General features: G+C 45.9%; 1 protein-coding gene across 6 annotated transcripts; it reads right to left on the minus strand.

The window, feature by feature from the left end:
- Positions 1-9,973: 9,973 nt before the first annotated feature.
- Positions 9,974-113,182, minus strand: HDAC2 (histone deacetylase 2). 6 transcript variants are annotated; one of them, XR_011019343.1, is made up of 15 exons: positions 112,866-113,182; positions 79,153-79,265; positions 77,629-77,746; positions 71,178-71,252; positions 66,914-67,052; positions 54,935-55,076; positions 53,234-53,326; positions 53,011-53,119; positions 34,990-35,130; positions 32,317-32,425; positions 25,908-26,038; positions 21,518-21,669; positions 19,366-19,428; positions 14,866-14,935; positions 9,974-10,284 (listed from the first exon to the last, which is right to left on the minus strand). XR_011019343.1 is itself a non-coding variant. In XM_068231321.1 (15 exons), the coding sequence occupies exons 1-14, from the start codon at positions 112,915-112,917 to the stop codon at positions 16,546-16,548; spliced, it is 1,476 nt and encodes a 491-aa protein (XP_068087422.1). In that variant the 5' UTR covers positions 112,918-113,182; the 3' UTR covers positions 9,974-10,284; positions 16,510-16,545. The 6 variants fall into 6 exon arrangements, 4 of the variants coding, with proteins under 4 accessions (XP_068087422.1, XP_068087424.1, XP_068087423.1 ...); XR_011019342.1 differs by having other exon boundaries at positions 19,366-19,423; positions 21,514-21,669; positions 112,866-113,181; XM_068231321.1 differs by lacking the exon at positions 14,866-14,935 and adding an exon at positions 16,510-16,585 and having other exon boundaries at positions 19,366-19,423; positions 21,514-21,669.
- Positions 113,183-144,179: the final 30,997 nt, after the last annotated feature.

Consider the following 144,179-nt stretch of genomic DNA (forward strand, 5'->3'; position numbering starts at 1 on the left):
CGCCGTACTACCGCGCACCTGACCAACCAACCTCGGCCCGAAATTTACCAACATGCGCGATCGACTGTGCGGCCAATTTCTGTCCCGAAATTGGTCGCTTTGTTGGTCGGGCATGCACTTGGCAGCACCAATTTTCATCCAATTCGATTATAATAATAGAATTGGATGGTCGATTGGTCGCCTAGTGTATGGCCACCTTAAGACTGCTAGGAGACTGTCATATGTGGGTGGGAGGTGTTTCATATTGCACTGGAAGGCACGGTCCTGCCTGTGCCCAGGACCGTTTCTAGGGATATGCAGCCATCCTGAGCGCTATTGGGAGGGGGGTGCTGTAATGGAGGGGGGAGCCGCAGCCAAGGCAGCCCGACCTCTCACTCCCTTCCTCTCCCCGGGTCGCCCTCCGTGCTCACCCCTCGGACTGCAGAGTGAGCATGCAGGGAAGCGTTGTAAATAGCTACTCACCTCCCAGGTTCCAATCGCCGCTCACTCACCGCTGGACTGACTCCTCTCTGCATAGCTGGGTATACACACGCTGCTTCCTGTTAAACAGGAAGCAGCATGTGTATCAGCGTCTATGCAGAGAGGAGACCGGCAGAGAGTGAGCGGCGATTGGAACCTGGGAGGTGAGTAGCTATTTACAGCACTTCCCTGCGTGCTCACTCTGCAGTCCGAGGGGGGAGCACGGAGGGCGGCCCGGGAAGAGGAAGGGAGGGAGAGGTCGGGCTGCCTTCGCTGCGGCTCCCCCCTCCATTATGGGGGGGCACCTACCTACCTAATCTAACCTATACTGGGGGGCACCTACCTAATCTACCCTATACTGGGGGAGCAGCTACCTATTTAACCTATACTGGGGGGACCTACCTAATCTAACCTATACTGGGGGCAGCTATACTGGCTCACCTATGCCTGGCTACTTATACTGGGCGGACCTATAGCTGGCTATCTATACTGGGGTACCTATTCCTGGCTACCTATACTGGGGGGCCTATACTGAGTGCAACTAGACCTGGATAACCTACACTGCGGGCACCTATACCTGGCTCCCCAGGTGGGGGGGCAATTTTTACACCCTTGCCCTGGGTGCATTTTAGCCTAGAAACTGCACTGCCTGTGCCACTTGGCCAGTCCATCACAGAGAGGAGAGGTGAAGTGAGCCATCGTATGAGGCCTTCCAGTGCTTCCTTGTTACTTATAAAGTAACTGTAATAACATAGTAAAATGTAGCAGATTATTTAGGATACCCATTTTCACCTCAACCACTTACTGCAAAATGGATGTTTAGAAATGGCCTATTTGTACACCTTTAGGGAAAATAAGGTGCTAATAAAAGCCCAACTATTCCGCTAAAGCTTACATGCAGGAGCACACATGCATGCACACAAAAGCTAGTGTGCAATTTACCCCTTTAGTCTATAGCATGAAGTGGTTAATTGTGAATAGTAAAAATAAAAAAGCATGGTTAAAAGACACACACTGTCATACAATTGTATGGCCAGTGAGTTCACATGCAGTAATATTGTGCAACGCGCATAGTGTGTGAATGCACCCTTAACCAGATCACCACTGAGGGGGTTTTCCTCTTATAGACCAGAGCAATATTCACCTTTCAGCGGACCTCCCTTTCATGCACCAATAACTTTATCACTACTTATCACAACAAAATGATCTATATCTGGTTTTCTTTCTTTAGGTGGTACGTTTTGCTAAGAATTATTTTCTTATAAATGCATTTGAACAGGGAAAATAAGAAAAAATGGAAAAAATACATTATTTCTCAGTTCTCGGTCATTATAGTTTTAGAATAACGTGATACTATGGATAAAACCCACAAGTTTTATTTGCCCATTTGTCCCGCTTATTAGGTTTAAAGTATATCCCCAATACAATGTATGGTGACAATATGCTATTTGGAAATAAAGGTGTATTTTTCCATTTAGCATCAGTCACTAATTAGAAGTCCATATTTTCAAAAATAACAGCAATATACCCTTCATGACACACATATTAAAAAAAAAAAGTTGAGTCCCTAAGGTAACTATGTTTTTTTTTTAAATAAAAAAAAGTGTTTTGTTAACTATGGGAGGGGAGGTAAGGGGTTAATTAATGGGGTATTTTATGTATCTTTTCCAGGGCTGTAGAGTCAGAGTTGGAGCAATTTGGGGTACCTGGAGTCGGAGTCGTGATTTCATAAACGAAGGAGTCGGAGTTGGGTGATTTTTGGACAAAATTCACAGCCCTGGTAAGTATTAGACTAAGGAGTCAGAGTCATTTTGGATCTGGAGTCGGAAGTTTCGTAAACTGAGAGTCAGAGTTGGAAGATTTTTGTACCGACTCCACAGCCCTGATTTTTTCCATTGTAGTATATGTAAGGGTCATTTTACTATTTGGCCACTAGCTATACCCCCACAGGAAGTAATGTGTGTATGTTTTTACTTCCATTTTTTTCAATGACCACAGTATCTCATTGATGCCGTTGGTCATTGATCACATGCATTTAGATCGGTTCCCATTCACTGATCTGTGTATTAATGAGCAACTTTTTTCCTAGCAGTTTTTCCTAAAAATGCATTTTTTTTTTGTAGCATACATTTACAGTCCATGTAAACGTATGCCCAGCTGTGGGGGGAGAGGCAGCCGCCATGCTGGAGGGGAATAGTAGGCAGGACGGGGGTGGCAGCGGTCAGTGGGGACATTCCCCCTCCCTCACCTGGGATACCGTCCCCGCTACCCCTCCAGATACATGCTGCAAAACTTGTTACAATGTATAATGGAGCGAGCGGGATCTTACCTACTCCTATTTCCCCCCTGTTCACGATCCGGTTCTTTTAATGAATCGATTCATTGAAAAGAGCCAAACTTCCCATCCTCTATACTTCGGAGGGCGGCATTGCAGGCAGAGACACTAGTAATGAGAAGTTCAGCTCTTTTCAATGAATTGATTCATTAAAAGAAACGCATCATGAACCGGGGGTGGGGGAGAGGAATAGGAGTAGGTAAGCTCCCTCTCACTCCCATTATACATTGTAACAAGTTTTGCAGCATGTATCTGGAGGGGTGGCAGGGATGGGGACCCAGGTGAGGAAAGTGGGGGGACGTCCCACCTTCCCGCCGACCACTGCCACCCCTGTACTGCCTGCTATACCCCTCCAGCATGGCGTCCCCCTCTCTCCCCACAGGCTGTGACACAGGAATGGATCAGTTTCTGTGTCCAAAATTTGCCTGTGTAGAGGGGGATCCGTTTACCCATTGCCTGCCATTACCCCTCTGTGTATCAGGATCCAGATCCATTGCGTGAAAATGCAGCAGATCCGGACCTTCTCTTCAGGTTTTAAAAACGGGTCCTGCAAACGTAGACAGATCCGTTTTTTGTTTGGGTGAAGACAGCTGCTATTTTTAACATTGCTATCCGTGGCTCTGGTTTTGATCAGGTTTTAAAAATGGAGCCACGAATAAGTTTCCGGACCTAGTGTGGACCAGGCCTTATGTTCACTTACCATCCTGATGTGATTAGAATCTGCCTTGTTCAGTTCTGGATTACACTTACGTAGAAATGCACAGAAAGTTAAATGTGAATTCACATATGGCTCAATATAACCATAAAGTAACCAGCTTCATGAAGAAATTGCACACTTTTGCAACAAATAAGTAAATACACACTTTGGCAACAATGAAGTAAATGCACACTTTTACAACAATTATGTAAATGTACACTTTTGCAACAATGAAGTAAAGGGTTCCACATGAAATACACATGCAAGAAAAATTCACTTTCAGAGTTGACACCAACTTGAAGAGAATTGTACCCGACAACCAATAATGGAGACAGCTGATTTTTCAGGATCATGATTTAAGGTCGCTTGTCTGAAAGGTGTTAAAATGTGCTTTAAAAATTTCCCTAGGCGTAAAAGGTGCAAGAGCAAGCAAGGTTAAGGAGATTATGCTGTGTTATATCCGACTGATAGATCAACTATTAAGAAGATTATTTGTGATGAGATCAACTGAGTAAAATCTTTTAACTGGATTATGTCCTGATGGGAGGGAACAAAAACACATAATTAGCAACCAGAGACCAGATTCTGGTTCATTTTTCCATTTCTGTGGTATAAAATTACTATGTTTCATTATAAATGTAGTATAATTCTCGAAGGACCCACAAGTCATTTAGGTCTGAATGTTGTCATTTTACTTCCAGATGGTATCAAGCACAATTGATTTAGTAAGGTGGTATGATCGACACAGGTTTCTCAAAAATATTTCTTCAGCAATGTTTATTGCTATATCTTGATTTATATACTGCAGCATAGTGACATAGGCATTTATATTTTATGCACAATTTTTCTGCTACTTAGTATTTTGCAGTTTATTTTTATTATACACAGTCCAGCTTTACTTATGTATACATATAGTTGATTAACATCTCACATTTTCAAGAAATTTTCTTTTGAAGTAAAATATAAACAAATAGGAAGTGAAAGAAAAATAACAGATTGTGAATATCTTTCCAAACCGAATCGCAAAATGCTAATCTCTTCTCATTTTGCCATTAAATGATCCTGATTATTTTTCATTTGAAGCGGATTTAAACAACATATTAGATTTTGGGCTACAGTGAGTGACAAAATTCATGAATTATTCAATACAATGTGTAAGCATGGTATGCTATATAGAACTGCATAGTAATGATAATAATATATACTTCAATAAGGCAGATTTTACAGAGGTTGCTCTCATTATGCTGGCTATATACCACGACTGCCATCTTGTGGCAGCCAGTAGAAACAGTTCACACTACTACATATTTATCACAGACATTTAGAAAATGTTTCTATAAAAAACATATATAATGCGGTTACTATAATACAGTGTACTTATACTTTTCCTGCTGACTAGCCTTTGTTCACACGTAAGGAGGAAGTTTAAAGGAAAAGAGAGGAAGTGTTGAATATTACAAATCTGGGTATTAAGCAAAACAATTGTACAATGTCAGTGTTGCTCTCAATGATACTGTGGGATGCTGCAGCTAACTGAGATATGGGGTTCCTTCTAGACCACAATAAGAAAAGATTAAAATAGATAATAAGCTCTTAAAGTAAACCTGAGATGAAGTAAAAGAAGACATTTATACATAGCTGGGGCTTCCTCTACCCCTCTTCAGGCTGATCGCTCCCTCGCCATCCTCCTATGCCGTCCAGATCCTCCACTATAGATCCCGATAACCCAACCAGAGCCGCATGTGTACTCCCCATCGCATCCCCTTTACCGAGAGGGTTCTGTCTGTGGGCGCATGACGTTCCCAGCTGCGGAAGTGCGATGGGGGAGCACGCGCAACCAGACTGCGCCAAATGGATGGATAAACAGAATCCATAGCGGAGGATCCAGGTGGAAGAGAACGACGGCACGGGTCCGATCAGCCTGAAGGGGCTGGATGAAGCCCCAGGTAAGTAAAAATGTCTTCTTTTACTTCATCTCAGATACCCTTTAAAGTGGTTGGGAACCTAAACCTAAAAAAAAAAAAAATCAACCAGATACTCACTAAAGGAAAGGGAAGGCTCTGGGTCTTATAGAGCCTTACCGCTCCTCTCCTTGTCCCCATTCCAGCGCTGGCTCCCCTGATAGCAGTATTCAACAAATTTGGTCAAATACTCCTCTCTCTGCTGCTGAAGGAGTCTTCCAAAGTCTTCGGGAGCCTGAGGGCTCCCAAAGACAGGCCTCTCCATACTGCGCACGCACGAGCACGCTCTCTCGCCCACTCACGTATGCGCAGTATGGAGCCGCCCATCTTCGGAAGCACTCAAGCTCCTGAAGACTTCTGAAGCCTTTCGGCGGGGGATTCAAACGCAGAAGCCAGTGAGAGGAGCAGGAAGGCTCTATACTAGGACCCAGAGCTTTCCCTCTCCTTAGGTAAGCATCTGATTTTAAGATTTCCATTAGCTTTAATGAACAATTGTAACCTGTAATACACCTTATTGCATATTATTATTTAGTATTTATATAGCGCCGACATATTATGCAGCGCTGTACAGTGTGTATAATATATATATATATATATATATATATATATATATATATATATATATATATATATATTGCATATAATGGAATTATATGCCATAAGGTGCAATAGAGGGGACAATTGTGGATTAAGCGCTTACCAAGTAACTGTTTTAATTCTGGGGTTTGACCATTCCAAAACAATAATGGTATTCTGCTTTAGGCTTTGTTTACACATTTCCCCGTGCATTTTCCAACAGTCATCTTGTGTGGTGGTATCTGTTACAATGTGTGAGTTTGAGGACGCAATGCAATAGAATTCTACGAGAAGACTTCTGCATCATCCACAAAAATGTTCCAAGATTAGCTATAACACACTACAGTATATGCCAAAATGTACTGAACCTCTGATGTGAACAGTAATATGGAAGTCTATGGAAGTTATATTGCCATGAGGATAGCACAACATGCCCAGTGAATCAGAACAGACAGCCCCACAGACACCATTAACAAGGATCTTTTAGGAATACGGCGAGAAAATTCAGAAAATGGGTGGGAATCAGTGACGATCTCCTGGAAGATACCTGGAAATAAAGGTTATTGATAAATCTAACCTGGATTCTTCCAGTTATATTCCAGGTGCTGAAAGAGCTGATATTAAACTGGTTCATACTACATAAATGCATTAGTTTTGTTTTTATTGGATTCTCATTCTTTTTCAGAACTTGCATGTATAATGATAAGCAGAACTCCCTTTTTAACACCATTAATCTGCATCTTCACAATCAAAATGTTTTCTGTTTTCTGCAAAATCAGATTTCAAAAGCTACAAATATCAGTCAATGAATATATGATGGCTTATTACTGACATGTACATTTATACCTCGAATACCTCAAACAAAAGTGGCATGGCATTATTTTAAAGAAAACTTCACTTCATACTCAAATCTTTTTCTCCCCAGTGGTTCAATTCTAGACGTAGAAGTGACCACAACTTCTACTTTGTTTTTATAGAAAGCAGAGGAGCAACAATTGAATACCGACTCATTTCCGAGACTTACTGTATATAACAGGCTTTGCTGGGTTCTATCCTGTAACAGGATAAGGTGCAGCCATCAGATAGTTCACGTTTAATGTAGAATAATATGGAAGAACAGATCATCTGAAGATTTCCAACCCGGGCATGAACATTACCTCTCAGAGTGGTAACCTAAATACAGCTCTTTTTCACATTGAAACCAGGTTTACTGCCTACTCCTATTTTAGTATTTGTATAGCGCCAACATCTTTTGCAGCGCTGTACAGAGTATATTGTCTTGTCTTAACTTCCCCTCAGAGGGGCTCACAATCTAATCCCTACCATAGTCATACCTTTATACTGTGTAGTGTATGTATCGTAGTCTACGGCCAATATTTAGTCCATTAACTTATATGTATGATTTTGGGATGTGGGAGGAAATCTGAGTGCCCAGAGAAAACCCACACAGATGCAGGGAGAACATACACCCTCCTTGCAGATATTCCCAACTGATGCAAACAACTTAAAAAAAAAACCTGAAGGGACAGGAATACATACAGTATCTCACAAAAATTACATTTTTGTAAATATTTTATTATATCTTTTCATAGGACAACACTGAAGATATGACACTTTCACACAATGTAAAGTAGTCAGTGCACAGCTTGTACAACTGTAAATTTACTGTCTCCTCAAAATAACTCAACATGCAGCCATTAATGTCTAATCCGCTGGCAAAAAAAAAGAGAGTAACCACTAAGGCTCAGTCCACACTTCTGCAGAACAGAAAAGGAACGCTGTCCATTCTGAATATGATTTGCGCAAATACACCGTTCCGCGTCCTCAGCGTCGCTACATCGGCCCGTACACATCGCCGCTGCTCGTCCCATGCTCGGCCCCTTCAGCCGCACCGGGGGCCAGCACAAGCATGGCTCTCCATATTCAACATGAACCAATGAGAACTCTCCCTGTTGCAGAGGATTCAGCTTAATGGAGAATCCCCACCCACCGGGCTGTTCAGAATGGACCGAGCGGCATCATTGGACGGCGGGACACGCAAGTATTTTGTCATGGCAGCTGCATGGATGCGACGGAAATGCGTGGCACGGATGCGGCGACTAGCCTAGTGAGAACAGACAGTCCGGGAAAAAGTGCATAGTCCAGGCTCTATGTTCAGTCTTGCATCCTGCAGTACACAGATCATACACGGATCCGTGTTTTTAACAAGTTGAAGCAGGTCCTATTTTTAACATAGGATCAGCTTCCTGCGTTTTGGAGGAGCTTTAAAAACGTATCTCACGGATGCGTGTTTAAAGCAAGTGTAAATTGAACCTAAGTGAAAAATGTCAAAATTGTGCCCAGTTAGTTAATCTTTTGTATTTTGCCCACCATTATTTTCCAGCACTGCCTCAATTCTCTTAGGCATGGAGTTCACCAGAGCTTCACAGGTTGCCACTGTATTTTACAATATGCTTCTGCATACGTGATGCAGAAAGTGATTGCAAGCGAGTGTCACTTCCTGCTTGGCTGGTGGCCAGACAGGGAACACCGTGTATTAATGCGGTGTTCCTTGAAGGCCTGTTTTTGGTGGTGCGGCAGAAGCAACGCACCGCATCACTAACGCTGGTTTGCAGTGTGAAACCAGCTTAAAAAAAATATTTAGCATTATTATTGTTGTGTATTTATATAGTGCTTACATCACATCGCTTTACATAGTTATTTTGTTGTTTGTTCTATAGATTTAGTACTAAAACTAATTTCCTAAAAGTATTTTACTTTTGCACTCAAATATTAACTAGATGACACCAACACAGTATATTCACATCTTGTTTGCCAGCAGCTATGCCTGCCAGCTAGCACCTGCCTCTGCTCAATACCCATTTCAAATGCATAGAAAATAGAACACTATCTTTGCACATAAACTGTGCCAGATCAAAAGTCTCTCTGCTTACAGTATAGCCGAGGTGACGTGACATGATGAGACAGACATGCGTATGTACAGTACCAAGCACACTATTAACTATGCTCTGTTCCCTTTTTTTCTTTCTCTGCCTGAAAGAGTTAAATATCAGGTATGTAAGTGGCTGACTCTGTCCTGACTCAGACAGGAAGTGACTACAGTGTGACCCTCACTAATAAGTAATTACAACTATAAAACCCTTTCCTAGCAGAACATGGCTTCTGAGAACAGGAAAGAGATAAAACGGGTCAATAATTCATAGATTTTAGCTCTGGCATACCTCAATGAATGTGTCATTGAGCAAAAACAATAAAACAGTTTAAACTTAAAAAGTAAATTTAAACAAAATAAAACAGTGGAATATCTTAAAAAGTCATTTTTAGGAGAAGGAAGATCAATACAATTGTTTATTTCATTCGTTTATTTTCGCATCGGGTGTCCTTTAAGTATATTCCAAAGGTACAAGTCTCTGATGTTCTAGCGATCTGATGAATAAACCAAACTCTAAAGCAAGAAAAAGGACAAAAAACAAAAATGGAAATGTGCACAGTGTGAAACAGACTGGCAATGGCCATATGGAAAGTTCTCACCTGGTGTGTTGGCCTATTTGTAAAAAAACAGCTTGTAACTGATTCAGGATTCCTTGTGGGGAAGTAAGGCAGGGGTATGGCCGTATAAGAGACTGAGGAGTAAATTGTAAATTGTAAAGGTTTGCAATGTAAACTTAATAGTGAAAAACAGCCACTTAAAGCACTATGCCTTATCTCAGTGCTTTAGGTACTCCTGCTTTACAGTTGATATGGACCTGGACAAAGACAGATGAGAGTGCACCACTACATTATCAAAGAGGAAGAGAAAGATCTTGGTAAATGTACATAGAAGACCTCCAGTACATGGGAACATTTTCATTTAGCACTTTTTGTGCCACGTCAGGTACTCTTTATTGGCTGAATAAGAAATCACCCTTAAATTCAGGTGTAGGAATCTCACACAAAAAAAATTCATAAAGGCAAAAAAGGCATTTAATAGATCAGTATAAGACATGAAATGTAACACATTCATCTTAAATACTATTACATAAAGCATGGCGAAGATAAGAAATGTTGCTCCATAATTAGAAAACTCAATACAACCTGCCAGGAAAACGATACCGTTTTACAATAAATACGGTCCATGCCAAGTGCTAAGGGGGTAGAATCAGAAGTCTCTTGTCAAGAAAAGGTGAGCGAGGCATACTCTACTTCCATCTTTAAAATACTGCATCCCGAATGTCATCCTGACAGTTCAGGGGTTACTTGGCTGATCTGACTTCACACTGTAAGAAGGGGGGGGGGAAGTTAAATATATGTATGGTCAAAAATAATATCTATAGAACTGTACAACATTTTTTCTCCACTGTAATCCTTAAAAGGTATCCGAAGTGACATGATGAGATAGACATGTATGTACAGTGCCGTACAGTGTCAGAACATAGCTTCTGAGTGCAGGATAGAGATAAACGGGGTAACTTGTACATAGATTTTAGCTTTTGGGACACTGAACAACTGTATTAGTCATTTGTGACAATACAACATTAAACATACTTTTTTTTTTTAGCAGATACACAGAAAACAAAACTGTGGGATTCAAATTTTTTTTAGTAGGTGCATAGATTGACAATTGTTTATCTCAGTAGTATATCTTCACTCACCATTACAGCTTAATCAGGCTAAAGATTTAATAGTTCATTATTATTATTAACATTTCTTCCTTTAAACCAGGCTTTCTCAACCAGGGTTCCTTGAGGACTCTGCAGGGGTTCCTTGGCATTTTCCCCCATCGTGGGGGAAGTATAATAGAGCACACTATAATAGAGGGTACTGTAATAAGAAGCACTAAATTGGGGCATCAGGAGATGGTATAATGAGTGGCAGTGTAATGCGGGTAGTGAAATAAACAGCCACACATACTTTTAAAGATCATGTCTCCTGCAAAATAAATGCAGGGGTTCCTCGAGACCAAAAAATTGTTTGCAGGGGTTCCTTGAGATCCAAAAGTTATTTGCAGGGTTCCTCCATGGTAGAAAGGTTGAGAAAGGCTGCTTTAAACCATGCAATTTGAGCTCGGAAATCAATGTACTTTGATTTCAGTATAAATAATCCTTAGAGTACCTAAGCTATGAGGGGTGGGTTTGCAGGGTTACATACTCGTCCTGGTGTCTTCCCTCCTGGCAGGTTATCGCTCCACATCATCAATCATGTAGAAAAAGGCACTCCACAGGCTTCAAACTTTCGTTTGTTTATTGAGCATGGACACATACATGTTACGGGTCACCTGACCCTTCCTCAAGTGTACCATCCCACACAACTCCACCCTATATATAGGACTGCCCATCCAGGTAGTCCCACCCAAGTGTAACACATCATTAGCATGCATAATAGACAATATATACAATTCCTATACAGGGAACTACTATACCGTCTACCCTGCAATAAACTGTGGAGGGGTCATCAGTATTTCCCGCAGCAAATATAATCCCACCAGTTATTCTTTCCTGAAAAGAAATCACAGAAAGCACTTATAGCTTACATATTCATTCAGGCCCCTAGGGCTCACACAATCCAATTTTCTTATCCACTCCACTTCTTTGCGGAGCAACACCTTTTCTCTATCACCCCCCGGATGTTAAATGCAGTGCCATTGACACGTTTGAGTCAGTTGTTGCAAGTGAGGTTGCCAAAGTGTTTGAAAGTGCCAAACAGAAGAGGTTTAGAGATAATTTGTCCCCTAATGAGAGACATGCCTTAAAGTCATTGTCTGGGAATAAAGATATATATATTACGAAAGCTGACAAGGGTGGGGCAACAGTGGTCCTGGATAGGACATCTTATGTGGCAGAGGCAGCTGGCCGTCCCGGGGCATTACAAACTTTGTGATTACAATCCCACTTGGGAAATCAAAAGAAGGGTTGATGTGATGGTCAATGAAGCCCTTTTATTAGGGACCATTGACAAATCCATAGCTACCTTTCTAGTAACTGATCATCCACAGGTGCCCGAGTTGTACCTTTTGCCAAAAATTCACAAGAGTTTGGTTGATCCCCCGGGGCGCCCAATTGTCTCGAGTATTAATTCTGTGCTGTCCAAATACATTGATTCCTTTTTACAGCCTCCCGCGGAGAAGGTTCCAACTTGTCTCAAAGATACAACTGATCTATTAAATAGATTGAATGCATTTGAGGATGTACCTGATGATTTGTTGCTCTGCACGTTGGATGTTCAGAGCCTGGTCACCTCCATACCCCATGGTGAGGGGATGGAGTGTATTCAGAATAGGCTGCTGGAAACCAATATGCATCACAACAAGATTTATTTTTTGATTGACTGTCTAGAATTGGTGTTAAGACAGAATTACTTCCAGTTTGGAGACAAATATTATGTACAAACACAAGGTACGAGTATGGGGTCCCCGGTGGCACCATCTTATGCAAATTTGTTTTTAACTGACTTGGAGAATTGTATGTTCATTCAAAATTCAGCATATGAGCAGCAGCTATACGGATACTTCAGATACGTGGACGATATTCTCATATTATGGCGCGGGACAGAGAGTTCTTTCAGAACCATGGTGGAAGATGCAAATCACATGCACCCAACCATAAAATTTACCGCTGAATGCTCTAACATGAGCATTGATTATTTAGACGTGACTATTTCGAAAAGCGACGGGAAATTTTGTACTAAACTTTTTAGGAAACCGACGGAGAGGAACAATCTCTTGAGAATGGACAGTTTCCATGACGACCGTTTAAAAAAAAAAGTATACCCAAAGGACAATTTTTAAGGGCACGTCACATCTCGTCCACAGATTCTGAGTATCGGGAAGCTGCTGCCCGACTGATTATTAATTTTGAGGAGAAAGGTTTTGAAAGAGCTAGTCTGGTTAAAGTGAGGAAGTGGCCACAATTGAGCGAGAATCATTATTGAGACCAAGGGGTAGAAAGTCAAAAGACAGGAGCAGAATACCTTTTGTTCTCCACTATGGACATTTGTCCGGGAGAATTAGAGCGATTGTATGCAGATATTGGCCAATCTTGCAAAAGGATGTTGATTGTGGAAGGTTGTTCAAAGATTACCCCTTATTTGCATATAGGAGAGATAGAACAGTTGCTAATCAGGTGTGCAAACGTGTGGTTGATAAAACACCCGCGTTAGCGGGGCGAAGGGGAACCCACGCATGTTGCTCGTGCAATTGTTCTGCTATTATACGTGGGGAATATCTGTCTCACCCCCATACGGGTCAGAGAGTTGCGGTCAAGGGATGTTTTAATTGCAATACGACCCACGTGGTTTATGCACTTAAATACCCTTGTGGACTCGTTTATGTGGGTGAGACAACCCGAAAGGTGATAGAGAAAAGGTGTTGCTCCGCAAAGAAGTGGAGTGGATAAGAAAATTGGATTGTGTGAGCCCTAGGGGCCTGAATGAATATGTAAGCTATAAGTGCTTTCTGTGATTTCTTTTCAGGAAAGAATAACTGGTGGGATTATATTTGCTGCGGGAAATACTGATGACCCCTCCACAGTTTATTGCAGGGTAGATGGTATAGTAGTTCCCTGTATAGGAATTGTATATATTGTCTATTATGTATGCTGATGATGTGATGTCAATTATGCATGCTAATGATGTGATGTTACACTTGGGTGGGACTACCTGGATGGGCAGTCCTATATATAGGGTGGAGTTGTGTGGGATGGTACACTTGAGGAAGGGTCAGGTGACCCGTAACATGTATGTGTCCATGCTCAATAAATAAACGAAAGTTTGAAGCCTGTGGAGTGCCTTTTTCTACATGATTGAAGATTGTTGGTCAGCAGGAGTGGTGTACCTGCAGTGAAAAGTGCACCGGCTAGTGCTGCCTTATCCAGGTGGCTGGACTGATTTCCAAGGTGACTATTGAACTGTATCGCTCCACATCCTTCACAGAATGGGCCTTGGTGATTTATTTCCAAAACTGCTGCCAAGGCACTGGCCCCCAGCTTAATAGCTGATGCCTAATTGGTGGCTGCCGAGCTGGGGGTGGGCCACGGCGACGCAGGCAGAGGTCTTCAAAGAACTTCAGCAGTCTTCAGAAACGTGGCCGTGACTGCACAGCCGAGGAGGGGGCAGAGCGTCACCTGTGACCCGAAGATGTCAGGACAGATGACTATTTAACCCTGCAACACCCCCCTCCAGATTTCTACAGTTCTTATCTCCTTCAAGAGGCATATCTCCTGTGAGCTTATGGTATCCATCTGATTAGGGCTAAATGAAAAAGCAAATTTGATTAAATCCTATAAAAGCAATTTTAGACCATACATAAACTAATTGCAATACGAGTTTTCCTTATAGGATACATCTAGTAAAAATGTGTAAAAACACATACCTACGGCTGTCAGCCCTGTCCAGCAGGAATGAGTCGCGTCCTCCTTTTCCCCTTGAAATGCTCTGTATTTGCTCTATTTGGTCTGGTCTGGGCCTCGACCAGAGGTGGGGGCCTGAGAACCAAAAATATTCCACCTCACGCCTGCGCAGTTCGAATCTGTTTCTTCAGTGTCCGCTCACATGTGTTCAGTTAATGTTTCTGTATAAACTGTGACTGTATGTGGCCAATCCTAGATTCAAACTGTGCAGGCGTGAGGTTGAATACTTTTAATTCACAGGCCCCGACCTACGTAGTTGGGGCCCGGACTGAATAGGGCACATACGGGGCGTTTCGGGAGGCAAAGGAGGAAGTGATCCAGCTGGACAGGACAGCCAGCTGTAGGTATGTGTTTTTATACATTTTTGCCAGATGTATCCTTTTTTGATTAATTGTAATTAGATAATGCAGGGGGGTGGCAGCAGAAACAAAAGATTTTTTACAAAACGGTACATACAATTTAATGTGGAACTATACTTTCCAAATAAAACGGCTGCCCAAAGTGGTTATTCCTCCATCAAAGCAGACTATAAAAAAAGATAAATTGCACTCACAAGTTATGTAGTAAAAGTTGTGCTTACACGATTCCCTGACATGCTACAAAGACTTACACTTTAATGAAAGATTTGGAAAAAGGTGAGGGGAGACAGGGATTGTGAAGAAATAGTCAGTGAGATACCAAGATACAGTTTATGATTATTCTGGACTAAAGAGATGCTATTCATTCAAACTGTTGCACATTTTATGCAGCTTAGAAATGGACCAAATGCAGTGGCTGTTACATTTGATTGGTCCATTTCCAAGCTACCAAAACTGCGCATAAGATCAGAATTATCAGCATCTCATTGACCATCCCTATTCTGGAATAAACTCTCAAAACATTAATGGGCACAACCACAGAGAGAAAATGAGGTTCAGAAGCAGGGGACAAAGACTACAACAGGCATGCGTCACAAAAATGAATTACAGACAATAAGTGCAAAATAGTGGCATTTAAAAGTAAGGCGTCAAATGTTAGTCTTAGTACTGGTGTGTAACATCTTGAGCTACTGCTGCTTTTTTTTTTTTTAATTCTTTATTTAAACCGGTACTACAGGATAAAAAGTGGTGTCATCATTGCATAGGACATAATAGATTTGCTATAGCCAGATCACAGTTACCTACCTGTATTTCTAAAACAGTGTTCACGCATTCTACATTTTCTGTTCATTAGCTCCAGTGGTCTTCCCTATGTGAGCTAGACCTCAATTTCCTGTGACATCTCATATCCAGTCCAACCCTTTTATCTTGTTGAGCATTTGAATCAGTGCATATGATAGGAATTTGAACCAGTGTGAGCATGTCCTAAAGCTTTGTGCAGCAGTACCTCACTGGGTGACCCTTTGTGCTGCATTTTGTCCCCAGGAGGGATGGACAGAGATTTTGATTGAAAGTAGAAATATACCAATAAGCCACAGCATAAGTAATAAAGAGCAGTGTGACACAATGAGACTTCTTAGCAGAGATGTGTTGTTGCCAGGGATGCTCTTAACTTCGAATTCGGATGAAATTCGAATAGGGTTATTCAAATTTCATCCTACTAATTACAGCAGCTGTGTGGGTGGCCGAGGGAGGGTTAATCTTAGCCATCAGGCGTCTTCTTCGCTCGTCCCTCGGCGCCTCCCACGCTGCGTTCCAATCCGTCGGTCACGTGATTACATACACTTCCTCCTTCCGGGTTGAAGGAGGAAGTGTATAGTCACGGGACGCCGGATTGGAACGCAGCGTGGGAGGCGCCTAGGGACGAGCGAAGAAGACGCCTGATGGCTAAGATTAACCCTCCCTCGGCCACCCACACAGCTGCTGTAATTAGTAGGATGAAATTTGAATAACCCTATTCGAATTTCATCCGAATTTGAAGTTAAGAGCATCCCTGGTTGTTGCCTCTTTCAACTGACTGTATACTTTGTCCTCTCTAAGTTGTGTGCAAAGTGGCTTCATTTCAGTAAACAGGCTGAGGAAGCTTCTCAGATCAGGGAAACCCCACAGACATCAAGGTAGCAGAAAGAGATGATAGTTTGCACACTTCCCCCAAAACAACACAGTGAGAGTTGTCACTGACCATTTCTGTATGAGCCTCAAGCGGGCCGAGTTGTAGTCAAAGCGCACAGTTGTATTTGATTGTCAAGTCATTTACACTGTTACATAAAAAAGCCATAAGGAAGAAATTAAAGTTATTATGGGGTCAATGATACTCCAGAATGTACAATATAACAGTATATGTAAAAAAATCATCTCATTAACTGGAGTTGTTCTTTAATAGTAATAAGCGCGATGATCTGAAGTGTACATTGCTAACTGCCTAGAAGCACAGTAACAAATTCATTTGATTCTGGCCTTAGCTGATTTTTGTTGAACAAAGACTGAATGGTAAGCCTGCTGTTATTTTGAAAACATATGAATAATTTAACCACTTCACTTCCAAGGTTTTTTTTCCCCCTTAAACACCAAAGCAATAGCGTTCCTCCCATTCATTTGCCTATAACTTTATTACTACATCTTTTACAACGAAACAAACTATATCTTGTTTTTTCGCCACCAATCAGGCATTCTTTGGGGGGTACTTTTTGCCAAGAATTATTTTATTCTATGTGTGTATTAACAGGAAAAATAAGAAAAAAAAATTAATTTCTTCTCAGTTTTCGGCCATTATAGTTTTAAAATAATACATGCTACCGTAATTACAACACACACACTGTATTTGCCCATTTGTCCCGGTTGTTGCAACGTTTAAAAATTTTCTCTAGTACAATGTATGGCACCAATATTTTATTTGGAAAGAAAGGTGCATTTTTTCAGTTTTGCACCCATCCCTAATTACAAGCCCATAATTTAAAAAATAACAGTAAAATACCCACTTGACTTACATATTAAAAAAGTTCAGTCCCTAAGGTAACTATATATTTTCTTTTATTGTAAAGGGAGTGTAAAGGGCGTTAATTTAAAATGTAAAAAAAAAGAATCAAAATAGGTATTGTATCGAAAAAAAAAAATGTAGATATATTACTATTTGGTCACAAGATTTCCTCATGGCTGACTTCCTTATGCGTAGCATAGTGATGTGTGGTCGGTCTTTGTGAATGGCGGCGCTGTCACACGGGGACTTAGATCATAATTGGTCTCCTGGCTAACGATTCGCATCGGTAACGATTGCGGGAGCATGCGTTTGGGGGGGCTTTTGACACTGGTGTGTTGGACATCCGGGGGTGGATTGGGCGGCGAGCAGGAGCACGGTTTACTGAAAAGGGACGTAGATACTTGTGCCGGAGAGCGGAAGTGGTTGAGGCAAACCTGAAATGAGAGACGTATGGAGGCAGCCGTATTTATTTCCTTTTAAACAGTTGCCTGGCAGTCATGCTGATCTTTCTAGTACCAGTAGTGTCTGAATCACACGTCGAAAACAAGCATGCGGCTTGAGATAAGACAGCTGATCTACAGTGTTGTTCAGGGTCTATGGCTTATGCTGGGCATACACGGCTGCTGGGAGGATTATCAATCGAGCCTAATGGCTCGATTGATAATATCCGACGTGTCCGATACCCCGCCAGATCGATCCGGCTCGATCCGGCGCATAATCGCAGCCGTGTATGCCCGGCATTAGAGGCGGAGGATCAGAAGGACAGCCAGGCAATTTGCATTGTTTAAAAGGGTATAAATAGGTCAGCCTCCATACTCCTCTCCCTTCATGTGTTCTTTAAGTGTGAAATTAAATTTTAGGTTTGATACCTACCTGAGTAGAGAGAAGGCTCGGGAAAGTATACAGCCTTCCTGTTCCTCCACCCAACCTGCAGTTCCTCAGCTGTATGCCAGAAAAGCCACCTGACCTACTCGGTCGAAGAGCTCTTCGGCACTACTCGTATCCCAAATAGTTCCAGGGACGAGTACATCTCTACTGCACATGCATAGGTTTGGACTCGTGAAATGTGCAGTAGCATTACACATGTCCTCAGAACTACTCAGGGACACAAGTAGTTTTAAAGAGCTGTTCGACCTAACAGCTTTACCAGCTGATAGCGCTGGAATAAACAGGCCGCAAAGAGGAACCGGAATGCTCTATATTATCCAGAAGCTTCCCACTACTTAGGTAAGAATCAAACCCTGAAGTGAATTTGCATTAAATTGTATTAAAATTGATGGACAAGGAACTGTGGCATTGGAGTGTCAAGTTTTGCTTTAATTAGAAACTCCAATACATCACATCAGTGCTTGACAAGACTTTTTGTAATTTAATGGTGTGGGAAATAACAGCTGTTTCCAACCGCCAAAAAAGCAGCATCTCCCTCCACAGACATCACTTGCCAGCACTAAAGATGTCACCATGTGATAGATTTCAGAATGTAAATCAGGAAGAGAAAAGATTTTACAACGGGCAAACACTGACTAAATCATTTATACACACTGTAAAAATTAGGCATTTTTTCATTGTTTTCTTTTCACTGCATTTTTCTCTTTAAAAATACTTCTCATGTTGCTGCATGAGTAGCTAGATGCACAAAGCAGAAGCTTGTAACTCATTTCCAGCACCTGGAATAATCAACCGACTGGCAGCAAACCTGGACACTCCCATACAACAGTCTCTGAAAGGAACTGTGTTTAACATGCATTTCACTGGTTTACTTGTAATTAAGCTGCAATAAGGTTGCAGCTAAACTGTTTGGGTTGTCTTTTTCTTAGCAATAATGGAATTTCACTTTATAACCAAACTTTCTATTCTCTATATTAAGTGGCATGGCATGGACTGCCACGTACCCTTCTTGAAGAAATGCATTAACTGCATTCCAATGCTGAAAAAAGTGCACTTATTTTTGAACATGGTGACCACTTTCCTTTTGTTCGTAGGAGTAAAGGATGAGGTAGGGTACTTTTGTTTAGAACGTGACTAACAAAATTTGCTTTAATTTGAAAAAGAATTAAATACCTTTTTGTGTCCATTTTTTCCACGGTGTTGTCCTTGGATTTATCATCTTCTTTCAGGTCTGATAAAAGATAAAGCAAACCAGTTCTGATGGCTTTTGTATATATAATTGAAAGTCTTTGAGGACTAGCACCCCTGCCTTCCTCCCCACACCCTTGCCCAAAATCTTTTTAATGGGCCATAGCATGATGCTCATAGTAGAGATAGAACACAAAGGAAAACGTCCACATTTTTTTTAACACCTTATCAATGTTCATAGCCTCATACTTACGGTAACTCCTCCAATTCTTTCTAGACCCTCAATCCGTGATTACCCCAAGGTATCCACACTGCTGAGCTCCCTTTTCCTGCACTATGCATGTTACAGGGCCAGAGTTAGGACACCTATGTTTACCTGGGTACTTCTGCGCAGTATAGGTGACTAAGCATAAGAATGCATTCTTCTGTGAACTAAAACCCTGGCTTTTAACTTAGCTGTAGGGATAACAGTGGTGCCTAGATGAGTGAATCTGTGAATGCATTTGTTTGAACATTTGCATGCGAGAGTGCGAAGGGTTAATAGAGTTTTGCTGTTTTCTGACCACACCCCCTTCAGCACTGCCCTTTCCTTAATAACTTATTTAATGTCCTAACTAGAGGCAATGTGCCTGGATATATGTATTTTTTCCCTGCCAGCAATAAAGACGCCATGCGATTAATGTCAGAATGTAAATAAGGGACAGGAAAGATTTTACAATGGACTACCATTGACTAAATCATTTATAAATATTAGTTAAGCACTTTTTTTCATTATGCTATTTTCACTGGAATTCCTCTTTAAGTGTACCCGAGATGAATATAATGGCTGTATTTATACTTACCTGTGGCTTCCTCCAGCCCCATAAGGTGCACGGGTCCCCTGTTCTAATTCACCCCCCCCCCTTTCCGCTGGTAATCTGGCCCCAGTCAGCTAACTGGGGGGAGCTGACAGACTACAGGGGGGTTGGATGATGTCCCAGGTAAGTAAAACTACTTCTGTTCCCCCATTCTCTGGTACACTTTAAGAGGCAACAACTATGTTTGTAGCTTCTGGCACAGTTTGATAGTCCTCTCTATTAATATTCACTGACTACGAGGAGTCTGGATACAGCACTGTCTCTTTGATAACAGGAATCCTGGACTTCTTTGCTGCCTGTACTCTAGGTATTCTTATAATTTAAATTTCAATTGGCTCCTGATTAGTGCAAGGAACTGGAGTTTAGAGGTGGTGCACACAAGTGAATGAGACATGGAGCCAGTGTAGTCAAGCAGTAGAGCACTGACTTCGCAAGTGTATGCACCCTAGTTTACTATAAGTATAGGCACAGAGCAATAGCTTAACCACACAAAGGGTTAAGAGGAACCCAAAATGAATATAAAATTAGGTTAAAAACAACTAAAATGAAATAAGAGAATTATTGTCTTACCTCTGTGACAAGACTAATTTAACAGTTTATTTTGCACTGGCAACGCTTAATAGTTTATACTGCACAAACCTTGACTGGCACGCCTTATCTTAAAAACGGGGTTTAATTACCGGTATAATGCAAAGTACATTGTATTAACGATGACGATCTTCTGAAAAATATTTAAGTAAAGGCACAGTGACACTTTAGGGTCGAGCACCGGTTATCAGATACTGAACAGATGATACACTGTGCCTGACCAGCACTAATCTGTGTGCACTACTCCTAGTCTTGTACTGAACGATTAACAAAGCTTATTTTCAAAATGGCCCAAAGCTGGTGACTGTTGCTAGCATCTCAAAGAGTACCAGGCGTGTGCAAGTTACCCTTAGGGCCCTTTTCCATTCATAAAGTGATGCGAATGTGGCTACCTAGCCACATCGCACACTTCCGTTGCTGAAGTGAATTGAGGAGATGGGACGCGGGTGCGGGCGGATGCGGCTGTGCGAGAATCTGCAGCATGCTGCAGATTCTCGGATCGCTCCACACAACATGCACGCAATGTAAACTGTTCCATTGCCGTCCATGTGTTTCAGGACACCCGCGGTGCAATGTCTAATGGAAACGGGCCCTTAAGGGGTAGGTTGTAGTAGATGAATACACAAAGATGGTCAGATACTGAAAAGGCTGTGCTCATTGACGTAACACATGAAGCAAAAATTCCAACCTGATTTTTTGTCATCACTCTCTTTTTTGTCCTCTTCAAGCCTTGCTTTTTTGGTTCCCTTTTTGTGATCTGTGATGTTACGCCTTCCTCCTTCGCCTTCATCCTCGGAGTCTGAAAACTCCTCCTCACAAGCTATCCGTTTATCCGAAGCACATACTAGAATATAAAATTAGGGAAATGTCTTCTCAGCACATTTATTAAAATGAATGTAAATACAATGACTTTAAATAGCCAAGTGGAAATTTCTCATTTTTACACCACTAATCTCTGACAGAAACCTGGGAAAACAGATGATGCACTAGCACAGCCTCTGTATTATACTCTGAAGATATACTCACATGACACATTTACAAAACATGCCATGCTGTCGAGTATACTTTAACTGAAAACAAAATGTAATGATTTGCAAACATGAGCAATACATTTATTTTCAAATTAAATAATGTACACTATTCCTATTAGTTTTTTTAAAATGATTACAGTTGTCTATGCATTCCTCTAAGCATCACTGTTGATGTCCAGTAAAAGGAAGCTCTTGTGCACCAGCAATTCCTTGCTTCATGAACTCATGCATGCCCAGTGCATATGTGCACCTTCTTATAAACTAGCAGGGCTGTGGAGTAGGTACAAAAATCCACCGACTCCGACTCCTCAGTTTAGAATTCCACCGACTCAGACTCCTCTAATTTGCATAATACAATCTTGTTGATTGAAAGTATGTAACATGAAATTTGTCCCTTAACTGCCAACGTTTAGGAATTTTAAAAGACAACTGAAGTGAGAAGGATATGGAGACTGCCATATTTATTCCCTTTAGTCATAGACTAAAACTAGTCCTTGGTAAGAGTACTTGTAAAAGGTACAGGCCAGAACAAAGAACATCTATCAGGCCCTAGGCAATGTAACTGTGGGTACATGTAAGAGTGATGTGCAGGTACTCTGCAGGGGAATAAGGAGATTCTTCCTCTATTACACATTCTTCATGCACAATCTGACACAGGTTTATGGGTGATAGACAACACTTCTGTGTTCAATGTGCATAACATTCTCAGTGGATTCCCTGCAGCTCTGTGGAGAGTGCATATGTAGAGTATAGTACTACTGTGTAACAACGTAAACCTGAGACAGATGAAATTCAAGTTTTATACATACCTGGGGCTTCCTCCAGCCCCCTTCAGGCTAATCAGTCCCTCGCTGTCCTCCTCCGCCACCTGGATCTTCTGTTACGAGTCCAGGTACTTGAGCCAGTCTGGCGTAGGGCGTATGCACACACTCCGCCACCGGGAGCGTACTACACCTGCGCAGCACTGTTGCGCAGATGCAGAACGCTCCTGGCTGTGGAAGCGGCATGTGGCCGGACTGCGCTGACTGGCTGAATTACCAGGACTCATAGCAGAAGATCCAGGTGGTGGAGGTGGACAGCGAGGGACTGATTAGCCTGAAGGGGGCTGGAAGAAGCGCCAGGAATGTATAAAACTTTTCTTTTCATCCTTCTCAGGTACCATTTAATTCGTAGTCACCAAACCAAATTTTAACATATCAAATTATTTGATTTCATGAGCATTTGATTTCATGTACATTTGTATAAATCAGAATCAACACAGAATTATTTCCATCTCATTGACCATCTCTATTAGTGACACAGCTACACATCACGCTTTATACTTACAGCATAGATGTTATTTCGTATAAATAAGAGATTCCTGTGTACACATCATATATACAGTCACAATCAGATATGTATATCTGACTTTAAAAATACGGGGACTGCTTTATTGAAGCAGCACAAGTAACTAATTTTGATTGGTTTATTTCATTTTTGTGGACTAAGCACAGCTATTACTGTATGTATAAAGAATTTATGATGACTATTATCTGAGAAATAGAACATTTTATCCTATTGTGAAGTTTAGAGGGGTCGCAGCCAGCATGCAGTACACAGAAGTATAGAACAAAGGCCGTTTATTTGGCAGCAGAACATAACCAGCTTTGCTTCAGCAGAAATGAAGAAAACAAACAGTAGCTTACGTCAGCTTTGGTAATGAAAAGTCCAGTTTGTTTAAAGTAAGGATAATTTCCATAGGCCAAGCCACACTCCCAGCAGTCCACCGTGTGGTTTGGCTTCCAGTAAGTCCAGTATTCCTCCTTCACAGGATATCCAGTAGCCAGCATGCTACCACATTAACACACAGACTGCCTGTGAGGCTGCTCATATACATCATTAACATAACATTTGCATATTATTCATGAGGCTCTCGGCCCTACTGACAAACCAGGTGTGTGCCTAGGTGGGATGGGAAGGCCCGCCCTTCCTTCCATTCCAGGAGTCTGGCCATGACAAGAGAACAAAAAAAAAACAGACAAGCAGCAATTGCTTGCTGCTTCAAAACCTGGACTCCCTTCCTAGGACCACACAGTGTTTTAAAGGGACCACAACCCAAATATCGGGTAAAGATACCTCCCATCCAGCACCCATCCCCGATGACCTCTACAAAATTTTCTATTACATTACAAATTCATTAGGAGTCAGTGCATTTTTTCCCGACTCCAGGCACCCAAAATTGCCCCGACTCCGACTCCACAGCCCTGCAGACTAGTGTTGGAATACAGCATACAGAATTCAGAACACCCAAATAAACATCACACTTCAGTGTCATTTCAGTACTGAAAAAGCGCACAGAGCATTACTTGCACTTCACGGCATGTTTCACGTGGCTTTGATACTTCTGGCTCCTGGAGTACTAAACTCACCCGGGCCCTGTCAGTTTGTTCAGCACTGAAATGCTCTTGAAGTATGAGCAGAGCATGTATGCTGCAATTTATATCTGGTCACTAAAGCCCAATGCTCCCCCTCCTTCACTGGCAGCAGTAAACAATAAATGATATGTCCTATAGTCCTGAAAAAGCTAGAACATTACCAAAGGTTGACACTGTAAGACACTAGCAATTGAATTGCTGCATTTATAGCCACCATTAAACTCACCTAAACTAGAGAACATGGCTGCCATAAAAATATGAATCCATAACAATCCACAGAAGTCATGGGCAAGCTCCATGCAGTCCCTACACATGTCTACAGAGAAAATGAGTCTGCAGCATCACTATGAAGAGGTGCTCAGTGTTTATGAGCCAGACTTCCAGTATTAGTCCTATTGGCATAAGTGTACTGTAGTGTAAGGGCTGGAACCCACAGGAGCGCTTTTGGCAGCGTTTTGGCAGCACTGCGATACGCTAGCAGTTTGCCAAAACGCTGGGCTAATGTTAATGGATGGGGCAACTTCCACAGGAGCGTTTGCGTTTCTCAGAAACGCAAACGCAGGACATGCAGCATTTTGGGAGCGTTAGCGCTTCAATGCAAAGTATTGAAACGCTAGCAGAAACGCTCAGCAAAACCTAAACTGAGCGGTTCTGCTAGCGTTTTGCGGTTCAGCACACTGTAACAAAATTAAAAATTATTCACAGGACCAATCAGGATAAAAACGCGAAACGCAAAACGCTACACAACCGCTGAGGAAAAAAATACACTGTTGCAAAACGCGGCCGAAAACTCGCATGAATCAGCTTGCAAACCGCTCAGGCAAAACGCTAGCGGTTGCGTTTAGCGTTTGCGGTTTGCAGTGGGTTCCAGGCCTAAAAGAGTGAGATAATGCTGCTTCCACCAGTCAAAGGGCTGGCCTCTGGTAAAGGAAGTGGGTGTTCTGCCATTAGCAACAATGGGGAGTGTCTTCATTTATTCTGCAGATGCTGTGAGAAAAGGTCAACATATTGGCCCTTATCCAATTCACATTTTCACCTAGAGATAATTTCCCATCTCTTTAAAAACAACTGTTTAGCACTCTGCAATTGAAAAACTACCAGAAATGTGAACAAACCTGAAAAACTGCATTTTTCTGTCAAAATGCAGATGAGTGGGGAAATTGTGGCCTGGCAGAAAGGGAAAATTACATTTATTTTTGACATGATTTTGTGTTTGACACTTATTTGGTAAGAATTTGGTAAGTTACAGGCAAATATTTCATGACTATTAATTGAACCACTTTTTGCACAGAAATCCAGCAGAAATTGAGGTTAAAGGACATTTTGTTGATAAGGTTTGAAAATATCACCTTATGCTAGGTACACACGATACAATTTTCTGGCAAATGCACTTACCAGATCGACTATTTCTAACAGGCCCGATCTGAATTTCGATCGATTTTCTAAACAATTTTCCATTTAGTCTGTGGAAAATCGTTCTTAAAATCGATCGGAAATCAGATCGTACCTGTTGGAAATAATCGATCTGGCAGATAAATTTGCCCGAAAATTGTATTGTATTACATACATGTATGTACATTAGGAGGAAAAGTGAATTGAATAAGGGCCATTGCCTCTAGCTTAATAACACTGCTTACTAGATATGCGCTTATCAGGATCTTCTCCCTCCTCATCTCCACTGTCTTCCTGAATGGCATCCTCTGGTATAGCCTGCATCTGTACTCCTGGTGCATGTGGCAGCATACGCAAATTCTCAAATAAGCGCTGCCTAAAATAGGGTGACAAAAAGTGAAATTACAAGGCTATCACCAATCTGACTACAAGCACAAACATACCAATTCAGTTTTTTTTTTAGGCATTTACAGATTTTGCCTCAATATGAATGGGATGCAACCCTGCATAATGCAGCACTTCAGGACATTGAGTAGAACATGTAAATAAAAGCCAGGCATACACTTAGAACACTAGTTTATGGAACACCTATAGGCCATACAATCCACCAAGGCCATACAAACCAACCAGCTGTTCTAGGCTGTCATCTGTGCTACATATGGCTCTACAGGTAGAATGTATGACAGTGATGTTACAGCTTTGTAGGCTTATGCTGAACTAACATATCACTGCTGAGAAAATGTATTGCGTACGAGAGGAATACAGCCAGTATATGGCTGATCCTGCTGCTGCACAAGTTCCCGGCTGTGTTAAATACTATTCTCCCTCCAGGCCGCCATGGATGGTGGGGAATGAAATAATTCGGCTTCCAGCAATTGCTGGAGGCCGAATTATAGTGTTTTAAAAGTAACTTCAGCTCCGTCTTCTGACGGCGCCGACGTTATTTCCTGTGCGTTACTATAGCCGTAATTCCTAGTATGGCCTATGGTGGCGCCGGCTACGCCCAAAACTCCTGCGATGGATTCACTGTGTACGAATGTATTTGGGTTCTTCCCCTTGTCCTGTGTGTGGCAGCACTGAACAAGACGCAATCTTAGCAACACTGGAACTATGGGTCATGCAATCTGCATTGAAGGGTACACTCTGCCTGTGGATTTTTCCTCTGTATGTTTACCGGTTATTTCTTAAGGTAGCCATACATCTAGCAATTCTGATTCAATTGACAAATCGATCAACTTTTTTAGGGAATATACTTCAGTATGGTTGATCGAGAGTCGATCAACTAGTGACCCCACACACTACAAGCAGGTCTGTGGAGTCGGTATAAAAATCATTCGACTCCTTATTTTATGAACCCACCAACTCCAGGTACCCAAAATTGCGCTGACTCCTCGACTCCACAGCCCTGATTACAAGCGATATCCTATGCGATTCACCTTCACATTCGATCTGACAGACGTTGTGTCTTCATGCTCTGAATGCAAAAATCGATTCAGAGTGCAATTGCTGTGCGATTGACCGATATCTTGCATCCTGCTGACTCGACTAAGCTGGTCGATGCAACATATCATCCAGGGCTGTGGAGTCGGTACAAAAATCCACCGACTCCGACTCCTCAGTTTAGGATTCCACCGACTCAGACTCCTCTAATTTGCATGTTACAATCTTGTTGATTGAAAGTATGTAACATGAAATTCGTCTCTTAACCTCCTTGCCGGTCTAAAAAATCCGGCAAGGAGGCAGCGTCACACTTTTTTTAAATTCATGTAGCGAGCCCAGGGCTCGCTACATGATAGCCGCTGAGCGGCGGCATCCCTCCACCCACTCCGATCGCCTTAGGCGATCAGAGTATGCAGGAAATCCCATTGAGAACGGGATTTCCTGCAGGGCTTCCCCGGTCGCCATGGCGACGGGACGGGATGACGTCACGGACGTCGGGACGTCACAGGGAACCCCGATCCGCCCCTCAGCGCTGCCTGGCACTGATTGGCCAGGCTGCGCAGGGGTCTGGGGCGGCTCGGCGGGTAGCGGCGAATCGGCAGCGATCGCGTACTACACGCAGCTAGCAAAGTGCTAGCTCCGTGTAGGAAAAAAAAATTGTGCAAATCGGCCCAGCGGGGCCTGAGAAATCCTCCTGCGCAGGTTACCGCGAGCTGAGCTCGGGATAACCGGCAAGGAGGTTAACTGCCAACGCTTAGCAATTTTAAAAGACAACTGAAGTGAGAAGGATATGTAGACTGCCCTATTTATTCCCTTTAGTCATAGACTAAAACTAGTTCTTGGTAAGAGTACTTGTAAAAGGTACAGACTGGAACAAACAACAGCTATCAGGCCCTAGGCAATGTAACTGTGGGTACATGTAAGAGTGAGGGGCAGATACTCTGCAGGGGAATAAGGAGATTCCTCTATTACACATTCTTCATTCACAATCTGAACCAGGTTTAAGGGTGATAGACAACACCTCTGTGTTCAATGTGCACAACATTCTCAGTGGATTCCCTGCAGCTCTGTGGAGAGTGCATATGTAGAGTATAGTACTACTGTGTAACAAAGTAAACACGAGACAGATGAAATTCAAGTTTTATACATACCTGGGGCTTCCTCCAGCCCCCTTCAGGCTAATCAGTCCCTCGCTGTCCTCCTCCGCCACCTGGATCTTCTGCTATGAGTCCAGGTACTTGAGCCAGTCTGGCGTAGTGCGCATGCACACACTCCGCCGATGGGAGCATACTACACCTGTGCAGCACTATTGCCCAGGTGCAGAACGCTCCTGGCTGTGGAAGCGGCATGCGGCCGGACTGTGCTGACAGGCTGAATTACCAGGACTCATAGCAGAAGATCCAGGTGGTGGAGGTGGACAGCGAGGGACTGATTAGCCTGAAGGGGGCTGGAAGAAGCCCCAGGAATGTATAAAACTTTTCTTTTCATCCGTCTCAGGTACCCTTTAATTTGTAGTCACCAAACCAAATTTTAACAGCATATCAAATTATTTCATTTCATGAGCAAAGAGAGTGCGTGCATTTGCATAAATCAGAATCAACGCAGAATTATTTCCATCTCATTGACCATCTCTATTAGTGACACGGCTACACATCAGGCTTTATACTTACAGCATAGACGTTATTTAATATATATATATATATATATATATATATATATATATATATATATATATATATATATATATATATGATTCCTGTATACACATCATATATACAGTCACAATCAGATGGGTATATCTGACTTTAAAAATACAGGGACTGCTTTATTGAAGCAGCACAAGTAACTAATTTTGCTTGGTTTATTTCATTTTTGTGGACTAAGCACAGCTATTACTGTATGTATAAATTATTTATGATGACTATTATCTGAGAAATAGAACATTTTATCATATTTTCTATTTTAATTACAGTTTAAATTCATTAGGAGTCGGAGTCGGTGCATTTTTTCCTGACTCCAGGCACCCAAAATTGCCCCGACTCCACAGCCCTGATATCATCAGCCAATTTTCATGGACTGGGGCTACTGGAACACTCTCGATTCAATCAAATGATCGAATTGAATGGTCGATCATACAGCAAATTGGTGGGCACCTTTAGGTTTGCAACAAGATTGTGTTTTGGCTATTTAGCAATGCTTTTGCATGGCTATGTTACCCTTTTACAAGTTCAAAATTAAGTAAATTCATTTTGATGTGCACTGGTCTCTGCACATATAGACAACTGTCCACAGAATGACAGGTCTTGCCAGTGACGAGCATTTCACAGCCCATAGCTGGATGCTTCTTATATTGTTTGCATTACGTTCTTTTAGAGCAACCAGTGTTCACTAGAGTGTACTGTTAAAGGACAATTGGTAAGCTGTTTGCTTAGCCCAAAACAAGCTCTTTTTGTATTTCTATTCATAGACAGGTTTCCAATTACAATTTTCCTTTGGGTTCAGGAAAATGCATTTGAAGCCTAAGTTCAAGGAAAGCTTTTAATCTTACCCTAAAAACATGTATACTGTACATGTTCCCCCACTCTGTAGGAACATATGTAGAGCATGTACTCATACTCTGTACACATGCCAGCACCTCATAAGCATGCACGCTGCACATACAACCATGCTCTGTAAACATGTGTGCTGTACATGTACGCTACACACACATGCATGGTACGTGTTCCCACACTCTGTAGAAATACATGCAGTGCATGTTTCCGTACTCTGCTCTCTGCACATGCATGAAACCAAACTTTATGTAACAATTTCCCTAATTAGTGCTAAAATATTACTGGTCATCTAAATGGGTGACATAACAATCAACACACGTAAATATAACAGGGGGGCTTGAGGGATGGCTAGTGCTATGAACATAACCTGGCTGACCCTTGGGAGTGCTAATACCGTATATGAACTCATTAATTGCTCCAACAACTTGTCACTGGGGATACTGGGTCCCTACTAAATCTCCCCCTGCTAGTTACACATTCGTTACTTCCCTGGCTTCGTCAGGGATATACACATAACAGGCATGTCTAACTAGTAGGGGGAGATTTATCAGGTATGCACAAAGTTTCCCATAAAGGACTGTTTTTAATGCATTTACTAGAGCTGGCTAGTTGACAAAGAGCAATTGGGCTGAAACGTTGTGCTGGCTATTATGCTGTAAAACTGTTAGTAAATGCATTAAAAAAAAAACAGTTGGATATTTATCTGTGGAGGGTTGAGTCCTTTGTGGGAAACTTTGTGCATGCTGTGGATTGTCTTTAGAGAAGCTTGTTGGACCTCTCTTCCCAGTAGGACTCCCCCCATATACACTTCCCCTGAGGCCGGTAGACTATCAGTTTAGAGATTTATCAGGGATCCAGTATCCCCAGTGATAAGCAGTGAATTAATGAATCTGTTAAAATTCCCATGGGTCAGCCAGGTTATGTGCATTGCAATAGTCACCCCTTTCCCCCCTTGTTGTATTCATGTGTTAATTGTTATATGTCATGTTTAAATGAGCACTAATATTTTAGGAATAATTAGTGTAGTTTTTATGTAGTATTTGGTTCCATTTTGACATATGTGACATTGTACATGTACCTATAGTCTCTGCACATGCACAATGAAAAAGTACCTACACTCTCTGCACATGCACACTGCAAACGTACCTACGCTCTCTGCACATGCACAAGTACCTGCTCTCTCTGCACATGCAAACTGCAAATGTACCTACGCTCTCTGCAATGCACAAGTACCTACGCTCTCTGCACATGCAGCCGTACCTACGCTCTCTGCACATGCAGGCGTGCCTGCGCTCTCTGCACATGCAGGCGTGCCTGCGCTCTCTGCACATGCAGGCGTGCCTGCGCTCTCTGCACATGCAGGCGTGCCTGCGCTCTCTGCACATGCAGGCGTGCCTGCGCTCTCTGCACATGCAGGCGTGCCTGCGCTCTCTGCACATGCAGGCGTGCCTGCGCTCTCTGCACATGCAGGCGTGCCTGCGCTCTCTGCACATGCAGGCGTGCCTGCGCTCTCTGCACATGCAGGCGTGCCTGCGCTCTCTGCACATGCAGGCGTGCCTGCGCTCTCTGCACATGCAGGCGTGCCTACGCTCTCTGCACATGCAGGCGTGCCTACGCTCTCTGCACATGCAGGCGTGCCTACGCTCTCTGCACATGCAGGCGTACCTACGCTCTCTGCACATGCAGGCGTACCTACGCTCTCTGCACATGCAGGCGTACCTACGCTCTCTGCACATGCAGGCGTACCTACGCTCTCTGCACATGCAGGCGTACCTACGCTCTCTGCACATGCAGGCGTACCTACGCTCTCTGCACATGCAGGCGTACCTACGCTCTCTGCACATGCAGGCGTACCTACGCTCTCTGCACATGCAGGCGTACCTACGCTCTCTGCACATGCAGGCGTACCTACGCTCTCTGCACATGCAGGCGTACCTACGCTCTCTGCACATGCAGGCGTACCTACGCTCTCTGCACATGCAGGCGTACCTACGCTCTCTGCACATGCACACGTACCTACGCTCTCTGCACATGCAGACGTACCTGCACTCTCTGCACATGCACACGTACCTACGCTCTCTGCACATGCACACGTATCTACACTCTCTGCACATGCACACGTACCTACGCTCTCTGCACATGCACACGTACCAATGCTCTCTGCACATGCACACGTACCTATACTCTCTGCACATGCACACGTACCTATACTCTCTGCACATGCACACGTACCTATACTCTCTGCACATGCACACGTACCTATACTCTCTGCACATGCACACGTACCTATACTCTCTGCACATGCACACGTACCTATACTCTCTGCACATGCACACGTACCTATACTCTCTGCACATGCACACGTACCTACGCTATTTACAAATGCACACTTGTAGAAGTAACTACTCTCTCCACACACGCACTGTACACGCGCCTACGCTATCATGTTTATAAAATGACGAAACTGACTTTTAAGTTACATTTGTGTCAACAACAAAATGGTTTCCATTTATCAAATTATCTTAATGCAATACTATTTCAGTACACCTTTCACATCAGGATAAAGTAATATGCCTTTTAGCTCGTAAAACACAAAAATGGACAAAAGCAAACAAGACATGAAGGCAGAATTTAGAACATACAAAACTGCACAGAACCTTACTTTATTTTTTCCATATACTCGGGTGTGTTTTGATTGGTCATATTAGAAGGACTAATATGAAGTTTGAAGTCTGGCCCAAAGTATTCAAAGTAATCATTGTACGGTAGTTCTGCAGAAACACAAAAGCAGAATAAGAAACAAATTGCACCTAAATTAGAAGAGGTAATAATATATTGTGTAATGACAAGAAACATGCAACTTAAAGGGATACTGTAGGGGGTCGGGGGGAAAATGAGTTGAACTTACCCGGGGCTTCTAATGGTCCCCCGCAGAAGTCCTGTGCCTGCGCAGCCGCTTACCGATGCTCCGGCCCCGCCTCCAGTTCACTTCTGGAATTTCAGACTTTAAAGTCTGAAAACCACTGCGCCTGCGTTGCCGTGTCCTCGCTCCCGCTGATGTCACCAGGAGTGTACTGCGCAGACACAGACCATACTGGGCCTGCACAGTACGCTCCTGGTGACATCAGCGGGACCGAGAACATGGCAACGCAGGCGCAGTGGTTTTCAGACTTTAAAGTCTGAAATTCCAGAAGTGAACTGGAGGCGGGGCCGGAGCATCGGTAAGCGGCTGCGCAGGCACAGGACTTCTGCGGGGGACCATTAGAAGCCCCGGGTAAGTTCTACTCATTTTCCCCCAACCCCCCTACAGTATCCCTTTAATGGATACTTTACCCGAGGAAAAGCAACCTAAGGCCTGGAACCCACTAGAAAGCACAAAGCGATATCGCTAGCGATTTGTGATAGCGTTTTGCAAGCAATTTCCCTGCTCCTATACAATTCATAAGAATGGAAATGCTCCCAAAATGCTACATGTCCTGCGACTTCCTTAATCGCAATCGCTCTAGTAGAATCTGTCCCATTAACATTGGCAGAGCGTTTAGGGAAATCGCTAGCATTTGAAAGCGTTCCCTAAACGCTCAAAAAAAACGCTCTAGTGGGTTCCAGGCCTAAGGATAGCACAAAGGTATGTTCATCCTGGAACCACACACCTCTAATCATTTTTTGTTCCTATCCTTGTTTTCTCCGGTCCCCATAATCATTCCTAAAAAAAAAAAAAAAAAATCTGACTTTTGGCTAAAATCAAAATTTTAGACAGGAAGAGGCTTGTTATTTTAGGCACTATATGCAGTATTTTGAAATTAAACGTTATTTCTGTAGTGCCGTTTTCCTGTTGGACTGCACTTCAGAGCAGCAAGGAGGGTAAGGCAGTTTTGTCCAAACATTCCTTACTGTTTAGAAACTGGTTCCATTTATGATCGAACCTTGGTCTCCTACACCAAAGGCATTACCCTTAAAGGACACCTGAAGACAGAGGGATATGGAAGCTACCATATTTATTTCCTTTTAAATAATACCAGTTGCTATGTGTCCTGCTTATCGTTCATGGGTCAGTAGTGTCAGAATCACCCACATGAAAGAAGCATATGACAAATCCAGTCAAACATTTAATCTGCAAGCTTGTCAGGGGCTGTGGCTTAAAATATTAGAGGTAGAGAATCAGCAGGACAGCTGGGAAATGTGGATAGTTAAAAAGGAAATAAATATGGCAGCCTCCATATCCCTTTCACTTCAGGTGTTCTTCAACCAGTTCACTTTTAAAGAGTACCTAAAGTGTAATAGACAGAGCCTGTAATGAGAGGCTCTGCATGATTGAGAATGGGGGTGGGAGGATTTTGCGGGGCAAATTACTCACCTGTCCTGATGTCATCCATCCAGACCTCCCTCCTGGAACGGGCCCTAGCATTTTTTTTTTTTTTTTTTTTTAATTCTGCCAGGGCTCTGTGCAGGCCCACCTGCATGGCCGCGGCCCACCCCTAGCTCAGCAGTCACCAAGCTCAGCTGCGGCATCCTGACTGGTTGCTGCCAAGCTGGGGACAGGCCATGCAGGCAGAGGTTTCAGAAGAAACATGGCCACCGCCACTTGCCGAGGAGGGGGGTGGAGCAGATCTCTCTGCCTGGAGAATTCATGACACATTACGTATACTACAACCCCCCCCCCCAATCCATCTTCATGCAGACAGAGCCTGTCATTATAGGCTCTATTTTACCGTGAGTACTCTTTAAGCATGAAAGATATGTGGTGTGACACTGATCTTTGCACCAACTGCAGTGTTCCGACATCGTTTTTACTGAATGAAAACTATAAAAAAAATGTAAAGAAAAAAAAAAATATCCAAAAACTACAGATATAAATTATACAAATTTTTATGCAGCTCGAAATAAACCAATAGAAAGAAGGTCGGTGGGAATCTATTTTCAAACTACATAAACAGGCATAAAGAAATGCATAATTATGCGTCAACATGGAACTATTTTAAGCTCATTGACCATCTTTACTTTTACGCACATATTCTGTAACAAGTTCACTTTAAGAAAAACAAATCAAATCAACAATTAGGCATGAAGTACTTTCCGTTTTCTTTGAATTACAAGAAGAATGGGTGTTCCCCAGCTAGTAGAGAGCAACACATGTTCAGCAAACAGCCACCACCTGACCCTGTCCACCACCACCTCCTCCTCCTGAAAAATTGGCACTGTGGCCAGCAGTGCAGATACAGTTTGATAAGTCTATTATTTTTGTCCAGTTCTCACCCTGCCTGTATTACACACTCATTCAAACAACTGAAATCAATAGTTGTAAAAAGAATAGGACAGACATGTTTACTATGCTTACCATTTGGGATTTCACAATCCAGAGCAACAGCAGTCTCGAATGTCCAGCAGCGAGCCACATTGCGAATTGTGTATCCACCTCCACCAAGCATCAGCAGAGGCAAATTAAAAGTCTTCACAACTTCCACACACTTTGCGTGACCTGTGGAAAGGGTAATAATCAATGGTCAGTTACCAAAGGAATGTTTACAATGTAACCAAAACATCCCCAATAGTTAGGGATTGGATTAATTAATGCATGTCAGGTTTCTACTGCAATCTTTGTCTCCTAACTTTACTGCAGTTTTTGTCCCAACTGTGGAGATCTCCCCTTCCTTACTACTGTTCTCAGTGCCCTTGAGATAGGAACTGAAGAGCACAACCCCCATGACAACTAATAAAAGCATCTTTCAGAAAAGTTTTTTTTTTTTTTTTACTACGCTTTATGTAACCAGGAAAGGGATTGTGAGAGAGAATTCACCTAACCACAGCCTGGCAAAGGTTCTATCCCCACTTTAACCAGAAAAAAGGCAATGTAGCTGTGGGTACATGTGAGAATGATGTGCAGGTACTCTGCAGGGGAATGAGGAGATTCTTCCTCTATTACACATTCTTCATGCACAATCTGAACCAGGTTTATGGGCGATAGACAACACCTCTGTGTTCAATGTGCACAACATTCTCAGTGGATTCCCTGAAGCTCTGTGGAGAGTGCATATGTATAGTACCTACTGTGTAACAAAGTAAACCTGAGACAGATGAAATTCAAGTTTTATACATACCTGGGGCTTCCTCCAGCCCCCTTCAGGCTAATCAGTCCCTCGCTGTCCTCCTCCGCCACCTGGATCTTCTGCTATGAGTCCAGGTACTTGAGCTAGTCTGGTGTAGTGCGTATGCACACACTCCCCCGCCGGGAGCGTACTAACACCTGCGCAGCACTATTGCGCGGGTGCAGAACGCTCCTGGCTGTGGAAGCGGCATGTGGCCGGACTGCGCTGACTGGCTGAATTACCAGGACTCATAGCAGAAGATCCAGGTGGTGGAGGTGGACAGCGAGGGACTGATTAGCCTGAAGGGGGCTGGAAGAAGCCCCAGGTATGTATAAAACTTCTTTTCATCCTTCTCAGGTACCATTTAATTCGTAGTCACCAAGCCAAATTTGAACAACATATCAAATTATTTGATTTCATGAGCAAAGAGTGCGTACATTTGCATAAATCAGAATCAACGCAGAATTATTTCCATCTCATTGACCATCTCTATTAGTGACACAGCTACACATCAGGCTGTATTCTTACAGCATAGATGTTATTTAGTATATATGTTACGGCCAGAACCCGAAGTTTGGCCACTTCTAGTTCTGGCCGGCCACTTCGGGTTCTGGCCGGCCAATGCGCGAAGTGGCCGCTGCGCTGCGGCCAATGTCAGAAATGGAATGATTCCTGTGACATTAATGTATCTTCTGGCCGCAGCGCAGCGGCCAAACGTATAACAACTTAGTTCATTTAATGCAATTCAGCCGGCGGCAATGTAACAATTCAAGCCGCCGGCTTTTTCTCTGCCTCTCTCTCCTCCTCTGCCTCTCTCTCTCCTTCTACCCCCCCCCCCCCCCCCCCCGCCTCTCTCGCTCTCTGTTATGGACAGCCGGTCGGGGACACGAGTGTCCCCCCCGGAGTCGTTCGTCGCAGCAGGGGAATCCTGCCGTTCTTGCAGAGCGGGTGCTGGCAGAAGCGATGTCTGCAGCCTCCCCGTTCTGCTTTCCTGGTGCGACGAACGACTCCCGGGGAGACGCGTGTCCCCGCCTGCTGCCCATAAGAGGAGGAGAGAGAGGCAGAGAAAAAGCCGGCGGCTTGAATTGCATTAAATGAACTAAGTTGTTATACGTTTGGCCGCTGCGCTGCGGCCAGAAGATACATTAATGTCAGAGGAATCATTCCATTTCTAACATTGGGCGCAGCGGCCACTTCGCGCATTGGCCCGCCAGAACCCGAAGTGGCTGGCCAGAACTAGAAGTGGCCAAACTTCGGGTTCTGGCCGTAACATATATAAGAAATTCCTGTGTACACATATATACAGTCACAATCAGCATTTAAAAATATGGGGACTGCTTTATTGAAGCAGCACAAGTAACTGATTTTGATTGGTTTATTTCATTTTTGTGGACTAAGCACAGCTATTAATGTATGTATAAATTATTTATGATGACTTATCTGAGAAATAGAACATTTTATCATATTTTCTATTTTAATTACAGTTTAAATTCATTTGGAGTCGGTGCATTTTTTCCCAACTCCAACTCCAGGCACCCAAAATTGCCCCGACTCCGACTCCACAGCCCTGGATTCTACTTTAACAGAACAATACCCAAAGAGATAATGAAAACTATAAGCATTGGCCCTGCAATGTCGCCCCAGGAATTGGGTCCTCTGCCAGACAACAGGCTTCATACGTGTGTACAAGACTTATGATTGCTCTGTAGAGGACAGTGATCGCTATACTATAAGAGAGAGTATAATGCTGGGTACACACCATACAATTTTCTGGCAGATTTACCTGTCAGATTGATTATTTCCAACATGTTCGATCTGAATTTCGAATAATTTTTCAATTTCTTTTAATCGTTTTTCGTTCAGTTCTATAAAAATCTAAAAGTTATAAAACTAAAAGTATGGAAAGGTTAACTAAATTCAGATCGGACATGTTGGAAATAATCGATCTGGCGTGTAAATCTGTCAGAAAATTGTATGGTGTGTACCTAGCATTAGAGACCATCTCTTGGTGTAGGATTAAACTATTTGTTATGCTTAGTGTAGTTTATATTGAGGAATGGTCACCTGATTTGGCCCAATAAGTTTGCACTTACAAGGAATCTGACTTGGCAGTTGCAGTTATATGCAGATAGCCAGTGCCACTGGTGTTTTTTAGGTGGCCACCAATCAGACAAGCTCTTATTGGAATTATTTCAAGGGTCCGAGTGCTGAAACGGTGGGGACCAGGATGACGTGGTAAGCCTCTGCAGATTCCAGAGGCTTCCCTCTACTAAAGTATTTTTTTTCCATTTGGGTCACCGGTCCTCAGGCACACCTTAATGGTGTTTAACCACTTGCCGACCGCCCACAGCTGATGAGCGGCGGCAAGGGCGGGGCCCAAATGACTGCAATACGCCCATCGGCGGCGGCGGCTGGCGTGGTTATGCGGAGATTGCGTCACGCGATCTGCCGCTGGTGACTGGCTCCGCCCACCTGGCACTCTTACCCACCGCCCGTACGGAAGCGGGTAATTTACAACTCGATCCCCCCTGCTCTCTGAACGCCCACAGCACCCCTCAGACGCCCCCCTGCCCCCCCCCCAGACCCCTGTTTGCACCCAATCACCCATCAATCACTCCCTGTCACTATCTGTCAACGCTATTTCTTTGATTAGGCCCTCCTGATCACCCACCCCCCCAAACTCTCAGATCCTCCCCAGACCCCCCCCCCCCCCCCCCTGTGTACGGTATACATCTATCCTCCTCTCTAATCACCCGTCAATCACCACCTGACACTGCCACCTATCAGAGCACACCCTAACCTGCCTCTTACGGGCATCTGATCACCCACTCACACCATCAGATCACCCGCAGACCCACCCTCAGATCACCTCCAAAGTGCATGGTTTACAACTGTTCTGCCATCTAATCACCCACTGATCACCCATTAATCACCCCCCGTCACCACCTGTCACTGCTACCCATCAGATCAGACCCCTATCTGCCCCTAGGGCACCCAATCACCCGCCCACAACCTCAGAACCACCTCAGACCTCCCCCCTGTGTACTGTATACATCTATTCTCCCCTGTAATCACCTGTCAATCACCAGTCAATCACCCCGTCACCACCTGTCACTGACACCTTTCAGATCAGACCCTAACCTGCCTCTTACGGGCATCTGATCACCCACCCACACCATCAGATCGCCTGCAGACCCACCCTCAGATCACCTCCAAAGTGCATTGTTTACATCTGTTCTGCCATCTAAGCACCCACTGATCACCCATCAATCACCCCGTCACCATCTGTCACTGTTACCCATCAGATCTGCCCCTTGGGCACCCAATCACCCGCCCACACTCTCAAAACGCCCACAGACCCCAGCCCTGATTACTTTGCCAGTGCATTGCTTGCATCAATTCCCCCCTCTAATCACACCTTGAGACACTCATCAATCACCTCCTGTCACCCCCTAGCACTCCTATCCATCAGATCAGGCCCTAATTTGCCCCGTGTGGGCTCCTGATCACTCGGCCAAACCCTCAGATCCCCCTCAGACCCCCTTCCGATCATCTCCCAGTGCATTGATTGCATCTATTTTCCCTTCTAATCACCCCCTGAGACACCCATCAATCACCTTCTGTCACCCCCCTAGCACTCCTATTCATCAGTTCAGGCCCTAATCTGCCCCCTGCGGGCTTCTGATCACCCAGCCAAACCCTCACTCGCACAATTTTTTTTTTCTGATCACTGCTGGTCTCTACGACTTAATCGTGGCTGAGACAAACCGTTATGCCACACAATACGCAACTGCCAATCCAAGAAGCTACCATGCCCAGCCTTTTCGGTGGAAACCACTCCAAGTTTCCGAACGTAACATTTTTTGGGGCCTTCTCCTTAACATGGATCTAGTCAAAAAGAATGTATTGCGGTCTTATTGGTCTACGCACCCAATACATCACATGCCCATGTTCTCTGCTGCCATGTCCAGTTCACGATTTGAGAGCATCCTGCGCTTCCTGCACTTCAGTGCCAATACAACCGGTCATCTAAGAGGCCACCCTGCTTATGACCGGTTCCTCAAAATTCGCCCCCTCATAGACCACCTGTCATCAAAATTTGCAGATGCTTATACCCCTGAACAGTCATTTTGAGGCATTTGGTTTCCAGACTACTCACGGTTTTGGGCCCCTAAAATGCCAGGGCAGTATAGGAACCCCACAAGTGACCCCATTGGGTATGTGTAAAAATACACCCCAAAACACATACTACTTCTCCTGAGTACGGCAATACCACATGTGTGGCACTTTTTTGCAGCCTAACTGCACTAAGGGGCCCAAAGTCCAATGAGCACCTTTAGGCTTTACAGGGGTGCTTACAACTTAGCATCCCCAAAATGCCAGGACAGTAAACACACCCCACAAATGACCCCATTTTGGAAAGTAGACACCAAGGTATTCAGAGAGGGGCATGGTGAGTCCAAGGCAGATTTCATTTTTTTTGTCACAAGTTAGCGGAAATGGAAACTTTTTTTTTTGTCTCAAAGTGTCATTTTCCGCTAACTTGTGACAAAAAATAAAATCTTCTATGAACTCACCATGCCTCTCAGTGAATACTTTGGGATGTCTTCTTTCCAAAATGGGGTAATTTGTGGGGCATTTATGCTATCCTGGAATTTTAGCACCTCATGAAACCTGACAGGTGCTCAGAAAAGTCAGAGATGCTTCAAAATGGGAAAATTCCCTCTAATCACCCACTGATCACCCATCAATCACCCCGTCACCACCTGTCACTGCTACCCATCAGATCACACCCTAATCTGCCCCTTGCGGGCAACCCAATCACCCGCCCACACCCTCAAATCGCCCTTAGACCCCCTCGCCAGTGCATTGCTTGCATCTATTCCCCCCTCTAATCACACCCTGATTACCTATCAATTACCCTGTCACCCCCTGTGACTGCTACCCATCAGATCAGACCCTTATATGCCCGCAGGGCACCCAAACACCCGCCCACACCCTCAGACCGCACTCAGCAACCGCTCCCCCCTCGATCACCTCCACAGTGCATTATTTATATTTGTTCTCCCCTCTAATCACCCATCAACCCCTGTCACTGCTACCCATCAGATCAGACCCTAATCTGCCCCTTGCGGGCAACCCAATCACCCGCCCACACCCTCAGATTGCCCTTAGACCCCCTCGCCTGCCCACACCCTCAGAGACCCCTCAGAAATCTCCTGGACCTAGCACCAGCACTACCACAGACCCTGGTGAAGTGGCGAGCACCAGCATGGTAGTAGAAACTGGTTCGGTGGCATGTGCATTAAGACCCAAGTCGCAGTCACCAGCAAAACGGGCCCGTACTACCCATAGTCTCCCAGAGGTGCTGGCAAATCCCAATTGGCAATCCACTGGTTCCGCCGCACCCATACTGCCCCCTTTCACCACCCAGTCTGGAGTCCAGGTGGAGACAGATAATCTAGGATCGGCCCTAGACTTTTTTCATCTGTTCTGCACCGTGGATCTCTACGACTTAATTGTGGCTGAGACCAACCGTTATGCCACACAATACGCAACCGCCAATCCGAGAAGCTACCATGCCCAGCCTTTTCGGTGGAAACCACTCCAAGTTTCCAAACTTAACATTTCTTGGGGCATTCTCCTTAATATGGGTCTAGTCAAAAAGAATGTATTGCGGTCTTATTGGTCTACGCTAGGGTTGTCGCGGTATACCGGTATGACGGTTTACCGCGGTTTCAATGTCCATGGTAATCATACCATGAAGATTCTCGAAATCCCGCTTTCTTAATGTTTTCGCCGCCTTCCGCATAATCCCCGCCACCGTGCCGCTACTGCCCAGCTTTCTGTCTCCTATTAGAAAAGCAAGCTCCCAAAGCTTGCTGATTGGTGTCGGATGGTGACGCGCAGGTGAGGAAGTGATGCCGCGGCTGGAGCGCATATGCAGAGAGCTCCTGGCCGCGGTTGGAAAGCACACGCAGAAAGCTCCCGGCCAGAGGCGCTTCTGAGCGGCAAATAGTCCCTAGGGGACATCGCCAGCAGGGAGATCCATTCCAATCACGTTAGCAGCTAAAGCATGAGGACGGAGCTCACATTACAGCCCTGCAGAGCTTCCTGGTGTAAGGATGAGCGCCCCCCCCTCTCATTCCCGCATGGCTTGTTTGAAGTGCGTGCTAGACATCAGTATGAAAACCAGCAGTGGTGAGTTTATCAGCTGCAGAGACTAAGCTGACAGAGCTGCACAGGAGGTGGGGAGAGATGAGCCGTTTCTTGGTGTGTGTTCCAGTGACAGAAGCAGAGACGCTGAAGCAGGGTGGAAGATCTGTACTATATTTACATAAGCAAGCTAACCTGCCACTAAAAGTTCCTGTGTCTGGCTGCCCTGTTGCTGCCCTGTTATTGTCCTGCTTTGCTTCTCTGCTTCTTATATGCTCCTCTCACCCTCCCCCTCCCTAGTGCTTTAACCCCTGCCCTGCTGCACTGGACCACCTGTGGTGAGACCTCTCTCTCATCTCTGACTCTCACATTTTTCAGCATCTGTCCCTCCTACATTCCTCTATCTGCCTCCCCCCCCCCCCTTTCCACTTTCTTGCATCTCTCTCTCTCTCTCTCTGTCTTGTACAGCAGAAGGAAATGGCAGCGCTTCCAAACAGACGCTGCACCTGAATTGACTACCTGCTAGGTGCAGCGTCTGTTTGGAAGCGCTGCCATTTCCTTCTGCTGTACAAAACTTAAGTATACTTCAGGCTAGCTGCCTCCAGGGGTGTCAGCTTGCATTCAAATTTTAGAATTTAGATTAGTGTTAGCACATAATTTGCATCTGATTTGTATTCAAGGTATGTATTTAGCCCCAAGGGGCTGGGCATATCTCTGGAGCTTTCACTTCACTTGCAGCCTGTTGAGCGCTGCCCATTGCTTGCTGTCTTTTGAACAAATGTGTATACCATTTATGGCTAGCTGCACCAGGTAAGGATTATGATTTTAATTTTAGACTAGCTAGGGTTCACTGTTGGATATGTTTCACTGTTGAATATGCTTCACTGTTACATTAGTTTGAGGTTTTAACCCTTTTTTCTTTTTTGGACAATTTTCATTGTTTGAACATGCTTCACTTTTTGATATGTTTCACTGCTAGATTAGTGGTTAGTTTCTCTCCTGTTGGGGCACGTCACCGCCATAGGAGAGTCTATTAGGGATAATTTGTGCACAACTTATGCTGAAGCTAACGCCCCCTTTACTGTACCTGTTTTGAATGCAAGGTGTGTAACCTGCCCGTTAGTCGAGCTCTGCATACTTGTGCAGGTAGTCAATTCAGGTGCAGCGTCTGTTTGGAAGCGCTGCCATTTCCTTCTGCTGTACAAAACTTAAGTATACTTCAGGCTAGCTGCCTCCAGGGGTGTCAGCTTGCATTCAAATTTTAGAATTTAGATTAGTGTTAGCACATAATTTGCATCTGATTTGTATTCAAGGTATGTATTTAGCCCCAAGGGGCTGGGCATATCTCTGGAGCTTTCACTTCACTTGCAGCCTGTTGAGCGCTGCCCATTGCTTGCTGTCTCTCTCTGTCTGCTATCTCTTATGCTGGGTACACACATTGCGATTTCCCACTTGATCGACAGGATCAATCTTGGCCGATCGATTATTTCCATGTTCCATTGGGTTTCGATCAATACAGCCGTTGATTTTGCATACTTAACATGAGTAAATCGACGGCTGTATTGATCGAGACCCAATCGAACATGTCGGAAATAATCGCTCGACCAGAAATTGCAAAGTGTGTACCCAGCATTACTGTCCCTACCTGCCTTCTCTCACAGAATGCTGTGTATTTCCCTTCCTTCTCTCTCACTTTCCTCTCTATGACCTGTATTAAGATTATGATGCATTTATTTTACAATGCTTCAGTAAAGATTTTATAACGTTTAAAGTTATGTCACTGATTGCCCTCATAGGAGCTCACAATCTAATCCTACCATAGTCATAGCCTAATGGCCTACCATATTATTTATATAGCACTTACATCGTCTGCAGCACTTTACAGAGTACATAGTCATGTCACTGACTGTCCTCATAGGAGCTCACAATCTAATCCTACCATAATCAAAGTCTAATGTGATTGATCTCTCCCCATGTCACCTGTAATCTGACTGCCACCACAGCAGATAAGATCATTTTTAAAGAGAACCTGTTGCATTTCCAGACACAGATTATGCAGGCTCAGGATAATTGAAATGAGAATTGTGTAATACCGTAGTATTTTTTTTATAGTTATCATACCGTGGATTTTCATACCGTTGCAACCCTAGTCTACGCACCTAATATATCACATGCCCATGTTCTCTGCTGCCATGTCCAGGTCACAATTTGAGAACATTATTATTATTTATTGTATTTATAAAGCGCCAACATATTACGCAGGGCTGGACATTCATTTAGGTTACAGACAATATTTAGGGGTGACAAACAGCAATATGACAATACAGGAATACAAGAAAACCAGATCACACAGCACAGTACGAGTCCAAGGTAATGCTTAGTCAGTCACTGGAGGGGAGCATGGAGATTAGGCAAGTTAGGTTCACTCAAATGCATAGCATGGGTACACAGTAATGGAGGTGCGTGATCAGGTAGGACACAAAAGGAGGAGGACCCTGCCCAAAGGCTTACAATCTAGAGGGAGAGGTAGGGACACGAGAGGTAGGGGACCAGAGTTCAGCTGTGGGTTTAGAGCAATTGCGAGGGGTGGTAGGCCAGAGTGCAAAGGTGAGTTTTGAGGGCCTTCTTGAAGGTGTTGAAGGAGGGGGCTGCCCTAATGGGTAGAGGTAGGGAGTTCCATAGTGTTGGAGCGGCTCTTGAGAAGTCTTGGAGGCGTGCATGGGACTGGGTGATGCGGGGGACGGTCAGGCGAAGTTCATTGGAGGAGCGGAGTGAGCGGCTTGGTGTGTTTCTCTGAGTAAGATCAGAAATGTAGGTTGGACAGGTTTTGTGGACGGATTTGTAGGTCATTGATGAAAATCAAGAAAAGAAACCCCCATAAACAGCACTAGACTAATAAATTTCAAAAATATATAACAATCTTTATTGTATTCCAAAAAACCATCAATAATAAAAACACTTAAAACAGGTCATACCATATGACCAGCCGGGTCTCTCAATCCCATACAATAGTTAATTAGAACATATATTATGTAAACACCTGGCTTCTGGGGCGATAATATTAGTAGGCACAATCACCTCATATAATTGGATCACGAAAGGGTACTTAATTGATACAACTGTGTAAAATTAATTGACAATGGGTATATAAATATATAAATATGTATAATAATATGTGCAAAAATCTATGATGATTATATTATTACTATAATATTATACATATTTATATATTTATATACCCATTGTCAATTAATTTTACACAGTTGTATCAATCAAGTACCCTTTTGTGATCCAATTATATGAGGTGATTGTGCCTACTAATATTATCGTTCCAGAAGCCAGGTGTTTACATAATATATGTTCTAATTAACTATTGTATGGGATTGAGAGACCCGGCTGGTCATATGGCATGACCTGTTTTAAGTGTTTTTATAATGGATGGTTTTTTGGAATACAATAAAGATTGTTATATATTTTTGAAATTTATTAGTCTGGTGCGGTTTATGGGGGTTTCTTTTCTTGATTTTCATCAATGTGCCTTTCTTTTTTCCCCCTAGCACATTCTAATTGTTATATTGTCCTAAATTGTCATATAGAATTATTTTGCATGGTGCTGGTCCCAACCTTTTAAGTAAAAGGATTTGTAGGTCAGACACAATATCTTGAATTTGATTGTGGACTGGATAGGAAGCCAGTGGAGGGATTCACGGAGGGGAGCCGCCCTGGTGGAGCGATGGGAGGAGTGGATAATTCTGCCTGCCGCATTCATGATGGACTGCAGTGGGGCTATTCGGGTCATAGGGAGACCAGACAGAAGGGCATTGCAGTAGTCGAGGCGGGAAATTATGAGGGCATGGATGAGGAGTTTGGTGGTGGCAGAGATCAGGAAAGGGTGAATCTTACAGATGTTACGAAGGAGGAAGTTGCAGGACTTTGTGAGATTTTGGATGTGGGGAGTGAAGGAGAGTGCAGAGTCCAGGGTGATACCCAGACAAGCGGGCTTGAGAGGTAGGGCGAATGGTAGTGTGGTTAACAGTGACCTGCACATCTGGGAGGTCCAGGGATGACCAGTGTGGGAAGATCATAAATTCCGTTTGGTCTAGATTTAGTTTCAGGAACCTAGCGGACATCCAGGAGGAGATGGCAGATAGGCAGGAGGAGACCTTGTCCATTGTAGTGGTGGATAGGTCAGGGGTGTGGAGGTAGATTTGGGTGTCATCTGCATACCGATGATAGTTAAAACCCATGGAGGAGATAACCTTGCCAATGGAGGATGTGTATAGGGAGAACAGTAGGTAGCCAAAGACCGAGCCTTGGGGGACTCCCACTGAGAGGTGGTTGGGGGTGGACGAGGACTCATTGAAGGCGGTCGTAAAGGAGCGGTTGGAGAGGTAGGATAAAAGCCAGGTCAGGGCGAGATTGTGAATGCCCATGGATTGGAGGGACTGGAGCAGTAGGGGATGATCTACTGTATCAAAAGCTGCTGAAAGGTCAAGGAGGAGGAGGATGAAGTATTTACCTTCAGCTTTAGCTAAGGCAAGGTCATTGACCACTTTGGTGAGAGCCGTTCGGTTGAGTGGGCAGGCCGAAATCCAGATTGCAGTGGGTCTAGTAGTCAGTTGGCATTGAGGTACTGTGTCAGGCGTTTGTGAACCAGACGCTCAAGGAGTTTTGAGGCGAAGGGGACGAGGGAGATCGGGCGGTAGTTGGAGGGTAGCGAGGGGTCGAGGGAGGGTTTCTTGAGCAGGGGCAGTACTGTGGCCTGCTTGAAGTCTGATAGTAAGGCGCCTGTGGATAGGGAGAGGTTAAACAGGGTAGTGAGGACTGGGGCCAGATCCGTAAAGTGAGGCTGAAGTAGATCAGAAGGGATAGGGTCAAGGGGGAAGGAAGTGGTATGGGAAGTCTGCAGTAGGTGGTTGACTTCCTCAGTGGTAGTAGGAGTGAAGGAGGTGAGGGGAGGACAGGGTGGAGGAGGAGTTGGTTGTGAGCGGGTGGGAGGTGAAGATTGAATATTTCCTGACGGATGGAGACTATTTTGTTGGTGAAGTGGGTGGCTAAATCTGTGGCAGAGAGGGAGGAAACAGAAGGTGAGGGGGGGGGGGTTTAAGCAGGGAGTTGAAGGTGCCAAAAAGACGCCGGGGATTGGAAGCTTGTGCTCCGATGAGCTTGGTAAAGTATTCCTGCTTTGCATGAGCAAGGGCAGTGTGGAACTGCAGCAGGTTAGTCTTGTACTGTAAGAAATCCTGGTTTAGTCGAGGTTTCCTCCATTTTCGTTCAGTGGCACGTGTTTCCCTCTGGTGGTTGCGAGTACGGGTAGTGCACCAGGGCTGGGGGTTAGGGGGTCTGTTGCGGCGGAATATTGGTGGAGCAGCTTTCTCTAGGGCTGATGAGAGAGTTTGGTGATACTGAGCTGCAGCAAGATTAGGACACGTTAGGCGTGGGCGGGTCGTTTGGAGGTGCCTTCCGTGAGGAGGTTGAAGGTGAGAAGGTAATGGTCTGAGGGTGGAAATGGTGCAATGTCGAGGTCTGCAATGGTGGTGGATTTAGTGAATATAAGGTCGAGAGTGTGACCTGCAGTGTGAGTGGGGGCGTTAGCGTGTTGTACTAGGCCATGTGAGTTGGCTATGGTGAGTAGCTGGGTCACAACAGAGTTCTTGGGTTCATTGATGGGAATATTGAAATCCCCGAGGATGATGGTGGGGAGGTCAGAGGAGAGGATGTGTGGGAGCCAGGAGGCAAGGTTGTCGAGAAATGGTCGTGTGGAGCCCAGAGGGCGGTATAAGACTGCAACGATGGCTGGGAGGGGATTGTAGAGGCGGATAGTGTGGGCTTCAAATGATGTGAATTGTAGGGAGGATGGTGGAGTGAGGACACGGAAGGTGCAGGATGGGGAGAGGAGCAGACTCACCCCTCCCCCTGGCCTGTTGACTGGTCTGGGGGTGTGACTGAGGTGAAGCCCCCGTAGGAGAGGGCAGCCTCTGCGGCAGAGTCAGAGGGGGTGAGCCATGTCTCAGTGAGTTCGAGGATGGTGAGGGATTTGGAGAGGTAGAGGTCATGGACTGCTTTTATTGCGGACGGATCTGGCATTCCAGAGACCGCAGGGTAGGGGGAGCATGTGTTTGTGAGTGGGATGGATGGAAATAAGGTTGGGGCGAGGATGGATGTTGAGGTTATTTGTGGACAGAGAGCTGTGAAGCGGGTCAGCAGGGGATGCTCGTCTGGCAGCAGGCTGTGGCCCAGGGTTAGGTGATAGATCACCAGCAGCAAGTAAGAGTAGGAGGGAGAAAGTAAGCAACTGTAAATGGGCTTTAAATGTTAAATGGGATTTAAACATCCTGCGCTTCTTGCACTTCAGTGCCAATACAACCTATCATCTAAGAGGCCACCCTGCTTATGACCGGTTCCACAAAATTCGGCCCCTCATAGACCACCTGTCATCAAAATTTGCAGATGCTTATACCCCTGAACAGTCATTTTGAGGCATTTGGTTTCCAGACTACTCCTCACGGTTTTGGGCCCCTAAAATGCCAGGGCAGTATATGAACCCCACAAATAACTCCATTTTAGAAAGAAGACACGTGGTATCGCCGTACTCAGGAGAAGTAGTATAATGTGTTTGGGGGTGTATTTTTACACATACCCATTTCTCCCACCTAGCATGGGTATGTGTAAAAATACACCCCAAAACACATTATACTTTTTCTCCTGAGTACGGCTATACCACACGTGTGACAGTTTTTTGCAGCCTAGGTGCGCTAAAGGGCCCAAAGTCCTATGAGCACCTTTAGGCTTTACAGGGGTGCTTACAATTTAGCACCCCCCAAAATGCCAGGACAGTAAACACACCCCACAAATTATACCATTTTGGAAAGTAGACACCCCAAAGTTTTCAGAAAGGGGCATGGTGAGTCCGTGGCAGATTTCATTTTTTTGTCACAAGTTAGCAGAAATGGAAACTTATTTTTTGTCACAAAGTGTCATTTTCCGCTAACTTGAGACAAAAAAATAAAATCTATGAACTCACCATGCCTCTTAGTGAATACTTTGGGATGTCTTCTTTCCAAAATGGGGTCATTTGGGGTTTTTTTATACTATCCTGGAAGTCTAGCATCTCATGAAACATGACAGGTGCTCAGAAAAGTCAGAGATGCTTCAAAATGGGTAAATTCACTTTTTGCACCATAGTTTGTAAACACTATAACGTTTACCCAAACAAACAAAAATCCAATAAGTGTCTATTTATTGATCAAAGACATGTAGCACAATAAATTTAGACAAAAATGTATCTATACATTTTACTTTATTTGAAAAATGTCAACACAGAAAGTTAAAAAAAATCATTTTTTTTTTTACAAAATTCATGTCTTTTTTGATGAATATAATAAAAACTAAAAATCACAGCAGCAATCAAATAGCACCAAAAGAAAGCTGTATTAGTGACAAGAAAAGGAGGTCAAATTCATTTGGGTGGTAGGTTGTATGACCGATCAATAAACCGTTAAAGCTGCAGTGGTCTGAATGGAAAAAAAGTGTCTGGTCCTTAAGGGGTTTTAAGACTGCAGTCCTTAAGTGGTTAAAGAAAATCTGTAATGAAAAAACCTCCCCTGGGGGTTACCTCGGGTGGGGGAAGCCTCTGGATCCTATTGAGGCTTCCCCCGTCCTCCTCAGTCCCACGGCGGCGGCGATGTAAATATTTACCTCTCGGGCTCCAGCGAAGGCACAGTATTCGCTCTTCCCACGGAGATAGGCGAAAATAGCCGATCTCCGTTGGGCCGTTCTACTGCGCAGGCGCAAGTCTCCTGCGCAGTAGAGCGGACCCGACGGAGATCGGCTATTTTCGCCTATCTTCGTCAGAAGAGCCGCAACAGCACCCCCGCTGGAGCCTGGAAAGGTAAATATTGAACAGGCTGTCTGATTTGTCGCCTGTGCATTTTGGGGGCTGCAGCGAGACCGCCGTGGGACACATGAGATAGGGTCGAGGATTCCCCCTACTGGAGGTGAGTACCCCACAGGGGAACTTTTTTTCAGTAAAGGATTTCTTTAAGGCCCGGTTCACATTAGCGTTCGCTATCCGGATTTTCCGGATCTGATCCAGACCGCATACTGTACAAACGGAACGTACGTTCCGCATAGCAATGTAAAGTCTATGCGGACGTTCACACGTGTCCGTTCCATACGTACCGGAGCCGGATCGGATCCGGACTCTTTTCCAACATGCGCTATTTTTTGGGTCCGGATCTCCGGCCCACGCACCCGGACCGGAGCCGGACCTGAGCCTGACAGCACCATCTGGAACACAGAAACCAATGGGAAACGGAAGGCACAGAACACACTGCCTACAAAAACCTGACGTTCTACCCCACTTCCTATGCGTATCCAAGAGGCCATTTCGGATGGGGACACATGGGCCAAGCATGTCTGGAGTGGAGCAGCAGTGACAGACGTGCTGGAGCTGTTGGCAGAATGTCGGAGGTGGAGGTGAGGCCTACAGCGGAGGAACCTGATTCTACAGGTGCACCTTCTGCTGACCCCAACATTTTTTTCTTAAAATTTCGCTATTTTTTGCCGTACGGTTCTGATCAGGATCAGATCAGGATCAGGTCAGGATCCGATCAGGATCCGGTCCGTTTACTTGCCAAAACGCAAGTGTGAATGGGGCCTAACCCATTCACGTTCCGTCGTTTTCACATGAGAAATGTTCACCTCCCATTCATTAGCCTATTACTTTATCACTACTTATCACAATGCACTGATCTATATCTTGTTTTTTCCGCCACAAATTAGGCTTTCTTTGGGGGGTACATTTTGCTAAGAGCCACTTTACTGTAAATGCATTTTAACTAATAAGAATATAATATAAGAAAATAATAAGAAAAAAATGGAAAAATTCATTATTTCTCAGTTTTCAGCCAATATAGTTTTAAAATAATACATGCCTCCATAATTAAAACTCACGTATTGTATTTGCCCATATGTCCCGGTTATTACACCGTTAAAATGATGTCCCTATCACAATGTATGGCGACAATATTTTATTTGGAAATAAAGGTGCATTTTTTCCATTTTGCATCTATCACTATTAACAAGTTTAAAATAAAAAAAATATAGAAATATTTCATCTTTACATTGATATTTAAAAAGTTTAGACCCTTAGGTAAATATTTACATGTTTTTTTTTTATTGTAATGTTTTTTGTTTTGTTTTTTATAGTAAACATTTTATTTGGGTAGTTTTGGGAGGGTGGGAGGTAAACAATACATTTATAATGTAAATGTGTGTTCATTTTTATTTTTTTTTACATTCAGTTGTAGTATTACTTTTTGGCCACAAGATGGCGGCCATGAGTTTGTTTACATGACGTCACTCTAAGCGTAACACACGCTTAGAGTGACGCATCGGGGAGGGAACAGCCAGAAAAAGCACAGCTTCCGAGAGAAGCTGTCGCTTTTTCAGCGGGGGAGAGGAATCAGTGATCGGGCACCATAGCCCGATACATTGATTCCGTGGCTACCGAATCCGCGGCCGGGAGTGCGCGTGCACGCGCGCGATCGGCCGCGGGAGCACGCATGGTTCTACGTCCAGGAACCAAAATAGGTTAACCTCCTTGCCGGTCCAATTCCCGCCGGCAAGGAGGCAGCGCAGCACTTTTTTTTTTTCAAATCATGTGGCGAGCTCAGGGCGCGGCGGCGATCGCATACCACACGCAGCTAGCAAAGTGCTAGCTGCGTGTAGGAAAAAAAATTATGCAAAATCGGGCCAGGGGGGCATGAGAAATCCTCGTGCGCAGGTTACCCCGAACTGAGCTCGGGATAACCAGCAAGGAGGTTAAGTATAGCTGGAAAGGTCATCTGTTTCGTCTGGCATTTACAGATATTTTTCTCTGTGACAAAATCCATCCTGCCTCTAATTACTGCGCTTAGATACACTATGGCCCAAAACAATTAACTTTTTCTCCTGATCTGTGTCCTAGGTGATATTTTTACACCTTGTCAATAAAATGTCTTTTAAATTCCAGCAAGCCACAAAATGCTGAAAATAATTTTCAAAGCACTTTTCACCTACTTTTTAAATAAACTGCTTAAAAGCCATTTTAAAAAGAAGATGAAAAATTATCTCCTATGAGAAAACTCGGGAGAAAAAGTGAGTTTTGTTGAGCACCCGGCTGTCTTCAGCTCACCTCCTGCTATGCTGTAAGCAGATTTGCTCACAGAAGCACCAGCCCTGCATTCTCTCATCTCGCCCCACCCGGCTACTGTTTCATACCACCCGGCTGGAAAAAAATTCTAGAGAGAACACTGTGGACCTATATGTTTTGAATTCTATGGGAGAAAGCACTTTACAAATGTTGATATGCTGCAAGAATGAGCATGCAACTACCCAGACACAAAATCAGTGACCTTCCAGGAATGCTCACAGTGTTCAGATACTTTAGAGCAGATAAGTATTAAAAAACACAGTCCAGTTCTAGAGAGTCTCTTAAGGGGGCCATACACTAGCCGACCAACCAATTCGATTATTGCGGCCGAATTGCGAACGAGCAACGAAACCCCCGACGCAATGTATAAATGTATGTAGTGTAGTGCATTTATACATTACCTGTCTGGTGTCAGCCTCCACGCGGTCTCAGTCCATCTCGCCGGGTTCCGCACACGTCAGACGCTATGCGCCACTAGTGTGTATGCAGCTTACCCGGCAAAATGGACAGACACCGTTTGGAAGCTGCTACAGGACAGGTAATGCATAAATGCACTACACTACATACATTTATACGTTTTGGGGGCAGAGGCGGGGCAGACACGGCGGCTCAGCCGATTCCCTGATGATTTCATTCTGAAATCGGATGGGAATCGGCCTGTAGTGTATGGGCAGATTCGATTTGAGACAAATGTATCTCTATTCAGATTCGATTAGAGATAAATTTGTCTCTTGGTCGAATCTGCCCATAATCGTTCTTATGTATGGCCACCTTAACAGTCATAATTCTGAACTACAACAGAAAAGTAACAGTTCCCCCATTTACCTAAGAGGTGTGTGAGCCATAAGGAAGTAAAATAGACTGGTTAGTGATCTCATTTAGTTTGTTTAGTTACTTAGCCATAAACACAAGGCACAATTACCTTTTACAGTTAAATTGAAACAGCCAAGGCGATCTCCAGACAGTGAATCAGCTCCACACTGTAACACCACAGCACTCGGCTGGTACATTTCCATGACTTTAGAAATGATCTGCACACAGAAGAAGAAATGTGTGACCATCTGGCTCCACTAATATACAAGGCACAACAAACACCAAGAGTTGCCAGCAAAATTACAAGTTAAACATCCTTTTGAAAAACTTACAGGCTTAAAAATTTGCCCATACGATTCATCATCAATTCCATCCCTCATTGGGAAATTGACAGCATAGTATTTGCCTTTTCCAGCACCAATATCCTATAAGATAAAGTAAATGTAAACATCGCTATACAAAATGAAACATATTGTCATTAGTATTGCAGCTCTGATTTGCAACCTGCATTCTGTGAACTCGTTGTTTCAAACAGTCCTACAATTTCTTGGTGTCTTTATTGCTGATATAAACCTCTTTTGAAAAGAATTGTAGGTGTGGTTACTTATCTTAGGAAATACTTGTCAAACCTGAAAGTAACTGCTTATAAGTTGAAGTCTTATCAAATGGGTATAACTATAAGTGGGCAGCTATCACATAGAGGAGCGCAGGTGTGTATTGTCCCCCCGCCCCCCCGAAAGTAATGACTCACCATGTTCTGTGTGACATAAGCATGCACTTATCTCTGGAGGGTGCAGTAATTCAAAATCCATGAAAAAAGGAACACTTTCACAACACTGGATTCATTAAAAGTCTGTTTATTGTAATGCTAAATCCACCAGTGACACCGTGGTACAAAACTAGCAGATGTGCAGTGGAGAAAACAGGCCTTGCATTGGAGACACTTTTTCAAAGCCCAGTCATAAAAGGGGGCATGTCTCTGAATACCAGGCTATGAAGTGGATAAGGTATGTGTATGGCGTCACCACACCAAGTCACAGTGGTCTGCACAATACAATGTAGTGGGCGGTCTTTAAGACAGTCTGAAGTGGGGGGAAAAAAATACTCACCCAAGTAGAGGGAAGGCTCTGGGTCCTTTACAGCTTTTCCGTTCCTCCAACGGTCCGAGTGTTTCACTGCTGGCTCTCGAAGACTGCCGAAGCCTCCTGCAGCGAAAGAGAGAGCAGTCTCCGACCCATTGGTTGAAGACTGATCACGGGGAGCCAGAGGTGGAACACAGGGACCGCAGGAGGAACAGGAAGGCTCTATAGGACCCAGAGCCTTTCCTCTCCTTAGATAGGCATCTGTTTTTTTTACATTTCCACTTCAGACTCCCTTTTAAAGTTTAACTGTCGGGCATAAAATCAAAAATCAATTCTTTATTTTTATCTGGTAAACAAGTAATAGGGATGCTAACAAGGCAACCCAAAAGTTAAAATCACTATTACTTTTCTTGTTGATAAATGATCATTGCCCAGTTTACCTGATTCTTATTTGGTACGCACAAAGGAAGTTGCAGGGCATGCTGGGTTGTCCTTTTTTTGCTTCTCTACTTTCCCTTCAGACTTAACTAATGCAGCCTGATTGGCTGAAGCCTCTTTCCCTCCTGTTTTCCCCTCCCACACCTCTGCTCCTCTCCGATTGACCAATATTTCTCATGCTGAGACAATGCACACACAATCAGGCAGAGGAGAGTAAGGGAGGAAATGACATCAGGATTGGCTTCAAAATAGCCACAGTTAAAATGGGAAAGGATTTTCTTTTTTTTATTGCTGAAAAATCACTAAAATCAAAAATGTGGACAGTGCAATACATGTTATGTAATTAGAGCAAGTATTTATCTACTTATACATGTGTTTTTTTATGAGATAGTATGGCTGACAGCTCCTCTTTAAGCTTTGGATGAACAGTGTATAAGAATTGAAATCTTGGAAGGAAAGCTGACAAAGTCGAGACATTCGATTCTCATGCATGTAAAGTGCAAAAAGACTTACTCGGAGGTCACCAGTGCCTGGGAAATATTCCCCATATTTGTGAAATGAAACAGTCATGACACGGTCAGTGGTATAGAAAGCTTCTTCGACTCCATCTCCATGGTGGATGTCTATGTCAATGTACAACACTCTTTGGTGGTATCTAGAAACAAATATATTAATACATTATTACTGAAAATTAACCATGAACTGCAAACAATTTATAAGTGACCATTTTACTTCATGGATAATGAATAAGTCTAAGATTTGTGAGGTGGGATTTGTGGCTAGCTTTGTTGCACTTCCCGTCAAAACATTCTGTCACTGTCTGTTTAAGGGCAACTTGTCACAGTTATCTGTAAAGCGAGTCTATCGTCCCAGCCAAACAAAATGAACATGTATTTGCTATAACATCCTGTATATATTAAAGAGACTCTGTAACAACATTTTCAGCCTTATTTCTTCTATCCTATAAGTTCCTATACCTGTTCTAATGTGTTCTGGATTACTGCAACCTTTCCTAGTTGCACTGTCTCTGTAATAGATCTAATCTATAATAGATCTAATATATCTAATCTTTTCTTTGTCAAGCTTTGTCGACCCAGGAAGGAGAGGGCTGTCTCTGTTTTAATGAATACAATTTATGCACGCCCCATCCACGCTCTGTGTGCTTTGTTTACTCCTCAGACAGCGTCTCTGCTCTCAGTTTTAGCTTGTCTGTTATGCAGTTTGTGAGGGAGGCTGAGGGGGGGGGGGGGAGGGAGGGAGCTGCCTGTCACATGCTGAGAAACTGTGAGAGTCCCAGACTGGAGTGCAGATAATTCCCTATGTAATAAAAGCTTGTAGTATACTGTAACATGAGATTATATATATATATATATATATATATATATATATATATATATATATATATATATATATATATATATATATATATATATATATATATATATATATATATATATATATATATATATATATATATATATATATATATATATATATATATATATATACACATACACACACACGCACACACACACACACACACTTATTACCGTCACAAACAGGAATCAATTTTATTGGAATTCCACATGAAAGACCAATACAAAGTGGTGTACGCGTGAGAAGTGGAACGAAAAGCATACACGATTCCAAACATTTTAAAAAAATAACTGCAAAGTGGGGTGTGCGTAATTTTTCAGCCCCCTTTGGTCTGAGTGCAGTCAGCTGCCCATAGACATTGCCTGATGAGTGCTAATTACTAAATAGAGTGCACCTGTGTGTAATCTAATGTCAGTACAAATACAGCTGCTCTGGGACAGCCTCAGAGGTTGTCTAAGAGAATACTGGGAGCAACAACACCATGAAGTCCAAAGAACATACCAGACAGGTAAGGGATAAAGTTATTGAGAAATTTAAAGCAGGCTTAGGCTATAAAAAGATTTTCAAAGCCTTGAACATCCCACGGAGCACTGGTCAAGCAATCATTCAGAAATGGAAGGAGTCTGGCACAACAGTAAGCCTACCAAGACAAGGCCGTCCACCCAAACTCACGGGCAGAACAAGGAGAGCGCTGATTAGAAATGTAGTCAAGTGGCCCACGGTGACTCTGGATGAGCTGCAGAGATCTACAGCTCAGGTGGGGGAATTTGTCCATAGGACAAATATTAGTTGTGCACTGCACAAAGTTGGCCTTTATGGAAGAGTGGCAAGAAGAAAGCCATTGTTAAACAGAAAAGCATAAGTCTTGTTTGCAGTTTGCCACAAGCCATGTGGGGGACACAGCAACCATGTGGAAGAAGGTGCTCTGGTCAGATGAGACCAAAATGGAACTTTTTGGCCAAAATGCAAAACACTATGTGTGGAGGAAAACTAAAGCCGCAGCTACACGCGTAGCTCGATTGATAAGATCAGACAGGACGGATCTCCCCACCGCCGATTCCGTGCTCGGTCCCCGCGAATCGAGCGGAAGAATCGAGAGGAAGATAAGCGGCGCGGGGACGAGCGGGAATCGAGCGGGTATTGATTCTGGCAGGGCCGCGGAAGAGGCGATCCGGGCGGCTAATCGAGCCACCGGGTCGCCGCCTCATCTACATGTGTAGATGAGGCATAACACTGCACATCACTCTTAACACACCATCCCCACTGTCAAATATGGTGGTGGCAGCATCATGCTCTGGGGGTGTTTCTCTTCAGCAGGGACAGGGAAGCTGGTCAGAGTTGATAGGAAGATGGATGGAGCCAAATACAGGGCAATCTTGGAAGAGAACCTCTTAGAGTCTGCAAAAGACTTGAGACTGGGGTGGAAGTTCACCTTCCAGCAGGACAATGACCCTAAACATAAAGCCAGGGCAACAATGGAATGGTTTAAAACAAAACATATCCATGTGTTAGAATGGCCCAATCAAAGTCCAGATCTAAATCCAATCGAGAATCTGTGGCAAGATCTGAAAACTGCTGTTCACAAACGCTGTCCATCTAATCCGAGCGAGCTGGAGCTGTTTTGCAAAGAAGAATGGGCAAGGATGTCAGTCTCTAGATGTGCAAAGCTGTTAGAGACATACCCTAATAGACTGGTAGCTGTAATTGCATCAAAAGGTGGTTCTACAAAGTATTGACTCAGGGGGCCGAATAATTACGCACACCCCACTTTGCAGTTTTTTGTTTTTTTAATCATGTACGATTTTCGTTCCACTTCTCATGTGTACACCACTTTGTATTGGTCTTTCACTTGGAATTCCAATTACATTGATTCATGTTTGTGGCAGTAATGTAACAAAATGTGGAAAACTTCAAGGGGCCGAATACTTTTGCAACCCACTGTGTATGTATGAATGTATGTACGTATGTATGTATGTATGTATGTACGTACGTACGTACGTGTGCACACACACACACACACACACACACACACACACACACACACACTTCCTGGTTAGCGGCCATGTTTTCTGTTTTTTAAACACTGCCTAAAACGGGTGATTAAAAGCCAGGATCGCGGCGAAGAGCAGCGGAAACGGCAAAGAGGGAACCAGGAGAACACAGTGACTCAATTGGTAGGTTTTTTACTGTATAAATCGGACGGTACAGATTCTCTTTAAGGGTATGTGTCCTGTCTCGTAGTGGATAATGCAGTCCTTACTGATGAGCTAGTAATATGTCTTTATATTTTTCTAAGGTTGCATAACTGCTGAGTACATTGTGAATGTAGGGTTTAGGAGGAGGTTTTACATGTCCTGTGTATCGGACAGGCAGGGCTGTGGAGTCGGTCCGAAAATCCACCGACTCCGACTCCTCAGTTTAGGATTCCACTGACTCCGACTCCACGACTCCGACTCCTCTAATTTGCATATTACAATTTTGTTGATTAAAAGTATGTAACATGAAATTCGTCTCTTAAAGAGAGTCTGAAGCGAGAATAGATCTCGCTTCAGACCTCATAGCTAGCAGGGGCATGCGTGCCCCTGCTAAAACGCCGCTATAGCGCGGCTTAACGGGGGTCCCTGTCCCCCCAAACCCCCTCCGAGCAGCGGGGGAGCGCTTCCTGGTTGGGGCAGGGCTAACCGCCGCAGCCCTGCCCCATGCGAGTCTGTCAGACGCGTACCTCCGCCTCTCCCCCGCCCTTCTCAGTCTTCCTTCACTGAGAGGGGCGGGGGAGAAGCCGCGATGCGTGTCTGATAGACGCGACTGGAGGCAGGGCTGCAGCCGTTAGCCCTGCCTCCAGGAAGATCAGCTCCAGCGACCTTTTTCCGACCCAGGTTTGCGGGGGGTGGGTTGGGGGTGAAGGGACCCCCGTTAAGCCGCGGGATAGCGGCGTTTTAGCAGGGGCACACGTGCCCCTGCTATATATAAGACCTGAAGCGAGATTTAGTCTCGCTTCAGTGTCTCTTTAACTGCCAACGCTTAGGAATTTTACAAGACAACTGAAGTGAGAAGGATATGTAGACTACTATATTTATTCCCTTTTAGACTAAAACTAGTCCTTGGTAAGAGTACTTGTAAAAGGTACAAACCGGAACAAAGAACATCTATCAGGCCCTAGGCAATGTAACTGTGGGTACATGTAAGAATGATGTGCAGGTACTCTGCAGGGGAATGAGGAGATTGTAAACAGACAACACCTCTGTGTTCAATGTGCACAGCATTCTCAGTGGATTCCCTGCAGCTCTGTGGGGAGTGCATATGTAGAGTATAGTACTACTGTGTAACAAAGTAAACCTGAGACAGATGAAATTAAAGTTTTATACATACCTGGGGCTTCCTCCAGCCGCCTTCAGGATAATCAGTCCCTCGTTGTCCTCCTCCACCACCTGGATCTTCTGCTATGAGTCCAGGTACTTGAGCCAGTCAGGCGTAGTGCGCATGCACACACTCCGCTGCCAGGAGCATACTACACCTGTGCAGCACTATTGCGCAGGTGCAAAATGTTCCTGGCTGTGGGAGCGGCTTGCGGCCGGACAGCGCTGACTGGCTGAATTACCAGGACTCATAGCAGAAGATCCGGGTGGTGGAGGACAGCGAGGGACTGATTAGCCTGAAGGGGGCTGGAGGAAGCCCCAGGTATGTATAAAACTTTACTTTTCATCCGTCTCAGTTACCCTTTAATTTGTAGTCACCAAACCAAATTTTAATAACATATCAAATTATTTGATTTCATCAGCAAAGGGAGTGCATACATTTGCATAAATCAGCATCAATGCAGAATTATTTCCATCTCGTTGACCATCTCTATTAGTGACACGGCTACACATCAGGCTTTATTCTTACAGCATAGATGTTATTTAGTATATATAAGAGATTCCTGTGTACACATCATATATACAGTCACAATCAGATATGTATATCTGACCTTAAAAATACTGGGACTGCTTTATTGAAGCAGCACAAGTAACTAATTTTGATTGGTTTATTTCATTTCTGTGGACAAAGCACAGCTATTACTGTATATATACATTATTTTTAATGACTATTATCTGAGAAATAGAACATTTTATCATATTTTCTATTTTAATTACAGTTACAAATTCATTAGGAGTCGGAGTCGGAGCATTTTTTCCCGACTCCGACTCCAGGCACCCAAAAATGCCCGACTCCACGACTCCGACTCCACGACTCCGACTCCACAGCCCTGCGGACAGGTGCTTTTTTTCCTCTAATAAAGTCAATTTTGTGATAGTTTTGAGCGACCCTGAGGTCATTTGGTAGCTATGTACTGCTTTATCGGATTATGATACTGTCCTCGTAGGCAGTTATTAATTCAACTTAAAATCACTGTGTTGACAGATAACAGGGTATTTTAAACCAGTGGAGCGCTTCACATATATGTATTGTTTAACAAGATGCTAAAAGGATAGTGCTGAAATTCCTAAAAAGTCCAGTTAAACCAGATCAAGAAAAATTACAGTCCTTTTATCTGTTCCGAGACCCAGGAGCAGCAGTGTTGCCAACCGTCCGTTAATTTACGGATTGCCTGTAAATATAGAGGTAATTTTGCACGCCCGTGAAATCCGTAAGAGTCAGGGCGGCATCCGTAAAAATATACTCGGGCGGGGGGCGGAGCCGCGAGCAGCAGCTTCATGGCCACACATCTGACAGAGGCAGAGCTGGCCGCGAGGCAGAGACTCCAGTCCCGCCCCTCGGCTCAGCTATCCAATAGAAGTGCAGCTTTTATCCCTCCCAGCCTCCCCTTTCTCCCTGTCTGCCAGGCTCCACCCCCTCTTTCTACCACGAGAGCTATGAACTTAGGAGCAGTGAAGAGCTGACAGGAATGCTGCAGGAAGTGACAGGCGAAGCCAAAGCAGCCAGCCGAGCCCATCAGTGCATATCCCAGCGTAAATAAAATTATACATACCTGTGGCTTCCTCCAGCCCCATCCACCTGGATCGCTCCCACGCCGCTGTCCTCCGCTGTCTGCAGCGCCAGTACCGGGTCCCTGCACTTCCGTCAGTTGGCTCCAGTCTACGCAGGAGAAGTGCGCTTTTTGCGTATCTCCAGCAGCTGCTGTAAAAATGCGTAGAGGGCGCACTTCTCTTACCTCAGATTGGCTCTGACTGACGGAAGTGCAGGGACCCAGTACTGGCGATGCAGACAGCGGAGGACAGCGGCGTGGGAGCGATCCAGGTGGATGGGGCTGGAGGAAGCCACAGGTATGCAGAATTTTTTTACTGAGCTCGGAGTCCCTTTAAAGGAAAACCAAGACATGATTAATGTGTGTATTTATACTTACCTGGGGCTTCCTCCAGCCTCATGAGGTGCCGTCCTCTTCATCCTTTTGCTATGCCTCCCGGTAATATGACCGACCTCACCTTTCTGTGCACATAGGCTTGGCCGCATACATACCAGTGTTGCCAACCGCCCTTAAATTTTGTTACAAATTAAGCTGCCCGTGAATTCCGTAAGGAATTCAGCAGCGTCCGTAGCAGGAGGGAGAGCTGTGGCATCAGTGGCGGAGAAGGGGGGCAAATTCCCCCCCTTCCCTCACCTTAGTGCTCTCCCTCACTCGCTCTCTCCTCCGGGTCCGGAACTAAGTGCTGAGTGGCGTTTGGCAGCGGGCGGAACTCACCTCCGTCTCGCTCCAAGCGCCGGAAGTTCTGGTGCCGAAGCCGCTGCTCTGGACCAGACCAGAGTAGCGGCAAATCATCCTGCGACGAGACGCAGGTAAGTTCCGCTCGCTGCCAGCCACTCAGCACTTAGTTCTGGAGGAGAGAGCGAGGGAGGGAGAGTACTAAAGTGAGGGAAGTTGGGGGGGGGGGGGGGGGGGAAGATTGCCCCCCCTTCTCCACTGCTGATCCCACACAGTTCTCCCTGCACTGCGCTGCTCCCCTCCTGCTGGGGGGGGGGGGTCACCTGGCTACCTATTGTGGGCACATATGCCTCTGGCTACATATACTGGGCACATATACCTCTGGCTACATATACCTCTGGCTACATATACTGGGCACATATACCCCTGCCTACATATACTGGGGACATATACCCCTGCCTACATATACACCTGACTATATATACTGGGCACATATACCCCCTGACTACATATACTGGGGACATCTATACCTCTGGCTACATATACTGGGCACATATACCTCTGGCTACATATACTGGGCACATATACCCCTGACTACATATACTGGGACATATACACCTGACTACATATACTGGGCACATATACCTCTGGCTACATATACTGGGCACATATACCCCTGGCTACATATACTGGGCACATATACCCCTGGCTACATATACTGGGCACATATACCCCTGGCTACATATACTGGGCACATATACCTCTGGTTACATATACTAGGCACATATACCTGTGGCTACATATACTGGGCACATATACCCTGCCTACATATACTGGGGACATATACCCGACTACATATGCTGGGGACATATACCCCTGCCTACATATACTGGGCACATATACCCCTGCCTACATATACTGGGCACATATACCCCTGCCAACATATACTGGGCACATATACCCCTGCCAACATATACTGGGCACATATACCCCCGGCTACATATACTGGGCACATATACCCCCGACTACATATACTGGGGACATATACCCCTGGCTACATATACTAGGCACATATATCCCTGGCTATATATACTGGGCACATATACCCCTGGCTACATATACTAGGCACATATATCCCTGGCTATATATACTGGGCACATATACCTCTGGCTACATATACTGGGCACATATACCCCTGCCTACATATACTGTGGACATATACCTCTGGCTACATATACTGGGCACATATATCTGCTGGCTACATATACCGAGGACACTGGCTGTTTGCCATTATGTGCATTTACTGGTGAAAAGCTGTCTCTTATGTGCATTTACTGGTGAAAAGCTGTCTCTTATTATGTGCATTTACTGGTGAAAAGCTGTCTCTCATTACGTGCATTTACTGGTGAAAGGCTGTCTGTCATTACGTGCATTTACTGGTGAAAGGCTGTCTGTCATTACGTGCATTTACTGGTGAAACGCTGTCTCTTATGTGCATTTAGTGGGGAAACGCTGTCTCTCATTATATGCATTTACTGGGGAAACGCTGTCTGTCATTATGTGCATTTACTTGCCGCGCCCACTTTCGTTGCCGAGGCGCGCTTTGCGCACCGCACATTTCCTCGAACATGTTAACCCCTACTTATTTGACTTCCCTCTCATATGTGCCAGTCTAGAACCAGCCCTGTACCCCTACCTACATATACTGGGCACATATACCCCTGGCTACCTGTTCTGGGTACATCTCTCTTCCTGGCAACCAGTCCTGGGGACATCTATACCCCTGGCCACCTATTCTGCGGACACCTATAGACCTGGGGCTACCTATTTTTGGGGAACCACTGCTGTCAGATTAAGTGTATTTTGGGGAACTGCTGCCAGAATATGTGTATGTTGGGGGAATCGCTGCTGTCAGATTACATCTATTTTTTGGGAACCACTGCCATATTTTCTGTATTTTGGAAGAACCTCTGCCAGATTACGTGGATTTTTGGTGAAATGCTGTAAGATTACATGTATTTTGGGGGAGGGGGGGGGGGGGGGAAACACTATGGCAGAGCTCAAACTTTCCTGGCAGACCTTTTACAGCAATACTAAAATCATGTATATTTGGCCCCACCCATGACCACGCCCACATTCTGTTGCGCGACCACGCCCATTTTTCGGCGCGCTGCGCGCGCCACAGGGGATTTTGTCAGTAAAAAAAATCGTTTGGCAGTAAATTTTTGGGTATTTGTCAGTAAAAAATAACGTGAAAAGGTTGGCAACACTGAGCAGCAGACAACCCATGAAAACATAAGTTCCTTATTCTTGAGTGAAAGCCACCACCCTCACCCTCAAGAAGGGGCATTCACCCTTTGTAAATGATCCTCTGTTACATGGGTCCACAATGTCAGCAGAATATGTTTAAAGCAATCCCCAGCTTGTCACGAGTCAACCATCTCTCCTCAACAAGTCTTTTCTTCTTAGGACATGAACACCTCAAAATATAAACATTTGTCTCTCCATAGAGTAAAACCGCTCACTATTTTATTCAAACTTAAAATTGCACACTCACATGTGATTAGGTATCATCAAGCATAGAGTTTTACAACAGGCTTTCTTCCATGCTCTGGTCGCCTAGCTGGCTCACAATTGCACCACTGCCTTGTGTAAGTGACTCAGTTATACGTATTCAAAGGGATCATGAGATGGGGATTAGCAATAAAATCTAGATACCTGAGGATTCCTCCAGCCCCCTCCAACCTGATCGCTTTCACAGCCTCCTCTTCTCCCTGTCCGTTCACCTGCAATTGACCCTGGAAAGTCCTCCGGTCCAGGGCCAATGTGCATGCAGTCACACGCGCTCTTGACTCGTTCACGTTGCCGGGAGCATACTGCGCAGGTGCAGAACACTCCCGGCGATGGGGGCGAGACAGAGGAGCGTGTCTGACCAGGCTGCGCATGCGCTGACTGGCGGATTTTAAGGGGCCAGTTGCGGACGAACGGAGAGGGAGAATAGGACACCGTGGGAGTGATCAGGCTGGAGGAAACCCCAGGTGTATATATTTTATTGTGAGGCCCCATCTCAGGTACATTTTGAATGCAGGCTGTCCTGGATTCATTGAAGCTAATTGCTGTGAGTGCATGGGACTGCAACAAAAGCAAGCCCTAATTCATGCCCGTTCAGCAAACCTCTATATTCTGATATGACAGGCAATGTAACAAACTCTTGCACCTTATTATCAGACACTTAAAAAAAAAAATACAATTCAGGTTTTCTGGACTACTTATGTCTTCCCATGCCCCAAACTGTGGCATTTGTGAGCATTTGCCCAGTCACTCACACAGACCAGTTCCTATATGTAGTCTGCCAGATTCCATATTCACCAAGAGCTAGTATATACAGTTTAATAAAAATGATATTAGGCCCCGTTCACATTACAAACGCGGATGGCCACGCATGCGGAACGCAACGCATGCGAACGCACGCCATCCGCGTTTGTGTGTGTTGCGTGGCTGATCCCATCACTGAAAAGTGAATGGGACAGCCACGCGTTTTTACAAAAAATGCGTGCAGCATGCGTTCCCGGACCGCACAGGTCCGGAACACATGCAGTGCGAACATCAGACATTGCACTCTATGCAATGTCTGATGTCGTGCGTGTCGGCCACCTGCACGCGTTTCCAAAACGCGGCTAGAAACGCGTGCAGTGTGAACGGGGCCTTAAAGTCACACACAAATGGGCAAGCACCATCTACTCAACCATAAATATGGGTAAATACCAGAGTGTGCAGAAGGGAACCAAAAGCAAGTACTGTACAAACAAAAGAAAAAGTAGTTCCCTAAAAACCGCACCACTCAATTCAATAATGAATAATAAACCAACTTTATTCAGTATACAAGGAATTAAAACACTAAAAACAATAGATCATGGGGCACATGATAATAGGATGAATGTAGTCACAAATCCACAATGCCAGCAAATATATCACAATAAATACACATATATATAAATTATATATGAAAAATAAATTACTAATAAATGTCAAAAAACCCCTGACAAGCTGTCAGCCGATGCGTGCAAAAAGGTAAAGTGCATAGTGCAAAGATGAGGAGGACCAGAGTGATAAACCCTCCAATGAAAATGTGGGATCAATAACCATAAGAAAAAACAGATACAGAAGTCAGTGAGGTGCTAATAGTGGAGAAAGGATATAGGGCTGTATGCAGATGGTGAGAAACAGATAAGGGCTGTATACTAATAGTGTGGCATGGAGAAGGCTGTAGCTTACCAGGTAGGAGAGAGAAAGCAGGCAAGGGAAGGGGGTGCCCCACGCACGCCGTCGCGATTCGCTGCCTCCAATGCGCAGCTTCGACAGGGCAGGGGCCTTAAAGTGACATGTGACAAACATTTGTATGTCAAGTCTCAATCTTACTTACAACTTGACAGTGTTCAGAGCTCTAAATCAGATTTTTTTCTGCATTGGAGTCAATCTGGAGAGCCGTGTACTCTCACTTATACAGTAGAATCCCTTTATAGTAAACTTCAAGGGACCTGACCAAGTAGTTTACTATTTCAGAATTGGTCATACATTGTATGTTCATACACGAGCATGGTCGGGACCTGAGGACTGAGTTTACTATCTCTAGAGGTTTACTATATCAGAGTTTACTATCACAAGATTCTACTGTAATCAGAGGTTATAAAACTGCGTAGCTGATAAACAGTTTTGAGTGCAGGGACTAGTGTTCATTAGTATGGGGTCTGTAAAAACACTAAATCCTGCCATCATGAACCTGAGGCAATGAAAAGTTGAAAGGAAGATTTTAATCTATAAAATACAAGATCGGACAAATTTCAGGAAAAACTATTTTAGAAGTGGGACAACAATGCATTCTGTTGCAGGGGGAGGGAATTGGAGGACGACAGAGCAGCAGACGTGACACCATGTGGTGGGCGGGGCGAGCTCAAAGCTATCAGCAGTCAATTGGCCGAATTCATCCACCTGGACGTTATTAGCCCGCTCAGCCAAATGTAATCTAGCATGTATGGGCCTTTAGGCTATACATACAATTGTTTATTACGCAAGTTTCTTTTCACATCAGGTTTCCTTTTAAGTCCCTACAACTGCCTCATGTAAGGTGATCAGTGGGGTATTTGGACTACTTACCAGTATGGCAGCCACACCATGGGCACTACATTACAGAAAACCCCACGCTGTCAGAAGGGCATTCCTACCAGATTCATTACACACTGTGAATACTACAACTTGGTGCCCAAAATGCATGCTTCAAAATATTTTCTCTACAGTCAGTGAGTAAGGTAATAGCTACCTGTCATAGCATCTGCTTTGTAAAGGTACACACCCATCCAGAACTAGGGCTTAAAAGATATGTTAGATTAGGACATGTTATGCACAGCTTACATACACTAAATGCTCGGCTAAGTTTGTGAGATCCATGTTAAACATCCAAACAAGTAAAAGCTTACTTTAAGAGTTCAAGGATCGCAAGCACAATGTCGTTCACGTAACAGAACCCAGATGCTTCGGATTTCTTTGCATGATGAAGCCCTCCTGCCCAGTTCACAGCCATGTCAGTTTGCTGTCGGTTTAGTTTTACAGCACCAGCTGAAAAAATGAATGATGAAGAGTGGGAGAAAGTAAAACGCCTAGGTTTGTTCAAATAACAGTTCTGATAAAGTTACACTAGACACATTCCCCTTTGGACATGTTTCATCCCATAGCTTATCTACACCAGTTTGATGTATGCAAACAGACTTGGACAAGTCACATCCTTTCCTGTAGACTCTGCACACTAATGTGGAGTGTGGAGAATTATTACATGAGCCTACACTTGGGTTCAAGTCAGATTTTTAGGCTCTGAAACACCATTATGGCTCAGGAAAAGGTAATCCAATATGTTTAGTTCCATACACATTAGGGGATAGCGCAAAAAGAAAGTCCAAACACTCTAGACCTCCACAAACACATACCCACTGGTGCAGGATCTGGCCAGCCTAGCCATGTAGAGCAACAGAAAGGATCTGCAGACCGCAGTAGGATGTATAAAAGCCGGTATTCTTTATTCAAAAACTCCACACAAGAAGACAAACACATCCACAGGAACAACTGACGCGTTTAGGGCGCAGAATGTGCCCTTAGTCATAGTTAACTATGTCATAAACCATGACTAAAGGGCAGATTCTGAGCCCGGTATGCATCAGTTGTTCCTGTGGATGTGTTTGTTGTCTTGCGTGGAGTTTTTGAATAAAGAATACAGACTTTTATAAATCCTACTTCGGTCTGCGGATTCTTTCTACTGCTCTACATCACTTTATGGCCCATACTCACGGGCTACAATTGTCGCCGCAACCACGTGGCACGCGCGTGTTGCGGCGACAAGTCGCCCGTGAGTATGAGGCGCGCACCCCAAACCGTCGCTCGTCGCTGCTGTCACTAGGCGATTGGCAACGGTCAATTGCATGTCGACAGTCGCCGCCGCAACTGTCACTAGTCCGCGTGAGTATTCGGACTAGCGACAGCAACCATGAAAGAATACACGGCGCTTCCGGCGGGGGGGGGGGGGGGGGGGTGTTTGGGGAGGAACGTCGCCGACAGCTTCCATCGCTTCTGTAATCCCTCTTCCGCGTTTGTACGCGGAGGGACCTGGCGACGAGCTGTCGCGCACACGCTCCCGTGTGCTGGCGACAGGGCACAAAAGTAGCCCGTGAGTATGGGCCATTAGGGAATAACTGCAACCCCAATTCAGCTTGTTTACATGTAAACCAGCAATTCTACTGTGCTTCTAATAGATTGTGACTAAGGGAGTGCCCTGTCAGTAAATTAGTCCTGTAATAAATATTTGTTGGTTGCTATGGGCAACAACACTACACCTTTGTTTGGCACCATATCACAGAACGTTTGATAATTTGAGACTCATCACAGCAACCGCAAAGGAGATAGAACTGTTAGAGGTCTTCAAAGTTTAAGGAGTTTATTAGGCAAAACAGATATACAGGTGTGTTCATCAGCAATCTTCGTTACATGTTCGTTTCCTCAGCAAAGCAATCAATCTGTAGTAAGTCATCTTAAGAGTTTCATGCTCTTGGTCCATCCCTTGTGAATCCACCAGGCTTTATCTTACGAACATCTATGTTACGTTGTGGAAAGACAGCACATGGCTATATACAGCATACGGATAAATGACGTTACAAGAAGTTAGGAAGTGAATAGAAGTGGAAGCCTTTTCCCCTAGACCAGGGGTGTCAAACCCAACTACTAAGTGGGCCGAAACTGAACACTGGGACCAAGTCACGGGCCAACCTCACATGTCTTCTGGCCACCTCGCTCCCTTTTAAAGTTCCATGGTGTCTAATGGCCCCCATCCAACCCCTATACAGTTCCCTGGTGTCTAGTGGTCCTTCTCCCTCCCCTACACATTTCCCTTGTGGCTAGTGGCACCCCTGCCCTATATAGTCCCCATTTTTTTTTTATACTTTCCCCCTACTTCACCCATATGGTTTCCCTGGTGTTCTATGTCTTCACCTCCAATATAGCTTCCCTGGTGGTCTAGAGTAGGCCAAACATAATGCAAAGTGGGGAAACCATTTGGGGGCCAAATTTAATAGCTCTGAGGGCCAGATTTGGCACACAGGCCGGAGTTTGACATGTATGCCCTAGACCGTCCGTTCCTTATAAACAGCCAGTCAAGAGTTAATCCTGGACTCCACACGCAATAGGAGTCCGCTTTCAGTCATCTCCTCAGCCTGCCATAGGCTGGCAAGACCATGTGATAGAATGACCAGCACAGTCTTTACTGCGCATGCACTAGAAAACCCACCTTTCCATTGACCTGTCCCCTTGTTTTTAGGAAAACATGGTTTTCTGTTCCCCGGTCTTTGTTTACCTTTAGGAAATATGAAAACATTTGTTGTTTATCCCGCTGCAGCCTGGATGACGGTACATCTCGAGCGGATACCGTGCTCCGGCCTTGTGGGAGACACAGCACAATGTTCTACATTCTGCTTCTAGAAATGCCTCTATTTCTCTCTAAGAGAAATCCTTCCTAAAGAGAAACTCTGCAGAGCAAGTCCTTTTACTAAGACCAGTTATCTAAAGTAACTGCGGGCTCCGAATTCAAGCATATTATACTTAAATTCCAACTAGTCCAGGTGAAGAAAAAAAAGGAACAATGTGCATCTAATCTACTGATGCAGCGTTTATGGGCCATCTATATTCTACAGATTAAAGCGGACCTGAACTCAAAAGTTCCTCTCTGTTCTAAAAGATAAGCAACAGCATAATAACCTTTAAAGAGTAACTGTTAGGGATAAAATAAAAAAAAAATCAATTCACTATTTTTATATGGTAAACAAATAAGGATTCTAACCAGGCAATGCAAAAGTTAAAAATCACTCTCAACTTTCTTCTCAATAGAATATCATTTACCAGGTCCCCTGGCTCTAATTTGGTACATCTGCTGCAAAAGAGAAGTTGTAGTGCATGCTGTTTTTTTCTTTTTTACTTTCCTCCCCCTTTCCTCTCAGACGTAACTAATGCAGCCTGATTGGCTGAAGTTTCTTTCACTCCCGTTTTCTCCTCCTACACCTCTTTTCCTCTCTGATTGGACAATATGTCTTGTGCTGAGAAGCTGAGAAAGTGACTAAGCTGAAATCCAATTCATACAAATAAACCAGGTCTGCAATGGTTTGTGACAATGCACTTCTTACTGCAGAGCTGTGTGGGAGTGTCTGAAGACTGGGAGGAGGGTGGACAAGCATACTAAATCAGAAAGAGGATAGGAAACAGAGTAAAGGAGGAAATTACATCAGAATTGGCTTCAGACACAGGGATACCAAAGTGGAAACTGACAAACAAAAATCTCTTTATTTACTATATAAAACTCACTGAAATCAAAATGTGGACAGTGCAATACATATGTTAAGTAGAGCAAGTATTTATCTAGTAATTTATTTATTTTTTTACTATCTCAGTTTTTTTCTGAGATAGTATGGCTAACAGCTCCTTATAATCAATTTATCAATTTATCCCAGAGCTGTGTGGCCACACTTTATGCATTGGGCGCTACTCTCACTGGATGAATGTCATGGACGGATGTGTGTGAAGAGTGTGTGGATGCAGGGACTGCTGAGCCAATCCTTGGGATCCAAGTGTTTTTAAAGGTTTTTATTAGATTCCTCTTGAGACAGTTTGTGATTGCTGTGTATTTTCTCTACAATAAAGTTTTTGATACATGACCAAGTGAGGCCTGGTTTAAACTCTTTTGATGGTTTTTTTTTTGCAGATCTAGATATCTGAGTTTAAGGCCCATAAACGTCTGACGCATCTGCGCACACAGTGTGGTTCATGTGTGGCGCAGAGAGACAATCAATTGTTTGGTCATGTGAAGACCTATGTTCAATTCAAATTGTTTCAATGTCATTAAGTGGTTAACTTTAATAGAGCCCAATTTGTGTAAGTGTAGCAGAACAGGCATAGTGGTAAGGTAGACCAATACACAGACTTCCCACCGTTCACATTTGTAACCTCCTGCTACAAGGCTTCCCATACTGATACATGCAGCAAACTTGCAACAGTTTGCAAATAAAAACCCAACACTATATTCTGTCTGTGCAAGTAGACTTGCTTGGATTTGTACATCATCAAAAATATGCCTTATACATGTATATTAAAAAACAGTCATCATACAGTTCATGAACATGAACAGAAAAGCATCAACATCAAAGTACTTACCCACAGAGCCTCCAGTAGACAGCTGACAGAACTCAAACAGACCATCAAATACAGGACAGTCCTCACCAACATTGACTAAATTAAACAAAGCATACTTCCAATTAAAAACAACAGCAAAAAACACATCTGAAATAAATCTATACAGTGCTGAAGAAGCCCAGACAATGTTTTTACCCAGCTTCAATAGAATACAGCAACCTAAGGGAACCTAAGCGAGTAAAATTATTTGAAAACAAATACACCATGTAGCTGCAAATGAATACTACATTCTAACCTCACCGCCAGTTCCTCTCAGAAGCTCACCATTTTCTTCTTACAGTGATCGCTCCCAATTCTGACAATATTTTGTCAGAACTGAAATATACCAGTTGCTGTCAGTTATATATCAGCAGCTGTCCGTTACAACTGAATGTACAAGGTAATGTCCATGTTTCCCTATGGATCAAGTGGGTGATGTTACAGTTTAACAGTGTGCTGACCTGGAAGCGGTTTTGGAGTAATGGCCATTTTTAAAATGGAGGACGGAGAATTCCATTGATCACAGTGGACAAATGTGACGCAGGAGAGGAGAAAGAGATTGAGTTCAGTGTTCTTCCCAGAAATATTTTCCAGTCGGGTGGCATGAAAAAGTAGCCTGTGGGGAAGTAAGGTCACGCTGGGTGAGAAAGTAAGGAAACGCTGAACGGAGAGAGAGGGTCACACTGGGTGGGATGGGAGTGGATCACGCTGGGTGGGGAGAGGTCGGCATATTGCTGGGTGCTGGTGGGGGGAGCGAGATAACTCATTCAAGAAACAAAAAAACAAAAAAAAAATCGCATTGCAAACGATCCCAAAATGCTGTATGCAGTGCATTTGATTTTACATACATCACAATTAGTGTGAATGCTTCCTGAGGGAAACTTTGTCATATCACTTCTCTGTTCGCTGGCATTCAGCAAAGCTCTGTAAATTCCCAGAAAAGTATCTTAGTGTGATTGGGACCTTAGTGCCATAGCCCCATCATCACATATATGACCTGACGTTCGCCACTCCCTGCATGCAATGTATTGTGACTCCTGCTACTGGACATACACTAGGAGTGCTGACTTCAAGAGAACCTGTAATGAAAAAACCTCCCCTGGGGGGTACTCACCTCGGGTGGGGGAAGCCTCCGGAGCCTATTGGGGCTTCCTCCTCGGTCCCACGACAGCGGCGATAAAGCTCTCCGAACAGCAGGGACGTAAATATTTACCTTCCCGGCTCCAGCGCAGGCGCAGTATCAGCTCTCCACCTCGTAGATAGGCGGAAATAGCTGATCGCTGTCGGGCAGCTCTACTGCTGTGCAGGCGCAAGTCCCCTGCGCAGTAGAGCGGCCCTGACGGAGATCGGCTATTTTCACCTATCTCCGTGTGGAGAGCCGCAACAGCTCCCCCGCTGGAGCCAGGAAAGGTAAATAAATCAGTGCTTATCAGGCTTGTCGAGGGAGGATTCCCGGGACACTTCGGGGGGAGCCAGCGCTGGACTGCCTGCAGCTACAGGGGTGGGGGAAGCCTCATTGGGACCCTGAGGCTTCCCCCTCTTGAGGTAAGTACTCCCCAGGGGAACTTTTTTGTTACAGGTTCTCTTTAAAGCTGATCACACAGGCAGGCGACAGAGTGGTGAGAACTCCAGAGAAGACTTTGCAAAAACCATGCTAGTTGAAAGCACAGTGATATGAGAGCATACAAGTATTCTGGCTGAACTCAATGGACGTATGGCTTTTTTCCACCTAAATTACTGTAACCGCTGAGATAAGACAGGCTAAATGTGTTATTAAATGCCGAACTGAACTTTTTGCCATTCATATTTGCCCATACTGAAAGCTGGATATCACAGTGATTTAACAATCACTGACACAAAAGATGTCAGTCTGGCATGAAGTGCATGGACTCAGGAGGCAGAGTGAACACTGTACTAAGTTCATATTACAGCCCTGTAAACCACTCATTAGCTCTCATCACACTGAATGACCAGCATCTTGATATGTTAATGAGCCAAACTTATCTAGGTATTCAGGACATTCCTGTGAATGGAAGGACCTGGGAAGGGGCTTTGTACCTGCTGCACAGATAATAAGAAGGAGGAGAGCTTCTGTCCACTGCTGGGAGAGATCAGGTAACTCACCAAAAGGAAAGCAATAGAGCCGTTGTAATGTCTGATTGCGCTGCCTGGAAGCTCCCTTCCACACTGAGTAGCACGCATGCTCAGTGTGAAGTTAATAATGCTGCTGGAGGCAAAATACTAAATATCTCCGATCTCTCACATCATACACTCCTCAAATTTTCAGGGTAGGGAGGGGACCCCCCAAACTACCTCTATACCAAATTGCAACCCCCGAGACCCGCTGGTTCAGGAGATAGATTACAGAATCCTACCTCCTGAACCAGCGGGTTTCGGGGGCTGCAATTTGGCATAGAGGTCGTTCTGGGGGTTCCCTCTCTACCCTGAAAATTTGGGAAGTGTAAGAGGTGTGGGAGCGAAGATATTTAGTATTTTACCACCAGCAGCATCATTTAATAGGAAATGTGGCCGCACAGGCTCCTACTGCGCACGTGGGGCAGCACAAATCAACAGGCAGCGTAATCAGACAACACCGTAAGTTCTATTCTGAGGTCGGCTCCAGCAAAGTTCCCGAGGTCTGACTCATCTGTGCTCGGCGCTTCTCCCGCCCCTCCTCGCTACTGAAAGGAAGGACCTGAGGAGGAGGGCGGAGATGTGCCTCTGCATTCAGCTGAGGAGGAGGGCGGAGATGTGTCTCTGCAGTCAGCTGAGGAGGAGGGCGGAGATGTGTCTCTGCAGTCAGCGCTGCCTGATTCAAAACTATGTGCATAGGAAAGTGTCTCTGCTTTAGACTCCGAGGCTAATCAAATCAGCCGGGTGGGAACAGAGATACAGGTGGGCGCTCCGCCCGGCTAATAGGCTCTGGGTAGAACACTGGAGTAGTAGACTACACAGGAGGTAAGTATGACCTGTGTATGGTTATTTTGCCTTTTTATTTTCAGTTCAGGTTGTTTTAAAGTTGTGATCGGCTGATATCGCGGGAGTATCGCCACCACACCAAAGGCAGCACAAAGTGACAGGGAGAAGTTGTGTGTCCCGGAAGGCCTGTGCGGTTCTCGCGCTGCCTCAACACGAGCACTACCATATGGAAAAGAGAGGGCGGACCAACACTACTAAGTACCGGCTCTACTTCAGTAAGTAGACACCCGTCCAAGCAATGCCTAAGAGTGCGAGGGAGCTGCCGTTCTATGCAGAATGTAGTGTTCCATAACGACCCTCTCATCTCCAGCCCATGTGTGATGCATGTCCCTAGTGCTGTCTACCGGTCTCTCCCACCAACCAGTAAACTGCTTGTCTGTGGCAGACTAGTGACTTTCTGCTTGCGGTGACTAATCTAGCAAAAAAAAAAAAAAAAAAAAAAAAAGATGGATGGAGGCACAGAAGGAGACATGGGCATCAGAAGAAGACAACAGGGGGACAAATGGAGGCAAAAAGAGATGGAGGCACAGTGGGCATGAATAGAGGCACAGAGTTAGTACCAGGGGTCAAAAGGAGGCACAAGAGGCATTAAAGGACAGGAGGGGTTCACTGGAGGTACAGGAGGACAGAGATGACAAGGAAGGGGAGACTGGAGGCCTGGGGGGGGGGGGGGGGAACGGGGGACAAAGAGGAGGCACTATGGAGAGAGGCAGCACAAAGGATGTAGACAAATTCAGGAATAGAACAAGCCTACAGCCCCCATCTTGTTCTTTAACTTGTCAGAATTGTAGTGATTTATTTATGCAGGAAAAGCTGTCATATGTGTATGTTTTAAGTTTTAATGTTCTATGCAAAATTGCATTGTAAACTGTAAAGTTTGGGTACTTCTTTAAAATATTGCTCTAAGACATCTCAGCATATTCCAGGCAGTGAAACTCATAATCATATTATTTTAGTTTAGAAGCTAAAACATTTTTGTTTGTTACAGGCATCTTTCAAATGTCAAGGTTATAGATAAGCATACTGTGAAGACTGGAAAGAAGTTAAATGTCACATTACTGCAGCAATCATATACATATATTTGCTCAGTTATTACATATAAATATTAATAATCAATACAGTCCTAAAGAAATAATTATTGTTAAATCCTATAATTACATATAATATAATTTAATATTTTGAATTACAGTTTAAAGCTGGATTCTGCTAGAAACAGTATTCAGACGCATATTGGCAAGAATATAATGCCATGTTTTGACTATGAAAAATTCTGGAATGTCAATAGAACTTTACAAGGTTTTTTCTATTGTCCCGTATTTAGGACAATTATGCCACCTGGCGGTTTCATAGTCTTATAATTAATATTATTAATACTGATTGTTATTTACATGATGAAATAGTGACATCTGCCAGTTGAAAGGCAAATATATAGAACATGATTTAAAATTATTACATTTTAATGTGCAATTATATCTTATATTATTGTTTTAAGAAGAATTATATAATATTTAAATAAGTATATTAGAAGCCCTGTATATTTCAATAAGCCTTAAATTGCTGAAGACTATTACAGATCTATGTTAGTGTCAACCTGACCAACCTTTTGTCTGGGAAAGGACAGACACATTCCAAACAAATTAGCAGAAGGACACATTATCATAAATGTGTCATAAATGACATAGTTTAAGGTTTGAAAGTCCAAATGTCTGGGGCAAATAAGATGGCTGCCAGCAGACAAGATAGCTGGTGACGTCCATTTTTAATTAATTGCGTCAGAAATGACCTAATCAGAATGTGTAAACATTGCAAACCTACATAGATTCTCACAGTTAAAGAGAACCCGAGGTGGGTTTGAAGAATGTTATCTGCATACAGAGGCTGGATCTGCCTATACAGCCCAGCCTCTGTTGCTATCCCAAACCCCACTAAGGTCCCCCTGCACTCTGCAATCCCTCATAAATCACAGCCGTGCTGTGAGGCTGTGTTTACATCTGTAGTGTCAGTCTCAGCTGCTCCCCCACCTCCTGCATAGCTCCGGTCCCTGCCCCCGTCCCTTCCCTCCAATCAGCAGGGAGGGAAGGGATGCAGGCGGGGACTGGAGTTCTGCAGGAGGCGGGGAGAGCAGCAGACTGGCACTATAGAGATAAACACAGCCAGCTCTGACAAGCTGTTTGTCAGCAGCGTGGCTGTGATTTATGAGGGATTGCAGAGTGCAGGGGGACCTTAGGGGGGTTTGGGATAGCAACAGAGGCTGGGCTGTATAGGCAGATCCAGCCTCTGTATGCAGATAATATTCTTCAAACCCACTTCGGGTTCTCTTTAAGATAATTAAGGTGTTCAAAACAAAAAAATTTTATGGGTATGTTAAATGTCAGATAGCGAGCTATGCACAAAAGTTTCAGCCAATCAGAACCTGAAATTTAGGGAAATTCCAGGTTAGGCAGCCATATTGCATCCAATCACTATAAAAGTAGGAGCTGAAAGCTCATAGTTGCACAAGCCTACCAATCTCCTGAGAAGACACACGAGGCAGAAGCTACCTTCCCTCACGTGGTTCTAGATGCTGAAGAGATGACAAAGAAGGGGTAATATACTTAAGATTCTGGTGATTTACTTTATTCATTTTTCAGCATTAAGTTCTGTTAAGATTTTAGCAAGAAGTTTTTTTTCAGAAGCTATTTTTATACTATTTCTTTAAGAAGATTACTACTAAGTTTTACACAGCTTCTAGATATACAGATGAGACTACTTTTGATCTTATTCTACATAACGCAACGGTTATATTCTTTTTTGAATGTGCTTAGAAGATTGATGATCGCTTGGCTATAAAGCCTTGCTAAGATGGAATAATGTTAGAAGGAAACACGATTTGGAACTTTTCATATTTTGTATATATGCTGTATGATAAGCAAACACAATTTTTTATATAAAATCATATACTGAGTGCTCGGATTCATTTCAAAGTGTACCGTCAATCTATAATTACTGTTATAGATGGTTCAGACCCGGCTATGCCGGATGAATATGATAGCAACGCTTTAAAGGGTGGTCCTTTACTCAGTTAGCAATCATGAAAAAGGCAAGAACCGCTCAGGTTTTTGACAAACTGGTACTACCTATAATACATAAATGTATAAAATCAGCAATAAGGTCTCTGTCTTTTCATAGAAAAATAAAATTACTTTTGATTACCATCGTTTGTAATTTTTTTTTGCACCAGCTTATGAATGTATCTAAATGTTTTCTGCACACTAGAGAATTAAGCAAAATATAAATATACAGCACAATAGAAGCTATGGGTAATGATTAACCAACACTAAGCAAGACAGTGGTAAACACCAAGCTGTACATAATTAATACTGAAAGCATGTCACGTCTGTGTACGTTCTCACAGACTTTTGTTCAGTAATGAAGCTTCATGTTATATTTGTTTTTATCTTTACACTGCACTCACATCTTTGCATTTGTTTGCTGTACTCTGACATGTTGTCTGGTCTTATGGATCGAAGAAACTTGATATATTCATCACTGTGATACTTGGTCATTTCCTCAGCTGTAGATTTGTGAGGGCGCTGAAGGGAAAAGGAAAAAAAGAGGACATTAGAATTTGGACCAGGAAAGTATCTGCATGGAGTTTGTATGTTCCCCCAGTGTTTACACGGGTTTCCTCAAGTGTTTTCACACATCCCCAAAAATAAGCAGATAGGTTATTTGGCTTCCCCCCTAAAATTGGCTTTGATGGCAGGTTACATGCACTACCATAGCAACGTGCAATTTTTCCCAGTAATTATTATTATTTAGTATTTATATAGCGCCGACATATTACGCAGCGCTGTACAGTGTGTGTGTGTGTGTGTGTGTGTGTGTGTGTGTGTGTGTGTATATATTTTTATCTTGTCACTAACTGTCCCTCAAAGGAGCTCACAATCTAATCCCTACCATTGCCATATGTCTATATTATGTAGTGTATGTATTGTAGTCTAGGGCCAATTTTTTTTTAGGGGGGAGCCAATTAACGTATCCGTATGTTTTTGGGATGTGGGAGGAAACCGGAGTGCCCCGAAGGAAACCCACGCAGACACGGAAAGAACATACAAACTCTTTGCAGATAGTGCCCTGGCTGGGATTCGAACCAGAGACCCAGTGCTGCAAGGCGAGAGAGCTAACCACTACGCCACCGTGCTGCCCAAATTTGCATGGTGCTAAAAGTTTAGCAGGCGGTGCTTCCTTTGTGGGCTTGTTCACACTACAAGAGCTTTTGTAAGCGCTTTGTGATTTTAGAAGCTCTTACTAATGTTATCCTATGTGTGTGTTCACACTGGAGCGATGTGATTTTGTAAACATCCCCCATTGCATTAGCAAGAGCTTTTCAAATCACTAGCGTTTAAAAAGCTCTTGTATTGTGAGTCAGCCCTGAATGTTAGTACCAGTAAAATTAGCCATGCACTGCCTGCGCACTGCAAACTTTTAGGCCTTTGGTACATCAGGCCAGTGGTGAGCTTTCAGTGCCACATTTTTTCTGTGACTGCTGTAGTTGCTCTTGAAAGGCCAGAATAAGCGACATAAATCTTTCCCCACTGACATCAGAATTCAGATTTAGGGCCTTCCACATCAATCACATTATCAAACAGTCCTAAGTCAGAACAAAGCCATATTCAAGCAACACTAGTTGACATTTTCACTAGTGCAGTGCAATATAGCACAGTTGCATACTGTAGATTTATGCCCTGCTCTACTGACAGCAACAAATACAAACAGCACTAACTCAGACAACACTACAATGCACTGCAGTATACAGCCCATGCATCTGCATTGAGAAGTGTGAAAGGGCCCTTACTATTTTTTTAGATTAGGATTACCTATTAATATTTTGTATTCTCATTTGCACTTTTAGTACAGCAAACCAGTATGTGAGATGGAAGACATGAAAGTAGAACCAACAAGTTAACACTACACTTCCCAATAATAAATGACTTACATATATTTCCATCTTTCTGTAAAGACCATAGTTCAGGAGTAAATTGTGGGTCATTCGTATCCTGTGCGGCTTCATAGGGTGCCCTTGTCCATAGTAGTAATTGCCAATGTCCCCTTAAAGAAAACAAAAACAAAAAAAAAATGTAATGGAGCATCATTTTTATGTATTTATTTATAAAGTGCTGACACATTACGCAGCACTGTACAGAGTATATGGTCTTGTCACCAACTGTCCCTCAAAGGTGCTCACAATCTAGTCCTGACCTGGCTGGGATTCGAACCGGGGACCCAGCGCTGCAAGGCGAGAGCACTAACCACTACTCCATCGTGCTACCCAATCTTTATCAAGATTGAATTTCAGAACATAACTGAAAATAACAAACAAGACAAAAAGTTGTATGCAAAATGAATTCTTCACTGATGAAAAAGTTCCTTAAATTTACACATTATATAATTCTAAAGCAAGACACCATTTGTTTTACCCTTTTTATGCATGCGTTTCTGACTCATACCATGCTAGCGTGTATGCGATAAAACACGCGTGTCATAGGTGGCAGTGGAATACTTTTCAATTTAAAACACATGCAGCAATAGAACAGCTTGCTTCAGGTTTGTGTGTGGGAAAACATAAAAATTAATTATTGTTAATGGAGCCTAAGGGGAAATTGCTACTGAGAAAAATGTGTGAAAGACTTGCAGCCCCACTTCCCAGTGACCATATATGACAAATAAGACTATGGAAGGTTTTCTCCTTGGTGTTGAACTTGTGCTCCTATGGAAACACAAATTAAGCAATCATTTTTTTAAGGGAGGAAAAAAAAATAAAGTGAGAGATCTGCTTTAAGCTGGCTGTCCCCATGGAATTGGTCAGATGGCACATGAACCTTATCCTAATACTTAAACCAGATTGATTTTTTTAAACATTAGGATGGTGCCCAGTGTGAATCAGGTAATTTGGGAGCAGGTGCACAGGAAACGTCAGGTACCACAGACTACAATGCAATGCCATAGTTTCTGTACAGCCATCAATCATCAGTTAGGGCTGGAACACACTAGAGCGATTTTTTGAGTGTTTAGGGAGCGTGAGAAATCTCTAGCGATTTCCCTAAACGCTCTGCCAATGTAAATGGATGGTGCAAATTTCACAGAAGCAATTGCGATTAGCAAAATCGCAAACGCAGGACATGCAGAATTTTGTTAGCGTTTGCGCTTCAATGTAAAGTATATAATCGCTGGAGTAATCGCTGATCAAAACTTGCACTGAGCGATTTTGCTAGCGTTTTGAAGTTACTGTACACTGTAACAAAATTAATAGAAAGGACCAATCAGACTTTAAAACTCTAATCGCTACACAACTGCTGGCAAATTGATACACTTTTTAAAATCGCTCCCTAAGACGCTCAAGGAATCGCTTACAAACTGCTCATAAGAAACGCTAGCGATTGCGTTTTGCACTGGGTTCCAGGCCTCACTGTTTCTTCTGTGTGGAGCAGGTGCTTGGTTATTGTATAGTTGAGTAGGCCTATTGTTTCCACACAGCATCGAGTGGTGCTGCCTGCCAGATATCAGTGAGGAACACAGAAGGTATCTGCAAAGGTTGGAGGCTAGGGCTAAGCAGAGTTCTAGTAGGGTTAAGCTGGCCATACACTGGCCCGATTTGCCGCCGTTTCGACAGCAGATTCGATCACTGGGATCGAATCTGCTGCCAATCGTTCGCGCTACACGCCGAATTTCGATCCATTTCGTCCGATCCCGATCGCTCCGTGCGGAAAATTACCGTTGATCGCCCGCGGGTAGGGAGCGCGTCGCTAGCGGCGTTCGATTGCCTGACGACCGACGCAATAGAGCCGCATACATTACCTGCTCCGCCGGCGCGACTACCCCAGGTCACCGCTGCTCCGTGTCCGCGCTGGTCTCCGGCATGCTTCAGTTCCTTGTGCCCGGCAGGAAGTTTAAACAGTAGAGGGCGCTCTACTGTTTAAACTTCCTTCCGGGCAGGAAGAAGCAAAGCATGCCGGACCTGGAGACCAGAGCTGAGACAGAGCAGTGGTGACCGGGAGGACTCGCGCCGGCGGAGCAGGTAATGTATGCGGGGGGGTGGGGGGAGCGGCGGCGGCAGCAGCACCACCACCACCACCACTACAACAGATTGTGAACGGTTTCAGGCTGAAATCGGTTCACAATCTGTTTGCAGTAAAGGTAGCCATACAATCCCTCTCTGATCAGATTCGATCAGAGAGGGATCTATCTGTTGGTCGAATCTGATGGCAAATCGACCAGTGTATGGCTACCTTTAGTGTTATGGGACTATAGGGAAGCTGATGCCCAAATGAACAGACAGCTGCTCAACATGTACTTGCCCAGGAACCCTCCTAAGCATTGAGGGCGCTGAAGAGCTCTGTGTACATTAGCATAAGTCTTTGTTTGGTGAACTAGAATTCCCAGCCCAAAAAGATCTCCCACAAGAATGCCCAGCCGCCATCCCCTTTCACATGGAGGTGCAGCAGGCATTCACAGTGAACGGTTGTTATTTTTTAAATTGAAGACCTGTTTAGTACTTTCATCTCTGGAACATTACTTATTGAGAACTGCTGTCTGGCATTGAAATAGTTTACAGTGAAGTTGTTCCCAGTCCTTTATTTATATAGCTGCACCCTTCTGTGTTAAATTAGTGTGAATCGGAACTGAGGATGTATCCTATATAATAAAACCCCTGTGTCTCTGCGTCCTGTCCCTGTGTGTGTCCCCGTGCTTCCAGACCTGACAGTTTGCTGTCTGTGAACCTCATTGCATTGTGGTAAATAACAGCTTTTTCCAACTGCCAAGCAAGCAACATCTCCCTGTGTGCATATACTTTGGACAGCGATGGGGGATGGGCAATCGGCACGTGTCTGTGCACGTATTGTGGAGAGGGACTAGCATCCGTGGCCTAGCGCCCGTTTTTTAACGGGCGGGCCTTTTTACTAGTATACATCATATTCTGTTTTCGTTACTGTGGCTTCCAAAAGGGAAGCAAAGGAGCAAAGTTTTCTTTCAGCTGCATTGCCCAACCATTGGCCAGCCAATGCTAACAAACCGTTATGTAATGTTTACAGTGATGCACAATAATCACTTGCCGTCCGCCCACTACCTATGGGCGTCGGCAAAGTGGCATGCCCAGGACCACGCAACGCTGATGTACGTCGGGTCCTGGGACTGTACTGGCCGGGCATCCGCCAGCAATAGCCTCCGCCCACCCGTGGCGTCAACCTGCCGGCCGATTGTAAGCGCCGGCGGGTTGTTAACTCTGCGGTCGCCGCTACAAAGTGTATAATAGCCTGTATAAATATATACATTACAAAGTGTGTCTCCTGCCCTGGTGGTCCCAGTGATCGAGGGACCACCAGGGCAGGCTGCAGCCCTCCCTGTCTGCACCCAAGCACACTGATCTGCCCCCCCTGATCGCCCACAGCACCCCCCTGCCCACCCCCAGACCCGTTTGCACCCAATCCCCCCCCCTAATCACCCATCAATCACTCCCTGTCGATCTGTCAACGCTATTTTTTAGATTAGGTCCTAAACTGCCCCCTGGGGGCGCCTGATCACCCCCCACACCCTCAGATCCTCCCCAGACCCCCCCCCCCCCCCCCGTGTACTGTATACATCTGTTCTCCCCTGTAATCACAAATCAATCACCCCCTGTCACTGCCACCCATCAGCTCAGACCCTAACTTGCCCCTTGTGGGCACCTGATCACCCGCCTACACCCTCAGATTGCCCGCAGACCCGCCCTTAGATCACCTCCAAAAGTGCATTTTTTACATCTGCTCTCCCCTCTAATCACCCAGTGATCACCCTGTCACTGTTACCCATCAGATCAGACCCTAATCTACCCCTTGCGCGCACCCAATCACCCGCCACACCCTCAAATAGCCCCCCAGACCCACTATGATCAACTCGCCAGTGCATTGCTTGCATATATTCTCCTCTGTAATCACCTACTGATCACCTATCAATCACCCCCTGTCACTGCTACCCATCAGAGCAGACCCCAATCTGCCCCTTGCGGGCACCCAATCACCCGCCCACTCCCTCAGATAGCCCCCAGACACCCTCTGATCACCTCCCCAGCATTATTTACATCGGTTCTCCCCTCTAATCACCCACCTGTCACTGCTACCCATCATATCCATCAGATCAGACCCTCATCTGCCCCTTGCGGGCACCCAATGACCGGCCCACACCCTCAGATCGCCCTCAGATACCCCCGATCACCTCCCCAGTGCATTGCTTGCATCTATTCCCCCCTCTATTCACACCTCGAGATACCCATCAATCACCTCCTGTCACCCCCTAGCACACCTACCCATCAAATCAGGCCCTAATTTTCCCCGTGAGGGCTCCTGATCACTCGGCCAAACCCTCAGATCACCTTCCGATCACTTCCCCAGTGCATTGATTGCATCTATTCTCCCCTCTAATCACCCACTGAGACACCCATCAATCAACCCCTGTCATCACCTGTCACCCCCTAGCACTCCTATCCATCAGATCAGGCCCTAATCTGCCCCCCCCCTGCGGGCTTCTGATCACCCGGCCAAACCCTCACCCGCCCCACTGCAGTGACAGAATTTTTTTTTTCTGATCACTGCTGGTACGACTTAATTGTGGCTGAGACCAACCGTTATGCCACACAATACGCAACCACCAATCCAAGAAGCTACTATGCCCAGCCTTTTCCGAACGTAACATTTTTTGGGGCCTTCTCCTTAACATGGGTCTAGTCAAAAACCCTGTTAGAACTTACCGGTAGCGGTATTTCAACAAATCCTCCAGGATGACTAATACATGAGAGGAAGCCTGCTCCACCCCAAAGGAAACACCCCATCAATCATTCAATTAGATAGACCATATAGGTCCTCCACTGCCATAGTCCCTCAGTCTTAGGCCTGGTGCACACCAAAACATGCTAGCAGATCCGCAAAATGCTAGCAGATTTTGAAACGCTTTTTCTTATTTTTCTGTAGCGTTTCAGCTAGCGTTTTGCGTAGCGATTTTGGTGTAGTAGATTTCAGATATTGTTACAGTAAAGCGGTTACTGAACAGCTTCTGTAACAAAAACGCCGGCAAAACCGCTCTGAACAGACGTTTTTCAGAGCGGTTTGCATTTTTCCTATACTTAACATTGAGGCAGAATCGCATCCGAAATCCAAAAAATGCCTCACCCCGGCATTTTTCGTTTCTGCAAAACGCCTCCCGCTCTGGTGTGCACCACCCCATTGAGATACATTGACCAAGCGGATCCGCAGCCGCAAGCGGCTGCAGAAACGCTGAAAAGGCCGCTCGGTGTGCACCAGCCCTTAGTGTGTTTCCTACACCTGAAGGACACCTTATGAGGCAGAGTAGTACCTGTCTCCTACGTTCTTTTCTTTTTCAGGCCTCCTTCCCCCTCCAGCGGACGGAACTGCGTGTTGAGCTCTTCTCGCTCTATGTTGGTAGCAGAGAGAGCTCATGCGTCCAGGGGCGGCGGCGCAGACGGAGCGTCTTGTGCTGGCTGTGTCCGCGGGCAGACTGGTTGTCCATAGGCGAACGCGCGAGATCTTAACAGTTCGCTGGGGGAGGAGGCAGCGGGATGACGCACTGCTGCTTCCGCATAAGGCGGAAGTTATTTGGCGTTTCTTCGCCATTACATGCCGGACAGTGCTTGGCAGAGGAAGGCATGGAGCAGTCAGACGCCTTACCCTCTGAGCCCAGCGGACCCCCGACGGCTACCTCACAAGCGGCAGGACAGATGAGAGGTGGACAGACTAAGGCTTTTTGGGAAAGCATTGCCTAAAGTCTGTCCACAGAGAAAACTGCCTTGTTTTCTGTTGGTCCGCACACTCAAATGAACCAATCTCCTGGTTTATTTAAACAACGTGACAACAGTCCACTCCATAAACCGACGATTCGTTTCGGGGCCCCGTGGGGTCCCCTTTGTCAAGGTAACACAATACAGAATGGTAACAGTGTGTGAATAAACAAGGCAGCCTGATAAGCAATCCACCCATTACCACACCCCTCCCCCTCCAGTTCAAACATACCCCAATTTGCATATATAAACACAATCAACAATAAGGGCAAGCGAACATCCTATAGTTCCCCACTGTATATACTTCATGTCATGACCTCATGGTAGATGAACTACATCATACCTGCATGAGGTCACCAAAGTTGTCCTGTCCAGACTGCTGGAAGTTCCCCAACGTCTCCGTAACAGGCACTGGGCGGAATCCCGCCTCTCCCGTGATGCACCGAGCGGAAGGTTGTAACAGACGGCAGCGGGAGTCACTCATCCACCGCTACGTACCAAGTCCCCTATGCTCGCCGTTCCTGGTGCGCTGTGATTGGCGCACTCATCCGTGCCATGATCTGTGATAGGTTGGTCAGCATAGCTGTCCGACCCACCCAGGTCACATGGCGGTAACCTGGCAACCAATTTGCCGCTGTACCCACGCTGTACTATGCTGGGAGGAAACATACCTCCCCCACAACGTCACTGGACCCGCCACGCCCCCTAAATAGGACGCGCAGCAGATGCATACGATTCTGCATACGCCGCAGGATTGCTAAGCAACCCCTCACAACATATGCAAGTCCATGCATATCCAGCCTGTCACAATGGAGACCCAGGGAACCAGCTAATCTGAGCACACAACCGTGCTTGCAAAAATGTCCAAAAGGCCATACACATTTTACTGGCATAAAAACTAAAATTGCATATATCCACCTAGGCCACATGAAACTAAAGAAGGAGAACTGGGAAAACGCTTAAGCCATGGTGGGGATGGGGTTAAAGGAAGGCTAGCTACTTACAGACCACCATTGTGACAAGACCCTAGAGAGGTAACACCGTGAGGAACATCAGACAAAGACCCCATATATACCCAAGGGGAAAAATAGGACCTGAAAAATAGAAAAAGGAAAATATTCAGTAAGAAAATATACAAATATACATAATGTACACATTTACATAAGTAAAATAACTTCTTCAGTATTCATAACAAAACTAATCACCTCACTGGTAGGAAGCAGGCTAGTCCATTGTAACTATTCAACCCTGCAGGGGCAACCGTATTAAGTGTGTAAATCCAAAAAGCCTCCCTCTGCAGCAACAAACGTTTGCGATCACCTCCCCGTCTGGGTGCCTGAACCCACTCAATTACCATGCCCCTTAAAGAATGTACCTGATGTTTCTGTTCTACAAAGTGTAGAGCAACAGGTTTGGTGGCATCTGGGGTTTCTCCTTTTTCAACTGACCGGTACATGACCCGTATGTCACTCCGATGTCGCTGAAACCGTTTTTTGAATGGGCCCGTGGTCTTACCCACATAGGCCATCCCACATGGGCATTTCAAAATGTAGACCACATGATCCGTATCACAATTCACATAGTCCTTGATCATATATTTTCTCCCACTGTGTGGGTGAAAAAAGACATTGCCCGTGATCAATGAGTTGCAGATGTTGCATTTGCAACACCTGTAACATCCCGTACGTTCTGAAAATTTAAACGGTTTTTGCATATATTTCTGCCACGGATCAGCCTGAACCAGCGTGTTCCGGATGTTTCTGCAGTTTTTATATGCAAAAAGTGGTCTCTCTCTCACCACTGGGGCCAGTTTGTTGTCGGCCTGCAGGATGACATTGTTTTTGTTAAGCAAACCCTTGATTTGCTTGGCCATCGGTCCAAACGTTTGTACAAAGGGTATGCTCTCACCCATTCGATTAACTCTCGTTTCCTCATTCAATCTTTCCCTGGCCTTAATCAGTGCCTGGGAAAGAATGGATTCGGAGTAACCCCGCTCAAGAAACCTGTTCCTCATGGAAACAATATGATTATTCCTCTCCTCGTCCGTGTTGCAAATTCTCAGGACTCTAAGGAACTGAGAAATTGGCAAGGATTCGACAAGATGGGGAGGATGATAACTTTCCGCTCGCAACAGGCTGTTGCGATCCGTGGGCTTTTGGTAGAGAGTAGTGTTAAACATCCCCACCCCCTTGCTGACCTTAACATCCAGAAAGGTGATGCTTTCCTCAGAGATCTCAGGGTTAAACACGATACCCTCCGTCATTGTGTTAAGAAACACTATAAACTCCTGCAACGTGTTCATGTCACCACCCCAGATCAGAAAGACATCGTCTATGAACCTAAGCCATAACCTGGCCTCTCTTTTGAACAGGGCATTGGGGTAGATAAAACTCTCCTCCAAATACCCCATAAAGAGGTTTGCAAAGGAGGGGGCTGCCGAACTGCCCATTGCCGTGCCCTTGATTTGTTCATACCAAGTATTCTCAAACCGAAAGAAATTATTGGTTAAAACAGTCGATAGACAATCACTAATGAACTTTACAGGCACCACATCATCCTGTTCCTGTGAAAGAAAGTGATTAACAGCCATTAACCCAATATCAATAGGTATACTTGTGTACAATGCTGAGATGTCCATAGAACACAGCACCAATGAGTCAATGTCCCCTTGGAAACCTCTTAGTTTATTCAAAAAATCATCTGTATCACGCAGATATGCTGGCAATCGTTTCACAAGGGGCTGCAAATAAAAGTCTACATACCTAGCCAGGGGTTGTGTGGCTGATTCAGACCCTGATATGATGGGTCTGTACTTCAAAGGAGCCACACCTTTATGTAATTTGGGAAGCCCATAAATGACAGGGGTTTGTGGATATTCACATAACAAGTACCCCCTGGTCTCCGATGTAATCCACCCCTTCTGGTAACCAGTCTCAACCAGAAGCTGGATTTTCTCCAAAACGGAATTTGTGGGATTCATGGTGATTCTTTTGTAACTGTCAACATCATTCAACATATTCAGCATGGCTCCTTTATACTCACTGTAATCCAGTACCACAATGGCCCCACCCTTATCCGCTGGCTTGATAATTATAGAATGCTCGTCCTTGAGGGTTTCAAGGGCCTTCCTTTCACTGGTCGTAAGGTTATGTTTGGGCCGAACAGTGTCAATCGACTGTATAACCTCATATTTGGTTGTTTGTATAAAAGTTTCAATAGATGAAAACTGGCCTGGAGGGATAAAGTTGCTCTTCAATTTGAATGGAGTAATAGATACTGGTTTGTCAATTTTGGGATTTTTAGAAAAATGTTGTTTTAATTTCATGCTACGTTCATACCTGAACATGTTGACTTCAAAATCAAACTTATTGAAACCCGCGTATGGACAAAAAGACAGTCCCCGTGACAAGACACTTATCTCGTCCGGAGAAAGGTCTCTATTTGACAAATTAACTACCGGTATTTCTGTTGCCTTGTCTGCATCGGGGAGTGCTGGTCGGGCCTTACTCTTCCTGCCCCTCCTGGGTCGACGCCTACGGCACCCTCCTGAAAAGGGCGCTGGGGGTTATGAGCTGAGCCTGATGCACTATCACTATCCGAAGTGGGATTTTCACTCAAAATATCACTGCCCTTACCACTAGGTTTTTGTGGTCTGGGCTTCCTAGGGCGACCAGGTTTTCTAGGAAACCTTGGTAGAAACCTAGGGTTTCCTCCTTCCCTAATACCACTCAACCAGGGATATACACGTCCTTCTTGGTAATCCTGGTTGACCAGTTTGAACTTGTCCCTTTTGTACTGTTTTTGTTGTACTATGTATTTGTCAATATCCACTTCAAGTTGGTCGAGATCTTTCTGTAGGTTTGTCTCTTTGCCTGATTTCACTTTATGCTGGATGTGGGCATTAACCTTCCCTATCTCGTTATTGGTGCCCACCAGCAGGACTTTCACCTCTTCGATGACCATCAGCATGTAGTTTAGGGAGTGCTGGGTAGATAATGCACACCACCGCATACAAAACTCGTGCTTGTGCCTGCTGATTGTTGGTTGTATCTGAAGTCGAAATCCCTTAGGTATTTTCTTCAACTTATAGTATTGTGACAGAGTCTGACCATGAAGTTCCAGGTCAGCTTTGCGTTTCTTGAGACGTCTTAATTCCTTAAGCAGATCAACTGTGGTGTCACCACCAAACGCTGTCTCGGTGTCAGCAAAGAGGATTGAATCCACTTCTGCCTTGGTATAGGTGAAAGGTTCAAATGGTTCCACTCCTGGTTCCATCTGTGAGGATGATTGCAAAAGAAACGTGTGGCACTCCAGAAGCCTCTGCACTCCCTAAACTACATGCTGATGGTCATCGAAGAGGTGAAAGTCCTGCTGGTGGGCACCAATAACGAGATAGGGAAGGTTAATGCCCACATCCAGCATAAAGTGAAATCAGGCAAAGAGACAAACCTACAGAAAGATCTCGACCAACTTGAAGTGGATATTGACAAATACATAGTACAACAAAAACAGTACAAAAGGGACAAGTTCAAACTGGTCAACCAGGATTACCAAGAAGGACGTGTATATCCCTGGTTGAGTGGTATTAGGGAAGGAGGAAACCCTAGGTTTCTACCAAGGTTTCCTAGAAAACCTGGTCGCCCTAGGAAGCCCAGACCACAAAAACCTAGTGGTAAGGGCAGTGATATTTTGAGTGAAAATCCCACTTCGGATAGTGATAGTGCATCAGGCTCAGCTCATAACCCCCAGCGCCCTTTTCAGGAGGGTGCCGTAGGCGTCGACCCAGGAGGGGCAGGAAGAGTAAGGCCCGACCAGCACTCCCCGATGCAGACAAGGCAACAGAAATACCGGTAGTTAATTTGTCAAATAGAGACCTTTCTCCGGACGAGATAAGTGTCTTGTCACGGGGACTGTCCTTTTGTCCATACGCGGGTTTCAATAAGTTTGATTTTGAAGTCAACATGTTCAGGTATGAACGTAGCATGAAATTAAAACAACATTTTTCTAAAAATCCCAAAATTGACAAACCAGTATCTATTACTCCATTCAAATTGAAGAGCAACTTTATCCCTCCAGGCCAGTTTTCATCTATTGAAACTTTTATACAAACAACCAAATATGAGGTTATACAGTCGATTGACACTGTTCGGCCCAAACATAACCTTACGACCAGTGAAAGGAAGGCCCTTGAAACCCTCAAGGACGAGCATTCTATAATTATCAAGCCAGCGGATAAGGGTGGGGCCATTGTGGTACTGGATTACAGTGAGTATAAAGGAGCCATGCTGAATATGTTGAATGATGTTGACAGTTACAAAAGAATCACCATGAATCCCACAAATTCCGTTTTGGAGAAAATCCAGCTTCTGGTTGAGACTGGTTACCAGAAGGGGTGGATTACATCGGAGACCAGGGGGTACTTGTTATGTGAATATCCACAAACCCCTGTCATTTATGGGCTTCCCAAATTACATAAAGGTGTGGCTCCTTTGAAGTACAGACCCATCATATCAGGGTCTGAATCAGCCACACAACCCCTGGCTAGGTATGTAGACTTTTATTTGCAGCCCCTTGTGAAACGATTGCCAGCATATCTGCGTGATACAGATGATTTTTTGAATAAACTAAGAGGTTTCCAAGGGGACATTGACTCATTGGTGCTGTGTTCTATGGACATCTCAGCATTGTACACAAGTATACCTATTGATATTGGGTTAATGGCTGTTAATCACTTTCTTTCACAGGAACAGGATGATGTGGTGCCTGTAAAGTTCATTAGTGATTGTCTATCGACTGTTTTAACCAATAATTTCTTTCGGTTTGAGAATACTTGGTATGAACAAATCAAGGGCACGGCAATGGGCAGTTCGGCAGCCCCCTCCTTTGCAAACCTCTTTATGGGGTATTTGGAGGAGAGTTTTATCTACCCCAATGCCCTGTTCAAAAGAGAGGCCAGGTTATGGCTTAGGTTCATAGACGATGTCTTTCTGATCTGGGGTGGTGACATGAACACGTTGCAGGAGTTTATAGTGTTTCTTAACACAATGACGGAGGGTATCGTGTTTAACCCTGAGATCTCTGAGGAAAGCATCACCTTTCTGGATGTTAAGGTCAGCAAGGGGGTGGGGATGTTTAACACTACTCTCTACCAAAAGCCCACGGATCGCAACAGCCTGTTGCGAGCGGAAAGTTATCATCCTCCCCATCTTGTCGAATCCTTGCCAATTTCTCAGTTCCTTAGAGTCCTGAGAATTTGCAACACGGACGAGGAGAGGAATAATCATATTGTTTCCATGAGGAACAGGTTTCTTGAGCGGGGTTACTCCGAATCCATTCTTTCCCAGGCACTGATTAAGGCCAGGGAAAGATTGAATGAGGAAACGAGAGTTAATCGAATGGGTGAGAGCATACCCTTTGTACAAACGTTTGGACCGATGGCCAAGCAAATCAAGGGTTTGCTTAACAAAAACAATGTCATCCTGCAGGCCGACAACAAACTGGCCCCAGTGGTGAGAGAGAGACCACTTTTTGCATATAAAAACTGCAGAAACATCCGGAACACGCTGGTTCAGGCTGATCCGTGGCAGAAATATATGCAAAAACCGTTTAAATTTTCAGAACGTACGGGATGTTACAGGTGTTGCAAATGCAACATCTGCAACTCATTGATCACGGGCAATGTCTTTTTTCACCCACACAGTGGGAGAAAATATATGATCAAGGACTATGTGAATTGTGATACGGATCATGTGGTCTACATTTTGAAATGCCCATGTGGGATGGCCTATGTGGGTAAGACCACGGGCCCATTCAAAAAACGGTTTCAGCGACATCGGAGTGACATACGGGTCATGTACCGGTCAGTTGAAAAAGGAGAAACCCCAGATGCCACCAAACCTGTTGCTCTACACTTTGTAGAACAGAAACATCAGGTACATTCTTTAAGGGGCATGGTAATTGAGTGGGTTCAGGCACCCAGACGGGGAGGTGATCGCAAACGTTTGTTGCTGCAGAGGGAGGCTTTTTGGATTTACACACTTAATACGGTTGCCCCTGCAGGGTTGAATAGTTACAATGGACTAGCCTGCTTCCTACCAGTGAGGTGATTAGTTTTGTTATGAATACTGAAGAAGTTATTTTACTTATGTAAATGTGTACATTATGTATATTTGTATATTTTCTTACTGAATATTTTCCTTTTTCTATTTTTCTATTTTTCAGGTCCTATTTTTCCCCTTGGGTATATATGGGGTCTTTGTCTGATGTTCCTCACGGTGTTACCTCTCTAGGGTCTTGTCACAATGGTGGTCTGTAAGTAGCTAGCCTTCCTTTAACCCCATCCCCACCATGGCTTAAGCGTTTTCCCAGTTCTCCTTCTTTAGTTTCATGTGGCCTAGGTGGATATATGCAATTTTAGTTTTTATGCCAGTAAAATGTGTATGGCCTTTTGGACATTTTTGCAAGCACGGTTGTGTGCTCAGATTAGCTGGTTCCCTGGGTCTCCATTGTGACAGGCTGGATATGCATGGACTTGCATATGTTGTGAGGGGTTGCTTAGCAATCCTGCGGCGTATGCAGAATCGTATGCATCTGCTGCGCGTCCTATTTAGGGGGCGTGGCGGGTCCAGTGACGTTGTGGGGGAGGTATGTTTCCTCCCAGCATAGTACAGCGTGGGTACAGCGGCAAATTGGTTGCCAGGTTACCGCCATGTGACCTGGGTGGGTCGGACAGCTATGCTGACCAACCTATCACAGATCATGGCACGGATGAGTGCGCCAATCACAGCGCACCAGGAACGGCGAGCATAGGGGACTTGGTACGTAGCGGTGGATGAGTGACTCCCGCTGCCGTCTGTTACAACCTTCCGCTCGGTGCATCACGGGAGAGGCGGGATTCCGCCCAGTGCCTGTTACGGAGACGTTGGGGAACTTCCAGCAGTCTGGACAGGACAACTTTGGTGACCTCATGCAGGTATGATGTAGTTCATCTACCATGAGGTCATGACATGAAGTATATACAGTGGGGAACTATAGGATGTTCGCTTGCCCTTATTGTTGATTGTGTTTATATATGCAAATTGGGGTATGTTTGAACTGGAGGGGGAGGGGTGTGGTAATGGGTGGATTGCTTATCAGGCTGCCTTGTTAATTCACACACTGTTACCATTCTGTATTGTGTTACCTTGACAAAGGGGACCCCACGGGGCCCCGAAACGAATCGTCGGTTTATGGAGTGGACTGTTGTCACGTTGTTTAAATAAACCAGGAGATTGGTTCATTTGAGTGTGCGGACCTTCCGAATTATTCTTTGCAAACTACATTGGTCCTGCACCTCCTCGATGGTGTGCGATTCTCCCTTGGATTTTTTTGTTTTCTGTTGGGGTTGCTGGGCAATGCTAAACCTATTTAACCTGTGTAGACTGCATGCTATTGTTAGCTGTCAAAGGTCTTATAGGAATATTGTTTATTATTGTGTTTTGCAGACTGTCCCTGTCCCAGGTGCCCCTGATGAGTCACGAGGGAGTGACTAAATCGATCGGGCGGGAGGTTGGACATACCAGGAAGCTTACGGCCGGTGGAGGCGGTGGTGTCTGCAAGCTGAGTGGAGGGGGAACAGGAGGACCCAACACAAGCTGTGCCCTGCCCGGCAACGGGGGAGATCCCGTAAAACTCTATATGTGCAATACAATCTGGAGCATGTGAGTGCAATTTTATAATTAAAGTTTTAAGGTTTTTACGGAGTTACGCTATAAAGGCTATTTCTTTGAGGTACATTGCATGGATTATGGGGAGGATGATGGTGGTCTAAACGGACAGCATCACAGCGGTACCAGGATCCTGAAGTACTGAGGCTCCTGGATTTGTGCATGGTTGGCCAGTCTAGCAGTGGCCAATATATCTGGTGAGTCTGTTTACTGTTGGGTGTCCATGGTGATGGTGGCATAAGAGATCAAGAAATTGCATATGAGAACAGCACTGAGAACTCCTGAATGGTGTTTATGTGGACTTTTATATGAGATGGGATGTGCGCTTAAGCTATTGTGTATAAGTGTTTAGGTCTTGCCGGACCTTGTGGTAGCGCACTCCGCTGGGACTTTTTATACAATTTTAAATTTGTATCAGCTATAGCGCTTTGATATTACGGTACATGTCCCTTCACTGCCTGAGGACTCTGGCCAACCTCATAAGTCTGTTGACAAGTCCAGGCGCTGAAAACATTGTGATATTAAATTATCAAAAACTTGGACTAGGTCTCAGTGTAAGAAATGTTTAAAGTCATCCTCTACCCCTAAAACCCCCGACCCTTCGGAAGTAATGATGAACTTTATGGAGTCCATGCGCAAAGAGTTTTCCTCCACATTTAACCATCTTAGCGGTATGGACGAGCTCAGCTCGTCCATCACCGCCGATGGCTGCCGCTCAGGCCCTGCTGGGCCGATTTTGTTCAAATAAAGAGCAGCACACGCAGCCGGCACTTTGCCAGCCGCGTGTGCTGCCCGATCGCCGCCGCTCTGCGGCGATCCGCCGCGAGCAGCGGCGAAAGAGGGTCCCCCCAGCCGCCTGAGCCCAGCGTAGCCGAAACAAAAAGTTCCGGCCAGCGCTAAGGGCTGGATCGGAGGCGGCTGACGTCAGGACGTCGGCTGACGTCCATGACGTCACTCCGCTCGTCGCTATGGCGACGATCTAAGCAAAACAAGGAAGGCCGCTCATTGCGGCCTTCCTTGTTTATTCTGGGCGCCGGAGGCGATCGGAAGAACGCCTCCAGAGCGCCCTCTAGTGGGCTTTCATGCAGCCAACTTTCAGTTGGCTGCATGAAATAGTTTTTTTTTTATTTAAAAAAAAAACCCTCCCGCAGCCGCCCTGGCGATCTTAATAGAACGCCAGGGTGGTTAAGACGTTTAGGTCAGTCATGTCTTCCCCGGCCTTAGTGGGCTGTACCGCAATTACCCCCACCCTTGGTGCCGACTCTCCCAGTTCAGTCAGATGTTCAGCCCTCTCCCTCCCCCACTCCTCTTCCGGCCGTTTTCCGAACGTAACATTTTTTGGGGCCCTTCTCCTTAACATGGGTCTAGTCAAAAAGAATGTATTGCGGTCTTATTGGTCTACGCACCCAATACTTCACATGCCCATGTTCTCTGCTGCCATGTCCAGGTCACGATTTGAGAACATCCTGCACTTCAGCGCCAATACAACCTGTCATCTAAGAGGCCACCCTGCTTATGACTGGTTCCACAAAATTCAGCCCCTCATAGACCACCTGTCATCAAAATTTGCAGATGCTTATACCCCTGAACAGTCATTTTGAGGCAATTGGTTTCTAGACTACTCCTCACGGTTTTGGGCCCCTAAAATGCCAGGGCAGTATAGGAACCCCACAAGTGACCCCATTTTAGAAAGAAGACTCCCCAAGGTATTCCGTTAGGTGTATGATGAGTTGATAGATTTTAATTTTTTGTCAAAAGTTAGCAGAATTTTTTTTTTCACAAAGTGTCATTTTCCACTAACTTGTGACAAAAAATAAAATCTTCTATGAACTCACCATACACCCAACGGAATACCTTGGGGTGTCTTCTTTCTAAAATGGGATCACTTGTGGGGTTCCTATACTGCCCTGGCATTTTAGGGGCCCTAAACCGTGAGGAGTAGTCTTGAAACCAAATGTCTCAAAATGACCTGTGAAATCCTAAAAGTACTCATTGGACTTTGGGCCCCTTAGCACAGTTAGGGTGCAAAAAAGTGCCACACGTGGTATCGCCGTACTCAGGAGAAGTACTATAATGTGTTTTGGGGTGTATTTTTATATATACCCATGCTGGGTGGAAGAAATATCTCTGTAAATGAAATTTTTTTTTTATTTTTTTTACACACAACTGTCCATTTACAGAGATATTTCTCCCACCCAGCATGGGTATGTGTAAAAATACACCGCAAAACACATTATACTACTTCTCCTGACTACGGCGAAACCACATGTGTGGCACTTTTTTGCACCCTAACTGTGCTAAGGGGCCCAAAGTCCAATGAGTACCTTTAGGATTTCACAGGTCATTTTGAGACATTTGGTTTCAAGACTACTCCTCATGGTTTAGGGCCCCTAAAATGCCAGGGCAGTATAAGAACACCACAAACAAACCCATTATAGAAAGAAGACACCCCAAGGTATTCCGTTAGGAGTATGGTGAGTTCATAGAAGATTTTATTTTTTTGTCACGAGTTAGCGGAAATTGATTTTTTTAAAAAAAATTTCACAAAAAAAGTGTCATTTTCCGCTAACTTGTGATAAAATAAAATCTATGAACTCAAATTCAAAGACATGTAGCACAATAAATTTGGACACAAATGTATACAGAAATTTTACTTTGACAAATTTTATCACAGAAAGTTAAAAAATCAGCGGGAGGGAAGGGACGCGGGCGGGTAGTGCCGATACGGAGGAGGCGGGGGAGCGGCGCTAACAGACAGGCGAGAGGTAAACATTGTGCTGGCGACACGCTGCGTGTCGCCAGCACTGCGGGGGGTATAGCGGCGCGCAGGGGGGTCTTGGAGGCACACCATGGGGCAACAGAGGCTGGTGTTAGTGTGCACAACTAGCCTCTGTGCCCCACTAGCATAAGTAAATCCCACCTCAGGTTCTCTTTAAGGGGTTTTAGGACTGCAGTCCTTAAGTGGTTAAAGCCCATCTCTGGGCAAAATGTAAAAAATGGTCTAGGATAAGAAAACATACTTCTCTCCCCATAGAGTTCAGCTGATTCCCAGTATCCCTCTTTTCTGTTTTTCTTGGCTTTGCTGTCACCCTGGAGATGATGCTAGACACTGAATTTCAATGATCTTTATTTTTACATCAAAGAACATGCTTTAAAAATTATTATGCTGCTGCTTATATTTCAGAGCAGAGAGGAAGTTCTGAGTTCAGGCCCGGTCAGGAAAAGGAGCTGAGAGTTCAGCCCTTAGAAACTCTGATTTGCTTATCTCAGCTTCTGCCTCCTGGGTGGGCCTAAAAAAAACCTTAATAAAAGAGTTTTTGCTCTTCAGTATTAACCAACCTACGTATCACAGTTTTACTGGCAGTAGCTTTCTGCTGGCACGTTTAAGGAAGGACAATAGCCAATTTGATTTCATCATTTTTAAAGAAAAATACAGGTGAACTTTTTATGTACCTTACAGGCATTTTAGTCTGCAAATTAATCAAAAATCCCTACAGTGCACAGAAATAAAGCTACATAAAAAGTACCCTGAAAGACCTGCTTTCTTGATGGACAGCAATATTTAGCTGTGAGCAACAAAAGCCTACCCATCCAGGGCCCCATCAATTCCGTAATGAGGACAAAAGGGAAGCAGACAAAGAATTAACTTTCCTCTTGGCAGCCTAGTACAGCCAGTAGATCCTAACAGCTATTCATCCTCTACAGGAACAGCTCTGGCAATAACTTTCATTCTAATAAAAACTTGTATGGTGTTACATTGTGATACAGTAGGTGAACAGTGGCTCATTGTAAAATGATATAAGATAGCGCTTACATCATTTTTTATGCCACTTACAAATAATCTTTATTAGGACACATTATTATCTACGGTAAGAACTGGTGATCAAGACCAGCGAAGGTGGGGGACAGGCTTATTAACAAACGGGGGAAAAGTGAAGTAAGCAGTGGGGTTAAAATGGTGCAAAGTACAGCAAGGCCTTGTTCACCCTAGCAAACGCAGATGGCCTTGCGTTTTGAATGCAAAGCAATCGATCACACGCCATCTGTGTTGCACTGTTGAGATCCCATTCACTACAGTGAATGAAGTGTTGGTTTTGCCAAAAATGTGTTCAGCAGTGCTTTCCCCACGTGTCGCAACGCATAAAGTGTGAAGTAAAGTATTGCACTTTTGATGTTCTTGCAAGACGCACACCATACACATAGATGAAATGAGCATGGCAACACATAAAGGGCCATATGCAATTTATTTTTGCTTCTGAGTTTTCTCCTAGGATATCATTTTTCATCTTCTGTTTAAAATAACTGTTCAGCCCTTTGCAATCAAGAAAGTATCAAAAAGTAGGAGACAAAGTACTATCAAAAATATTTTGAGCTATTTTTTGTTTGCTCGTGGTTTCAGTGACAATTCATTGACTAGGTGCAAAAATATCGCCTAGGAGAAAAGGCAGTAGAAAAAGTGAACTGCATATGGGCCCTAATGTGAATGAAGCCCTGAAACACAAAGCAGTTTGTCACGGAAGAGCTGTGAGACTAGAAAGTGCAATCACAATTGGTTTCCTGCACCGATTGTCGTTGCGTTGCCAGATCAAGATTTTATGTCTAGGGGGTAGCAGTCTGTCAGCCTGGGGTCTTCTTTTGGAAATCTAGCTTTCATAGCTGTTAGAGCAGGGGTCCCCAACCACTGCGGCAGGTCTGTCATCTCGCCCCAAACCCCCCCTCCCCTGTTACCTTATGAGCGGGCGGCCGCTTCCTTTCTTATATTCCCCCGTAGCCGCTCTCCTCTTAGCAGCATCTCCTATTACAGCAGTGCGTCTTGCGGCTGCTGTAAGGAGGGAAGGAAGCAGGGCAGCGGTTCCCATGGTAATGGCAATGCATATCACATCATACAGGAAGCCACTGCCCCGCTTCCTTCCCTCCTTACAGCAGCCGCAAGACGCGCTGTTGTAATAGGAGATGCTGCTAAGAAGAGAGCGGCTACGGGGGAATATAAGAAAGGAAGCGGCCGCCCTCTCATAATGTAACAGGAGCATGGGCTGTACTTGGGCACTATACTAGCTATATTGGGGCACTATACTACCTATACTGGGGCACTATACTAGCTATACTGGGGCACTATACTAGCTATATTGGGGCACTATACTGGGGCACTATACTAGCTATACTGGGGCACTATACTAGCTATATTGGGGCACTATACTGGGGCACTATACTAGCTATACTGGGGCATACTAACTATACTGGGGCACTATACTACCTATACTGGGGCACTATACTACCTATACCGGGGCACACTAGCTATACTGGGGCACTATACAAGCCATAGTAGGTACTATACTAGCTATACTGGGTACTATATTAGCTATACTGGGGCATTATACTAGCTATACTGGGCACTATATTAGCTTTACTGGGCACTATACTAGCTATACTGGGGCAACTGTACTAGCCATACTGAGGCAACTAAACTCCCTATACTGGGGCAACTATGCTAGCTATGCGCCCCCCCCCCCCGGTAACCCGGTGCACACAACATTGTCGCCCCCCCCCCAATCCATCCCCCCCCCCCCCCCCCCCCGGAGAGAAATTTGGTCAGAAAGTGGTCCCGGGGCCGGAAAAGGTTGGGGACCCCTGCCATAGAGCACTCCCTCTCCTGGTGCCCGCTGCTGTCCTGGCTCCTCCGTAGCGGTATTCGACCGTTTGTCAAATACCGCTGTCTCTCGGCCGAAGGGAGGCTTCGGAAATGCTTCGGGAGCTCGAGTGCTCCCGAAGACGGGCTGCTCTACACTGCGCATGCGCGCGCGTCCTCTATGACGCACTCGCTTGTGCGACACCTGTCTCCGAGAGGACTCGGCTCCCACAGTCCCCTTGGCGTGGGATGAGAACGGAGGAGCCAGCGCAGCACCGAGAGAGGAGAGGGATGGCTCATTAGGACCGAGCCTTCCCTCTCCTTAGGTGAGTATCTGCTTTTTTTTTTTTAACCGGGGTTACATTAGCTTTAAGTATATGTAATTTCTTACATTTTTATTTTCATACTGCGCTAATGTCTCCATAATTGTTGATTTTAATGATATTCTGTATATATTTATTTATATTGCATTAATAATAAAAAGACTAAAAAGTAATTTTATTTGTTCAGCTACCCCTGCTATTCAGCCGCACAAACTGAACCCTAGCTTCTGAAGAGTCGCTACTTCTGTCGATAGCTAGATAAAATAAAGTGTGTTTAACCGTTTTATTTGCAGGTCTAGAGTCAGCCAGTCAGTGCGATTCTCTGTCCCATGGCAACAGAGATGGTGGCAGCCTAGTATTTTGTGTTTAATAGCTCGCACGCCTCCCTCTGGTCTGTCTGCTGCCAAAATCCCAGCGTTTTTTGCGCACCGATTGCGACTACAGATTGCATGGTCTGTGTGCTGAAACCAATTGGAAGGCATTGTGCGGACCGGCCACTAGGGGGCTTGTGACAGTTCACTTTGGCACCCAAGCTGGGCGCCGTCATAGCAACAATGCTATGTTGCGCGCCCCATCTAATGGTAATTCAAAGCTCTGACGGCTGCTAGACCCCTCCAAGTTGCTACAACTCATAGGGGGAATATGATTTAAAGGGAACCAGAGGAACGGTAATAAAAAAATAGAACAAGCTTTTATACATACCTAGGGCTTCTTCCAGCCCCATAAGCCTGGATCGCTCCCACGCCACCATCCTCCGCTTCCTGTATTGGCGGTACCGGGTCCCGTCACTGCCGGCGGACGCGGGCAATTGTCCACATCACAGGGGCTCCCTCCATACCCGTACGCATGAGGCTGCGCAGTAGGCAGCCTCATGCGTACGTATATGGAGGGAGCCCCGTGTGATGCAGACAATTGGCCGGTACCGGTGGATCCAGGCAGCTGAGGACGGCGGCGTGGGAGCGATCCGTGCGTATGGGGCTGGAGGAAGCCCCAGGTATGTATAAAAGCTTCCCCCCAACGTCTCTAGTGCCCTTTAAAGGGGCTCTCCAGTACTAAAAAAAAAAAAAAAAAAAAAAAGGAAAGCTAAAACTGACACTTACCTTGGGCTTCTATCGGCCCCCTGCAGCTGTAATGTCCCGCGCCGACCTCCTCCGATGCTCCGTTCCCCGCCGCCGGTAACTTGCTAATTATTTGTCTAACCTTCCTGGCGGTAAGCCCGAGCTTGGGCTATGCCGCGCAGGAGGATTTCTCAGGCCCTGCTGGGCCAATTCGCATAATTTTTTTTTTTGGGTACACGCAGCTTGCACTTTGCTTCACGACGTCCATGACGTCATCCCGCCCCGTCGCCATGGCGACGGGGGAAGCCCTTCAGGAAAAAACGGATTTCCTGATCAAAGATCGCCGGAGGCGATCGAAGCTGGCGGGGGGATGCCGCTGTACAGCAGCTATCATGTAGCGAGCACATGCTCTACCTGTATTACCTTTAGCCATAGACCCTGGACAAGCATGCAGATCAGGTGCTCTGATTGAAGTATGACTAGATAAGCTACATGCTTGTTTCATGTGTATGATTTAGACACTACTGCAGCCAAAGAGAACAGCAGGACTGCCAGGCAACTGGTATTGTTTAAAAAGGTAAGCCACCATTTGCCTCTCACTTCAGGTTTCCTTGAAACATATTACAGCTCAAATAAAAGGTGTACTCTTTTGTAATATATATTAAAATGATGTATGAATGTCATATAGTTCAATTGGACATTGCACTAATGTCACAATTACACACTTTATTCTTTAAGTGTACCAGAGATGGTACACTAGGCTTAATTTATACTTACCCGGGGCTTCCTCCAGCCCAATGAGCAACGCTGAGTCTCCTTGGCCCCTCCATTCTGGTGACACAACAGCGGTAACCTGATCAGTTACCGCCAGGCAAAGCCTTCTGTGCATGCGCGGCTCTGCAGCGCGTGTGCACCTACCACGCACGAGGGGTGCGCACGTGACTGACCCACACATGCACAGAAGGCCACAACTGCCCAGAGGGGGTGAGGACAACAGGAGACTCTCATGGGTGCTGCTCATAGAGCTGGAGGAAGCCCCTGGTAAATATAGATTAAGCCTAGTGAACCATCTCTGGTACACTTTAAAGCAGAGGTGATGTTAAACATTTTAGCTGTACAAATCAGATATACAGTCTCAATAAGATATGTAGAGCTGATTTTTGAACAATGACTACTTTATTCCGCCAGAACAAGTAACTGTTATCTGCTATCACTGCATATATAAATTACTTATTAAAGAGAATCTGACATGATTAAAAAAACACAAAAAAGAAACACAACAGATACTTACCTAAGGAAAGGGAAGGTTCCGGGTGCTAATGAGCCTTCCCGTTACTTTCTATATCCCCGCGTTCTAACTCTGGATCCCCTGTTCAAATCTCCCGCCGCAGGAGGCTTTCGGAAGTCTTCCAGAGCCTTATTCCCCCCGAAGATGGGTAGCTATGGAGCAGCAAGTCTTCAGGAGCACTCGGGCTCCCAAAGACTTCCGAAGCCCCCGCACGGCAGAGAGCAGTCTCTGACCCATCGGTCGGAGACTACAAACGGGGGATCCAGCGCTGGAACGCGGGGACCGTGAGGGGAACAGAAAGGCTCTATAGGACCCAGAGCCTTCCCTTTGATAAGTATTTGTTGTTTTTTTAAATCACTTCAGAATCTCTTTAAAGGAGTTATCAGGCAAAAAAGAAAAAAAATGAATTTCACTTACCTGGGGCTTCTACCAGCCCCATTCAGCCATCCTGTGCTGTTGTAGTCACTCACTGCTGCTCTGGTCCCCCTCCGTCAGCTAGTTTAGTTTTTTCCGACCTCGGGGTCGGCGGGCCGCATTGCGTAGTGCGTACATTTTTTACGCATTCCCGCTGGTACAGGAACATTAATATATACATTTTTACGCGTTAATGGTGCAACGCGTACATTTTTACGCGTTGAACCACTAACATGGAAAAAATGTATGTGTTAATGTTCCTGCAACTACTTTATTAACTGAGAAATAGAAAATGTTACTGTATTTTATTTACAGATTACAGATTAAACCTATTAGGAGTTGGATAATTGCTGTGAATTCCAACTCAACAGCCCTAGTCCAAAAGAGGGAGGACAGGTCGGCCTCTGTCACGCTAGCATGGTGTAATAATATGAACCTCAGTGTGCAAAGTCAAGGAAGGGATGCCACTGTCACTAGAACAGTGATGCTATATCAAACTTGACAAGCCAAACTCTTTTGCTCTACGTGTGTCAATTTCCACACGCTCACAGAGATGATCAAACTGCTTGCATGAAAGTTGTATACCCCATGGAATAGGGCAGACAAATGCACTCCCTGTCAATGAGTGATTACCCAATTCTAAGCAGCATACAATTTGCAATCTAGACAAAATTATTAGCACATCACTGACCATGTCTACTTATCAGATGCAGAAGACTAAAGGTGACTAAAGGAGGCGATCGACCAGTGCATGCCCGACCTACAGGGTGACCAATTTCGAGATGCAAATTGGTCGCATTCTCGATGCATGCTGCAAGATGTTGGGCCAACTTGCTTTCCCACTGATCGCGACAAACCCCCGCCACTGTCCCCCCAAATGAAGAATGCCCCCCACCCCGGTGCACCGTGTAAAGTATACATTACATGTCTGCGGCCTGCGCTTGTCCCTCCGCTGCTCTGGGCGCCTTCCCCTCTCCATACACGCACGCCCCACGGGGCTTCCTAGTGTGGAGGGGGGGGGGGGGGGGAGCGTGTGATGTCACACATGTGCACCCTTACTAGGAAACCACGTGGGGCGTGCGCGTATGCAGAGGAGTTATCCCGGAGGCAGCGAGGGACAAGCGCAGGCCGCGGACTGGTAATGTTTTCTTTACACTGCACCTATTTACATTAGGGGGGCACAGCAGCAAGGCGGTGGATGTGGTGCACAAGACCGATTCCAGCATAAAATTGATTGAGAATCTGCCTGTGGTGTATGGGCTGCAACACACTGGTCACAACGGACCAAAATAGCCCTATAGTACAAAAGCCACTCATAAAATAATCCTTTATTAGTAATATTGTTTAAACAGGAAAACACTGCATGCATGGGCAGCTGACAGATCTCTCTCTTATCAGATTCAAGAGATTTGTCTCTTGGTCGAATCTGCCCATACATTGCTAGATGTATGGCTACCTTAAAGCGGCATTGTCACCATAAAAATCAAATTTAAACAGCAACTGGTCTGTGTGTATTAAGTGATAAAGATGCTAATCCTGCATTCAAAACTTTTTCTGCTGTTATCCATACGTTTCCATGGCAGCACAGTCGGGTTAAGTCCCCACCCACTTGACCCCTATAGGACCATCCCTATAAATTTCTCCCTTTAGCTCCCCCCCCTGTAATCTTTTTGTCCTCGTATCACCATTGAACTCTTAGGATCATCCTGCTGAACAAAGTTCGGAACAACAATCAACTCCCTCCCTTTTACCCTCCATCAGGTTTGGCCTCGCCTGCATGAAGTCCCCAGCACAGAGTTTAAATAACTCACCGCTCGGGGAAAAGCCGCTTCTGGCCGCGGCTCAAGAGAGATGGTAAGGTAAACCCTACATGTGTCTCCAAGACTCCTAACTCTGGGCAGCTATATGCTGCGTGGTTGCTCTATTCCGTATTGCTGGGTATACGGACGGGCGTGCGCTCCAGCTGCGCCTCACCGCTTACTTCCGCCTACTTCCAGTTCCGCCTTACGCAGTGATGTCAGCTGAACGCCTAGCTAGTTGCTAGGCAGCGGCTCCGCTCTCCTCCTACGTCTAGGATAACATGAGCGCAGTAAATTACTCAGCGCTCGGGATTGGTGGAGACAGCGGGGGAGGGCTATTTAAAGAATTTCGGCATTACTTGGTGTACCTGCATTATGGAGGACACCTTGCCGGATTATGCCGCGGAGCTGCTGCTGCTGCATGGACAGGTTTTTCCTTATGTTATACCCGGTTAGACTACACTTTGTTTATGCTACTTAGGGTTTAATGTGTATGCATACATATACTCATATCTCCTTCACTTACTCTTACAGCAGACGCTGTAATGATGGAGCAAGAGCAACCACAGACAAGTGACCAGTCTAGAGCTATTAGGTAGGAAGGGTGGGAGTTGAGGTGTAAGTATATATCTTTTTCAGGAGAGTGCTGAACTGACATCTGCTCTTATGTCTCAACAGCCCTATTAAAGAGACAGAGCCCAGAACAAGCAGATCTGATCGACGACAGTCCAGATCAAGTTCGCATCAACGTACAAAGTCAAGGAAGGCTCATTCCAGATCACGCTCCAGGAGACATCACTATAGTAGATCTCCCAGCAGACATCGCTCATCCAGGAAAAGGTGTTGGGCATGTGGCGATTATACCTTGCCCGGGAAATTAGTATGTCAGTCCTGCTTTCAGACAATGGCAAGAGAACAGGAGCCACCTAAGGATATAGCAGCTATGATCAAAGCAGCTGTACAGGAATCAATGAATAACTTATATTGCCTCATTACCACCTAATCAGCCACCACAGCCGGAGTCAGTAAGCACGCAACCAGGTCCATCACACTCAGATACGGAGACAGACTCAACCGAGATAGGATTTAATTTTAACCTAGTGCAACCATACATAGCGGCCATTAGAGAGGCCATAGAATGGCAAGATGAGCAGGAACCGTCTATTAGCAGTCAAAAAGAATACTATTCACACTTGAAGTCGGTGAAACCTTTTCCCCTAATGGAGGTAATTCACGAAATAATGCTAGAAGAATGGAGGAAAACCGAGAAGAAGTCGGTTCTGTCTAATAGATGTAATAAACTTTACCCTATGGAAGAATCCAAACTAAAATCGATGGACGACCCACCAAGACTGGATGCTTCTGTGGACTAGCGAAGCATGTAACACTGCCTAGAGACGATGCCGTTTCCTTTAAAGATCCTCTGGAAAGGAAGATTGATGCAGAATTTAAAAAGATCTTATATGTCTTCAGGAAGCGCATGTAAGCCTGCAATAGCCTTAACATCCATAGCAGAGGCCTTAAAGAGACACTGAAGCGAAAAAAAAATTATGATATTATGATTTGTATGTGTAGTACAGCTAAGAAATAAAACATTAAGATCAGATACATCAGTCTAATTGTTTCCAGTACAGGAAGAGCTAAGAAACTCCAGTTGTTATCTCTATGCAAAAAAGCCATTAATCTCTACGACTAAGTTAGTCGTGGAGAGGGCTGTTATCTGACTTTTATTATCTCAACTGTAAGTGAACTGTTTTCTTTTTATCTGCTAGAGGAGAAGTCATTACTTCACAGACTGCTCTGAAAGACTCATTTTGAAAGCTTAGTGTTGTGTAATCTGCACATATTAGAGAATGATGCAATGTTAGAAAAAACACTATATACCTGAAAATAAAAGTATGAGAATATTTTCTTTGCTGCTAATCTTCTAGTAATTATTCATAGTACACAACCAATTCACTATATCAGATTTTTTTTTCCGCTTCAGTGTCTCTTTAAGGGTTTGGATACAAAATATTGAGGATGCATTAAGATCAGACACAGACAAGGACACTATAATAGCAGCCCTGGATGATGTCAAATTAACAGCTGACTTCGTAGGAGAGGCAGCAGTGGATGTACTGAAGTGCTCAACAAGATCTATGCTCCATGCTGTTATAGCTAAGAGAGCGTTGTGGCTAAAGAACTGGTCCGCAGACTCTAATTAAAAACAAGACTGGTGTAAAATTCCGTATGACGGAAGGAATTTATTCGGAGAAGAGATGGACGAGGCCATTAAGAAAGTAACTGGGGGGAAATCAGGATTGATTCCACAAGACCGCAAGAATAAGAGACCTACGTTTCAAAGAAACACGTATCAATCCAGACACAGAAGTAATATATCTTATAGACCTACTCGCGATTTCAAGAAAAATTGGCAGAGTTCCCAATCTACACTCTTGAGATTAAATCGACAAAAGAAAACCGGTCAGTCCACAGCCTCCCAGAAGCGTTTTGCTGTTCTGTCCGTCCAGGCATCGCCGGAAGGTGGCAGACTTCAGGCCTTCGGAAATGTCTGGACGGAGGAGATCGACGACCGATGGATGAGACAAACGATATCCCAGGGACATCAATGGAAGTTCAAGAGATTACCTCCAGACATGTTCATTCCTACAAACATACCGGTAAACAAGGACAAGAAGGAAATTCTACAGAAATATGTAAAGGAACTAATGTTGAAACAAGCTGTAACCGAAGTCCCAGCAGAGGAGAGAGGACTAGGGGTTTACTCCCCTCTCTTCTTTGTAAAGAAAAAGACAGGAGACTTGAGGCCTGTAATGGACCTCAGAAAGCTCAACTCTTTCATCATCTCAGAGCACTTCAAGATGGAGACGTTACAAACCATTGTGAAAGTACTACTTATCAAGGACTGGGCAATTTCGAACGACTTAGAAGACGCATACCTGCATGTTCTAATTCACGCAGACTACCAGAAATACCTGAGATTTGCAATAGGCTATCTACACTTGCAATTCAGATGCCTTCCCTTTGGAATCTCGACGGCCCCCAGAACGTTCTCGAAGATCCTATTGGCATTAATAGAAAAACTAAGAATCAGGGGTCTCAGACTACATCACTACCTAGACGACCTATTATTATTACATCAGGATCAGGAAATCATAAATCAACACAAACATCTACTTCTATCAGAATTACAGAGATTCGGTTGGCAGATAAACTTTTCAAAAAGTCAACTGGAGCCGACAAGAGCGATCTTATTTCTAGGTGCACGTCTCCAGACAGAACACAATACAATCAGTCTGCCAGAACAGAAAAGACTGAAGATTCAGTCATTAGTACAAAGCATGTTAAAGAAAACAGTAATAACAGCGAAACAATGCCTAAGCCTACTGGGAACCTTGACGTCCACCATTCCAATGATCCGTTGGGCACAGTGGCATACCAGGCAATGGCAGACGGGATTCCTTCGTCAGTGGCGAACGAGACACCAGTTTCAAGGATCAAATTCAGGGGGCAGATATGACATTACGTATGGACAACCTGACGGCAGTCGCTTACATAAAGAAACAGGGGGAGACGAGATCAATGAGACTTCTTCAGGAGGTTACTCCAATATTCAACTTTGCACAAACTCACCTCAGAAGCTTAACGGCCATTCATATCCCGGGGATACAGAACATAACGGCAGACTACTTAAGCAGAACACGTATAGACAACAACGAGTCATCATTGAACAACAAAATTTTCCAGTTGATATGCGAACAGTTTGGCGATCCGAAGCTAGATTTGATGGCGACGAAGAACAACAACAAATGCGAAAGGTTTATGTCCAGACACCAAAAGCGGAAGCAGCGGATGCACTAGTAGCCCCGTGGATGTTCCGTACAGCCTATGTGTTCCCTCCAATCCCAGTAATTCAACGTTTACTTTAAAGACTGATGCAGGAAGAGGTGACTCTAATAGCAGTGATACCGTTCTGGCCGAAAAGGCCATGGTTCCCACTATTATGGCAATTAAAACAACAGGAACCGCTACTATTACCAACAGTACCGAACCTGTCACAGGGACCGATACTTCATCCCAACCCAGCCACCTTAAAGTTAGCAGTGTGGAAATTGAGAGGAGGAAGTTGGAATCATTAGGATGCTCGACAGAAGTAATCCAGACCATTCTGAAAGCAAGGAAACCTACTACAAATGCTTCATACCAAAGAGTTTGGTCAAAATTTGAAGATTTCTCAGCACATCAAAAGACAGACCCTCTTAAACCTGGGATAACTGATGTCTAAAGGTCCGTACACACGCCGGACTTTAGGCAACGACGGGTCCGTCGTTGCCTCCCGCTGGGTGGGCGTGCCAGCGACAGTCCGGCGTGTGTACGCTCTGTCGTCAGACTGATACGGCTGTTTCTGAGCGATCCGCCGGGCGGATCGCTCAGAAACAGCCGTATCAGTCTGACGACAGAGCGTACACACGCCGGACTGTCGCTGGCACGCCCACCCAGCGGGAGGCAACGACGGACCCGTCGTTGCCTAAAGTCCGGCGTGTGTACGGACCTTTACTCTTTCTTCAAACAGGATTAGACAAGGAGTTAGGATACAATACAATCAAGGTACAAGTGACAGCACTGTCAGCTTTAACAGATCAGAGGTGGGCATTACATCCATTAGTGATCCAATTCCTGAAGGGAGTAATGAAGCAGAAACCACCAATCAAGACTTTCTTCCCAAAATGGGATCTGCCTTTAGTATTAGAAGCTTTATCTAAACTTCCATATCATCCTTCAGAACAATTCTCTCTTACACTTCTAACTCAAAAAACAGTGTTTTTGGGAGCTATAACATTCACCAGAAGGGTGTCCGAATTACAAGCATTAGGCTGCCAGGAACCTGCATTAACTTTCTATACAGATAGGGTGGTGCTTAGACCAATACAGCATTTTGTCCCTAAAGTCGCCTCTGTATATCACTTCAATCAAGAGTGGACGTTACCAACCCTCTTTAACGAAGCCAACCCAGTACCCCATCCTCTAGATGTGGGAAATGTACTCAAGACCTACCGTATATACTCGCATATAAGCCGACCCGCATATAAGCCGACCCCCCAACTTTTACCTGAAAAAACAGGGGAAAATGATTGACCCCCATATAAGCCGGGGGTAGGAAATGCTGGCCGCCTTATTCCCCTAGTGTGTCCCAGTATAGATAGTAAAGTGCCCAGTATGGGTAGGTAGTGCCCCAGTATAGCTAGTATAGTGCCCAGTATAGCTAGTATAGTGCTCAGTTTAGCTAGTATAGTGCCCCAGTTTAGCTAGTATAGTGCTCAGTTTAGCTAGTATAGTGCTCAGTTTAGCTAGTATAGTGCTCAGTATAGCTAGTATAGTGCCCCAGTTTAGCTAGTATAGTGCCCCAGTTAGCTAGTATAGTGCCCAGTATAGCTAGTATAGTGCCCAGTATAGCTAGTATAGTGCCCCAGTTTAGCTAGTATAGTGCTCAGTATAGCTAGTATAGTGCCCTGCCCAGCACGCTCCCTCCCTCCGCGGCCGCTGCTATTACCTGCTTTAGGCAGCGGCCGCTTCCTAATCCGGGTTCCCCTCTTCATCTTGCGGACTCCGTAACTGTATCATAGCAGCGCGCCTGGCGCTGCTGCTGTGACGATGCAGGGGCCTGGAAAGAGCGGTTCCCCTGGTAACGGTGATGCGCCGTTACCAGGGGAATCGCTCTTTCCTGCCCCCTGCATCGCCACAGCAGCAGCGCCGGGCGCGCTGCTGCGATACAGTTACGGAGTCCGCAGGATGAAGAGGGGAACCCGGATTAGGAAGCGGCCGCTGAAGCAGGTAATTTAGCAGCAGCGGCGGCCGCGGAGGGAGGGAGGGGGCGAGCGAGCAGGGGGCGCAGACCACCACCCACGACTCGCATACAAGCCGAACCCCCAACTTTTGGCCCCCTTTTTGGGGGTCAAAAATTCGGCTTGTATGCGAGTATATACGGTATTTTGAAAAAACAAAAGAATTGCGGAAAACGGACAGATTGTTTGTGATATCAACAGGTTATAGGTCCGGCCAGCCTGCCTCCTCACGGACGATAGCAAACTGGCTAATGAAAACTATTCAAAACTCTTATAAGACTAATAACCTAGTACCTCCGCAACAGGTAACAGCGCACTCTACAAGGGGAATGGCAGCATCTTGGGCTGCATTCTGTAAAGTTTCTCCTGAGAAGATATGCCAGGCGGTCAATTGGTCGTCTCTAAATACCTTTATAAGACATTACAGAGTTGACCCTGCGGCCAACTCTACATTACAGTTTGGAGCCAGTGTGTTAAATGCTAATGTGAGTTAAATTAAACTTTTTTGTTCAGCATTACACCTCATCCCTCCCTGTGTTTATTGCTAGTTATCTCCCGACTGTGCTGCCATGGAAACATATGGAATACGAAAAATTGAATACTTACCTGACGGTAATGTTCCTTTCCAGATGTGTCCATGGCAGCACAGGGCTCCCTCCCTAGATTCGGTGATCCGAGTCAAAGATTACAGGGGGGAGGGGGGGGGAGATAAAGGGAGAAATTTATAGGGATGGTCCTATAGAGGTCAAGTGGGTGGGGACTTAACCCGACTGTGCTGCCATGGACACATCTGGAAAGGAAAATTACCGTCAGGTAAGTATTCAATTTTCCGTATTCTGCTGTTATGGATTGGAGCTATCACATACCTTAGGAGCACTGGACCTTTAACTGCCATTGGCTGGCAAAACAGTTGCATGCTGGGGAGTCTTTTTATCTATAATATATTCCTCCTCTTCCCTTTATTTCCTCCTCCTTCTAATGACATAAGACAGTGCACTTTCTAGTATATACCTCAGTAGGAGTGCCTGAAGACTATGGGCACTGAGATATAATGTGAACAGGAGGGTGCAGAAGCAGGGTGAAAGAGAGGCTACTGCCTAAGGTTTGATGTTGGTGACTAGAAGTGCAAGGGTAGGAGGCCACTGTCAGCAAAGCATGTGGCCATGTTATGGATGTTAGAGTATGTAGTGAGAGGAGGAAGGCCACTATCACTGCAGCATGGGGCTGTGATGGAGGAAGGTGGGCACTATCACTCCATCATAAGGCTATGATGAAGGAATGAGGCCACTGTCGGAAGACGGAGCCGAGGTTGCTTAAAAACATAATTATTCGGCCTCCAGCAATCGCTGGAAGCCGAATTATTTCATTCCCCCACTATCCATGGCGGCTTGGAGGGGGAATAGTAATTAAATCGGCCCGGACTTGTGCAGAAGCAGGATCAGCTATATACCGCTGTATCCTGCGCCGATTTCAAATGTACTCTGTGATGGAGGCCACTGTCACTCCAGCATGTGGTTGTGATGGAGGAAGGAGGCCACTGTCACTCCAGCATGTGGTTGTGATGGAGGAAGGAGGCCACTGTCACTCCAGCATGTGGTTGTGATGGAGGAAGGGGGCCACTGTCACTCCAGCATGTGGTTGTGATGGAGGAAGGGGGCCACTGTCACTCCAGCATGTGGTTGTGATGGAGGAAGGAGGCCACTGTCACTCCAGCATGTGGTTGTGATGGAGGAAGGAGGCCACTGTCACTCCAGCATGTGGTTGTGATGGAGGAAGGAGGCCACTGTCACTCCAGCATGTGGTTGTGATGGAGGAAGGAGGCCACTGTCACTCCAGCATGTGGTTGTGATGGAGGAAGGAGGCCACTGTCACTCCAGCATGTGGTTGTGATGGAGGAAGGAGGCCACTGTCACTCCAGCATGTGGTTGTGATGGAGGAAGGAGGCCACTGTCACTCCAGCATGTGGTTGTGATGGAGGAAGGAGGCCACTGTCACTCCAGCATGTGGTTGTGATGGAGGAAGGAGGCCACTGTCACTCCAGCATGGGGCTGTGATGGAGGAAGGAGGCCACTGTCACTCCAGCATGGGGCTGTGATGGAGGAAGGAGGCCACTGTCACTCCAGCATGGGGCTGTGATGGAGGAGGGCGGCCACTGTCACTCCAGCATGGGGCGGTGATGGAGGAGGGCGGCCACTGTCACTCCAGCATGGGGCGGTGATGGAAGAAGAGGACGAAGAAGGCCACTGTTACTCCAGCATGGGGTTGTGATGGAGGAAGGAGGCCATTGTCACTCCAACATGGGGTGGTGATTGAGGAAGTAGGCCACTGTCACTCCAGCAATGGGGATGTGATGGAGGAAGGATGCAACTATGGAGCTGTAATGAAGGAAGGAGGCCACTGTCACTCCAGCATGGGGATGTGATGCAAAAAGGAAGCCACTATGGTGCTGTGATGGAGGAGGGAGGCCACTATCACTCCAGCATGATGCGGTGATGAAGGAAGGAGGCCACTGTCACACAAGTGTCCCGCAGGGGCTCTGTAGAGATGCTGCCTGCAGCTCAGCACACAACATCCTGCGGCTCCTGCAAACTTTTCTGCGCACTTTGTCACATCTGCACCCAGCAGGCTGCCAGTCCAGCCATGTTGATTCATTGAGCGGGATAGAGAACACTGGCCAGCGGCATCAGTGAGATCTCGGCCCGGCAGCCTGCTGTCACCTGTAGTGCAGACAAAGCGCTGTGCTATCAGGCTGCAGATAATGGGGCGCCATGACCTCACGCACACCCCTCCCCCTGCTGCCCCCCAGCACTCTGCTCTCCTCTTACCATCATAATAGTAGCAGACCTTCTTCTTGCCGCCCCCCTGACTGTACGCCATGGAGCGCCGCGCGTATGCTGCTCACACAGGGACCTGGCGAGGAGCGGGCGGGCCGGATTCCACCGGGAGACACTTCTCAAGCCTCAGTCACCCGTTATTCGGTGATCAATGGAAATTTCCCGCTCGGTCGGGGACGCGCATAGAAACACATATACAGACACGGTGCAGACAGTGGTGGGCGGGGCCAGGTGAGGCTGCTTGGGAGGAGCCGAAGACTGAGAGGGCGGAGCATGCAGCTAGTTGGTATAGTGTACTGCAATGGAGATAGGAGAACGGGGCGGATTTGGGCCGTAAGAGGCGGTCTGAAGGCGGGGTATTATCCAACATGCCACAGAGAGGGTGTAGCTTCATGCTTGTAGGCGGTTTAGACCCGCCTCAAAACATCAGGCACATTAGGGCAGGCGATGTGCGCGCAGCCGCCAGGGTGAGACCATACGAAGCTGGTGCGGGGGGCGTGGCAGGAAAAGCTCCGTGCCAGCGGGAGATTTCTTCTCACGATGGTTCTGGCTTGCCTCCCCTTCAGCCACCGGTGTGTGGTGCGGTCCGAGCTTTCTCCGGTGTTGTGTCTGATTACGCTGCCTATTGATTTGCGCTGCCCCGCATGCGCAGTAGGAGACTGTGCGGCTACGTTTCCTATTGAATGATGCTGCTGGTGGTAAAGTACTAAATATCTCCGCTCCCACACCTCTTACACTCCCCAAATGTTCAGGGTAGGGAGGGAACCCCTAAAACGACCTCTATGCCAAATTGCAGCCCCCGAGACCCGCGGGTTCCCGAGATAGGTTTCTGTGATCAATCTCCTGAACTAGCGGGTCTCGGGGGCTGCAATTTGGTATAGAGGTAGTTCGGGGGGTCCCCTTCCTACCCTGAAAATTTGGGGAGTGTAAGAGGTGTGGAAGTGAAGATATTTAGTATTTTACCTCCAGCAGCATGTTCACTTCACACTGAGCATGCTGCTACTCAGTGTGGAAGGAAGCTTCCGGGCAGCACAATCAGATATTAAACCGGCTCTGCTACGGAGTGGGCTGCTCGTGTGAGGCGTGTGGGCATGTGTAGCCGCAGCAGACCGAGTGCAGGCCAGAGCACGTGACAGTGGCAGCAGCCAGATAGGAGCTGGCCTGACAGTGGCAGAGGGCTGAGTGCATGAGTCCTCTCGAGCTGGGTGATGCACCTACAGTGCAGGCTTCAGATGACCTTATAATGTGCCATCCTGTGCTATGCTAGTTACTACAGCGAGGACATTTGAAATCGGCGCCGGTAGACTTGGGCGCAGGATACAGCGGGATATAGCTGATCCTGCTTCTGCACAAGTCCGGGCCGATTTAATTACTATTCCCCCTCCAGGCCGACATGGATAGTGGGGGAATGAAATAATTCGGCTTCCAGCGATTGCTGGAGGCCGAATTATTATGTTTTTAAGCAACTTCGTCTCCGTCTTCTGACGGAGCCGACGTTACTCACTGAGCGCTTCAATAGGAATGATTCCTATTGAAGTCTATGGAGGCGCCGGCTGCGCCCAAATCTAGCAGCGCTGAAAAGCACTGCTACAGCTACATGTGTAACACGTGTTAGGAGCGAGGAGTGTTATCTATAGACTTGAGAGGAAGTTCTAGACATGTCACTCTAAAGGTGGCCACACACGATACAATAAAATGATCCGACTTTATGGTAATTCGATAAAAACGATCGAATGTCCCGAAAGCGTTTTTGCATTAGACTGAAAAATCCAATTGGATTTCCCGTTTTCTTTGATTTTTATCGATCCGGAATGCCAGATATTTTTCTTCAAACTTATAAATCACCTTTTTGCTTCGGCACCAGCCACTTCTTAGAGTTGCACCTCACAGACTGTGAGATAACTTGACTCTCAACACAGCAAGCATTATAGGAGATAGACCGTTCTCAGGCGTCTTCAAGGTACAAGAAGTTTATCCAGTAAACAGATATACAGATACTCATCTCTACATGTCGTTACATCTTAGCAGAGCAATCGTTCTTTAACCTGCTGGGCGGTCTGGACGAGCTCAGCTCGTCCAGTACCGCCGGAGCCTGCCGCTCAGGCCCTGCTGGGCCGATTTGGCTCAAGTAAAAAGCAGCACACGCAGCCGGCACTTTGCCAGCCGCGTGTGCTGCCTGATCGCCGCCGCTCTGCGGCGATCCGCCACGAGCAGCGGCGAAAGAGGGTCCCCCCAGCCGCCTGAGCCCAGCGTAGCCGGAAACAAAAAGTTCCGGCCAGCGCTAAGGGCTGGATCGGAGGCGGCTGACGTCAGGACGTCCATGACGTCACTCCGCTCGTCGCTATGGCGACGAGGGAAGCAAAACAAGGAAGGCCGCTCATTGCGGCCTTCCTTGTTTATTCTGGGCGCCGGAGGCGATCGGAAGAACGCCTCTGGAGCGCCCTCTAGTGGGCTTTCATGCAGCCAACTTTCAGTTGGCTGCATGAAATAGTTTTTTTTTTATTAAAAAAAAACCCTCCCGCAGCCTCCCTAGCGATCTTATCAGAACGCCAGGCAGGTTAAGTCCATTTGCGTTACAAGCTCTTGACTAACATTCCTCCTGAATATTAGTCAGGTTATCTTCTTTCTATACTAAGTTGCGTCTAAACTAAGTATATACAGCCTACAAGATAAACCAACGAGACATAAATAAATATATATAAGTAAAGGGTTCCAGCCAGTAGATAGAAAGCAAGAGGCCCTCCGTTGGCAACTCATGATAATACTGACCAGGAAAGAGTTAACTGTGTCATCATCTGAACCATCTATGATTGGTTCAGAGCCCTTGTGATGCCCTGATACACACCTACTTGATTAATATTGTATGATGCCTTTCCTCTACATGCAGGAATGTTCTGTTTATTAAATATTGGCCTCTGTTTTCCCCTTTGCAGTCTGAAAGTCTGTACATTTGAACAGATATTGTCCCTGTCCTTCGGACGAGGACAATCTGCTTCTGGTAAAAATCTTCATAATTTCTCTTCAAAAAATTAGGCTTAACCACTTGAGGACCGTGGGCTTTACCCCCCTTAAGGACTGTGAAGAAACGCGGAAAAGCCGCTGCATGGACGCAGGATGAGGCGGCTGGCATAGCGGAACGCGGAGAAACCGCCGCGTCTGACGCGGCGGTTTGCGCGCATAGGCCTGCTACTGACAGTATGACCAGGCGCGGGGAGGCCACCGCATGGGCTGTTAGCGGTGTGTCCCACCCTGCGTGCAGGCCAGCGAAGACATTGCAAAGTGTGACTGGTGTGGCTGGGACTGATAGTCCACACAGGTTCAGAATGACGCGCGCGCGCGCTGAGAGGCAAAGTTTATATGACAGCCAAAAGAAGGTCAGCTGACATTTCCACCATCTATCATTGGTCCAGCACTTAGGGCCCTTTTCCACCAGCGCGTTAGCGCTGGCTGAATCGCAAAAACGCAAACCGCTAGCGATTTTACAATCGCTACGGTTTGCTTTTTAACATAGGAATCGCGGTAGGTAATTTCCACTACCGCGATTCGTTTTTTACTTGATCGCGATCGTGCCGCGGAGCGACTTTTGCCACGATTTTGCTATGCAGTGCAAAATCGCGGCCGCGAACGTCGGGGAATCGGCGGTAATTGCGATTCAGCGATTGCTAGTGGAAAAGGGCCCTTAGGGGAGGCTCTGGAAGCGCTGATGTATATATACTGGGTGCTGGTCATTTCTCTGGCGTCTGGCGTTGCGATCACAACGTGGTAGCACTCAGACCTTGTCATATCTATGTTCTAGCATAGTTTCCAAAGGTGTTGATGATCACGGACCTCACACCTTAGCGTTAGGAAATTGAACTGTATTATTTGTTATGACCTTCTGCTTGCCTGACTTATCCTCCTGATCTCTGATTCTGTACTTTGCTATTTCTGATACCCTGTTGCCGACCTTTGCTCGTTCCTGAACCCTGTATTTGCCTTCTGACTCTGTACCTCGCTATTCTGATACTCCGTTGCCAAACTCTGCCTGTCTATTGGATTACGTTTCTGTCTCCTGTATTGGCACCTTATCTGTCTGTGTATTGACGACCTGGCTTGCCCGACCTCGAGATCTGGCCTTATTGTTAGAGGCAGTTCCCAGATCTGTTAGTGACACCTCCTCACTGATGTCACTAACGTTCTGTCCTTCCTACCCTCAGCCTAGCTCCTCCCCCGGGAGAGTCTAGGCATACGGAAGGAACTTACTTCTGTGCAGTACTCCTTACTGCTTCTGTACCTTCTCCTAAGGTGCAATACTCTAAGTATTACGGTTACACCTAAACACTCTTATCTCTCAGGTGTCCAGAGGTTAGAATATTTATCTGATTATCGGTGATACTGCAGATCATCAATAATCGGGTATATTCTGCATTCTCGGTGATACTGCAGATCACCGGTAATCAGACCCTCTCTGTGCTACACCGATCGTTACAGAACGCCAGACCAAAATACAAATGGACGCACACACTGACCGTCTGGGCGCACTTGCCACTTCGGTGGAAAACATCAACCAAGTGCTGGGTAGTCACAAGACTATGATTGAAGGCTTGTCTGGTTCTTTACAAACCCTCCAGACAGCAGTGGATGAGGTGCGATCCCCTCCTAGTTCTGACATACGTTTACCTGTACCTGAGAAATTTTCTGGTCACAGATCTGATTTCTGAAATTTTAGAAGTAGAGTGTTATCTTATTTTGAGTTGAGACCCCGATCCTCTGGAACGGTGGCCCAAAGGGTCACGTTCATTAAGACTTTGTTATCAGGCGATTCTCAGACGTAGGCGTACAGTTTGCCCAACGGAGACTTAGCCCTCTCTTCAGTGGATGAATTTTTTAAAGCTATGGCAGTAATTTACGACGACCCAGACCTCGTTGCGACTTCTGAGCGGAAGCTCAAGCTTTTGCGTCAAGGCAAGGGTCCGGTCGAGGATTACGCAGCGGAATTTAGGAGGTGGTCAGTTTCAGCCAGGTGGGACACTTATGCCCTCTTAGATTGTTTCTTATCGGGACCGTCGGATGAGGTTTCAAATCTCATGTTAAGTCTGCCTGAACCCAAAACAGTCGATGAGGCCATTTCATCGGCCATTCGAGTCGACCGCAGGCTGCAAACAGACTAGGGGTAATAGTCAGGTAAAGATGGTGTCCTACGCTGCGCCTCCAGTAACTCCACCTCCTCCCGTCTCGCCTCCACCCGAACCTATGCAAATTGGTCGGTCAAAACTATCCCAAGTGGAGCGAAGACGGAGGATGTCAATGTACAAAGTGGAGACGGCACACAAATGGCTTCAGTAGCAAAACTGTATTAACCACTTCAGGACCACAGTCTTTTCGCCCCTTAAAGGGAAGGTCCAAGCAAAAAAAAAAAATGAGTTTAACTTACCTGGGGCTTCTACCAGCCCCATGCAGCCATCCTGTGCCCTCATAGTCACTCACTGCTGCTCCAGTCCCCCGCTGGCAGCTTTCTGACCTCGGAGGTCAGGGACGCATTGCGTACATTTTTACGCATTCCCGCTAGTGCAGGAACATTAACATATACATTTTTACGCGTTAGTGGTGCAACGCATACATTTTTGTTACTGCACTAGCTGGAATGCGTAAAAATGTATGCAATGCGGCCCTGACCTCCGAGGTCAGAAAGCTGCCAGCGGGGGACTGGAGCAGCAGTGAGTGACTACGAGGGCACAGGATGGCTACATGGGGCTGGTAGAAGCCCCAGGTAAGTGAAACTCATTTTTTTTTTTTTGCTTGGACCTTCCCTTTAAGGACCAGAGCCTTTTTCTCCATTCAGACCACTGCAGCTTTCACGGTTTATTGCTCGCTCATACAACCTACCACCTAAATGAATTTTACCTCCTTTTCTTGTCACTAATACAGCTTTCTTTTGGTGCTATTTGATTGCTCCTGCGACTTTTACTTTTTATTATATTCAGCAAAAAAGACATGAATTTTGGCAAAAAAATGATTTTTTTTAACTTTCTGTGCTGACATTTTTCAAATAAAGTAAAATTTCCTATAAATTTGAGCGCGAAAGTTATTCTGCTACATGTCTTTGATAAAAAAAAAACCATTCAGTGTATATTTATTGGATTGGGTAAAAGTTATAGCGTTTACAAACTATGGTGCCAAAAGTGAATTTTCCCATTTTCAAGCATCTCTGACTTTTCTGCACACCTGTCAGGTTTCATGAGGGGCTAAAATTCCAGGAAAGTACAAATACCCCCCAAATGACCCCATTTTGGAAAGAAGACATCCCAAAGTATTCAGTGAGAGGCATGGTGCGTTCATAGAAGATTTTATTTTTTGTCACAAGTTAGCGGAAAATGACACTTTCTGACAAAAAAGAAAAAAAAAAAAAGTTTCCATTTCTTCTAACTTGCGACAAAAAAAAATGAAATCTGCCACGGACTCACTATGCTCCTCTCTGAATACCTTGAAGTGTCTACTTTCCAAAATGGGGTCATTTGTGGGGTGTGTTCACTGTCCTGGCATTTTGGGGTGTGCCTAATTGTAAGCACCCCTGTAAAGCCTAAAGATGCTCATTGGACTTTGGGCCCCTTAGCGCAGTTAGGCTTCAAAAAAGTGCCACACGTGGTATTGCCGTACTCAGGAGAAGTAGTATAATGTGTTTTGGGGTGTATTTTTACACATACCCATGCTGGGTGGGAGAAATATCTCCGTAAATGACAATTTTTTATTTTTTTTTACACACAATTGTCTATTTATAGAGATATTTCTCCCACTCAGCATGGGTATGTGGAAAAATACACCCCAAAACACATTATACTACTTCTCCTGAGTACGGCGATACCACATGTGTGGCACTTTTTTGCACCCTAACTGCGCTAAGGGGCCCAAAGTCCAATGAGTACCTTTAGGATTTCACAGGTCATTTTGAGAAATTTGGTTTCAAGACTACTCCTCACGGTTTAGGGCCCCTAAAATGCCAGGACAGTATAGGAACCCCACAAATTACCCCATTTTAGAAAGAAGACACCCCAAGGTATTCCGTTAGGAGTATGGTGAGTTCATAGAAGATTTTTTTTTTTTTGTCACAAGTTAGCAGAAATTGATTTTAATTTTATTTTTCACAAAGTGTCATTTTCCGCTAACTTGTGACAAAAAATAAAATCTTCTATGAACTCACCGTACTCCTAACGGAATACCTTGGGGTGTCTTCTTTCTAAAATGGGGTCATTTGTGGGATTCCTATACTGCCCTGGCATTTTAGGGGCCCTAAACCGTGAGGAGTAGTCTTGAAACCAAATGTCGCAAAATGACCTGTGAAATCCTAAAGGTACTCATTGGACTTTGGGCCCCTTAGCGCAGTTAGGGTGCAAAAAAGTGCCACACATGTGGTATCGCCGTACTCAAGAGAAGTATTATAATGTGTTTTGCGGTGTATTTTTACACATACCCATGCTGGGTGGGAGAAATATCTCTGTAAATGACAATTATTTGATTTTTTTTACACACAATTGTCCATTTACAGAGAGATTTCTCCCACCCAGCATGGGTATGTATAAAAATACACCCCAAAACACATTATACTACTTCTTCTGAGAACGGCGATACCACATGTGTGACACTTTTTTGCAGCCTAGGTGCGCTAAGGGGCCCAACGTCCTATTCACAGGTCATTTTGAGGCATTTGTTTTCTAGACTACTTCTCACGGTTTAGGGCCCCTAAAATGCCAGGGCAGTATAGGAACCCCACAAGTGACCCCATTTTAGAAAGAAGACACCCCAAGGTATTCCGTTAGGGGTATGGTGAGTTCGTAGAAGATTTTATTTTTTGTCACAAGTTAGTGAAAAATGACACTTTGTGAAAAAAACAATAAAAATCCAATTTCCGCTAACTTTTGACAAAAAATAAAATCTATGAACTCATCATACACCTAACAGAATACCTTGGGGTGTCTTCTTTCTAAAATGGGGTCACTTGTGGGGTTCCTATACTGCCCTGGCATTTTAGGGGCCCTAAACCGCGAGGAGTAGTCTAGAAAACAAATGCCTCAAAATGACTGTTCAGGGGTATAAGCATCTGCAAATTTTGATGACAGGTGGTCTATGAGGGGGCAAATTTTGTGGAACCGGTCATAAGCAGGGTGGCCTCTTAGATGACAGGATGTATTGGGCCTGTTCTGATGGATAGGAGTGCTAGGGGGGTGACAGGAGGTGATTGATGGGTGTCTCAGGGGGCGGTTAGAGGGGAAAATAGATGCAATCAATGCACTGGGGAGGTGATCGGAAGGGGGTCTGAGGGGGATCTGAGGGTTTGGCCGAGTGATCAGGAGCCCACACGGGGCAAATTAGGGCCTGATCTGATGGGTAGGTGTGCTAGGGGGTGACAGGAGGTGATTGATGGGTGTCTCAAGGTGTGATTAGAGGGGGGAAATAGATGCAAGCAATGCACTGGCGAGGTGATCAGGGCTGGGGTCTGAGGGCGTTCTGAGGTGTGGGCGGGTGATTGGGTGCCCTAGGGGCAGATTAGGGTCTAATCTGATGGGTAACAGTGACAGGTGGTGATAGGGGGTGATTGATGGGTGATTAGTGGGTGTTTAGAGGAGAGAAGAGATGTAAACACTGCACTTGGGAGGTGATCTGATGTCGGACCTGCGGGCGATCTATTGGTGTGGGTGGGTGATCAGATTGCCCGCAAGGGGCAGGTTAGGGGCTGATTGATGGGTGGCAGTGCCAGGGGGTGATTGATGGGTGGCAGTGACAGGGGGTGATTGATGGGTGATTGACAGGTGATCAGTGGGTTATTACAGGGAATAACAGATGTAAATATTGCACTGGCGAATTGATAAGGGGGGGTCTGAGGGCAATCTGAGCGTGTGGGCGGGTGATTGGGTGCCCGCAAGGGGCAGATTAGGGTCTAATCTGATGGGTAACAGTGACAGGTGGTGATAGGGGGTGATTGATGGGTAATTAGTGGGTGTTTAGAGGAGAGAAGAGATGTAAACACTGCATTTGGGAGGTGATCTGATGTCGGATCTGCGGGCGATCTATTGGTGTGGGTGGGTGATCAGATTGCCCGCAAGGGGCAGGTTAGGGGCTGATTGATGGGTGGCAGTGACAGGGGGTGATTGATGGGTGGCAGTGACAGGGGGTGATTGATGGGTGATTGACAGGTGATCAGTGGGTTATTACAGGGAATAACAGATGTAAATATTGCACTGGCGAATTGATAAGGGGGGGGTCTGAGGGCAATCTGAGCGTGTGGGCGGGTGATTGGGTGCCGGCAAGGGGCAGATTAGGGTCTAATCTGATGGGTAACAGTGACAGGTGGTGATAGGGGGTGATTGATGGGTGATTGATGGGTAATTAGTGGGTGTTTAGAGGAGAGAAGAGATGTAAACACTGCATTTGGGAGGTGATCTGATGTCGGATCTGCGGGCGATCTATTGGTGTGGGTGGGTGATCAGATTGCCCGCAAGGGGCAGGTTAGGGGCTGATTGATGGGTGGCAGTGACAGGGGGTGATTGACGGGTGATTGACAGGTGATTGACAGGTGATTGACAGGTGATCAGGGGGGATAGATGCATACAGTACACGGGGGGGGGGGGGGGGGTCTGGGGAGAATCTGAGGGGTGGGGGGGTGATCAGGAGGGAGTAGGGGGCAGATTAGGGACTAAAAAAAAAAATAGCGTTGACAGATAGTGACAGGGAGTGATTGATGGGTGATTAGGGGGGTGACTGGGTGCAAACAGTGGTCTAGGGGGTGGGCAGGGGGGGGGGTCTGAGGGATGCTGTGGGCGATCAGGGGGCAGGGGGGGGAATCAGTGTGCTTGGGTGCAGTCTAGGGTGGCTGCAGCCTGCCCTGGTGGTCCCTCGGACACTGGGACCACCAGGGCAGGAGGCAGCCAGTATAATAGGCTTTGTATACATTACAAAGCCTATTATACACTTTCCGTGCGGCGATCGGGCAGCTAGTAACCCGCCGGCGCTTCCGAACGGCCGGCGGGTTACAGCGAGCGGTGGGCGGAGCCAGTCCCCGGCGGCTGATCGCGTCACAAATGACGCGATCGCCGCATAGCCACTCCCGCAGCCGCCCCCCGCCGATGGGCGTATTGCGGTCGTTTGGGCCCGGACTTTGCCGCCGCCCATCGGCTGGGGGCGGTCGTTAAGTGGTTAAAGCATGTGGAGGCACACACGACATGTTTCGGGCGGAGCCCTTCCTCAGGTGTGCCACACCCAACACCTGTGACCCTTAAAATACCCACCCACAAAAAGTCATGAGACCAACATAGTCACCTGACCAATTTGTCATCAGTAACAAACAATACAATTTCCATCTGGGGAACTACACTGACAGTGTCTACCCCAGTTAACTGAGGAAAAGATCACCCAGATACTGTCTTAATACATATCCATACATTTGTATACATTTTCAAGATTAATTCATCATAATCATAGGTATACATCTTTCTTAGCTAGAAACGATACCCCTCCTGATAAAGTCCTGTTCCATACAATCTGTGCAGACAGTTTCACCTTAGGAAAAAAGAACATTATAAGAAACACTTTAGGCTCAGGTATTCATTTAGGCCATTAGGACATACACAGTTGAATTTTCTTATCCATTTCGCCTCACATTGCAAAAGTAATTTTTTCCTATTACCATATCTAGTAAGTACTGGCACATCCTCAATCACAAACCACCTCAACTGGCTCGCCCTGTGGCGATGCTGCAAAAAATGTCTAGAGACCGAAGTCTCATACTCTTTTTTTACCCAATGCGAAGTTTGTAACATCTCTCTTGTGCTCTTGTATCCTCTCTTTCACTGGTCTTTCCGTCTTTCCAATGTATACATACCCACAGGGGCACTTGAGCCCGTATACCACATAGGGACTCAAGCATGTAAATCTGCCCCTAATGGGTATGCCTGCACCAGTGGAAGGATGGGAAACACTGCTACCTTTTATAATAGCACCACAACAGTTACAACTTAGACATGGAAATGTGCCTTTTCTAGCGCTCGGGGTCACATCCCTCTTTTTGATAGCAATGTCAGACCTGCAAACCCAATCTTTTACTGACCTGCCCCGGCGGTAAGCAAACACAGGGGGTTCAGCAAACAATTTGCCAAACTCCCTGTCCTGCCTAAGCAGAGGCCAGAACTTCCTCACAACCGAGCGTATCCGCTCGGACATATAACCATAATTGCACACAAAGGGCAATCGGTCAGAAGTGCGTTTTGCCCTTGGCAACAGTAATTCTTTTCTAGTAAGGGATCTCACCTCATCACTCACTTTTTGAAGAGCATGTCTATCATAGCCTTTTTCAGCCATTTTTTCAATCAGGCCTTCCGCTGCCTTATCATAATCCGCAATTTCCGTTGAGATGCGCTGGGCCCTTAAAAATTGGCCTTTTGGGATGCCCTTCTTCACCGTGGCCGCATGAAAACTATCAGTGCGCAACAAATTGTTGCGCTCTGTAGGTTTCTGATATAAGCTGGTCACAAGTTTACCACCCTTTTTGCTGATCGTCACATCCAAATAGTGGATGCAACCGGTGGACCACTCAGCTGTAAACTTAATGGTGGGGTGTGCCAGATTGGCCTGCTCCACCATTTCCTCAAATAACTCAATGGGGCCATTCCATAACAGCAAAATATCATCTACAAAACGAAAAAAACGAAAAATATGTTTACCATATAATTCGTGATCAATAAACATGCTCTTCTCAAGATCTGTGAGAAATAAATTTGCAAACGATGGAGCAGCAGGCGAGCCCATACTTGTGCCTTGACACTGGATGTAGAAGTTATCGAGGAATCTAAAGTAATTGGAACGTAAAATCAATTCCAAAGCATCCATAATAAAAAATATTTTTGTATTTGGAAGCGTCGTTTCTAATAATTTCTCTTCAATCTGTCGCATGCCCTCCTCATGAGGGATTGATGTAAACAAACTCTGTACATCCAATCTACAAAGCACAAGGTTCTCTGGGATGGTACCTAGCTCCTCCAATCTGCACAGCAGGTCTTTCGTATCTAACAAGCATGTATCCACATTCTTCACCAATTCCTGCAGGTGCGAGTCAACATATTTGGCCAGTGGGTAAAGTACCGACCCAATACCTGACACGATAGGCCTGCCAGGTGGCGTATCGAGGCATTTATGGATCTTTGGCAAAAGATACAATATAGGTATTTGTGGGTTTTCTACCTCCAAGAAAGCTGCTGTCTGCCTATCCAGTATGCCATCCTCCACCCCCTGCTGCACTAACATATCCACCTTTCTTTTAATTTCACATGTAGGGTCACGATCACACAACCTGTAGTGGCCCTCCTGATCTAACTGCCGCTGTGCTTCAAGAATATACTGGCACCTATCCTGAACCACAATTGCTCCTCCCTTGTCAGCTTTACAAATAATAATCCCATCATTCTCTTTAAGACTTCTCAAAGCATCCCTCTCCATAGGAGACAAGTTATTGAACAGAGATGACTTGTTCTTCTTATCAAACAGTTCCCATAGGCTGCGCACCTCATGTAACACTGCTCCTTCAAAAAGATCAATGGAATTGTTCGCAATGTCCGGCTCCCAATAACTTTTCTTAAAGAATGGTCCCTTGGTGACACTGGGCTTATCTGCAAAAGTCATCCGCAGTTTAATAGACCGGACAAATTTATAAAAATCCACTTCCCATGTGAATAGGTCACCGGACGCTGTAGGTACAAACCCCAGACCCTTTGCCAGTACACTCATCTCTGATTTCGTGATAGTCCACACAGGTTCAGAATGACGCGCGCGCGCGCTGAGAGGCAGAGTTTATATGACAGCCGAAAGAAGGTCAGCTGACCAAGGTGGTCAGCTGACATTTCCACCATCTATCATTGGTCCAGCACTTAGGGGAGGCTCTGGAAGCGCTGATGTATATATACTGGGTGCTGGTCATTTCTCTGGCGTCTGGCGTTGCGATCACAACGTGGTAGCACTCAGACCTTGTCATATCTATGTTCTAGCATAGTTTCCAAAGGTGTTGATGATCACGGACCTCACACCTTAGCATTAGGAAATTGAACTGTGTTATTTGTTGTGACCTTCTGCTTGCCTGACTTATCCTCCTGATCTCTGATTCTGTACTTTGCTATTTCTGATACCCTGTTGCCGACCTCTGCTCGTTCCAGAACCCTGTATTTGCCTTCTGACTCTGTACCTTGCTATTCTGATACTCCGTTGCCAAACTTTGCCTGTCTATTGGATTACGTTTCTGTCTCCTGTATTGGCACCTTATCTGTCTGTGTGTTGACGACCTGGCTTGCCCGACCTCGAGAACTGGCCTTATTGTTAGAGGCAGTTCCCAGATCTGTTAGTGACACCTCCTCACTGGTGTCACTCACGTTCTGTCCTTCCTACCCTCAGCCTAGCTCCTCCCCCGGGAGAGTCTAGGCATACGGAAGGAACTTACTTCTGTGCAGTACTCCTTACTGCTTCTGTACCTTCTCCTAAGGTGCAATACTCTAAGTATTACGGTTACACCTAAACACTCTTATCTCTCAGGTGTCCAGAGGTTAGAATATATATCTGATTATCGGTGATACTGCAGATCATCAATAATCGGGTATATTCTGCATTCTCGGTGATACTGCAGATCACCGGTAATCAGACCCTCTCTGTGCTACACCGATCGTTACAGAACGCCAGACCAAAATACAAATGGACGCACACACTGACCATCTGGGCGCACTTGCCACTTCGGTGGAAAACATCAACCAAGTGCTGGGTAGTCACAAGACTATGATTGAAGGCTTGTCTGGTTCTTTACAAACCCTCCAGACAGCAGTGGATGAGGTGCGATCCCCTCCTAGTTCTGACATACGTTTACCTGTACCTGAGAAATTTTCTGGTCACAGATCTGATTTCCGAAATTTTAGAAGTAGAGTGTTATCTTATTTTGAGTTGAGACCCCGATCCTCTGGAACGGTGGCCCAAAGGGTCACGTTCATTAAGACTTTGTTATCAGGTGATTCTCAGACGTAGGCGTACAGTTTGCCCACCGGAGACTTAGCCCTCTCTTCAGTGGATGAATTTTTTAAAGCTATGGCAGTAATTTACGACGACCCAGACCTTGCTGCGACTTCTGAGTGGAAGCTCAAGCTTTTGCGTCAGGGCAAGGGTCCGGTCGAGGATTACGCAGCGGAATTTAGGAGGTGGTCAGTTTCAGCCAGGTGGGACACTTATGCCCTCTTAGATTGTTTCTTATCGGGACTGTCGGATGAGGTTTCAAATCTCATGTTAAGTCTGCCTGAACCCAAAACAGTCGATGAGGCCATTTCATCGGCCATTCGAGTCGACAGCAGGCTGCGCTATCAGAAACAGACTCGGGGTAATAGTCAGGTAAAGATGGTGTCCTACGCTGCGCCTCCAGTAACTCCACCTCCTCCCATCTCGCCTCCACCCGAACCTATGCAAATTGGTCGGTCAAAACTATCCCAAGTGGAGCGAAGACGGAGGATGTCTGAGCAGCTGTGTCTTTACTACGCAGAGGGGGGTCATAGAGTACGTAACTGTCCCAATAAGTCGGGAAACGCTACCGCCTAGGAGTTGTAGGTAGAGTTGGGCCGAACGGTTCGCCTGCGAACGGTTCCATGCGAACTTCAGTGGTTCGCGTCCCGCAGGCGAACCTTTGCGGAAGTTCGGTTCGCCCCATAATGCACATGGAGGGTCAACTTTGACCCTCTACATCACAGTCAGCAGGCCCAGTGTAGCCAATTAGGCTACACTAGCCCCTGGAGCCCCACCCCCCCCCTTATATAAGGCAGGCAGCGGCGGCCATTACGGTCACTCGTGTGCTGCCTGCGTTAGTGAGAGTAGGGCGAGCTGCTGCAGACTGTCTCTCAGGGAAAGATTAGTTAGGCTTAACTTGTTCCTGTCTGGCTGCATACCTGTTCTGTGAACCCACCACTGCATACCTGTGCTGTGAACCCACAACTGCATACCTGTTCTGTGAACCCACCACTGCATACCTGTGCTGTGAACCCACCACTGCATACCTGTTCAGTGAACCCACCACTGCATACCTGTGCTGTGAACCCACCACTGCATACCTGTTCAGTGAACCTGCCGCTGCATACCTGTTCTGTGAACCCACCACTGCATACCTGTTCAGTGAACCCACCACTGCATACCTGTTCAGTGAACCCACCACTGCATACCTGTTCAGTGAACCTGCCACTGCATACCTGTTCAGTGAACCTGCCACTGCATACCTGTTCTGTGAACCCACCACTGCATACCTGTTCAGTGAACCCGCCACTGCATACCTGTTCTGTTCAGTGGACCCGCCACTGTATACCTGTTTAGTGACCCCGCCACTGCATACCTGTTGTGTTCAGTGAACCTGCCACTGCATACCTGTTCTGTGAACCCGCCACTGTATACCTGTTCTGTTCAGTGAACCCGCCACTGCATACCTGTTCTGTTCAGTGGACCCGCCACTGTATACCTGTTCAGTGAACCCACCACTGCATACCTGTGCTGTGAACCCACCACTGCATACCTGTTCTGTGAACCCACCACTGCATACCTGTTCAGTGAACCCACCACTGCATACCTGTTGTGTTCAGTGAACCCGCCACTGCATACCTGTTCTGTTCAGTGGACCCGCCACTGTATACCTGTTTAGTGACCCCGCCACTGCATACCTGTTCTGTTCAGTGGACCCGCCACTGTATACCTGTTTAGTGACCCCGCCACTGCATACCTGTTGTGTTCAGTGAACCTGCCACTGCATACCTGTTCTGTGAACCCGCCACTGTATACCTGTTCTGTTCAGTGAACCCGCCACTGCATACCTGTTCTGTTCAGTGGACCCGCCACTGTATACCTGTTCAGTGAACCCACCACTGCATACCTGTGCTGTGAACCCACCACTGCATACCTGTTCTGTGAACCCACCACTGCATACCTGTTCAGTGAACCCACCACTGCATACCTGTTCTGTTCAGTGGACCCGCCACTGTATACCTGTTTAGTGACCCCGCCACTGCATACCTGTTCTGTTCAGTGAACCCGCCACTGTATACCTGTTCAGTGAACCCGCCACTGCATACCTGTTGTGTTCAGTGAACCCGCCACTGTATACCTGTACTGTTTAGTGAACCCGCCACTGCATACCTGTTGTGTTCAGTGAACCTGCCACTGCATACCTGTTCTGTGAACCCGCCACTGCATACCTGTTGTGTTCAGTGAACCCGCCACTGCATACCTGTTCTGTTCAGTGGACCCGCCACTGTATACCTGTTTAGTGAACCCGCCACTGCATACCTGTTGTGTTCAGTGAACCCGCCACTGTATACCTGTTCAGTGAACCCGCCACTGCATACCTGTTGTGTTCAGTGAACCCGCCACTGTATACCTGTACTGTTTAATGAACCCGCCACTGCATACCTGTTGTGTTCAGTGAACCTGCCACTGCATACCTGTTCTGTGAACCCGCCACTGCATACCTGTTGTGTTCAGTGAACCCGCCACTGCATACTTGTTCTGTTCAGTGGACCCGCCACTGTATACCTGTTTAGTGAACCCGCCACTGCATACCTGTTGTGTTCAGTGAACCTGCCACTGCATACCTGTTCTGTGAACCCGCCACTGTATACCTGTTCTGTTCAGTGAACCCACCGCATCAGTGCGCATACCTGTGCAGTTAAGTGAACCCACCTACCTATGTGAGTGCACGCAGTGTGATATACCACTCCGTGCATACCCGATATGGACAAAACAGGTAGAGGAAGAGGTAGTGCCAGAGCCAGAGGAAGGCCACCCGGCAGGTCTGCGCAAGGTCGTGTAAATGTAATTTCGTGTGGACCTGGCCCACAGTACAGTGCTCGGAAGAAGGCACGTCCCATCACGTCCCAAGATTGTCAGGACGTGGTTGAGTATTTAGCGACACAGAACACCTCATCTTGCTCAGCCACCAGCGCTACTACTAGCACCACTTCCGCTGCATTTGACACTTCGCAAGAATTATTTAGTGGTGAAATCACTGATGCACAGCCATTGTTGTTACAGCCAGATGAATTTTCACCAGCTCATATGTCTGCGTTACGCGGAAACACTATGGATGTAACGTGTAAGGAGGATGAAGGACCTACTGATGGTGCATGTTTGGATTTTTCTGAGTCAAGCGAAGCTGGGCAGGATGACTACGATGATGACGATGATAGGGATCCTCTGTATGTTCCCAATAGAGGAGATGAAGAGGGGGACAGTTCAGAGGGGGAGTCAGAGAGTAGTAGGAGGAGAGAAGTTGCTGAAAGAAGCTGGGGCAGCTCTTCGTCAGAAACAGCTGGTGGCAGAGTCCGGCACCATGTATCGCCACCTATGTACAGCCAGCCAACTTGCTCTTCAGCATCAGCTTCTGAGGTCCCCATAGTGCCCACATCCCAGGGTGGCTCAGCGGTGTGGAAATTTTTTAATGTGTGTGCCTCAGATCGGACCAAAGCCATCTGTTCGCTCTGCCAACAAAAATTGAGCCGTGGAAAGGCCAACACTCACGTAGGGACAAGTGCCTTACGAAGGCACCTGGAGAAAAGGCACAAACAGCAATGGGATGGCCACCTGAGCAAAAGCAGCAGCAGCACACAAAACCAAAGCCACCCTCCTTCTCCTCTTCCTCCTCCATCAGGTGCATTATCTGCTTCTGACGCTTTCTCCCTTCCACCTTCACAGGCACCCTCCTCCACTCCGCCTCTGCCCTTGAGTGGTTCCTGCTCCTCTGCCCACAGCAGCAGTCAGGTGTCCGTGAAGGAAATGTTTGAGCGGAAGAAGCCAATTTCGGCCAGTCACCCCCTTGCCCGGCGTCTGACAGCTGGCGTGGCGGAACTGTTAGCTCGGCAGCTGTTACCATACCGGCTGGTGGACTCTGAGGCCTTCCGTAAATTTGTGGCCATCGGAACACCGCAGCTCTTTGTCAGAAACAGCTGGTGGCAGAGTCCGGCACCATGTATCGCCACCTATGTACAGCCAGCCAACTTGCTCTTCAGCATCAGCTTCTGAGGTCCCCATAGTGCCCACATCCCAGGGTGGCTCAGCGGTGTGGAAATTTTTTAATGTGTGTGCCTCAGATCGGACCAAAGCCATCTGTTCGCTCTGCCAACAAAAATTGAGCCGTGGAAAGGCCAACACTCACGTAGGGACAAGTGCCTTACGAAGGCACCTGGAGAAAAGGCACAAACAGCAATGGGATGGCCACCTGAGCAAAAGCAGCAGCAGCACACAAAACCAAAGCCACCCTCCTTCTCCTCTTCCTCCTCCATCAGGTGCATTATCTGCTTCTGACGCTTTCTCCCTTCCACCTTCACAGGCACCCTCCTCCACTCCGCCTCTGCCCTTGAGCGGTTCCTGCTCCTCTGCCCACAGCAGCAGTCAGGTGTCCGTGAAGGAAATGTTTGAGCGGAAGAAGCCAATTTCGGCCAGTCACCCCCTTGCCCGGCGTCTGACAGCTGGCGTGGCGGAACTGTTAGCTCGGCAGCTGTTACCATACTGGCTGGTGGACTCTGAGGCCTTCCGTAAATTTGTGGCCATCGGAACACCGCAGTGGAAGATGCCAGGCCGCACTTATTTTTCGAGAAAGGCCATACCCCAACTGAAGTTGAGAGGCAAGTGGTGTCATCTCTTGCGAAGAGCGTTGGGTCAAGGGTACACCTGACCACGGATGCCTGGTCTGCCAAGCACGGGCAGGGCCGCTACATTACGTACACAGCCCATTGGGTGAACCTGGTGGTGAACGATGGCAAGCAGGGCGCAGCGGACCAAATTGTGACACCTCCACGGCTTGCAGGCAGGCCTCCTGCCACCTCCTCTCCTCCTGCTACATGCTCTTCGCTGTCCTCCTCCTCCTTGGCTGAGTGGCAGTTCTCCTCTCCAGCTACACAGCCCCAGCTCCGCAGGGCCTATGCTGCATGCCAGGTAAGACGGTGTCACGCCATCTTAGACATGTCTTGTCTCAAAGCGGAGAGTCACACTGGAGCAGCTCTCCTGGCTGCTCTTAAGAAACAGGTGGATGAGTGGCTGACCCCGCACCACCTGGAGATAGGCAACGTGGTGTGCGACAACGGCAGCAATCTGCTTGCCGCTTTGCATATGGGGAAGCTGACACACATACCCTGCATGGCACATGTCATGAATCTAGTGGTTCAAAGATTTGTGGCAAAGTACCCTGGCTTAGCGAATGTCCTGAAGCAGGCCAGGAAGTTCTGTGGGCATTTGAGGTGGTCTTACACAGCCATGGCACGCTTTGCGGAAATTCAGCGCAAAAACAACATGCCGGTGAGACGCCTCATTTGCGATAGCCCGACTCGCTGGAACTCGACCCTGCTCATGTTCTCCCGTCTGCTAGAACAGAAGAAAGCCGTGACCCACTACCTCTACAACTACAGTAGAATGAAACAGTCTGGGAAGATGGGGATGTTCTGGCCCGACAACTGGACACTGATGAAAAATGCATGCAGGCTCATGCGGCCGTTTGAGGAGGTGACCAACCTGGTGAGCCGCAGTGAGGGCACCATCAGCGACTTAATTCCCTACGCTTACTTCTTGGAGCGTGCTGTGCGTAGAGTGGCGGATGAAGCTGTGAATAAGCGTGACCAGGAACCGTTACGGCAGGAACAGGCATGGGACCAATTTTCATCAGACCCAGCTGTTTCCTCAACACCTGCGGCAGCACAGAGGGGGGAGGAGGAGGAAGAAGAGAAGTCGTGTGCAGAAGACGAGTCAGACTCAGAGGATGATGAGCAAGGTGTTTCTTTGGGGGAGGAGGAGGAGGAGGGGACAGCGGCAGGAGAACAACCGCAGCAGGCGTCGCAAGGGGCTTGTGCTGCTCAACCTTCCCGTGGTATTGTTCGCGGCTGGGGGGAGGAGGTTGACTTACCTGACGTCACTGAGGAAGAGCAAGAGGAGATGGAGGGTACTGGATCTGACTTTGTGCAGATGTCGTCTTTTATGCTGTCCTGCCTGTTGAGGGACCCCCGTATAAAAAACCTCAAGGGGAATGAGCTGTACTGGGTGGCCACACTACTAGACCCTCGGTACAGGCACAAAGTGGCGGACCTGTTACCAACTCACCGGAAGGTGGAAAGGATGCAGCACATGCAGAACCAGCTGCCAACTATGCTTTACAATGCCTTTAAGGGTGATGTGACAGCACAACGCCAGCAAGGTACCACTGCCACTAATCCTCCTTCCGTGTCCATGCAGTCAAAGACAGGACGCTCCAGCGATCTCATGGTGATGTCGGACATGCGGACGCTCTTTAGTCCAACGCCGTAGCCCTTCCGGATCCACACTCCACCAACGCCTGGAACGGCAGGTAGCCGACTACCTGGCCTTAAGTGTGGATGTAGACACTGCTGTGAACAGCGATGAGGAACCCTTGAACTACTGGGTGCGCAGGCTTGACCTGTGGCCAGAGCTGTCCCAATTTGCCATCCAACTTCTCTCCTGCCCTGCCGCAAGCGTCCTGTCAGAAAGGACCTTCAGCGCAGCTGGAGGCATTGTCACAGAGAAGAGAAGTCGCCTAAGTCACAAAAGTGTTAAGTACCTCACCTTTATCAAAATGAATGAGGCATGGATCCCGGAGGGCTGCTGCCCGCCCCAAGACTAAGTCAGTCCCCGCACACACAGCATCTCTGCCTGCACGCCGTGTGACTGGCTGCCTGGCCTGCCCCAAGAAGACTTAGTCGCTCCCAGTCCCTCCACACAGCATGTCTGCCTGCAGGCCGCTTGACTACCTTCTCCGCCACCACCAACAGGATCCGGGACTCCAGGCGGATTGCTGAATTTTTTAGGCCGCTGCTAGCAGCGGCCGCTGTAATAATTTTTCTGGTGCGTGTACATGACTGCCTAATTTTTCTGGCTGCACTGCGGGCAGCTGCAACAACAAAAGAAAAGGCATGTACATGCGCCCATTCCCCTTCGTGATTATTACCTTGCCGTGGTGAAGGGGCTTGCGTATCACAATGAAGCAATGACCGGCGCCTAGATGAGTGTCTCGGGGGGCACACAAAAGATAATAAGGTCGTTGCTTCATTGTGGTCAGACCAAATTTGATCAGCTGGACAGTCACTGTTCTGTCATTCAGCTACATCAGCCAGGCGACCATATGGGCTGTAAAGCCACCAAAACCTGCACTCTCGCCATGGTGCGCACCAGTCCAGCATGGCCGTCACTACACAAACAGCTGTTTGCGGTGCGTTACACGGTGAGTTTGGTGTGTCAGTGTGAAGCAGTACCTTAATTACACTACCTGATTGATGTATACACATGCAAGATGTTTTAAAGCACTTTAGGCCTGTCATTTAGCATTCAATGTGATTTCTGCCCTTAAAACGCTGCTTTGCGTCAAATCCAGATTTTTCCCGGGGACTTTTGGCATGTATCCCACTCCGCCATGCCCCCCTCCAGGTGTTAGACCCCTTGAAACATCTTTTCCATCACTTTTGTGGCCAGCATAATTATTTTTTTTTTCAAAGTTCGCATCCCCATTGAAGTCTATTGCGGTTCGCGAACTTTAACGCGAACCGAACCTTCCGCGGAAGTTCGCGAACCAGGTTCGCGAACCTAAAATCGGAGGTTCGGCCCAACTCTAGTTGTAGGGGGTAACACCCTAGGCGCGCGTCTCTTACCCCTAGAAGATAAACGGTTACTTCTTCCTTGTACTGTTACGTGGGAAGATAGAACCAAGGATTCCGAGGCCTTTGTTGATTCAGGCTCTGCAGCTAATTTTATGGATTTCGAATTTGCTAAGAAATTAGGTATTCCGCTCACCCCGGTAAAACCACCCGTTCAGGTTACGGCAGTAGATGATTCCCCCCTGCAAAGTAACCATCCGCTGTCTCAGACACCAGAGGTGGAAGTCACTATAGGGGTACTACACAGTGAGAGATTGCAGTTTTTTGTATTGCACATGACCACCTCCACAGTCATCCTTGGCATGCCATGGTTGCACCTTCACTCTCCACAGATCAATTGGAGCACTGGGCAGTTAACCAGCTGGTCAAATCCTTGTTTCCAGCAGTGTTTAGGGAAGGTGACATTGGGCCAGACCAGGATTCATTTGGAGGGGGTTCCAGTGCAATATTCCGAGTATTCAGATGTGTTCTGTCCCAAGGCTGCTGCTAAGTTACCACCACATCGCCCATTTCATTGCCCCATCGACCTCCGATCTGGTTGTATACCCCCAAGGGGTCATCTTTACAATTTGTCTGGGCCAGAGAAAGTGGCCATGCAGGAGTACATTCGTGAGAATTTAGCCAAGGGGTTAATTCGCCCTTCTCGGTCGCCCGCTGGCGCAGGGTTCTTTTTTGTTAAGAAAAAGGACGGAGGCCTGCGGCCATGCATAGATTACCGGGGCCTGAATAAAATCACAGTAAAGAATCGCTACCCTTTGCCCCTGATAGATGACCTGTTTACACAAGTTACCAACGCTAAAGTCTTTTCGAAATTAGATTTACGGGGTGCATACAACCTGGTGCGGATCAGAAAGGGCGATGAATGGAAGACGGCCTTTAACACGCCCGACGGGCATTACGAGTACTTAGTGATGCCCTTCGGGCTGTGTAACGCCCCGGCCGTCTTCCAGGAATTGATCAATGAGGTATTCAGGGAGGTGTTGGGCAAATTCGTGTTAGTATACGTGGATGATATACTTATTTTCTCTAACAACCTCTCTGAGCACAGGTCGCATGTCAAATTTGTATTAGACAAACTCAGACAAAACATGCTTTACGCCAAATTAGAGAAATGCATCTTCGAGGTGACATCTGTCACCTTTTTAGGATACATAATTTCCACCTCGGGCCTGTCGATGACCCGGCCAAGGTCTCTGCTGTGCTGGAATGGCCTCAACCAGTGGGGTTAAAATCTCTTCAGAGATTCTTAGGCTTTGCCAATTACTATAGAAGGTTCATAAAGGGGTACTCCACTGTCATTGCACCCCTCACCAATCTCACTAAAAAAAGGGGCGGATACTACCCACTGGTCTCCAGAAGCCCTGCAAGCATTCTCCACGTTAAAAGACCTGTTTTGCTCAGCACCCATCCTGAGACACATTGACACTTCCTACCCCTTTATTGTTGAGGTGGACGCCTCGGAGGTCGGGGTAGGGGCTGTGCTGTCTCAGCGATCAGGGTTGCAGGGTAGATTACACCCATGCGCCTATTTTTCTCGTAGGTTCTCTCCGGCAGAAAGAAACTACGACATAGGCAACAGGGAGCTCCTGGCCATCAAGTTAGCCTTTGAGGAATGGCGTCACTGGTTGGAAGGAGCAGAACATACGATCACAGTTTACACTGATCACAAAAATTTGGAATACATCGAGGGGGCTAAAAGATTAAGCCCCCGTCAGGCCCGATGGTCTTTGTTCTTCTCGAGGTTCAGATTTGTAATTACGTACACTCCAGGTAGCAAGAACGTTAAGGCAGATGCCCTGTCCAGATGCTTTGAGCCAGAGACAGCACAGCCCTCTACCCCAGAGACCATTGTCCCGCAAAGACTGGTACTAGAAACAACTGAGACATGGAAAGACTGGACGGAGACTTTAGGGCCCTTTCAGCAGGACATCCCGGAAGGGAAGCCTGAGGGGGTTATGTTTATACCACTGCCATTCCGTCTTCAGATCTTACAGATGTTCCATTCACACAAAAATGCGGGACACCCTGGGGCCTCCAGAACACAGGATCTGGTCGCCAGGTGCGCTTGGTGTCCTTCGATGGCGACGGATTGCAAGGAGTATGTTAGAGAGTGTGCAGTGTGTGCAAAAAGTAAGCCCTCCCGGCTGGCACCTGTGGGAACGTTGCAGCCCTTGCCCACCCCGAGTGAGCCGTGGACCCACTTATCCATGGATTTTGTGGGTGAGCTCCCCAGGTCTGAGGGCACGTCGGACATTTGGGTGGTAGTCGACCGTTTTAGTAAAATGGCCCATTTTGTGCCCTTGAAAGGACTCTCCTCGGCCCAGGAGTTGGCCGATTTGTTCATCATCCACGTTTTCCGATTGCACGGCATTCCGGAAAACATTGTGTCAGATCGGGGAGTCCAATTTGTTTCAAAATTTTGAAGGCATTTTGTCATCAAATGGGCATGGAACTGTCATTTTCGTCGGGCTACCACCCACAGACCAATGGTCAGACTGAGAGAGTCAACCAATCATTGGAACAATTTTTGAGGTGTTATGTTGCAGAAGCGCAGAATGATTGGGTCAGGTTTTTGCCCTTCGCAGAATTTGCGCACAATAATTTGAAAAGTTCCTCCACGGGATTCTGTCCATTTTAGATAGTTACTGGGAAGCTGCCCAAATTTTCCCCATTGCCAATCGCTTCCACTCCGTTTCCAACTCTGGAGGCCTGGCAAAAGTCATTTAAGGACGTGTGGTGGATCGTGGAAAATAATTTGGAGAAGGCGTTTCAAAGTCAGAAAGGTCAAGCTGACAAGAAACGTTCCTTAGAGTGGAAGTTTCAACCAGGAGACTTAGTCTGGGTGTCCACACGTCACTTGACCTTGAAACAGCCTTCAGCCAAGTTGGGGCCCAGGTTTGTGGGTCCATTTCCAGTAACTAGGAAGATCAACAATGTTACTTATGCCATTGATCTTCCGGCCAGTATGCGTGGCGTAAGATCCTTTCATGTGTCTCTGCTTAAGCCAGCAGTCCATGTGGGTCCCACTCCTCCTCCTCCCGTGATGATAGATGACCAACCTGAGTATGAGGTAGAGAAGATTTTAGACTCACGCATAGTTCAGAACTCAGTACAATATCTGGTTCATTGGAAAGGGTATGGTATTGAGGAGAGATCATGGGTACCTGAATGTCGCATGCATGCTGACAAACTGAGAAGGGAATTCCACGCTTTACATCCTGAGAAGCCTGGAAGAAGCTGTCCGCAGTCCACTCCTCAGGGGGGGGGGTCGGTACTGTGAAGAAACGCGGAAAAGCCGCCGCATGGACGCAGGATGAGGCGGCTGTTTCCGCGGCTGGCATAGCGGAACGCGGAGAAACCGCCGCGTCTGACGCGGCGGCTTGCGCGCATAGGCCTGCTACTGACAGTATGACCAGGCGCGGGGAGGCCACCGCATGGGCTGTTAGTGGTGCGTCCCACCCTGCGTGCAGGCCTGCAGAGACATTGCAAAGTGTGACTGGTGTGGCTGGGACTGATAGTCCACACAGGTTCAGAATGACGCGCGCGCGCGCTGAGAGGCAGAGTTTATATGACAGCCGAAAGAAGGTCAGCTGACCAAGGTGGTCAGCTGACATTTCCACCATCTATCATTGGTCCAGCACTTAGGGGAGGCTCTGGAAGCGCTGATGTATATATACTGGGTGCTGGTCATTTCTCTGGCGTCTGGCGTTGCGATCACAACGTGGTAGCACTCAGACCTTGTCATATCTATGTTCTAGCATAGTTTCCAAAGGTGTTGATGATCACGGACCTCACACCTTAGCGTTAGGAAATTCAACTGTATTATTTGTTATGACCTTCTGCTTGCCTGACTTATCCTCCTGATCTCTAATTCTGTACTTTGCTATTTCTGAAACCCTGTTGCCGACCTCTGCTCGTTCCTGAACCCTGTATTTGCCTTCTGACTCTGTACCTTACTATTCTGATACTCCGTTGCCAAACTCTGCCTGTCTATTGGATTACGTTTCTGTCTCCTGTATTGGCACCTTATCTGTCTGTGTGTTGACGACCTGGCTTGCCCGACCTCGAGAACTGGCCTTATTGTTAGAGGCAGTTCCCAGATCTGTTAGTGACACCTCCTCACTGGTGTCACTCACGTTCTGTCCTTCCTACCCTCAGCCTAGCTCCTCCCCCGGGAGAGTCTAGGCATACGGAAGGAACTTACTTCTGTGCAGTACTCCTTACTGCTTCTGTACCTTCTCCTAAGGTGCAATACTCTAAGTATTACGGTTACACCTAAACACTCTTATCTCTCAGGTGTCCAGAGGTTAGAATATATATCTGATTATCGGTGATACTGCAGATCATCAATAATCGGGTATATTCTGCATTCTCGGTGATACTGCAGATCACCGGTAATCAGACCCTATCTGTGCTACACTGATCGTTACAAGGACCAGACCCTTTTTTTCCATTCAGACCACTGCAGCTTTCACGGTTTATTGCTCGCTCATACAACCTACCACCTAAATGAATTTTGGCTCCTTTTTTTGTCACTAATAAAGCTTTCGTTTGGTGCTATTTGATTGCTGCTGCGATTTTTACTTTTTATTATATTCATCAAAAAAGACATGAATTTTGTCAAAAAAATGATTTTTTTAACTTTCTGTGCTGATATTTTTCAAATAAAGTAAAATTTCTGTATACATGCAGCACGAAAAATGTGGAAAAACATGTTTTTAATAAAAAAAAATACCCATATAGCCTATATCGATTGGTTTGGGTAAAAGTTATAGCGTTTACAAACTATGGTGCAAAAAGTGATTTTTCCCATTTTGAAGCATCTATGACTTTTCTGACCACCTGTCATGTTTCAGAAGGGGCTAGAATTCCAGGATAGTATAAATACCCTCCAAATGACCCCATTTTGGAAAGAAGACATCCCAAAGTATTCACTGAGAGGCATGGTGAGTTCATAGAAGATTTTATTTTTTGTCACAAGTTAGTGGAAAATAACACTTTGTGACAAAAAAAAAAGAAAAAAAAAGTTTCCATTTCTTCTAACTTGCGTAAAAAAAAAAATGAAATCTGTCACGGACTCACTATGCTCCTCTCTGATTACCTTGAAGTGTCTACTTTCCAAAATGGGGTCATTTGTGGGGTATGTTTACTGTCCTGGCATTTTGGGGGGGTGCCTAATTGTAAGCACCCCTGTAAAGCCTAAAGGTGCTCATTGGACTTTGGGCCCCTTAGCGCAGTTAGGCTGCAAAAAAGTGCCACACGTGTGGTATTGCCGTACTCAGGAGAAGTAGTATAATGTGTTTTGGGGTGTATTTTTACACATACCCATGCTGGGTGGGAGAAATATCTCTGTAAATGACAATTGTTTGATTTTTTTTACACACAATTGTCCATTTACAGAGAGATTTCTCCCACTCAGCATGGGTATGTGTAAAAATACACCCCAAAACACATTATACTACTTCTCCTGAGTACGACGATACCACATGTGGCACTTTTTTGCACCCTAACTGCGCTAAGGGGCGCAAAGTCCAATGAACACCTTTAGGATTTCACAGGTCATTTTTGTTTCAAGACTACTCACGGTTTAGGGCCCCTAAAATGCCAGGGCAGTATAGGAACCCCACTAATGACCCCATTTTAGAAAAAAGACACCCCAAGGTATTCCGTTAAGAGTATGGTGAGTTCATAGAAGATTTTATTTTTTATCACAAGTTAGCGGAAATTGATTTTAATTGTTTTTTTTCACAAAGTGTCATTTTCCGCTAACTTGTGACAAAAAATAAAATCTTCTATGAACTCACCATACTCCTAACGGAATACCTTTGGGTGTCTTCTTTCTAGAATGGGGTCATTTGTGGGGTTCCTATACTGCCCTGGCATTTTAGGGGCCCTAAACCGTGAGGAGTAGTCTTGAAACCAAATGTTGCAAAATGACCTGTGAAATCCTAAAGGTACTCATTGGACTTTGGGCCCCTTAGCGTACTTAGGGTGTAAAAAAAGTGCCACACATGTGGTACCGCCGTACTCAGGAGAAGTAGTATAATGTGTTTTGGGATGTATTTTTACAAATACCCATGCTGGGTGGGAGAAATATCTCTGTAAATGACAATTGTTTGATTTTTTTTTACACACAATTGTCCATTTACAGAGAGATTTGCAGTGGCCTCCTGTGACACTTTTTTGCAGCCTAGGTGTGCTAAGGGGCCCAACGTCCTATTCACAGGTCATTTTGAGGCATTTGGTTTCTAGACTACTCCTCACGGTTTAGGGCCCCTAAAATGCCAGGGCAGTATAGGAACCCCACAAGTGACCCCATTTTAGAAAGAAGACAGCCCAAGGTATTCCGTTAGGTGTATGGCGAGTTCATAGAAGATTTTATTTTTTGTCAAAAGTTAGTGAAAAATGACACTTTGTAAAAAATAAACAATAAAAATCAATTTCCGCTAACTTTTGACAAAAAATAAAATCTACTATGAACTCGTCATACACCTAACAGAATACCTTGGGGTGTCTTTTTTCTAAAATGGGGTCACTTGTGGGGTTCCTATACCGCCCTGGCATTTTACGGGCCCAAAACCGTGAGTAGTCTGGAAACCAAATGTCTCAAAATGACTGTTCAGGGGTATAAGCATCTGCAAATTTTGATGACAGGTGGTCTATGAGGGGGCAAATTTTGTGGAACCAGTCATAAGCAGGGTGGCCTTTTAGATGACAGGTTGTATTGGGCCTGATCTGATGGATAGGAGTGCTAGGGGGTGACAGGAGGTGATTGATGGGTGTCTCAGGGGGTGGTTAGAGGGGAAAATAGATGCAATCAATGCACTGGGGAGGTGATCGGAAGGGGGTCTGAGGGGGATCTGAGGGTTTGGCCGAGTGATAAGGAGCCCACACGGGGCAAATTAGGGCCTGATCTGATGGGTAGGTGTGCTAGGGGGTGACAGGAGGTGATTGATGGGTGTCTCAAGGTGTGATTAGAGGGGGGAATAGATGCAAGCAATGCACTGGCGAGGTGATCAGGGCTGGGGTCTTAGGGCGTTCTGAGGGTGTGGGCGGGTGATTGAGTGCCCTAGGGGCAGATAGGGGTCTAATCTGATAGGTAGCAGTGACAGGGGGTGATTGATGGGTAATTAGTGGGTGTTTAGGGTAGAGAACAGATGTAAACAATGCACTTGGGAGGTGATCTGATGTCGGATCTGCGGGCGATCTATTGGTGTGGGTGGGTGATCAGATTGCCCGCAAGGGGCAGGTTAGGGGCTGATTGATGGGTGGCAGTGACAGAGGGTGATTTATGGGTGGCAATGACAGGGGGTGATTGATGGGTGATTGACAGGTGATTGACAGGTGATCAGTGGGTTATTACAGGGAAGAACAGATGTAAATATTACACTGGCGAATTGATAAGGGGGGGTCTGAGGGAAATCTGAGCGTGTAGGCGGGTGATTGGGTACCTCTAACTTAGTGTTCTGTTTGTTTAACCGTTGTAACAAAGTGTGGTGGTCTTGGGTCAAAACCTGTTTTTTTTATTTTTCCCATGTCGTGTTATCTTTCAGGATGGGAACTCCCCCTGAAGCTTTGAACTTTAGAGTTCTCTTAACAATTTGAGGAATGACGTCATCAAACTTGGATGACTTGATCCATATGGGATCTCCGCTCATACAGTAAGCTCCCCTCGAAAAATCTCCTGATCGGAACAATTATGAAAATGGACCTTGAATGTGTCATTAGACATTATGTTAAAAAAACAAACCTTTCCTTCAGCCACCGGAACTATCGGTTTGGCTTCAGGGTGAATCTTTTGCCTGGTTGCATCGCATTCTGTGTTCTTGAGCTAGCAGGCTTCTTTACTAAATTTGACTTGCCCCGGCAAACACCAATGGCGCACGGAAAGGGGGTGTTCCGGGTGTCTGGAACCACCCCCTCGCACCTAGACCGGAAGTGCCTCCTGAATCTGAGCAGCGGCAGCCACTGTTATAGTGCAGCTGCCGCCTGCTCATGTGTTTGCGCCGGGATCCCCATCGGCCACAGGGGGGCCCGGGGCCCGCCAGGCGTGTGTGTGGGGGGGGGGAGCGCTGATGCCCTCTCAATTGCGGGACCCCCCAGCCAGGTGTAGATCTTCTTCCCTGCAGCCTGCACTCTCCCGGGAGGCAGAGCAGGGCTACGGCAAGATGGCTGCCGAAGCCCTGCACTGGAGACTATTTGTGTCTCCAGTACAGGGCTTCGGGAGCCATCTTGCCGTAGCCCTGCACTCTGCCTGTCAGCGCGGGAGATGTGCTGCTGGAGGATCGTCGGGGAGCTGTGTGCCAGATGCCGGGAGAGGTGAAGACTTCTGTCAGGTAAGTGAATTGTTTTTTTTTTCACAGGTGCATTTTTTCTTCTGGTGTCTGCTGCCTACATTGTGATTTTCAGGTGTCTGCTGCCCACATTACAATTTTCTGGTCACTGCTGCCCACATTGCGATTTTCAGGTGTCTGCTGCCCATATTACAATTTTCTGGTCACTGCTGCCCACATTGCGATTTTCAGGTGTCTGCTGCCCACATTATGATTTTCTGGTGACTGCTGCCCACATTGCGATTTTCAGGTGTCTGCTGCCCACATTACGATTTTCAGGTGTCTGCTGCCCACATTACGATTTTCAGGTGTCTGCTGCCCACATTACGATTTTCTGGTCACTGCTGCCCACATTGCGATTTTCAGGTGTCTGCTGCCCACATTATGATTTTCTGGTGACTGCTGCCCACATTACGATTTTCAGGTGTCTGCTGCCCACATTACGATTTTCAGGTGTCTGCTGCCCACATTACGATTTTCTGGTCACTGCTGCCCACATTGCGATTTTCTGGTGTCTGCTGCCCACATTGCGATTTTCAGGTGTCTGCTGCCCAGTGCCCACATTACGATTTTCTGGTGACTGCTGCCCACATTGCGATTTTCAGGTGACTGCTGCCCACATTACGATTTTCAGGTGTCTGCTGCCCACATTACGTTTTTCTGGTCACTGCTGCCCACATTGCGATTTTCTGGTGCCTGCTGCCCACATTGCGATTTTCTGGTAACTGCTGCCCACATTGTGATTTTCAGGTGACTGCTGCCCACATTGTAATTTTCAGGTGACTGCTGCCCACATTGTGATTTTCAGGTGTCTGCTGCCCACATTATGATTTTCTGGTCACTGCTGCCTACATTGCGATTTTGAGGTGTCTGCTGCCCACATTGTGATTTTCAGGTGTCTGCTGCCCACATTACGATTTTCTGGTCACTGCTGCCCACATTGTGATTTTCAGGTGTCTGCTGCCCACATTGCGATTTTCAGGTGCCTGCTGCCCACATTGTGATTTTCAGGTGTCTGCTGCCCACATTACGATTTTCTGGTCACTGCTGCCCACATTACGATTTTCTGGTCACTGCTGCCCACATTGTGATTTTCAGGTGTCTGCTGCCCACATTGTGATTTTCAGGTGTCTGCTGCCCACATTACGATTTTCTGGTCACTGCTGCCCACATTGCGATTTTCAGGTGTCTGCTGCCCACATTACGATTTTCTGGTCACTGCTGCCCACATTGTGATTTTCAGGCGTCTGCTGCCCACGTTACGATTTTCTGGTGACTGCTGCCCACGTTACGATTTT

This window comes from Hyperolius riggenbachi, chromosome 4 (assembly GCF_040937935.1).
Source record: "Hyperolius riggenbachi isolate aHypRig1 chromosome 4, aHypRig1.pri, whole genome shotgun sequence".
NCBI lineage: Eukaryota > Metazoa > Chordata > Amphibia > Anura > Hyperoliidae > Hyperolius > Hyperolius riggenbachi.

What these genes read in the sequence shown, in the direction of transcription:
- HDAC2 (XM_068231321.1), bottom strand. Translation starts at nt 112,917, where the DNA reads ATGGCGTACAGTCAGGGGGGCGGCAAGAAGAAGGTCTGCTACTATTAT. An exon ending in ATGGGCAAATTTTTAAGCCT is followed by an intron (nt 53,120 to 53,233) that starts GTAAGTTTTTCA and finishes TTCTGTGTGCAG; the next exon opens with ATCATTTCTAAAGTCATGGA. An exon ending in GAGTGATGACAAAAAATCAG is followed by an intron (nt 19,424 to 21,513) that starts GTTGGAATTTTT and finishes ATCTTTTATCAG; the next exon opens with ACCTGAAAGAAGATGATAAA.